Genomic DNA, 144,179 nt, shown 5'->3' on the forward strand with positions numbered 1-144,179 from the left:
TTTTATCCAAAATTGAAGGATAGTGTATTATAATAGTTTCGATATATTGTCATCCAAGTTATTACAACTTTATTTATGTACTTCATTTTCTGTCTGTGTGTTGAACGTTTTACGTTTTCGTGTAATTAAAAGAAATCGACGACACGAAGAGGCGAGCTTTTCTTATTCTCGATCGTGAGTTATCGAACAGTCGCCTTTCTCAGACCTATGAGAACTTTTTGCTTGTACGTTCTATATTAAACCACTTGATGAATGTCGGTTTTCGAGTAACTCTTACATGACTCAAAGGCCGAAGCATTCTTTCAAGCTAAACATTAATTGCAAGTTTCCTTTTAAAGTACAAGATGCAATCCATTCACCATAACACAGATCGCAAATGATACTTTAAAAGGTTAGCGGTCATCTTAGAAGAGCTCTTGCATTAAGCGTACGTACTAACGTCATATGATCATCCCGATTTCAGCAATTCAAAATGGAAACGAAGGCAGGTAATCGCATCTGCTTTCGTTCCGAAATAGAGCGATCAGAAATGAAGTTTACTCGTTAAAAAAGCCAATGAAAACCTTTGGCTACGCAAGAAGAATATTTTGAGCTGTTGGTTACCCAACAAAACTCAAGAAGTGATCTGAGATTTCGATCGGGCACTGCTACAGGTAAGCCAGGAATCAAGTACAAAATTGCTCTTAATTATAAACTTTATAATATGCGTACATGTTCAAATTGGTGTCATAGATTTTTAAGAAGTATCTTTGGTTATTTCTCGTTTAGTTTTTAACGTTAAATTCCTAATTATGTAAACGTTTTCCCCCTTCAAGTTCCCATTTTTGCCACAAACTGCTTGCCTGTTTCCTGAAGAATCCCTCTGCCAAATCTGATGGAATTCTAATCAGTGGTTCTTGAGAAAATGGCGCATTTTCTTGACAGTCACAAAAACACGCTGTTTCAGATTTTTGGTCAACGGCGCATGCGCTGATTTCAACGGTGTTCTAGAAAAGGTGAAAAACATGAAAGAAGGCCGGCGGGGCTAGATTACTTATGACGTGACTTCCTTTAAGATATTGATCTTACAGAAACTTTTTTGAACTAGAGACTTAGGAATTTTGAGGCGAAAAATATCACCTTTTTATCCATATAAAACGAAAAATAGATTTTTTTTTATCGGCGCCATGTTTCGTTTACTCAGTGCTTTAACGTGACGGTGCTGAATTGCGCCATCATCTTTCAACTCAGAGCGCGCACAAAAAGTCTGTACCCAGCCACTTTACGTTTCAACGTCTTGCCAACAAGAGTTGAGCTTTTTCTGGCGAGAAGAAAGTGTTACTGCTGCCGTTTCGAGAAAACTAAATACAAATTACCGTCCTTTCAAACTCAATCAAGTTAAGACCGGCAGTTGGTTCAAACGGTTAACTTAATTACTATTGTGCTAGATTACAATTACTACGGCAAAGGGCAGATTTATTAGTGGCCAATATTTCGACTAATAGAATTAATCTTCCCCAGGGCCAGAGCTATACTGAAGGAAAATATAATAACGGCTCCTTAAATTAAAGTTTGAAAAATACATGGAAAAACATGATTGGCTAACACATGATATGATGACAGCCTACTTGTAAATATGAGATAACAAAAATATACTAACGGCTCCTAAAATTAAAATTTGAAAAAATGCATGCAAAAAAATGATTGGCTAATACATGACATGAAGACAGCGTACTTGTAAATATGAGATATCAAAACTCGAAAATGGAAAAATCGAAACCGATCTCTATTGCAAGCCTACAGACAAACACCAGTATTTACCCCACTCCTCAAGTCATCCTTATCATACAAAAAAAGTCATCCCTTACAGCCTAGCTCTCCGTTTACGTCGGATTTGCTCCAAAGACGAATTCTTCGAACATCGATCAGCAGAATTGCTCTCATATTTAACAAAACGAGGCTATAAAGACCGTTTTGTGAAAGAACAAATCTTAAGAGCCAAACAGATACCCAGAAGTGAGACATTACAGGAACATAATCATGATAAAGATAAATCCAACACCCCAGTCCCCTTCACCATCACTTATAACCCAGCACTACCTAATATCCAAGAAATACTTCACAGGAAAAAACCTATTCTCAACTCCACAGATCGCCTTCAAAAAATATTCAAAGATAAACCATTCATCGCTTACCGTCGTTCACCAAACCTTCGCGACCTTTTGGTTCGAGCAAAACTAAAGAACACTAACACGACACCCAAGCTCACCTCTGGCACTTTCCGCTGCAGTTCCACTCATGGATGTCTCACTTGCCCTTACATTGACGATGCAAGAACTTCGTACACTTTTAGCAACACCGGCGAAACAAGACAAATAAAACAACATATAACCTGTAATTCTACTAACCTTACATATATGATTGAATGTAAAAAATGTAAAAAACAGTATATAGGGGAAACCAAACGCACGATCCGTGAAAGGTTCACAGAACACAGACAAGCGACAAACAACCCACATCACGCCAACTCCACAGCAGCAGTCCCTACACACTTCAACTTACCAGGTCACTCTTCTGCGGACATGCGACTTATCCCTCTCGAACTACAACCCACCATCAATGCCTCCCGCCGTAAGGCACGCGAGGCTTTTCTAATTCATAGAGGGAAAACGTTATCTCCAGACGGCATTAACAGGAAAAACGAACGCTGAACCTTGATTATACACTTCCATATTTTTGTTATCTCATATTTACAAGTACGCTGTCTTCATGTCATGTATTAGCCAATCATTTTTTTGCATGCATTTTTTCAAATTTTAATTTTAGGAGCCGTTAGTATATTTTTGTTATCTCATATTTACAAGTAGGCTGTCATCATATCATGTGTTAGCCAATCATGTTTTTCCATGTATTTTTCAAACTTTAATTTAAGGAGCCGTTATTATATTTTCCTTCAGTATAGCTCTGGCCCTGGGGAAGATTAATTCTATTAGTCGAAATATTGGCCACTAATAAATCTGCCCTTTGCCGTAGTGCCAGCCTTGCATTCAGTTTTGTATTTTCACGTTCAAGTGACGCCTGACACGAGGTCTTTCACAAGAGAGATCCGGCAAAATTACCAGCAAGTTTAATTCCTGCGTTGTGTGGACCTCTGCATTCAAAAGTTTACAATTACTACGGTACTACGTGGTTTTCGCGAGGTTTACATATTGGACAGTGGCCGGAGCTACGCTATTTGTGGAAGCATGGTAACGTAACAAACAATAATTAATGAGCTGACTTTTACGTTGCTATGCTTCCATCAATAGCGTAGCTCTGCTGCCCAATGTATAACCTACATACAACTCACAATTCCTTAATGCCCATAACGTTAGCTTTTGTATCTCTTTTCAGCAGCTAATTCAACTTATCAACTTAGTTGATAAAACCAAACACTCGTTGTCATTCCTCCATCAACGGAGCACCATATTTTCTTTAGAACTGCCTTCCTCCTTCCACGCTTTTTTGATTGAAACACTTCCCTGACGAGCCCAGTTCCTGAATAGTACGCCCAATTGAATAAAACAAAAACAAAAAAGGAAGTAGAAAAATGAGACACCAGAATCGCCCAGTGGTTAAAAGAAAGTTTATTTACAGCCTTTTGAAGAGAAACACGAACCACGAGACAAGAAAAAAACAAAAAAATGAAAGAAACTTTTAAAACATAATTATGTAGAAGGTTTTCAGTCGTTTTAGTTTAACAGTCAATAGAGACATTTAGCACCAGGCTTTTCGGCAAAAACCTCAGACGGCGAACGGCTAGAGATCACGTGACAAGGCTCTGACGTTACGTTTGCAGTTTTCAACGTGCGTTTTCAACGTGGTGAGGTTGGTTTTCACGTAAGTCATTTACCTCAGCGATTTGAGTCGTACTTTTCAATTTTTTTGAAACGTAAAAAATGTCAGATTTGTATGTAGCAAGTCTTTTTGTTGATGTTTAGGTGTAAACTAACGCGAAAGAGCGAACATGGATCTTTATGTTGCTGTATGAAAAACAGCACTACTGCTGTTCGCAAATTCAATATGGCGGCCACTTCAAGTGATCGGTGTAGCTAAAGCGGTAGAAGCCATAAACGTCAAACGCCAAACGCCTAACCTGAAACTGCCGTTTCCGGTTTGCCGTTAACGCAAAAACGCTGGTGATAAATGTCTCTATTGATGGTACTATTCGGTTCATTCATTAATATTTACCATTTGTCCTGGACTTCGAACATTTTGATCTAAAAATTTAACTTTGTAAAATTCACTGGTTTTTGTCCATATCCATTTAACCCAACTTTATTTTCCAGGAATTTATCGGCAAAATCTGTGATAACAAAAAAGACAATGCACTAATTGAGAACATTTTCTAACAAATTAAGCGTATCTGGACTTTTCTGGCTAAGTTATTGCTCACCTCATTAAAAATGTTCTGCCATACCAAAATTTCAAATCAACCAGCCCAGGAGAACCAGTCTTCCACAAGTGGGGGTTACCCATTTGGGGTGTACATTCCTATTACAAAGAGGGGTTAAATATTATAGTTACTCGACTCATTGTAAATGTTTACATAAAACAACTAGATATATCATATTTTATGAAATCCAAATATACTTCACACTGCCTTAACAAATTTTCATACAAGCCAGGTCAACAGAATCAACCCACTAAAACACGGGGTTCTCCATGCATTCCGTCTCCGGAAGGCAGGATTATGTATGGATCTGCAGATCGGCGGACCATCTTCGCATGGTCATACCGGGGGCCCGCTTCTACATATTCGCTTCCATCGAACTTTGCCTCAAACTCATTTTCATCCTCTTCTCCATTAACATCAGCGTAATTATATTTCTCAGCGTCTCTATTAAGCTTCCTAGAAGCAAAAAGCCAACACCTTACTTGTACAGTAGTGAATGGTGTATTGTTATAATAAACAATAAACGAAAAGGAATACAATAACTCCCAGGTATCTATTGGTATTCGCGGTGGGCTAGTTATGTTTCACACAAATTAAAAAGAGGAAAACCAGAAAACAAATCAGTATAAGCCTAAAAGGCCTTCCAGCCTTTAAGATGTACTTCAGCACTGAACTAAGTACTCTTGAACGTGGAAATAACATCAGTTAGGGCCATAGGACGCTAGATAATATTTATATATTTTAATAACTTAAAAATAATTTAAAAAAATACATGGACAGCACAAAAGTTCCTGACTGACAAATCGCGACATCCTCATCGGTATATTTGCTAGTTCAGAGCTACGCAGGAATTTGGTAAACCCATGGATGGGTTAATATGAGTTAATATGGGTTAATAGGAGTTATGGGTTAAGACTTGTGCACGGACTAATATTTATGTCTGACCCGCAACTTCAAAGTTTACCGCTGGGGGTCAAATATTTGCATTTTTTACGGAATTTTGAAAAGCTCTCGCGTCGCTCTTAATCATTTGCCCAAAGAGATTTTTACAGGAAGCTATAGACCATCCTGCAAACATAACCACCATAAGCTTAATCGGTTTGAAGTTTTCGCACATGCATGGTGAAAATTAATTTTATTCACGAAGTACTTTTGCTGCAGTGAATTGTATGTCTTAGAAATTAAATTATTTCGCATAAACAGAACGACTCAATATTTCCCAAAATCATTCCAACAGATATTTAGTTATTGTAGAAGACGATTTGAGTGTTCTAAATGCGGTAGAATGGCTTTTTTTTTGCACGCGAGGCCCCTAAACCCATGTAATAATTTAGCGCCTCAAATGACGATTTTAACGGATTTTCGTTATTTGCATTTTTCTTTGAAATAAATAGATATTTCACCGAAAAAACTATATAGTGATTTCAGTTATATCTTAGTCTAACATTATGAAAGGAATCGAATTTTCCAACCTTGCTGCGAAATTTAGAACTTTTCTGATTTTTACAGACAGGCGCTCTTAATAAATTTAACACATCGATTCACTTGAAAATTCAACAAATAACGTGCTTCAGGATTAAACAGACATATCCACTAACATTGCTTAGTCCATTTTTTGTTTTCAATTTAACCTGCCACCAGCACCAACTTTAACAAACAGGTGAGTAACATCACGGCCCAAGGTTAACAAAGGAAGATGAACGGCTGACTCACTCAACGCGTTATAAAATGTCTCATGCCCCGCAGAGGTCATGTTCTTTCCAAAAAAAGTACATCTAACAGATTTCATAGCCTTTTTGGATCTTGTGAACTCAAGAGGTCTACTTTTGGAAATGTTCTATCTTAATCACGCACGGCAGAGCCACCGCAATTGATAAAGTAAATTTATGCAGGACTACTAGAAATACGTGACTCGCAAAACCTCGCGAAGCTGGGGCTGGGTGGAAAACCCTTTTTACTCGTACTGTAGCATCAAATGAGGAGATTAAAAGGGGCATAGGATTTTTTTTATGAGCATGGTCTTTTCGTAGTTCCACAAGGCTAGTTTGCTGATGAAAATCTATTTCTGACGCGACGTAATGTACAACGGGCCTGCAGCGCTGTCGTGTTCGATGAATTTATTTCCCACGGAAAATTATTTTACCGCGGCCACAAACGTGTAATTTCTTCAATGCAATCTTTCACAAAAAAGATTTCTAAAAGAAAGGGAAAATATTCTGGAGAGATAGTTCTGTATCCAGTGAATATTGATGAACGTTGCAGTTGAAATTTGATCATGCACGCATATTTTTTCCGATGTATGCAAATTTTTTTCAGACGACGCCAGACAGTCTGACGTCATTCATACTTTGTTTGCGCACTGTTGCCAGGCAACAGCACGGACACCTTCACGGAAATACATAAACATATATATAAATAATATATGTTCGGCTCGAATTCGCACGGCTTAGCTCCCGAGCGCGGCCTTCGGCCCGACAAATTTATTAACCTCGCTACGTTCGGGACTTCGGCCCTCGGTTCGCGAGGAAAAATTCAATTAGCAAAGCATGTACACGTGCGTTTTCGAATATCTGCAATACGGAAAGCCTAGGTTTTGCATGAGCGACACAAGGGTTACGAATGACAAAAATGGAAAGAAAGTTATATATATTTTACCGTGTAGTTATAGAAAATGCTCCGTGTTTTTATAAAATTCCATTCAAAGAAAAGCCGCAATATTGCAAAGACACCTTGTTGGAAATCGATGGAAGAGAAAACAACGGAGGACGAATTAATGTATTTTTATACCATGGCAGGCCACGCAGGGACAAATCTCATAGCCAGATCAGGTATTTAAAACAAAAACAATAACAAACTTCGCTCAACTCCTTTAATTTACTTTTAGCGGTTCATCCTCTATTAAGAACTAGAGGAGCAAAACGTGGCTCTAGTCTGTTGCTTTTAAAATACAATCAAAACTTCATATTTGTTTAAAATTAGTTTTCATTAAGGTAAAAAGGATGCTTATTTAATACAGTGTGACACCTATTTATTTTAGAATTTATGGTTTTGTGCCGTACGCAATGCGGTTTCGTTTGTTTTAAGAACAGTCCTTGCTTCTTAAGAGCGGCTGCCTGTAAGGATCGAGAATTCGCCGTCAACGACCAATTTGGCGAATCGCTCATATTCGGTCCAAAAATACCCTCTGGTGAACTATTTTCAAAAATCATATTTAAAAGTTCCAGCGACTTTTTAATTTTGAGAGATTCGAAAAAATTTGAAAATGCGGTCAAAGTGCGGTTTTTCGGCCGACTGAAGGTTCAAAATAAGGTGCGCGAACGAAGCACTGCCAAATGCTTAAAATAACTTCAGTTAAAGTTAAACTTTACACAAACTATGATCAACTATTCTTGTTTATTGTCCACTACTAAACATTTTCAAATCTATTCATTTTGTTATTCTAGCAGGCGGCGAAATATAGGTAATATTTAACGGCACAAAAAAGTTCCTGGTACCTCAGTTTTCGACGATTTTACTTTACGGCCTTAACATATAGTTATTAAACATTCACCGTGCCAAGTTTTAAGCTCGGACTCGCAACGCTTCCCTCTGAGAAAATCGGAGAACTTTTGCAGTGTGTTCAGCTCAAATAACACAAGATTTATCGACAAAATGGAAGCTAATTAACTCCAATTAGGCGTATTTCCAAACAAATAAACTTCAGTTTTGTTAATTTGACACTCGACGTTAAAATACTTTCCTCATCGTGTAAAATAAACATACCCTGAGGTTTTTGTTAGCCTGGAAAAGCAAATTGGAGCTGGATATCCCGCCATGTTTACACCTAGTCGACTCCCCTAATTGCAAACTGTTGTCGACAAGCCGATTTGCTTACATTCGGACTTACATTTCAAAGGAAACAAATGCTGTGAATTGTTAGGGGTTTTAAAAAAAGTCTTAAAGTCTTAATTCGTTAGGACACGATATAAACTAAGCTAGCAATTTCAAAAGTGACAACTCCCGTTTACGAGTAGAAAGCAAAACAAATACACACCATTTAGCATTGATTATTGGTTATTAGTGTTTGAAAGAGTTAAATAAAATTCCCGTTCTTTCTGTTCTTCCCCCTTTAATGCTGCACCACTAAGATTCTACAAATGCCATACGTTTGCTTAATCAGCGAAGGTTATTAATTGGAATCCATTTTCTCACAGCACACGCATCCAAGAGCATAATTTGGGCATCCATTCAAAGATCTTTCAGAACTTTGGTGACGTGTCACGCGACCCCAAGTTCAACCTTACTATACCAGAATGTGTTTCAGAAAAAAACCGAGTAGCTGCAGATATGATCTATACTACGTTTCACACTGATTCTCCCACAGTTGACAAAAACTGAACATCGGAAATTACCGATGGATCTCCTAATCAATTTATCTAGAACATTCCAGAACACTTACGTCATTGTCCAAACACTCCAGATTATTTTTAGAATCTTAATGTCTGTCATTTTGATTCTATACCAGAAACTATTGAAGGTAGTGAAAAAGGCACTTGCAGCGTCAGAATAGTCCTGTTTCGAATTCACCAAGACCGCTGGATAAAAAGACAAAAGACACATTTATGCAGGGTTAGCCTCAACCTGAAGTAGCATATTCACAAATTTTAGAAAGCAAGTACTGAATCCTAAAATAAAACAATACACAGAGTTGTGAAAAAGTTCATCTTCTCATTGGTACTTGTGAATATTTTACTACAGATTGGGGCTTACCCTGCGTAAATGCGTCTTTTGTCTTTTTATCCAGGGGTCTCGATGAATTCGAAACTGGATTATTCAAGATTGATTGGTGCACATTATCTGTTTGTTTAATCAGTTGTTTTTTGACACATTGTTTGTTTGTTTTTTTTTTTTACACTTTAAAAGTTCTGAGGGGGGATGCTCAACCACCCCCCTTCCCTGCCCCTCCCACTGCTATATGGAATTAGGAATGACAATATATTTTTTTCAGAGTTTCGGGAGGATGGCCGATTTCTAAAAGAAAAGCGAAACCTCTGTAGCCGCAATTTCTGACAAGAAAAAACATCCTACATAGATTAAAAAAGATTTCCACGTGGGTGTCACTTTGGGAGAAAAATTCTTACGGCAAAAAATTATCTACCTTCCTTCCCCACTCAGAAATATAAATTCCAGTCTCGCCCACACTAGTCGTCTCGTACAGTATTTTGTTTGATTAAGTTTAGATGTTACTAAGGTTGAAATTAATAATTAAATAATTATATAAATAAGTATGGTTTAGATAATGTCAGTACCAAACCCGATGGTTTGGTGTTGCGTGACATAGAAAGATTGCAATCTCGATTGCGGTTTACGGCAAGAGACAGAAATGACCGCGTGACTATATTTATCCTACGCTTCCCGCTCAATGTCTTCAATTTCTCAGGAAAATAAATGAGTTGTTTGCATTAGCATCAAAGGCCACAATTATTTTGCACTATTATCATCTATGTACTCTTTTTTTTTTTTTTTTTTTTGAGAAAACATAAACGCGGAATCTCACGCTTTGTCGTTTGCCGCAACCGCGATTCTAAGCTCGAGCAACTATTTTCAACCCGAAGATTAGGAAAGCGGCTATGACGAAAAATGATGTGGATTCAATTAACATCTGACGTTTATAATAGTTGTACGGATTCAGTGGATTCGTGGTTTTGGGTATGTGCGTATTTTTTTGTGAGGACTTCAAACGTTAAGCTTAATTTAAGCGATAAATCTGCTACCATTATTGCGGATCGGACACGCTCACCTCTCGTTTCTTACTTATTTAATGGATTGCTATTACAGTGTAACTCTGTCATTTTGATTATTTGAAAAAGCGTTAGCAAATCTTTTTACATCTTTTTACATCGCTCAACTCAGAAGCAACGAATCGCATGTTTGCATTGCCACTCAAAGTAAGAAATTGGTTCATGGTTGCAACCGATTTCATGTCGATCTTACAGTTTTGAAAATGTTTATTCTAATAGAGTATTCCATTTTTCCGCTTACCTAAAGAATTCAGCAAGTTTTTTTTTTTCTTTGGAAAACCAAGCAGCTGAGGATTCATGACATCTCTTAGATTTGATCTCTTAAAAGTGCTTGTGCATGGGACAGCTGTTACACGTACAAGTAAACAAAAGGCAAATGCCGCCGCACTGACAGAGCACAGATTTTCATTTCAAGTTTAGATTTTCGAGAGGCCAAAACACCTCTGTGACCGTTATTTGCATGATAGTGGACATATCTTCAGGGTCAAAGTACAAATTAACGAGACTTGAGTTTATTTTTTTGGATTTTGGCCTTATTGGACTTAATTAGCTCCCATTTTGTCCATAAATCTTGTGTTATTTGAGGGTTTCGACAAAACGTTGACCCCCGGGACAGCTGACCCCCTACTGACCCCCAACTGACCCCCCTAACTGACCCCCTCAAAAATCACAGCGAAAAACAAAAAAAATGTGAAATTAAAGTTATAAAGTTAACCTGCAAGATGAAACAGCGCAAATGACGAGTTAGTTACCACGTTTGACTGTTGACTGTTGTCACGAAACAACATCTGGAGACCGAATATACAGCAGAAATAGATTCCAGGTCCCGCTCTGGTTAGCTATTCCCGCGCTGACGGATTCCCTCGCTGGCGATGTTGGGTGAGTAGTTTATTTTGATTTATTTACTGTATTTATTTTTCAAAATTTCTCCGTAAATTTTTTACAGCCCTCATTTTCCTACTTTTTTAGGGAACTAAGTCGTCTCACTGCTGCGAATGGAAATCAAGAGAGAGCCCTGCGCATGCAAGGCTGCTGTTAACCGTTTCTTACTTTGCATTTTCCTGTTATTTAGCGTTTACATCTACACATTTGTGGTCAAATGACACATAAACTAAAAGTATTAGAAATGGCTTATAAAAAAAAACCACACAAAATTATCCGACGCATTTTCCTGAAATCATGTGTTACAGCTAGTCTATAACCCCTTTCCCAAAACGACGGATTGTTTGACCTTGTTGTACTTTTGTCCGACTGCCACAGTTCACCTGGCCTCCTTGTAATGCAATTAAGAAACGAAAACAATTCGTTCCTGTCGGAGAATTGACTTTCGAACATGTTTCAATCATCGGCTTTTGAAGCTTACTGAAGTTTTTTTAAAAGTTACCTAGTGGAACTGGGATTTTTTTTTTCGAACAGATGCTCGATTCTTTGTTTGATAAATTCAAAAATCTTCTGTCTAGCGGCGCTTTTGGCAGCTTGAATGGTTGTCAACTTCATGATGATAAAGCCCTTTCAAACTATTTTGGTCACAACGAGAACTAAGTGCATCGGAACGTTGGTTTATGGTGGTTTATGGTAAGAAACAGGTGTATCCGTTCCTCATGATTTGTGTTGCATTCCGTCATCTTGGAAATTTCAGGTTGGTTTATAACTTTAATTTAACATTTTTTGTCTTTCCCTGAGAGTTTTTGAGGGGGTCAGTTTGGGGGTCAGCTGAGGGTCAGTAGGGGGTCAGCTGACCCGGGGGTCAGCGTTTTGTCGAAACCCGTTATTTGAGCCGAACACACTGCAAAAGTTCTCGATTTTCTCAGAGGGAAGCGTTGCGAATGTTTAATAACTATGTGTTAAGGCTGTAAAGTAAAATCATCGAAAACTGAGGTACCAGGAACACTTTTGTGCCGTTAAATATTACCTATATTTCGACGCCATTTTTAGCGCTCTACAAAGGTGGTTTTAAAGTGCCCGCTAGAATAACAAAATGAATAGATTTGAAAATGTTTAGTAGTGGACAATAAACAAGAATAGTTGTTCATAGTTTGTGTAAAGTTTAACTTCAAGTGAAATTATTTTAAGCATTTGGCAGTGCTTCGTTCGCGCACCTTATTTTGAACCTTCAGTCGGCCGAAAAACAGCACTTTGACCGCATTTTCAAATTTTTTCGAATCTCTCAAAATTAAAAAGTCGCTGGAACTTTTAAATATGATTTTTGAAAATAGTTCACCAGAGGGTATTTTTGGACCGAATATGAGCGATTCGCCAAATTGGTCGTTGACGGCGAATTCTCGATCCTTACAGGCAGCCGCTCTTAAAGTTTGAATGCAAATGTTAGTTGGTGGCCTTGAAAACTAATTTTCTAGCTTTGTACGCGAAGTAATGAAGAGTGATAAAAATTAAGTTAAAAATCAGCCTCGGGGGACCCCCACAAGGCTGTTATCTAGAACTCAGCCCAAATAAGGTCAATGAAGCTGAAACTTTGGTATATTGCACAAGTCCTCACAATAACTACGTGTGCCAATTTTGAGCAAAATTGGCGGACCTTCATTTCAAAGCCTGCCCCACTCTCTCAGGCAGAGGAATCGAAAACAAAAATTACGGATTGCCACGCATTTTTCAGAGATAATTAAGCTTCAATTTGGCAAAAAAAGCCTCAAACTGTTGTGCATTTTAAATATTTTTTGAGTTACAGGAGCTTTCGCTAAGATCTACTTTTCCAGTGTAGCCATAAACTATGCCAAGCTTCTTCTATATTAGGAGGCATTAAAGGGTTAATAAAGGGCTACTGACAAATGCGAGTTAAATTGCATCACATGTAATTTATTTACCTTTTTGTCTTACATCATACACATAACCTATTTATACTAACTGTGAGTGATTATTTGTAGTCTTCTGTTAACTTTAGGTTAGTTCTGCCTAATGGTCAATAATGGCAAAACCTTGTAGTCCTGTGAATAGAATTACACGTCTGAGGAAAAAATGAAGAGAAATAATTAATTAAATAGAAAAAATAATATAAAGTTAATTAGAGGCAAGAAGGAGATTAAGTGGAAGATCTTATATTAACTGTCAGGTTCTCTCGCTTTAACTGGCTATATAGCCAATAAGTGCAGGAAGAGACAAAAAAACATGGATAGCTCATGAGTTGCTCTCTTTCAAGAATTGAGCTGATTTTTTTCCTCTCGCTGTTCTAAAATTTCTTTGTAGCTATGAGAAGGTCTCATTTCACCATTTTTAACCAAACATTTCAAAACCCCATGAGACTTCCCCTTTAATTACTTCACATTGTTTCTCTCGTTTCTCGGCAGTTGAATCTTTCGTTGAAAAACATGGAAGAATGCTGGGGAAGCTGCGATAGACTGGCTTCCCATGTAAGAAAGGTTGTTATACCCCTAAGTTGCTTTACGCTAGTTGCCTTTATATCCGCGCCAAAAATGAAACCAATACCAAAACCAAGACGGACAGAAAAATAAAAGTGTAAACGAAGACGAAACAAACAACCAGATAGCACTTGAAGAACGGTAAATTTCCATGCTGAGACAAAATGAATGCGACACGTTTACTATAACAAAATTAGCTGGGGAGAAATGGAATGGTTCTTCTAGCTTGTTGCTTATAAGAAGTCTAAGCTAATGTCTTCTGAATCTTTGCTTGGGTTTTGAGGGTTATTTTGCTCACAAACATTCTTTAGTGTACACGCTTTTCCCCGGGGCTTTGTCGTCTATTTTTGTAGCACTTAATAAAGACAAGTGACACATTCCAATACAGGAAGCCAAAACAACTGAATAGTTTGTTTTCCCTTTAAGAAAATCTTATAATATTTTCCTTTTGCCGGGGTTCTAGAAACATTCCGCCGTGCACAAAACAGGTGTATCCCTTGCTTTCCCTGTACGCTCGAGTTTGCATGGAAAACGATGAGACTTTTTAAATTATCTTAACGTACTAATGATAAGTTACCAAGTTTAGCCACGTCGACGACGGCGATTACGGCGACGACGGCGACGACGGCCAAATACTCGTCGTGCAATACGTTTCACGCGACGAATAACGCGTTTGCCGCCCCTGACGATACGACGAACTCGTCGAACGATACGTTTTCCACGTCGAATAATACGTTTGCCACGTCGAATGATTCGTTTTCCACGTCGAATGATACGTTTTCCACCACGTACGATACGACGAACGCGTCGACCTATGCGTCGGAAGCGAATTCTAATCGGGTCTGCTGATTTTTGCAGTGACTGATGATCATGAACACCAAAGTTTTCTTCATCTTCGTTGATATCGCCATCTTCAAAGTCATCTTTAGCTGTGGTTTTTATGTCAGACACACTGCAATTGAAAACACAACATTTGAAGGGCTGAGTGAAGAACGGGCATTTAGCATTTTTTTTCTAGTAAAACAAACTCAGTTTAAGGTAGCTTGCATCAGTTTCCATCCCTTTCGAGCACTAAAACTTTCAAACTAGTTGCATATTAGCATTTTTCTTCTATTATCTTTCCTTAGATTTAAGAAAATTAAGTTGAGAGTTTTGAACATGACGCCTTGGCTCAGAAGACGTGGCAAATGCTCCCTTCGTTTTAAATAAATTATTGTAGATTAATGAGGTTCAGAGTGAAAAATTTAAGTTGGCTCTAAAACTCTTCTCTATAATTTTTTGAAACTTTGCAAAAGGTTGTATCTAACACGTTGATTATAGTTCCATAATTTAAAATATGGGTCAGCGAGCTCGTTTTTGAGTTATAACTACATAAAGGTAAAATTAGGGGAATTTTATGACAGGATATACTGTTGCTATAGTCACTTATTATGTCAGGACAAGGATCATAACGACCATAACTTATTCGCCAATATTTAGGCATTTGTTTCATATCTTTGTTGTATATCGATCAACTTATAAAGAATGGTAGTTTGTTAATTCTTGTTCAGTTTTTATAGAAATTTATTTGGTCAGTGAAAGCTGATTTGAAACACTCCGTTTTCTTGAAAGGTGTAAAGAATCATTCTTGGGAACTTTTGAAGCAAAGCTGAAACCATAAAGGTGCGAGGAGCGTGTAAATGAATGCATTAGGTAATAAACAAAAAGGCTGACATACTTCTAGAGAGTTCGAGGTAGTTTTTAGAAGCAATTCTCATATCTAAAAATACGTTTTTCACGTTGCATTAATTACCTTTCCTCTTCATTAACATCATCATCAACATCGTCGTCGTCGTTTTCCTCCTCGTCTTCATCATTTTCAGCATAATCAAACTTATCTTCCGATTCACTAGAAGAAAACGAAGGGAGGACGTTAAGGATACTTTTGCCCTTCCTTCAATCCTTCAATCTAACTTCCCACTTGCGTTTTCGTTCATTTAAGGTTTCAATGCATACATCGTAGAAACCTCACCATCTAAGTATGCGCAAAATATACAGACCGACACTGACAGAGGGGCATCCATTACGAAACATGTATTCTGTGCTGCTTTCAGTACCTTTCTACAGTGGCTCCATTATCTTTAGAGCCGTTTTCAGTTTCGTTTTCATCATCTTCGTCTTCAAGTTCGTCTTCTTCTGCATTTTCAACCTCTGTTTCCAGGTCAGGATCCCCGCAAACGAAAGTCAAATAACATCAAAACAACAAAGATGTTCTTTCGATTGTTCTTTGGATCATATTTCGTATATTTTTGCTTGGACTTTGTAGTTTCTTAGGAAACAGAATCTCATAACCACACAACCAGGTGCGACTTTGATTGGTAATTTGGTAATTTGAATAGTAAATTCATACGATACGTATTCCATAATATGACACACATGTGTACATTGTTTTAAGCACCTTTCTAAAGTGGTATCTTTAGGAACGATTTCAGTTTCGTCTTCATCGTTCTCCGTGTCGCCAAAGTCTTCCTCTTCTGACTCCTCATCCTCTGCTCCCTCGTCAGTATCACTAAAATACGAAGGAAAAATAAAATCATAAAAATGTCTTTCTTTCGTTTGACACTTCTTATAATAAACGACTCTTTACCTTGGAATCTTGAGTCAGTCAATTAATAGACCACTCAATTAGCATGTCGGTCAGCCTGCACCTGCGGTACATGCTGCATTTATGACTTAATTATTTGTCTAGTCTTTTTTTATGTTTCAATGTTTTGTTTTGTGCTGTGTTAGGGCTCCATTTAAACTAGCTCTGCTAAATTGGATGCCCCTGGATAAATATTGAATTAAATAAATAAAATAAATAAATTAACTACAGTCGAAGCTCTCCTTGCGACCACTCTCGTAAGTGACCGGCTCTAGTTACGACCACCATTGTGAAACCATGTTTGAAATGTCACTTCAACTCTGTAATCTAAAGCTCGCGTAAGCGACCACGACCACTTTAGGGAATTACCAACTAGTATTTTCCTTTGTTCTTAGGCTCTTGTAAGCGACCACTCAAAGATTTTGATACGTATTACGGCAACTCTTTCATAAATGTATACACTTCGTGATCACATTTACAGTAATGTAGCACTGCCTAATAATGCTTGTAGATTAAGATTTTGAAGCTAAAGTTCAAGAAAATTTACGGCTGAATCAAGAGTGGTACCCTGGGACAGAGGTAGAAAGTTTTACGCTAAAAGCTCTGGTGAGTGATCAGCTTCTATTGTTTCAGCTTTTGGTCGCTTACGAGATTGCATTCTCGTAAACGACCAGCTCTAGTTACGACAACTTTTTCCAATTCCCGAGGTGGTCGCTTACGAGAGCTTCTACCGTATCTGAAATCCGGGTGCGGCTTTCATTGTTAATTCTATGGCCTGAACGTCGGTGCTAAAAGCAGACAAGTAAAATGAGAAGATCCTGATTATTTTATATAATGCCACATTTTCTCTCAGATAACACCCACGCAACCCTATGTATATAGCTGCAGACAAGAAAATTAACACATCAAAGATATCGCAGGTATATAACAATTACAAAAACAACTCTACACTTGAACGCTTGAACCTGCTTTGCCAGAGGGAGTCTGACAGCCTGAAGCGTTCAACGTTTTTAGATTTTGCTTTCTGAAGTATCTGAAGTATCGTTGTTCAGTTTTGATTTCTTTCAGGAGGCCAATTTTTCGTTATTTAAGCTATTCATGTTTCGGTATTGATTAAATTACTTATCGCCAAAAAAATTTCCCGACCAGATTTTTATCCCTAAATTAGTAGGTCTGACAAATGAACCTTTATTACGTAAAAAGGTTGAACTTGCCAATTATGGTTCAGTGTATATATACTACCTCCAAAATTTCTTTCTTGTGTGTTACAGTTAAAGTATTGGGTAATTAACGTTTTTGACTCAGAGTGCAAACAAATAATTCTAAGTAGCTTTGAAACCTAGGTGTAAATCAAGCAAGCAAGGAAGGAATTGAAATCAAGTAACCAATTAATAAATCGATCGATCAATTAATAAATCAAGAAAAAATAATTGGATAAATAGACGGACGGATGGATGAACATGCGTCTTGTTGATATCTCAACGACTTCAGTTTTAAGATACGAATCAACAAGTTTTTCGAAATTGATTTAACTATAAAAGTTAACGCTAAAAGAGAACGACGTTTCGACCGCCCGACGGTCATTTTCAAGTTCAAAATGAGAAGTAAAATAAGTGTTTATATACAATTGTGAAAAAACTAATGAGATACTGACTTAAAAAGCTCTAAGATATTCACATCTAAACAATATAAGAAATAATAGCGTGGATGATAAATACGAAGGAACGCTAAAAACGATAAAAGGTATTTAAAAGGTATTTAACAGTGAAATAATTAAACAAATAACTTCGCGCGGATCGAGTCGCATTGTTTGTTCAGTTTCGGCTTTAGGTCGCGAATAAGCAACATCTCGAAGATCAAGCAGTCCAGTTTGTTCTGACACTTTTTCAGGATTTTGAAGTTGCTTTTAATGGTCTCTGGATCCTGTCCATGCTCGTCCTTTACGTGATTGCCAATTGCTGATCGCTTGTGTTCCTCCACATACCTTTTATCGCTTTTAGCGTTCCTTTGTATTTATCATTCACGGTATTATTTTTTATATTGTTTAGATGTGAATATCTAAGAGCTTTTTAAGTCAGTATCTCATTAGTTTTTTCACAATTGTATATAAGCACACATTTTACTTCTCATTTTGAACTTGAAAATGACCGTCGGACGGTCGAAACGTCGTTCTCTTTTAGCGTTAACTTTTATAGTTAAATCGACTTCAGTTTTTCATCGAATTATCTCTGCGATATGGTCCCACTCGAATGTTCATTTTCGCCTGTTGTCGATCCTCCTTTTAGCTCAGTCAACGCCATACGCTCTCTGAACACAAGTGAAACCTTAGTTAAGCAGGCCCTTCAGTCTCCCTTGAATGGGAGATCCCAATTTTCATATTTCTTTGATTAGTTCTTCCTCTTTTCTTGTGTTATCGTTAGAATTTGAAATACTGAACAGTTCGTACAGTCAAGTGTTCTTACTTTAAACTGATTTCTTTTTTAAACCTTAACGTACCTATCTGCGTTGTCAGACTCGAAGTCATTTACAACGTCCTTCAGCTTCTCGCCTGCTTCCTCGTCTTGCTCTCTGAGGGGAATTGCTAACCCAATAGCCAGTACTATGCCAAGTACGGTTAATGGAAGAAGGGTCTTCATCTTCTGTAATCCCAAGGTTGTATGCGCTTGTCCTAACTAAAGAGATCTGCTAGATTTTGCTCCTTTTAAACCTTTTCTTGTGGTATGCTGTATTGGAAGTTAAAACTTGTGGGAAGCAGAAATAGTGCTTTATCCCATAATGACGTACATTAATTGAAAACCCTTGTTATTGGGTTGTTTTAGCTTTAGGGAATGTTCCAATATGTTATGCACTTGTTCGTTTCAGCGATCAGATTTCGCTCTATTGGTTTTGCAGTTATTCAGTTTGTTTGTAGTTTAAATGAGTTTAAGAGATTTAATAGGCATAAATGATGTTTTAATTAAAGTTTCCTCAGCCTCTTATTCGCTCTGAATCCCGTCTCCACTTAGAAACTCACAGTTTGCAACAGTATGTTGTCTTTCAGCTCGTGTAAATACACAATATCTTCGATCAATGGGGTCCACCCAGAAGATGAAAAATTTAACATTTAGTTGTATTTTCTGCTCGACAAATACCATTTTCCCAAGTAACGCCCACATCTACTTATATTGAGTACTTTGGAGGTCGTAAACATATTTATAAAAACAAAATCTTGTTCATTCCTCACATAACTTGGTCGAGTTAAAAGAATTATTGCCGTTAAACTGGATTTGGAAAGTTCTACTGGTCGAAAGCATAACATTTTACACGCGATGTAATTCCCCCTAGAATTAATACAGTGGTCCCTGAAAAGACCATCTGCTTCAAACTACTCGCTCTCTTGAAAAGAAAATCGATTCCCCTGGATACTATTTATAGCAATTACTACTGGATATCTTCAACAGAAAACCATTTACCACAATAATTTACTACTTGCTTTCTCGAACAGAAACTAGTTTCACCTGGATACATTTTACCGCAATTTACTACTGGCGGTCTCAAACTTCCGCTTTAGCAAACGAATCTTTGTCTTCGTTGATTATTGATTATTGGGGGAGTTGCTGTATTATAACAACCACACGTGTACACACTTTGGTATATTGCCTCTCTGTGATAATAATAATTTCCACTTTCCTCAAACGTTAATTCCAGAGATTCCCAACAGAAAGAGAAAATATCGAACCACAACCGACCCACCAGAAAACAACAACAACAGCAGCAGCAACAGCAACAACGACAAAAAACAGCCAAAAAATATTGATAAAGAAAGACGAGTCTCAAAATTCAGTTTTGTGCGTATGCCCAAACCAAACTTTTAAGAAGTGGCGTTTTTCACATTGAAAATATGAAAAATCGTATTCCTTTTTTTTTTTATTGTGGTTAACGTGAACTTTAAAAAAGAGAAAGAGAAAGAAGAGAAGACTGCGGTCGAATCAAAATATTCCGGAGTAAGAATAATAGCGGATGTTAAGAAGTTACTTTTACTACATATATCAAGTGTAAAATCAGTTCTGATCGCATGATCAGACCCTTGCCAACATAGTAAACGCAGGATCTTTTTACGACGCGATCGTGTTACTATTTTTTTTTTAGTTTTTGGAAAATCAGATATTCTTACTCCAATAGTCGTCTGAGCAATGACTTCTCGCTCGGAAAGGACCAGTTTGGAAAGTTATGCCGCCATTGCTTATGGTGTGTGGACAAGCTTACGCGGAAGAGAAGATTCGCTCTTATGCAAAAGTCGTGCAACACGTATGTTTTTACGGTTCAAGTCTTTATTGAACCTCGTAAAATCAAGTAGCCACTCTGGTCAATCACAACAGCTGCAAACGGCGCAATGACCAATCAGAATTCGAAACAAATAGATAGAGCCTACGCCAAGCGCGGGAAAACGCATGCGGGTAAGTCATGGTTGGTTTTGGTTCTCCTCTTATTGGTTAAGAAAGTCGCCCGAATTTTGCTAACTGCAGTTTACCACTGGCGGTCTCAAACTTCCGTTTTAGTGAACGAATATTTGTCTTCATTGATTGTTGATCATTAGGGGAGTTGCTGTATTATTAAAAACCACACATGTACACACTTTGGTATATTGCCTCTCTGTGATAATAATTTCCACTTTCCTCAAACGTTAATTCCAGAGATTCCCAGCAGAAAGAGAAAATATCAAACGACAACCAATCCACCAGAAAACAACAACAACAGCAGCAGCAACAGCAACAACAACAGCAACAACAACAAAAAAAGGCCAAAGAAATATTGACAAAGAAAGAAGAGTATCAACATTTAGTTTTTGCGTATGCCCAAACCAAACTTTTAAGAGGTGGCGTTTTTCACTTGTATTTCAAAAGCTAGCTAAAATTAACTTGAAAATATCAAAAGTTGTTTGCTAATTTATTAATTTATATTGTCTTTCAGCCGCGTTGTAGGCAGTTATACAATATCTTGGATAATATTTCGGGGTTAATAAATGTATCACATCGATTCACTTAAAAATTTAAGAAATAACGTGTTTCAGGATATCCTCTAATGGCAAAAGTGGAGTGAAGAGAATTATTTTGAATTTGTGACATATTTGCGTTGTCCACGACGATGAATTACAGTATGGATTTAACATATAGCGAGCAAGCCAACCAGCCAATGCTATGAAATAGATGAAGAGTACGTGATTTAACATCTGATGCAGAAAAACAAGGATTGCCAAAAATATCACAAGCATTACACCACTTGCCTTCTACGTTCTTGAGTGACCACAAGCCCCTTCATTAGTAAAAAGCTTGTGATATGAGCGATATTTGTTTGACGAGCAGAAAATGTATTTTTAGTACGTTTTACAGTACGTTTGTGATATAGTGACTATAAAGAAATGCAAACCGCACGATTCTTTTGGCTTGACAGTCAATTTACATGTAATAGAACGGGGAATAAACGATTTTTCGTCTAGTTTCAGTGCCTTTAGTAGCCCGTCTGAGTTAACACTGAGATTTAGGAAGGACTGAATGAATGAACAGCTTTGTTAACTTGTCAGTGATAAGAGCGTAAACAATACTTAGTTTATAAATTATTCTAATTGTGGCATTTATTACTTAGATAAACCTATATTAAAAAAATTATCCATCTCTATTACATTGAACAAATCGACGGCAGTTTTATGTGGTCTATACTCTTGTAGACCACAAAATGACGTCATAAAATGTTCAAAACTCAAGTGGAACCACGAGCTGCAGGCGAGTGGTTTCACTGCCAAGTTATGAACATTTTATGGGCAATAAGAGTATTAGACCATAGAAAACTGCCGTCGATTTGTTTTTTTTTAAATAACACGGAAAAAGTATGAGAGGATTTGCCTTAATTTTCCGTTGAGAAAACGCGCGCGTTACATCTGACGCCATTTTTATTGTGAGTACTCTTATAGACAATAGCTATGAGCCAATCAGGGCCCGGGAATTTGGACAGTTATTGTAAAATCGATTATTACAAATAAGCGTCATGCACAACATAGATCACATTCATCACACCGCTGCTCTCTTACAAAGATGTTCATAGTTTTTTCCATATGATCGAATGCAATTTTTTGTAATCTTTCATCATTTCACTAACACTGCAACAACGAAAAACATTAACGTGTCACCTTAATAAGATCACTCGCTCAAATTGTCAAATTTTCTAACTATGTTTTTCGAACCCAGTAAAAGACTGTGTTTTCTTTTTAATGAAAGCAGGAAACGTATAAGGAAGCACAGAAAGTGACATACATACGGAAAAAACTTGAGATGAATAATGGTTTCAGTGTTTTTTTTTTTTCAACAAAGGTTAACAAATAAGTCCTGTAACTCGTTCACGATTTTTTGGTTTTGAAGAAGATCTGAGATCACAAAACCGTTTTCTTATTCTTGCAATAAATATCCTCCTCTCGGCTCAGTTATCAAGGCGTATCACAAACATGCCTGTTTTCTGGCGTCACGTCACAAGTCAATCGCTTGCGGCAGAAAAATCGTCGTATGAGTGAAGAGAAACTGTGGCAGCATGTGATACATCGATCACGTGCTTCCCGTATTTGATCCACTGAGTCTACAATGCATGATAAAATACAGGAAACGAGACTGAGGCTTATAACATATGGCAAAGAGAGCAGAATGCCATAGAAGACTACACGATATTTTGGTATTTCACCATTAGACGCTTTCCTGGAAATTGATTCCAAGTGAACATAGTCTCCAAAACCGACCGTCGCGAAAGTTATAAACCACGCGTACAGCCCCTCTAAGAAACTCCAGTTTTCCAAATAAATGGATGATACACTAGCCAAGACAAGAATAGTAATGACAAGTGCATTTGCCACGAAGAAGGTCTTCCTCTTTACGTGCTTCGGTTCAGCTTTTCTAAGCAGGAAGGAGTCTGCCTTGACAACAATAAATTTTATGCAACTGGCCAAGAGCTCTCCTGCAGATTTCATTGCCAACATAGTTAATGGAATTCCAAGGAGGCAGAAGATGATGGTCACACCCTGTCCAAGTTCTGTTTTTGGTGCAATATTTCCAAATCCTAATAACAGTCACAGTTAAGGGTTAAAAAGGATCATTGATTATTGAATACAATTAATGTGATGGTGTTTACAAAACATCTTGTAAAATCTACGACAGGTTCCAGTGATCTTAAACGAAAGTTGTTGTTCGATATTAACCAGGTAGTAAAATAAAGCAAATAATATCTGATAATATCTAAGGGAGACCAGTTAATGTTCGCGATAACTATGCGTTCAGCGTTCAATTCGAGATAACCAGTATAAGGGATTTGAGCGGGGAGTCTTTCTCACCTACTGTGGTAAGAGCAGCGAAAACAGATTCACAGGTATTTAAAAAAGTCCAGTCCAGTTCTTTACTTGCCAGCATTGCCTACGCCGCTTTGTTTAAAAATCGTTCAAAGTCGCTATCTGTCATGTTACATTTCATATCTATTTCGTTTTTCAACTCTCTCCGTAGTCTCTCCATTCTGTTACGCGATGATTTATCTCTTTTCTCGATCAAGGTGAAAACCCAAGCGAAAAACAAGCCGTAGGAGTAAAATAGCAACGTACGGAATATTGCATTTCCAAGAAGAGGATGCATGAAGCTGCAAAAATACACAAAACAAATGTGTGAAACTCACAATAATTAAAGTCCTAGTTCAGGAAGTAAAATGTTATCGACTGTCTTGAAGAAATCTTCTGCGAATCAGTTATCCACACAATCTTGCCCCACAGCACTAGTGTCACTCCCTAGTGCGTAAAGCGCCGATCATTATATTCCTAACTGATCGTAGAAGACCGTATATATATGCATGAGATGAGAACAATTTCGCTAGCACAGGTTTGAATTATGCATAAAAAATATAGTCTTAAAACTTTTCTGTCATTTGGATTCGGTCGGTTTTCGCTGGGACGTCACCTAGAGAAGACAATAAGCTCTCCGGCAAAAGCAATTGATTGTCGGATCTTTAGGTGTCAGCAACGGGTTTCTCATTAACTTAGAGAAGATAGGAGTGTAAGACATTTTCAGTTTAAAGCTCAATATATATATATATGAGAAACGAAGAAATACTACGAGAAATTGTTACCCAATGCCTTTGACAAGGCTTAAAGCTTAATGTCAAACCAGTGGTTGAATTGAGGTTTTAACTGTGAGTTATTCAGCATGGGTTTTTTTTTTTTGCGTTCTTGACGGACACCCTAAAGCACAACCGGCCAGGTGCTGAGGTCTCATTAAAACTATAACATAGAAGAATCAATGAAAACAAAGAAAACCTGCGCCTCTTAGGAACTCTTGCTGCAATCATCTCCGCGCTGTGAGCACCTAGGCTGTCAGTATAACTAACGGGGAATGCATAGCACTGACGAAAAAAGAAAAGTGGCCTTCGAAGTTGTGCGTATAGTAAATTGGTTGTAGCAGCCGTTGCGCCTTGGCGGCGAGATAAAGATAAGACAATAGTTCCCAATGAGGTGCAAACCCAACTCTGGAGCATAATTGGTCGGCATCTAAACGGTTCATTCAAATTTCTTTTAAGACACTTTTGACTATTTAGAGATGCTTTTATACCTCAGATGCATCTAAGAGCACTACGGGTACGAATAGTCGCCTAATATTCATTCATCCTCTTTGAAGGTGATAACAAATCATGCCAGTTTATTACCAAATTTGGCCATGTTTTTTTACAGCTTGGCCAAGCTAAATGCAGTTGACGGTGTTTCTCATGTGACATGACATATTTTTAAAACTTCCCATGATTGAATATTTTCCTAATCGAGAAACAAACGTAACAGATCGAATTTACCCCATTTGTTTCCTATTTTTCAACTACGTAAATTCGTGTTTCAACACATGCGAGAGTTTAGTATGTTTCGTACAGAATTCAATACTGATGTGTTTAAGTTGCCCTACACCAAATTTTCTTGAGCCAAGGCTTTAGAAACCTACCTGTGATTACCTTTTAGTTCAACACACGATCAAGATTAAGATTTTATAATCAACAGCTGAGTATACTTTGCCACAACGTGGCATTAGCTTTTAACGACAGGAGTTTCTTCATCAATCATTAATGAAAATATGAGGAATTTACATTTGAATTAAACACTTTCTTAGTGAAAATATTTTCTTGTTTTACAATAAATATTTACATTGTCAAGGCTGCTTGACAGTTTAATTATTTATACAATGCACCCAAGGAGTAAATTTAACCGACATAATTTACAAAAATGTCGTTTCCTATTTTCGTATATGGTTCTAGGGCCCTTTTATGTTAAACAAGATAATGCGGTTTGATCGGTTTGGATGTCAAGTTTTATTAACCTTTTAAACAAATATGGTTAAATGTATTTGTTAAATGTTCAATCACTATGAGATGATTAGCAAACGGACCTTTGGATTGTCTCTAGCTGCTGTTAGCTTTACAAAACCATTATGAACCTTACGCAAACACTACGGTGATGACAAACAAAACTAAATAACAACAAAACACAATGGACTTAACGAGCAAAACAATAGCTGTGCACTTGCGTTATAAAACTCAGTACATTTATTTGATGTCTGCAAAAGAAACAAACAAACAAACTGTGTAAAACAATCAGATCTAGTAGTGTCAGCAATCCTGTTTACTACGATTACACGAATGCATTGTTTGGTCTGATATCAAAAACAGAAATAAGAAATTATAGCCGCGTGCGAATCTTTTTAGTTTTTTTAAATCATTAATAGCGTTATTAATGCAGACAACTATTAAAAAGCTAATTTAGCTGTCAAATACTGGTCATGCATTGGAGGCAGATAAGAATCAATGGTTATATGTTTATAAAAAGGTTATATGTTTACAAAGCTATGTTTAAAATGCGTAATTGCCACCAACGTCTTTCGAGAGTACTGTACGTACATTTTGAAGTCGACAGAATAAATTATTTAATTAACTGAAAAGGAAACCAATTGATTTCTGCCATTATCCTACAAGGCAGCACTCGCTTCCCGCTTCCCGAGAATAATTATGAAAAACAACCTTGGTGATCAAATGATAAAAAATTATTGAATTCGATTAACGAAAAATATCGTGATATGTCAGTGTCTCGCAGATCAATTATTTGCCTCAGCCTTTGGCTTCGTCGCGAATAACTGATCTGCCCGCCACTGACAAATCATGGTATTTTGCTCAACCTCGTCCAATAATTGTTATCTGTGGATTTCTTCTGGTTGAAGGTAGGCAGGCTAAGCTAAGGTTATTGGCATGTCTTGAAATGTTAGAGACGATAATAGTGACTATCTTGTCCCAATTGCGTTTTGGGTGTGATATTTGCAAGCCTAACTGATTGTAGAATAACCGAAAAAAAAAAAAAATAAAAATAAAAATGCTGGGAAAATACCATCCCGAAAATTAGAGAAGAAACAATTAATATCAATGTTTAAACTGCTGCTGTCGAATCCTCAATTGCTTGGAAAAATCCAGCCAATTCTCATGATTACCTTTGATGACTCTCTCTTTTGCTATTCTCACAAAACGTCACTGAGTTAGAGATCACATCTAACGTTGAAAATTTCATCGTTTTGTTTCTAATTAAGTTCCCTCACCCTTTTTTTCATTCTATGCGGTAATTTATCTGTTTTATCAACAAAGGTGAAGGTCCAAGCAAAAAAATAAAACAATAAATAAAGATCACACGACAACAATAAAACAGCATCTAAATAGAAACAAACCCATAGTTGCGTGAATCTACAGAGTGAATTAAAAGAACATAGATGCTTGGACAGCTGTTTTTAGTTTTTTCTGTGGAGTCGAAATTACCCAAACGACAGTTTATAGGACCGAATTTACCTCTAATAATCAAATGCCACAAATTAAAAAAAAAAACTCTTAACAAATGATATGACTAGTAAATTAATTCCCAGTCGTTGAAGATGCATAAAACTAATTTAAAGATTAAAAGTTCATTGACTATTGGGACTGAAAAGCCAGTATTGTTAATACACCCACCTCTTTTTCATTTTTCTTGTTAGTCAAGGTGACTCGACCCAATTATTTTTTGGCGGTACCATCCTACTTTGAAGCTCTCTGGTATCCCCACCTTTACTTTTATCGTAAGTCTAACACATAGAATGGATAACTGATATAGATCAATCTACAATATAGCAAAAAAAAAATTGGCGATCGAAGTAAATGTCACGTGGTTATAGTGCCAAGCCCCTTTGAGGTCTGAGTCGAAATTCTGCTGTAGCCGGCTTTTTTTCGTGAAACTCTCTCGGCTACACATAGTGTGCATTAGTGTCTTGCGCTGAACAGAGTTTCACTTAAATCGCAAAGACCCAATTCGAGAAATTCAGCTCTTTCCAAATTTAGGTCATAATTTATAAAAAAATGGTAAGCAAACTTTACACGATTATATCTAATAAACTATGAGATTTATTCATTTATTTTGGGGATCTTTATAACAGATGGGTTCTTGCGAGTCAGCAAAAAGCTTTAGAGCTTTGTAAATGCGCGCAATTTCGAGCAATGCAAACATATAGAAATTATAGTTTAAGCTATTTGTTGACGTTTGTCAGCGTTTAAGAGTCCTTCTCACAAAAAAGGCATTTTCTTAAAAATTCGTAGTTTTTTTTCCTTCCAATTTTTTTTTTTTTTTTCAGGGCTACAATTAATTAACTAACTACCCGGAGTCTGAATTTCATGATCATTGAAAAACTGTGACATTATCTTCTATAAGCCCAAACTTGAGTAAACATTGAAGATTTTTAGCGTTTTGGGGGAGTTGATGCTTTGGGAGTTTTCTATTGTTTCAAGTCTGTCATGATACAGCATTCTTGTTCAGCACGCGTGCAATGGTCACACTTGGCTGACTTCCGAATGCTCACCGAGATATGATAATTGGTACGAAAAAATAGAAAGGATTGCCATCACGTAACGTCTCCAGCCAGCTGAGTGTACATTTAGTGTGTAGCATTTCTTGATTTTTTTGCAAAGGCACAAGAAGCACGAGAATTGATTAAAAGTCTTGAGTATCACGCGATCGCCTGTCTAAGGCCGTACCAAAATTTCCATATCTCGGAAGGAGGATGGTACATTGATGCTTCAAAGTAGGATGGTACCGCCAAAAAATAACTCAGTGGGTCGAGTCACCTTCAGTCGCCACATTCATGTACTATAGTGCACATCTGGGACGGCCGCAGAAATACAAAATACCATTTCATCGGTAGTTTTTTCATCAGTGTGGAAACCAGGTTATAATTTGGCTTTAATTGACGTCAGTTCTAGTGCCAGTTTCCATGGTTTGTTTTTGTCAACTATGGATTCCATTATGTAAATTACAAAGCCAAATTTACACTGCCTACTCGGATTCGTATTGATACAAATTCACTGATCGAAGCTATATCACAATAAAGGGTGCTTTATTCACTTTGGAGATTGTAAATTAGAATTTGCTTTTATTTCACAATGATGCTTTTTTTAAATTGTTATCAGACGGCGTATTCTCAGCAGAAGTCGTTATATCTTTTACATGAAGAAGAAATCAGGGTTAATTAGCGATAAGTAAATTTGATAGATAACGTCTCCTGAACCTAGTCCTACTAGATTCCCTGCATGTATGATTTTACTGCCCGGCCACAAGGCGAGAGTTGGTCAACGGGTCACCAGGACACTGTTTACTGTAATAGTAAACAGTTGATGGCTGCAGCGAGGCAACGGGTTGTTGCGGTCAAGGACATCAATTAAGCAAGGAAAATAACAGTTTTAAACCTGATACGGCATTCAGTATCTTACGACCTTAATTAGCCTATGTGGTTGTATTTTAAGTTGCAAACGTATTAGGTTAGACTGCTATACACAGATGTAAATACTAAAATTATTCATTTAATAATAGAACCACTAATGCCATCGGTAAATGGTAATCTTTCCTTGTACTATATCGGGATTGATCCAGGAAGTTACAACTATGTATAGATATTAATACTAGAATAGACCTGGTAAAATACGTATAAACTGTCACCGGTTGTTATCGGGAATTAGCAGTCACTCGTTCAACTATTTCAGGGTTGACTATAGAATACATAGAAGGAAAGTTAATAGTAGTTTCAAGGACCTGCTTTTTGAAAGTCCCGCATCTGTCTTTTGAGTTCGATAAGCATCCTTCTTTAAAAATGATTCCCTATGACAGCTGTGGTAATTTAAATGAAAACAAGTGCACTGCGTTTCTTAAATTTAGAAGAACTTTGTGTTGTTAAAATCATATTCGCGCCTGGTATAGGATCAGTACTTTCAAGTCAACGGTCCTATACATCGTAGATTGTAATCACAGCATATTGACCAAGGAAGGAAATCTGGATTTTGAGAGCCCTCGTCCTCTTGGCACCAAGCACTTGACTATTCTGAAACTAAAAATATAGGATATAAAGGAAGCGATAAACGTCAGAGAAAAGATATTTGATGTCTAGTCTTCACTTGGCGACCGTAACCAGGACTTGTTTACTGAACAACAATGTAAAAGCTAAAGATTTTAAAAATTTCGTTTAAGCAGAAAATACTTCATACACCTATATATACTCAAATATTGCATGAAATATAGTAGTTTCAGATTTTGCTACTAATTTCAGGTATCAAGTTATTGAAAGTATAAGACAAACACGTCTTTGCCTTCCAAAACAGTTGAAAAGAACACAGAGAGATGAAGACATTGTTCATCTTAGCTTTCTTTGGCCTTGTGCGACCCCCTGGCCTGCGACTTCCAACGACGAAAGGCTGAGGTGAGACAACTTGTAGAGACCGCAGGACTAACAAAATAAGAAAAACGAGAAAGCAGGAGAGAAAGGTATGACAAAATAATAAAAAAAGATAAAACAAAAATGCTACTGAGAAGTTAATTTAGAAGTCACGAAATCGACCGATAAGATAAGGGAAAGGCGGTAACAAGAGTCTACTCCATATAGATTTTTTATGGCAATGATTATTCGTGAATTTTATCATCCATAGGGAACATCAAGTTGTCTGCAGAAGTGTTGTAATTATGACACCTGGTATTGTAAAAACAGTATCGTAAAAAATGGATAATTACGCGCATTAAAAAGATCCCCTGAAAACGCTGAGCGGAAGGTTTCTCACGATATCAAAGTCTTCAGCATTGTGCCTTAAAGAAAATCTCCCCTTTTATCTGAAAGGAAGAAAGAAAGGTTACTAAGCATGATTGATCAATGGTTAGTCGAATCACTTTTGTCATCACGGTTATAAAGTGGGAAATTTTCAGCACGGTTTATGTAAATCGATATTTTCTAGTTTCTACTGAAATGGTTACCTTCATCTACGAGCCGAGTGAAAATGTATCCCTAAATGTTTTGCCTTGAAGCAAGGATGGAATTTCCATTGGCAGTTTTGATGATTTGACAGAAAGAAACAATGCGTATCAAGAAAACCTGAAAAAAAATTTATCAGCAAAAGTCTTTGCTAAATTGTGTTTAAATGGCCAAATGAGGTAATTTGGAATGAATGGCGTTAACGGCTTTTACAAAGACTTGTTAATTTAATTTAATAATTGAATCTTCGGTGAGCGCGTAGTTATGACAAATTTTCCCGGGGTCAGAGGGTAAGAGTTAAATTTGGCGCCACGCGAATAGTCACACAGGCCCTCGTGCATGCATCGTCAGGACACTGAATGTCGCTCATGACTAGAGAATAAACTGTAGCTTAGTTTATTGGGTTACAAACTCGCCAAAACACTTATTTTAGTGGCATTAGTGTCTGTGATTCAGACAGCATTGACGATTTTGGACTCACCTCGCACAGCTGTTAATCAAGCCCGTAAATACAGGTGGGTTTTAATTCAGTCCACATAGCGGCTCAAGTCCAAAGCATTCAAATCTTGCCAAACGTAAGACATTTTACACTTCTTTCAGCCGAACTGACTGTAACTTCTCAGAAGGAGACTGTTCGCGGAGTATACTTAGCGTAACACAGTGTTTCTTCCAAACACAGTTATTAAAAAATCAAGCTACGCCGGTACGCTACACAAATGTGAAACGGCGAATCAGTGATTTTATCTGCGTTGAATTTAGGAAGGCAACTGAATAGAAATTATGAATATATGATAAAAGTATGCTATAAAAGATGCTTTAAGAGGAAGCTTTAAAAGAAGCTTTAATTTTCAACGCTAACGCTTTGTAGTTGTTTCTAAATTTGGTGTTCTTGTCTCGTATTAGTTTGTGCTTTTCTTCGAAAGGCTGTAGATAAATTTTCTCTTAATCCACTTGAAAATTAAATTACAAGTTGTTTCTTTGCCTACAGTGGCCAAAACAGATTGCATTTGAGTTATTAGATTGGTGTTCCACTTCAGACAGCTGGAAGAGAAAATCTTCCTTTTGGTTCCTCCTAAGAGCAATTTACTCACTCGACGGCTAATGTAATTGTGTCGAGAATGGCTAAGCAATGTAATTAGTTGCTTTCCTTTGTTGTTTTTTTTATACGGGTGATAGTTTTCAATAACCATTCAAGACCATAATGAACGATAAATGGCTCTTCTGATTTGCTAACTGAATCGAAAACAACAACAACAACAACTTAAAATTACGGTATCAAAGTATTGTTTTTGCACTAATAAATGGGTTATTTTTACAGAAATGATAATAAACGTTTCTTAACAACCATCTACAGCTGATAAGATCGTTTGAAAGTGTTGTGATTATAGTACAAGATATAAATAGTTTCAGTTGTTCAAGAGATTCCTCCGTTTTTAAAGCTCGGTAAAAGAGCAGGCTGAGGAATCCACATTACTCATTTTCTTTAAAAAGAATGTTGTTCATCTGTTCAATAATCTATATTAAAACACGTTTGTTCATGCTGAGTTTTGTCTTTAAAGCAAATGGATTTGATTTTTCCCCTGTGGATGGTTTTGAAGTTATTTAAATAAAAGATGCTGTCCCTGAGAACTGGCGTCAGTCTTTGAACACAATTACACCAACTCTCAACCACACCAACACACCAGTAAAAAGGTTGTTTAGCGAACATGGTCTGGAGAGGAATGAAATAGTTATGAACCATCTGATATTAAATCACAAATTCAAATTATACCTTTACTAATCCGACTTTTTGTTATAGACAGTCTTGCCATTTGTACAGTTAAGCCTATTGTTCGATATAACTGTATTTTATACATCCTCATGTGCAAGATTGTCATTTAAGTCTGTCAAGCCGCCAACATTCTGCAGTTGCAGGCATTCGAAACTTTCTTCGAAATACTTAGGAAGACTAGTTGGAATTTTTTCAAATCAAAATCAAAGAATTAATCTCCGAAACGAGTTTTTGTTCGACATTATTGAAATAATTTTCCAACAAATTGTTCAAATCGTTTGTCAAAGAACGTTGATCTTGAACTTTGTAGTTATCAGCAAACAAAAAGTCCGAGCTTTCCACAGCAGCATCATTCAGGATAAAATGCCTATCGCTCTATATCAATTTTCGGGATTTGAGGTGAAATCCACCACAACTGCGATGATTTGTGCCATGCGAATAGGGCCGCCACTTCTTTGGTACTGTACGTTTCTTGCAGATAAACGACTGCAACCGTTTGTTAGTTAAGCCAAATGAGACGGGCTTTGCTTTTCAAAAGGGAGCAGAATGAATTCATCAAACCTTGAGAGATAGTAATTTAAAGTCAGCAAATATGGGTTGAAAAACTTGAAATGTTATTCGATTCTCTCTCTCGAGAACAAAGAAAAAGTTATCTTGGCGGCCCTACATAAGTCTGAGATCAAAATGGAACAAATTCGCCTTCAATATATAATTTATCTGGTTGTGAATTGGTAAAGTAAGCTGTAATCCCTCTGTCTCTGCCTTTCTTGATCCTCGGCCACTGCATCCTTTTTCTTTCACGAATCTCATCCGGATTAAAACCTCAGTAATTCATGGCGGTATACTTCCCCAACTCTTGTGCGCTTTTAAACTAGAGTTCTGGATCTGGAAACCTCAGGAAACGAGCGATGATTTTTCTCGGCTACCCTGGTTTTTTTACTCCTAAATCCATGGACTCTAAAATTCAATAGCATCTGAGTAATCAACGTTCTATTCGTCTCTAAAAAAAATTGTGCATCGCTTCACATGTATTCTGACGCATTCTCCGTGACATTAGCTTCTTCAGGGATTTCTAAGAAGAGAAGGTTCTCCATTGTGTTGTACACCTCTTGATAGAAAAATTGTTTGTTCAGCCCTTTCATTTTTACAACAGTTGTTATGTCTTTCCTTTTCAGATCTCCTATTTGGTCATTCGCAAAATCCATTCTTTTCTCAACCTTCCCCACCTTCTCTGTAGTCACATCGGTCTTCTCATGGAGCGAGCTGCCCCGATTGAGTTTTGCTTCCAGCCGCGTTTAAGTCGCTTAATATCGACTCGAAGAGATCTTCCATCTTTTGTAATCTTGTTTCGGTTTCGGTACTCGCTAGCCTGTTTAGGATTTACTGTAAATGAGACGATGTCTTCTCGCACATGTTTTTAGAAAGTTGATCGTTTTCCTTGGGAGCAAGTTAGGCTTATTTCCGACTCTGAAAATTAATTTTACATGTCACAAATCCTTTTCTTTCCTTCTGGAGAGCATACGTTGCTTCCATAATCTGTTTTTCTGCTTTCTCTGGTCCTTTGTTTGGTGACTACATCACTTTGGGTCATAAAACGAGTTGTTAAGAGAATTGAGATACAGGGCAAGAAAACAAGAATAACATGTCCCCACTCGAGCACGGTAGACGCAGAACCCAATAATATAATAACATACAATAATTTATAGCTCGCGTACCTTTTTATTGAAATACAGCGTGCCTTATGAGAGTATAAAGGATGCAAATGACGCCGTTTCTGTATCCGAGCAGATTCTAGTTATCAATCTCACTTTTATGGCAAATTAAAAGTTTCACGTTTAAAATAGAATGGCTATACCGCAAGATTATTCAGAAGACTTCAAGAGGTGTTGTTTTTACTGAAGGAATTTAGCCGCCATTAAAAACAAACAAAGTGTGGATGTAATCGTGGTTTGATGCGTGATGCCATTCCGAACGCGCCCGCCAGCAAACAATTTCTCTACAAATGTAAGTAACGCTATTTTATAAAATAATAATAACAGAGTACTCAAGAAATAGGGAGGAACACTTCCTTCTGGCTCGTGTTTCACCCTGCACCGGCTTTCTTCGCGCTCTCATTGCAGTTTATGACAGAACAAGTCACGGTCAAGGCTTTCTTATTTGTTGAACAAACTTTTCTGGCTCAAAAACATCGGTCTTCTCGAAAACTTGTTGTGTAAATTATTTAGTAATAAAATAGTTTGTTCTTTCTTTCCCGAGCGACATCAATATTAAAATCAAAGCCACAAAGCCTACAAGAACAGTTGTAATCAGAAATTAAATTCCGAGTAGCTAAAGATGTATAAAAATAATAAAGTAAGCAATGTAGTTATGAAAGCTTTCTGACTGTCTAGAGATAGCCAAATATTCTCGAACATGTTAAGGCGACCAGGATCGCAATAATTGTAATCAAGATATGAAATACAAATTAACACTGTAGTATATATTAAAGTGTAATTCCTACTGAACGCTAGCACGAGAAAAATTGGAGACTACACGACGCAAAGAAAAAAAAATCTTCGACCAGGTCGGCAATCGAACCTACAACTTACGAATTTGATCGTCTGTTGCTCTACCGACCGAGCTACGAGGCCAGAGGGGAGGACGTTGTGGGTGACAACGATAGTAATTACGGTAGTAGGAATTTGCTGGCTACAAATGAATGTTGTGCGCTAGCACTAAGGACACAAAAGTTGAATCAGAGAATAAACTCTGTAGTGCTTGTTAAAGTGCTAAGTTTGCGCTCGTTTTCCACGTCTACTTTGGGGGCTGAGGCTGAACGTTCTTATTTTTTCTACTTTTTATTTTTTTATTTTTTTGGCAATTTAAGCATGAAAAAGTTCTTAAGGTGTTTTTAAGTTACCTGTTATATAGTATTTCAATAAATCGATGCGGACGTGACCAAGACACCTATCAAAGAGGAATATGTGCCCTACTTTTAATTCTTGGTTTTCACATGACGTCATAAAAAACTGAAATTCATAACTAAACACAATTTTGGGTTTTTATCTTCATGACATATAAGAAAATCTAAATTTCCATTGGCTAGATGTTTTCAGCAGGATAGCATTCTTTGTTTTGAAAATAGAGCGGTTTGAATTTTAGATTTTTGCGCAGTGCGTTACAGAAGGATTGCTGCTCTAAACATGTCACGTACATGAAAACATCGATTCGCCTAGTGTTTTTTTTAGGTCTGATCAGCTAACATGTAATAGAAGCGTTAATGTCAATGTGTGAAAGTTCAGCAGAGAGAAGAAAGGCTTTGAAATAGCCAAGGTAAACTCCAGATGTTTTTGCTGGTTTCCGGCCGCCATGTTGGTGCAAATCAGACGGGGCACCAACATGGCGTTCCATACTAAAATCTGTAATTTTCTGTGGTACATTTTCTCGAATAACTCGATTAGAAGATATCGCACAACCCCGTGGCTTTCACACGTTGTTTATGTATCACTCTTCTACAACATATCAATTTCTTGACTTTATCTACTGAATGGTTGAGGATTTTATTTTTTCACTTGCGTGACGATGTGTGAGGTGAAAACCACCTATAGTGCTGAATGTAAACAAAAAAATTTATAGCCTAGGTCCGACACAAAATGAGATGTTCAACTAGTACCAGGCATGCAAAAACAATCCATTGTTAACTTTAAAATGTGTCCCTTTTTTACTTGGGTTAATTGAATTGTATAGACTGAAGTTTTACATGTATTATTTTATACCTGTTTATACTGTTCATTTTAAAAACATTTGGTCAAAATAGAAATGTTATTAACAGACTCCCATCCTGGGTAATGTTCTTGGTATGTTCTAAAATTTTAGTCAATTTTAGCCTCAAAGTTCTTATAAAAGTTAAAGGTTTTTTATATATACAAAAGAGTTTATTATATTTTTCCTATGTAAAGTAAAAAACTAAATTTAAAACACTGATTCGTATTGATCCAGATCCCAAAACAGGCAATACCAAGTCTGATGAGGTGCTTGATATCCTTTGGTGTCTCCATCTATTTATCTCGTCGCTAGGCATTGTTTCCTTAGCTGCGTCTGATGTCAACTTCTGATATTTGTTTCAGTTCAGTGTTTTACCGCCGTGAGGGCATTTTCAGACGGCATTGTAGCATTTAATTCCAGAATATATAAAAGTATGAGATTTTCTGAGAGGCCAATAGTTTACGTCTCTTTCTGAGGGTCCTTGAAGATAAAGATCATATTATACCCATTTCACTTGATATCTGATAGCCCTGTCAATTCTCTCAGGGAACAGAACATGTCATGTAGTTAACCGCAACTACGTAAACGAATGATACCGGTTATGGAATCAAAGTTAATGGGATCATCTCAACAGATAGGGAACAACAATTAAGAAAGTAATATAGCCAAAATATTTACACACAACATTGAGTATCCTGCACAGGCTGGAATTATATACAGATGTGAATACTCGGACGATTATTTATACCAATAATAGAATTAAGACACCACATGAACTGCTTCGGTAATTGGGGTGGGGGAGGGTTGGAAGTGGTTAGTGTTTCGTGGATCATTTTCAGAGCGTCGCGGTTCCTAACGGGCTCGATAAAATTGTTTTTTCGGAAATACGGTCTAGTATCATTTGTTAGAGAAATACAATTTTTGCCTATATAAAAAGAACGAAAAGTCGAGTTTCCGTCCAGGATCATTGTAGACGTAACATAGTATTGGGGCCAGGTAAGGTTTTGGGACTTTTCAGGAAACAGGCTCCTATTCTGTGATTTAACCAGTAAAGGATATATTACATTTGAGAACCCCCATCTTAATGGCACCAGGCTCTTGCATGAGCTGAGTAGCCAAGGGACTCACAATGTAGAATATAAGAGGATTAGCAACAGTGGATATGATCAAATTTTTAAAGTTCATTTCACATTTAAGACAAGCAAGGAAAAAAAACGGAAAGCATTATTCTCACTGAACAAAACTGCAATCTTGGAGACAAATATACTCTAATGTTGCGATTTTCGTTCACTCCAAACTGAAAACACTACATAAAAATATTTAGATATTGCAGTTTTCAGTTGTGCTACTAATTTCAGGAATTAAGTCATTAACAATATCGCATTTCTGTCGTCTTAAAGAAAGATGAATATAAGGTCACTACAAAACAGACACGACTTTAACGCAGTAAACAGTTTAGACTGAAGAACCCAGAGGAATGAAGGCATTGATAGTTTTCGCTGCTTTTGGCCTTGTGCTGGCCAATGGCCAAAAAGAAGCAGAAAGGTAAAATTACGAAAAAAATAAAAAAAGAGCTGAAAAACGTACTTTAAAAGGTTCATGACATAAATTACACCAGCAAGAGAAGAGAAAGGCCATATATTACACTCCTCATAGACATACCGTTGCAATGTTTATTCTTAGTTTCATCAGCTAAAGGGAGTAGTTATAGTTATGAACTGAAGAGATATAAAAAACAACGGCATTGCTGAAGACAGTAAGATAAACAAACGATTGGAAATGTTTCTTCAAATTATAGCATGCCCATATGTAATGCGCATCGGACCAAGGGACGTGGAAAAAGGCTTTTGAAATCTTTAGTAAAGGATCGACCAGCCTTTAAGGAATAATCACTGACTACCACTTCATTTTGTTACGGATACAAGGTCAACCGAATCTAATAGATCCTTGTTTGATTTGTAGGTCCTCAAGTTTGACACACAATGTTAAGGTTAATGGCGGTGATAAATAAAACCTGTTTTATGTGGTTTAACTGAAAATGACTTCAGACGAATCACCATTGATATCGGGCCAAGATGTATACTGAGGAAAATTCACTGACCTTAATTAACTCTATTCCATATGGCACGGTTAGTTTCTAACTTATTTTTTTCTAGAATGAACTCAAGCAGGTTTATTCTGTACCGAATGTACTCCTTACTGACTTAGATCGTCTTGTCAGACATACTATGCACAGTCTGTTTACAATATTCCATACACATCCACGTGAAAAGATCAGGTAAACAACTTAGGTATACTGCTTATACTTCTAACGCGGTTACTACCCACTACTGTTATGGTCAGACATTTGTGCTCTAGAAACGTCTAAGAAATCAGTTATTAGCAACATTGCATTTTTTTCTTTTCTTTCTCGCTTTAACCTGGTGCGTTTTAAGTATTAGAAGATCGAGCAGTTTTGATGAGAAGCTTGGGCAATATTTTACAATTGGAATTTTTTCAACATGTTTCGCTGGGCACTAGTTTTTTCTATTAGCTACAAACGCTCTACAAACATCATTCGGTGTTAGCCTTATCGCCTCCTAAAAAAAATATCTGGAAATAAGTAATACATCTCAGAGAACCCAGGATTAAAACAACTGTTATTCCCCCGTCTTATGAAGGGAATAACAGTGTGAAATAACCCCCAAACGTACAAGAATACACCAGAAGTGACTGTTTTATTCAATTTATTGGATGAGAGTTAAAATTTAGCATTATTTAAGGTTCGGAAGCGATAGTATTTTAAGTTTTATAACGGGTTTAAATTCTCAACGGCTGCCTGTATACTGCTTGCACTCAAAGGTCATTTCACAAATGAGGCTTTGCCATAATCGGTTGGTAAAACCGCAAGCACATCCGTTTCATCTTCTAGAACAGCTCTCACTGCCACTTCTAGCGCCGGCTTAAACCTAAAATCGCTACTCGCAACTAAGATTAGATGGACTATAAACGTTCGATAATATGTCCTCGTAGCACGCTTTTTTGGTGCGCGAAATTGGTTCAATTCTCAAGAGACTTTTCGTCGAAATTAACAATCAGAATTTTGCGTTCGCCAGCGAACTCAGGAATAAATCAAAGGGAATCTTTACGGCAGGTGTCTTCTCTCACCTCTCCCCAGTCCCTCTGTATTTCTCTCAATTTTTTTTTCCGCTCCCAGTCCCTTATCCGATTACACCTCAAGAAGCAAAGAAGAAAAAAACGTTGAACTGGTGGAAACGGGAAAACGTTGAACTGGTGGAAACGGGGGGAGAGTGGGGGGGGGGGGGGGGGGGGCTGGAGGGCAACATTTAACTTCCGAATATGACGGTCTGTTGTTCTAATGATTGAGCTCCGAGGCCAGACGTGAGCGTAGGGGATAATGATGCCAATTGCAGCATTACGAATGTGAAGAGTGCAAATGAATGTTATGCGCTAACTAGCACTAAGGACTCAAATGATGAATCAGAGAATAAACTTTGTAGTCAATGTTAACGCTTTTAGTCTGCACTCGGTTTCCACGGTCTGTTTTGCCGCCTGTTATACCTTAGTCCTATGCATATAAAAAGCTAAATACTGAGCACTGATTCGTATTGATACAAACCCAAATACAGGCAATACCACATGTTAAGTGGTGCTTGATATCCTTTGGTGTCACCGTCTATTTATCTCGTTTTGTAAGCTTAAGGATGCCTTTTTTTGCGTGTAATTGTCACGTTGACGTTTGTTCTGAGTTCAATGTTTTACTATAGTAAATTTTCAGACGGCGTTGCAGTATTTAATTCCATAAGACATAAATGTATGACAAGGTGCGGGAAGCCAACGGTACCAGGGCTAGTAATACGTATCTTCAACTGCCGGTTTTTACTGCCACGCCATAAAATAGAAAAAAAATAAAATCGAATCCCTACGTTCAATAAATGAAGTCAAGAAGTTGATATGTTTTAGAACATAAATAGTGTATATAAACAATCAGTCCAAGTCTCAGGTCCGTAAGGTATCGTATACTAGAGTTATTTGTCAAATATCCCACACAAATTTAGAGGGGACACCAACATGGTGGCCGGAAATTGATGAAAACATCTGAAATTCACTTTCAACTACGAACTCGGTTAGTACTCTCTTGTGGCAAGCTGTGTATGTAACTGTGGACTTTTTACCTGTAGGAATTTTTACAAAGATGACGACACGGTTGATGAAGATGAACGTGACTATGCTGGTATTTATGGAGAAGATGATGAGAATGAGTACGAGGCAGCTTTTGATGACCAAGAATACGATGAAGAGGACATCCCGCATGGCCATGGAAAAAGAGCTCGCAGACAAGCTCCTGGACCCGGCGGCGTTAAGCCTACCGGAGACGGAATGTACGGCCCCTGAGTTCGAGCAGTCTGCTGATTCCGCCTACTTGTGTGACTGGATTTTTGGTTACGCACTATGAACATAAGTTTTGGGCTCATTAGATATCTAGTTTTACTAAATGAGACACATTGCAACTGCATTTTCTAATATAATGACCCTGACTTTCTTTAAATTTTCATGCCGTCTATCAACTAGCAGCGATTGCTTTGGCAATACCAAAGTGGTTCTACTGCGATTTGAGTTCGATTTTTAAGTTTTATTTAAAAGATACCTTGGAGGTCCCTCAACAGATTATTGACGCGCATTATCCTCAAACTGTCCTCAAACTAACTTGGACGAGTTTTAACACGGCATCCTTGTAAAGCAGCTTTTAGTATGTGGTTAATAGTAGTTTAGGTTAGTTAGTTTAGTTAGTTATGAATCCCGGGGGGGGGGGGGGACGTGCCGCTGGATAGGGTATGTTTTTTGTCCCCGGGTAGCTGGCATGAGCCCAAAAATGACCAACGTTGTAAGAAAGGACGAAATCAGAGTAAGAGAGGAAGTTATTTTGAAATTTCGGCTTAAATGAAAAAGTATTTTAGACTAAAGATAGCTAAAGGACAACAGTCATTTATCCAATAGTGTCAAAGTCGGGTGGGAGTGTCTGTAACGTGACTTACCCTCGTCCAAACCATAGCCCTCACACGTACATCACCCTAGGGGCCAGAACTTAACCTTAACCCTAGATCTTAACCCTAATCCTGGATATCCTAGCTCCAACCATAGTTTTGAGTAATGCTTGTGTATGGCTTTTATCTGGTGATGTCACAAGTCCCGGTCACGTGACCTTGATTTTTTCCCTTAAGGTTCACCGCTGTTAATGCGAAATTTTGGGATTTTTCGCCATCACTTCTAGGAAGTGTATTATTTTATCTTTTGTGATTGGTATTCGCGTTTCAATGCGTGGAACATCACGCCCGGTAAGTGACAGCGGGCCTTTAAATGTTATTTTGCCAATAAACACTTGTGTAACACAAGAGATAGGAGTTGTCTTTTGTTCTAAATAGGGTCTTAAAATAGAGAGCGCTGTCCTACACAGGGTAGGTATTTAAGGTTATTTTCGTCCTAAACAGGGTCAGGGTTTCAAACCCCCAGCGGCACCCCTATAGAAACATGGGTCAAGTGCCCCCCCCCCCCCCCCCCCCGTACGATTTTGGTTATCTTTTATCTTTTATCTCTTTATAATAATTATTTTCTGAAGGATTTACCGTGTCTAAATAAAGTTACCATACCCTACCATACTGCATTCATTATGCTCCAGGTTTCATAAAATGTTTCTGACAAAGTGGCTTTGAGAGGAGCACGTTGTGGGTGATAACAATGGTAATTGCGGTAATAGGAATTTGCAGGCTACAAATGAATGTTGTGCACTAGCACTAAGGACACAAAAGTTGAATCAGAGAATGAACTCTGTAGTGCTTGTTAAAGTGCTAAGTTTGTGCTCGTTTTTCACGGTCTGTTTTGCCGACTACCATCTTTGTTTTTTTTAAAGAACGTCTAATTTTGGACTGAGCTGAGGATTATTCTTTTTATTTTTTGGCAATCTGAGCATGAAAAAGTTCTTAAGGTGTTTTTAAGTTACCTGTTATATTGTATTTCAATAAATCGATGCGGACGTGACCAAGACACCTATCAAAGAGGGATATGTGCCCTACTTTTAATAGTGCTAAATGAAAACAAAAAATTATAGCCTAAGTCCGACACCAAATGACATGCCGTTCAACTATGTACCAGGCATGCAAAAGCCATCCGTGGTTAGATTTAAAATGTGTCCCTTTTTCATTTGGGTTAATTGAACTGTATAGACTGAAGTTTTACATGTATTATTTTATACCTGTTTATACTGTTCATTTTAAAAACATTTGGTCAAAATAGAAATGTTATGAACTGACTCCCATCCTGGGTAATGTTCTTGGTATGTTCTAAAATTTTAGTCAATTTTAGCTTCAACGTTCTTATAAAAGTTAAAGGTTTTTCATATACACAAAAGTGTTTATTATAATTTTCCTTTGTAAATTTAAAAGCCAAATTTACAGCACTGATTCGTATTGATCCAGATCCCGAAACAGGCAATACCAAGTCTGATGAGGTGCTTGATATCCTTTGGTGTCTCCGTCTATTTATCTCGTCGCTAGGCATTGTTTCCTTAGCTGCGTCTGATGTCACCTCCTGATGTTTGTTTCAGTTCAGTGTTTTACCGCCGTGAGGGCATTTTCAGACGGCATTATAGCATTTAATTCCAGAATACATAAAAGTATGAGATTTTCTGAGAAGCAAACCAGGATTAGTATTACGTAACCTTAATAGAGTGTGTGCACGGCGGCCATGTTGTAGGAATGAAACAATACAACGATTTTCCTTTGGGAAATATATTCTATTTTTATGCAATCATCGTTCTATTGTTTTAGTCCTCCAACATGGCCGCCGTGCACACACTCTATAGTTTCTTCCCTCTTTCTGAGGGTTCTTGAAGATAAAGATCACAACTCTCGTCCTAGGATGTAGTGTTATGATATTATACCCACTTCAATTCATATTTGATAGCCATGTGAATGCTCTCAGGGAACAGAACTTGTCATGTAGTTAACCGCAACTACGTAAACGAATGATACCGGTTATGGAATCAAAGTTAATGGGATCAGCTCAACAGATAGGGAACAACAATTAAGCAAGTAATATAGCCAAAATATTTACGCACAACATTGAGTATCCTGCGCAGGCTGGAATTATATACAGATGTGAATACTCAGATGATTATTTATACCAATAATAGAATTAAGACACCACATGAACTGCTTCGGTAATCGGGGTGGGGGAGGGTTGGAAGTGGTTAGTGTTTCGTGGATCATTTCCAGAGCGTCGCGGTACCAATCGGGCTCGATAATTTTTTTTTTCCAGAAATACGGTCTGCTATCAATCGGTAGATAAATACAATTTTGCCTATATAAAAAGAAAGAAAAGTCGAGATTCCGTCCAAGATCTTTGTAAATGTAACATAGCCTTGGGGCCAGGTAAGTTATTGGGACTTTTCAGGAAACAGGCTCCTATTCTGTGATTTAACCAGTAAAGGATATATTACATTTGAGAACCCCGTCTTAATGGCACCAGCCTCTTACATGAGCTGAGTAGCCAAGCCATGTAGTATATAAAGTTAAGATTAGCAACAGTGGATATGATCAAATTTTTTTTAATTCGTTTTACATTTAAGACAAACAAGGAGAACAAAAAAACAGAAAGCATCATTCTCACTAAAAAAACTGCAATGTTAGAGACAAATATGCAGCCAATGTCGCGATTTTCGATAACTTCAAACTGAAAATACTACGAACAAATATTTAGATATTGCAGGTTTATTGTGCTACTAATTTCAGGAATAAAGTCATTAACAATATCGTATTTCAGGTTACTACAAAACAGACACGACTTTACCGCAGTAAACAGTTTAGAAGGAGCCAGAGGAATGAAGGCATTGATAGTTTTCGCTGCGTTTGGCCTTGTGCTGGCCAATGGCTTTCGACTCCCGTTCCGGGCCTTCGGGGGAGAGCACCTACGAAAGACTGAGATGAGAAAATTTGAAGATGACGCAGAGCAAAAAGAAGCAGAAAGGTAAAATTACGAGGAAAAAAAAAAAGCTGAAAAAGTACTTTAAAAGGTTCATGTCATAAACTACACCAGCAAGAGAAGAGAAAGGCTATATATTAGACTTCTCATAGACATACCGTTGCAATGTTTATTCTTTGTTTCATCAGCTAAAGGGAGTAGTTATAGTTATGAACTGAAGAGATATAAAGAAACAACGGCATTGCTGAAGACAGTAAGATAAACAAACGATTGGAAAAGTTTCTTCAAATTATAGCATGCCCATATGTAATGCGCATCGGACCAAGAGACGTGGAAAAAGGCTTTTGAAATCTTTAGTAAAGGATCGACCTGCCTTTCAGGAATAATCACCGACTGCCACTTCATTTTGTTAAGGATAAAAGGTCAAAAGAATGTAATGGATCCTTGATTGATTTGTAGGTCCTCAAGTTTGACACACAATGTTAAGGTTAATGGCGGTGATAAATAAAACCTGTTTTGTGTGGTTTAACTGAAAATGACTTCAGACGAATCGCCATTGATATAGGGCCAAGATGTATACTGGGAATGAATTCACTGACCTTAATTAACTCCGTTCCATATGGCACGATTAGTATCTAACTTAATTTTTTCTAGAATGAACTCAAGCAGGTTTATTCGTACCAAATGTATTCTTTACTGACTTAGATCGTCTTGTCAGACATTAACTATGCACAGTCTGTTTTTACAATATTCCGTACACATCCACTTGAAAAGTTCAGGTAAACAACTTGGGTATGCTGCTTACACTTCTAACGCGGCTACTGCCCACTACTGTTATAGTCAGACATTTGTGTTCTAGAAACGTCTAAGAAATCTGTTATTAGCAACATTGCATTTTTTTTTCTTTTCTTTGTCGCTTTAACCTAGTGCATTTTAAGTATTAGAAGATCAAGAAGTTTTGATGAGAAGCTTGGGCAATATTTTCCAGCTGGAATTATTTCAAAGTTTAGTGCTTTTAATTCATTCGTGTTTGTTTTGTTTTGCTGTGCACTAGTTTTTCTTGTAGCTACAAAAGCTTTACAAAAATCATTCGGTGTTAGCCTTATCGCCTCCTAAGAAAAGATCTGAAAATAAGAGATACATCTCAGAGAACCCAAAATGGAAATCACTGTTATTCCTTCCGTCTTATGAAGGGAATAACAGTGATTTTAAAGCAAAGAATGCCCGAGGTTCGGAAGCGATAGTATTTTAAGTCTTACTGCGCGTTTAAATTCTCAACGGCTGCCTGACTGCTTGCATTCAAAGGTCATTTTATAAATGAGGCTTTGCCGTAACCAGTTGGTATAAAACCGCAAGCACAACAGCTCTCACTGCCACTTCTAGCACCGGTTTCAACCTAAAAATCGTCACTCGCAACTAAGATTAGATGGACTATAAACGTTCGATAACGCGTCATCGTAGCACGCTATTTTGGTGCGTGAGAAATTGGTTCAATTCTCAAGAGACTTCGTCGAAATGAATTAACCAATCAGAATTTTTGGATAATGATGGTAATTGCGGCAATGTCCAGGGTACAAATGAATGTTGTCCGCTAGCACAAAGGGCACAAATCATGAATCAGAGAATTAATTGTGTTGTCTATGTTAAGGCTTTTAGTTTGCACCCGGTTTCCACGGTCTGTTTTGCCGACTATTATACCTCAGTCCTATGCAAGTTAAAAAGCTAAATACTGAATATTGATTCCAATTGATACAAATCCAAATACAGGCAATACCACATGTTAAATGGTGCTTGATATCCTTTGGTGTCTCTGTCTATTTATCTCGTCTCCAAGCATGGTTGCCTTTTTTGCGTGTAGTTGTCACGTTGACGTTTGTTCTGAGTTCAATGTTTTAATATAGTAAATTTTCAGACGGCGTTGTAGCATTTAATTCCATAAGACATAAATGTATGTCAAGGTCCGGGAAACCAACGGTACTAGAGCTAGTAATACGGATATTCAATTCAGTGCCGGCTTTTACTGCCACGCCATAAAAATAGAACAAAAAAATAAAATCGAATCCCTACGTTCAATAAATGAAGTCAAGAAGTTGATATGTTTTAGAACATAAATACAGTGTATGAACAATCAGTCCAAGTCTCAGGTCCGTAAGTTATCGTATACTAGAGTTATTTATCAAATATCCCACACAAATTTAGAGGGGACACCAGCATGGTGGCCGGAAATTGATGAAAACATCTGAAATTCACTTTCAACTACGAAAGCGGCTAGTATTCTCTCGTGACAAGCTGTGTATGTAACTGTGGACCTTTTACCTGTAGGAATTTTTACAAAGATGACGACACGGTTGATGAAGATGAGCGTGACTATGCTGGTATTTATGGAGAAGATGATGAGAATGAGTACGAGGCAGCCTTTGATGACCAAGAATACGATGAAGAGGACATCCCGCATGGCCATGGAAAAAGAGCTCGCAGACAAGCTCCTGGACCCGGCTATCCAACTCCCGGCCGCGAAGTGCCAGCTCCAGGACCCGGCGGCATTAAGCCTTCAGGAGACGGAATGTACGGCCCGGAAGGACCACCCTGAGTTCGAGCAGTCTGCTGATTCCGCCTACTTGGGTGACTTGATTTTTGGTTACGCACTATGAACATAATTTTTGGGCTCATTACATATCTAGTTTTACTAAATGAGACACATTGAAACTGCACTTTCTATTATAATGACCCTGACTTTCTTTATATTTTCATGCCGTCTATCAACTAGCAGCGATTGCTCTGGCAATGCCAAAGTGGTTCTACTGCGAATCGAGTTCGATTTTTAAGTTTTAGTTTAAAAGATACCTTGGAGGTCACTCAAGAGATTTTTGACACGCATTATCCTCAAACTGCATTCATTATGCTCCACGTTTCATAAAATGTTTCTGACAAAGCGGCTTTCAATCTTGTTGAGCGGATCCAAGCAATAAGGTTAGATTAGAGCACGTGGGATGAAGAACAAAGTTGACACCTGAAAGATAAAAGTAGTAAGAATGATACCTACTATGACAATTGCAACTCTTAGATAAATTTTCCAGAAAAGGAATTGTATAAAATTTGTTTATGGAAAAGCATGTAAATTACATTTCGTAAAATACATATATTGTTCCTGACATTTACTTCTAGAAAAATGATGCATGTCAGTTTTGCTCAGAGCCTATCGCTGAAATTATCGATGGCTGGAAAACATTCTAATTGGGATTGTTTTTTTTTTTTTTTGTCGACACTAGTTTTCCCGATAAGCTTTATTGCTGAACTTAACAGCAAAACTACATGGATAAAATGCAGTGAACATTCCTTTAGAACCACCAAGCAACAAATAATGGCTAAAAAATGCTTAACATAATATATGTACCATCATTAAAATAAAAAGTTGAGCGTAAAACCTATACTGTTTCAAATTTGTTTCAATTTTCATTATATTTCTTCTCTTCTCGCCTGACCATTGTGCTCGTCCTCGAGATGCCGTGAGCTCACGTCCTCATAAAACTCGATGACGATATTCCAACTGGTTCATTTTCCAAGACGCATCGATCTACAAGCACTTGAAAAGGTTGAGACACTCTCGCCGATATAAGCATTTTACCCGTATAAATTCACTTGAAGCCACAGACATTTCACGACCATTCTCACCCCCTATCAGTCTTTAAACTGTTAGTTCTGGTAGATTTTACCCTAGATCAGGCTTTTTTTGTTGTTGTTGTTGTTGTTGTCTTCTGGTGCCGGGCCGGGGAGGAGGGGCGGATTGTGCCCCGCCTACATAACCTTGAAAGTATAAAAGCTATGAAAATGACACTTGGAGGATCGATAACGCGTTTAAAGATGTCTCCTCGGAGGTCCTCAAAGCGAAGCGTTGACGTCATATCACGCGGTAATAAGGCCATGATTGCCAAATGGCGGCCTTCTTGGATTTCTGGATTTTCCCAAAACTTCAGGAAAGCGCCGAAATTGAACGAAAAGTAATCAATATCAATACAGGAACATTAATGTTGGCTGAAAACATAAACATCACGGGAAGAAAAGAGATTTCCTATTTTACATACAGATTACAAGTGTATCTGATAAAGCTCTACCTGAAGAGCATGTAGAGTGTGAATGAATCCTGTTTCAAAATTTCCTTAAACTATCCATGCTAACAAGGCGATAACCATTTGCTGACTCGAAAGCGTCACAGGAATTCTCAACTGAGAGGCTTTCGGTTTCACTTGAAACTTTCGGGAAGATGCAGGCACATGCATGCAGCGCCAGCAGCGGGTTGTGGAATTAGCTCGCTGACCATGCCACATCGTCTTGATCGACGATAACTCCTACTGTTGGCCGTTTCTCTCTATTCTGGCGCTTTAATAAATCATGGACTGAAGTGCCTCTGAAACCACTTTTTTGCTTTTACGAAACATTTTCCCTTAAAACAGCTTGTTTGCGTCCTTCTCTTGGCATTGTAATTCGAAAATATTATGGAGCAATGCGGAGTTTTGGCCGAGAAACAAATAGGCTTAGTAACCTAGCTTAGAAGCGAAAAGAAAGACTTGTGGAACGGACTCTGGTCACACCAGACTGTAGGAATGTGTTTTAACAAGTTATGACGCATTGATCGCAAAAATAAGGCAAAAATTTGAAACCGTTGCCATGGAAACGGGAAAAAAACAACAAAAAACATGGCTAAGAAAACCTCATTTTTTACTGACTCTCAAACTGGAAGTGAAAAAACTGACATCGAAACTTTAAACTAGACAGATTTGCCCAGCTAAAGAGGCCATCAAAACATTTTCGAAAAAAATAAAGAGTTTATTATTTTTTTTGACCAGAATTTAATTTAAGATTGCCGCAGTATTGGCAGAGTAAACTGAGAAAACAAGGTACAAATTGTGATTAAACATCGGCTATTATCGTAGGAAAACCTGAAGTCGACTATCTATTGTTGTGCGGATCCAAGCAAACTAGTGCTTTTAGTGCATAGCGCGCCTAATTGTGTTGCCTTCCAGGTCCATGAATTTGTAATAAATGCGAATTAAACCACCCTCGTGTAACACATGTGTAAGTATTTGAACCTTTTCAGGTAACGTCTCGTCACGGATATGATAAAATCGTCGTCGGAAACCGCCGGTTTTCGCAGTCAATCCTTCAGAAAACATTTGATGAAATCCAGGAAACATTAGAAACAGATTTTGGAGGGTCTATGCTCTATGGGTCTACCTAACATTACACTTATCCAAGGTCGGCTGAAACCATTTTGGAAGTAGACGTAGCTCAGAATTTGGGTTCGTTGAGCGGTGTTCAATCCAGGCAGCCGTAAGTACACTTTACCTTTCTGTGATAACGTTATCTATAAAAGCAATTTACCTTTTTCAAATTACGGTCGAAGTAATCATGTAGAGAGTGACAAAGGTATGCAATTGGCTACTAACTTTTACAATTAATTTGGTGGACCAGTTTTATAATTCTTATGCGAGACAATTAAGGACGGTGCCTTCAAATACAATGGTATTTTTTCGCAGTTTATTACTATTCAGGAAAAGCAGATCTTAGCAAGGGCTATGTAAATCCAAAAACAAAATTGGGGATAACCACACATTTTTCTCGAGATAATTAAGAAACAATTATTCTTAAAATGCAAAGCAATGTATGACATTTTTTTATTTATCAACTTGAAGTTTTATCGTCTCTGAAAAATACATAGTTTCCACTAATTTTTTTTTTTAATAGCAAGAGAACTTGCTAAGTTCTGCTTTCTCCGCATATTAGATTTAAACCGTGCAACCCATAGGAAACGCCAGTAGCTCGAGATGCGCAGAACATATGTGCAGTAACAAAAGTAGGCACCGTCCTTAAGATGTTCCGAACTACTGAGCTATGCCATGAAATCGTCATCATCATCATCATCATCATCATCATCATCATCAGATCTAGAGCAGCAGCAGCACAATCATTCTCATTATGACACTATCAATGCTAAAGTAGCACAAGGTGTTCCGCGGTTCTTCTCCTCTTTCTCCGGTTGACAGCCACTTCATAGGCCTCCTTTCACCTTCCCCACCCCAGCTTGTAATCACTGGGATATTAACTCAGTTAAATCCTCAAAATATGTTCAATTCACTCAGTGTGACGTTCTGAATTGTTCCTAACTAACTGGGTGTCATGAAGTTACCCCTATAATTTGATTTGTGGATTATGAAGCTGAGTCAGGTTACCGTATACCTCCTGGAGTGTCTCGCGTCCAAGCGATGTAGCGCGTCAAGTTTAAACTGTAGATACCTAAACCCCAATATCGAATTAAAGCTTATAGAGCTGGCTGTCAAACAATACCAAGAATTTGGAAATAAAATAAATTATCAAATATTTCACGACCTCTAAATTTGAGCGCCCGAATCACCTTTTGAAAGCTACAAGTCAAAGCGAATTTTGTTTTTCGCTAATTTAATTTTCTCCTCAGTTTCCAGACCCAAAGCCCTTAAAAAAACGTGTCTGCGTTCTGGCATATTCAATCGCAGCGAAAAGATACAGAACATTTTTCGAAATAGGATAAAAAAAGTGGAGTGATGCTACAAAAATCGCTCTCGGTGAAAAAAAAATTCGTAGACACATTTTTGCTATTTATATGTTAAACTAGCTACTGTCCAAATTTGAAGGCAAACGAACAAATTGCCTTTGAGTTTTAGCTCTTTAAAGTGTCTCCTCCAAGTGAAAAGATTGATTCGAGAAAACACTGCTAAAAATTCGGTAATTCATTTTATTTCAAAATTCTTGGTACAGTTTGATAGCCAGCTCTATAAGGTTTAATTTGATATTAGGGTTTTGATATCTACAGTTTAAACCGGACGTGCTACATCGCTTGGACGCGAGCCACCTCTAAAAGGAATACCGTAACCTCAATTGTAGGCAACTCCAGTTTGGCCATATTACACTCAGGGGAAAAAAGAAAGAAGCTTGCTGTTGCATCAAACTAGGCTGTTTTTCCCCTTCCTCTTTTAAAATAGCATTTTCAGTTGGATGCTGGTGAAAGGTGTTTGGTGTCGGTCTCAACACATAACTCTTATCTTTATGTCTATGAACATTTTTCTGTGAATTTTATTTGGGCGATCGGTGTTGAACATGTTTCAATTGAAACTATTTTGAAGCTGGTCTAAAAGCAGTAAAAATTCCCACAGGTTTATTTTTAGATAAGATTCAAAATAGTTCCGTGTGTATGTATCATTTTAGAAATTTAAATATTCCCTTCGTCTGTGTTAATTCATGTAAATTTGAGCGGACTCGGGGGCAAAAGGCGAAACTGACTGACACATTTTTACAAACAAGTTATTAAATATACGCGATTGCGACTAACAGAGTGATGTTCAATTGAGTGTGGTTTTCCTTAATACGCCCTATGATTGGCTAGGAGACCTCGCGCCGAAATCTCTCAACCAACGAGAAGCAAAACCAAAACCAAAGACTTGCCCGCACGTGTTTTCCCACGTTTTACACCGGTTACTATATTTGCTTCGAATTCTGAGTGATTTATTGAGCTGTTTGGTATTGCTGTGATTGGCCAGAGTATTTTAAATTTGATTTTGCTTTTGCGACAATCAATTGAAAACCGCTCAGTGTAAACATGGATTGCGACCTGATGTCAATGACACAGTTACCTAACTCACCTAACCTGTGACTGTGACAAGTTTACAATTGAAAATTATAGCTGACTTCTTCCTGCGTGTGTTATTGTTTTTTATGCCAATAGTCCCCTCACTCCAATCCAATATTTGGGCTATCAGCAAAGGTGGGAGAAATTTGAATTTTTTCCGGTATGTAAAAAACTAGGTCATAGGTCATAGTTTAATGTGCTCAGTTTCCATGGTTTGTTTTTTTAACTGTTAATATTTTATTTTGCTCCATATGAATTAAGAAGCATAATTGACACCACTGATTCGTATTGGTCCGAATACAAATACAGGCAATACTACATCTGAAGTGATGTCTTATCAGTTGATGGCTTCCTTCTATTTTGTCCACAGTTATCACGTTTCTAAGTATAGTTGTTATATCTTAATATAATTTGATTTATGTTGTTCTCATGCAGCCGGAGAAATCACGTTGTGGTAGGCTCCTGAAGCAGGTCTTTTAAAATATTACGGGTACAGGTTTGACTTGTATTAATCTTTTATTGTCCTGCACGAGTCAGATAGTTGTTAGCCATATTACTATTAACTAGTAATAATCAAATATTAGGGACTGCGATCGATGATCTCGATCCCAGGCTCTTTGCCAAGTCGGATGATGATGTAATCCGCCCCTGCGAAATCCGAGGGCGATGCCAGAGCACGCGTTCCAAGAGCCTTCGTCATATTACTATAAAAAAGGTAACAGCTAAGAGGAGAAATAATCTATTAATTAACGGTTTTTTACGAGATCCCAACTGAGCAAGAAATATGGCACATTTATTTTAACCCTTTATCTGTTCTGATATAAAATGTTAATTTCAACATCAACGAGAAAAGTCTTTCTGTTGGGAAAATTGTACACATGATCATAATTTATGATGATAATTTTCGTACTTAAGACTTGACTCCCGAGTTCAAACCATTTACAGTTTTACATAAAATTACATCCGGCACGATATTTCATCGAGCTTTCGGGGAAAGGGGTATCACATCTACGGTCTTCAATTCCGTGAAAAGTTCTTTACAGGATGAACTTTTTAAGAAGATTTTATTTTTTTTGGAGAGCCCACGTCTTCCTGACACCAGGCTCTTGAATCTCCTGAAACTGAAATATAAGGAATAACATGTGATATTAGCACAATCAAATATTTTAAGTTTGTTATAGAATATAGATGTGATACCCAATGTTTACACGCAACTTAGCAACCTGTTTACCGAAAGGTTATATAGAGCTCATTTCGATTAAACAGACAACATCTGACAAAATTATACTCGCAATTATGAACGTGATGCGGCTAAACATTTGCGAAAAGGAAGTACGAGCAAAATGATAAATAAAAAAATAACAATAATAAAAATGAAACTTCGAATCCATGACCCATGGGATATACGGGTTTCCTGTTATATCAACTGAGCCTCCAATCAAACTGGGAACGGCAAAAGAAAAGAAAGAAATGAAAGCCTAGCAAAATTCAGGCTAGAACGGGATCGAACCCATGGCCCCTTCAAGCCAGCTGGGAGGTGGCAAATAGATTAACATGAAATAGATTGAATGTCATGTATGTTAGCTGCGGATGAGAGATTCAACCAGTTCAAGATCATCTTAGTTAAGCAGTGCCGATAAGTATCAGGCTGGAACAGGATTCGAGCTCATGACCCTCGATGCAATTCTCTACCAAATGAGCTATCACACCAACAGAAGAGTTATCCAAGCTTCGAATGGAGTAAAGTTGCAGTGGGAAGAAGGGGGACCCGTCAAGCAACCCTTGGCGACACAAAGTTTGACTCATTTCCTTAAAACAGCCACTTCATTAGCTACGAGCCGTTCACACGAGAAACTCAAAGTTGCTTAGATAGATGAGTTACACATTTCCCAGGGAAACATGTTTCCATACAAACAATTTTGTTCGCCTTCCTGGGAAAATTCTTGGCGTTCCACGAATAAACTAAAGCCCTTGTTAGCTTTTAAACCAGTATTACGGCAAAAACTAATATCAATGAAGATAAATTTGGCTTTGAATAAAACTTTTGGCTGTGAATAATTAACCTGAGGTGGGGTCAGCTCTTACTAGGTCAACAGAGGGAGCTGCTACTATATAAAACATCGCTAAAAGTTGCTCCGGCAAGGAAAGAGACCCGGATAACTAGCCATGTAGAAATTAAGTTGCCTTCATAACAACAGTAAGTTCACATATAATGTATGTGGATATATTTAATATAGTTCACTCTTCGTTCATTAATCTCGACGGGTATATGCATAAGATATATTTTTTGCCTTAGTTACCTATCTATCTACCCACTATATAAGTTAGTCACTGACCTATTTATCTACCTACTCACTTACTTATTTTTATCCTTTTAACTTTTATATATTTTTTTATTATTTTCAGTACACAGTATTGCTAGCGCGTTGAATCACGAACTCGGAAAAAGCTCAATTCCCAGTTGGTTTCATACCACACTTGGTACAGCATTGCAGCAGAATCGTTGTAGACGTGGGTTCAAATACCGTTCAAACCTGACTTTTTCTCAGGCTTTCTTTTCGCAACTGCTTAAGTTACGATCATTAAACTACGATGGCCTTTCATTTTAGTATACACGAAATCTCGCATATCTCACTCGAATATGCATTGTAGCCTGATTGGCTATTATTTTTAGAAATCAAGTCATCAACAGTTTAACATTTCCGGAGCCTCGAAGATTGAATATCCTTTATAAACAAACATGACCACCTATCGCTTAACATTTTGACAAGAAGTCAGAGGAATGAAGACATTGTTCATCTTAGCTGCCTTTGGCCTTGTGCTAGCCAGTGGCCTGCGACTGCCATTCAGGGTTTTTGAACACCAAGAACCGGGAAGGTACGACTATTATAAAATTATAAACTTAGAGAATGTTTTTTGCGTTTAAAATGTTCCAACTTACGCTGTGTGTTGTCGTCGAGTTCGATTGCCAAAGAAGAGAAAGGCGATAGACTCCACTCCTATAAATTGTTTATTAATGAGTTTGATCAACCACAGGGATAAGTTCAGTTTGTTATTTAAGCACTGGATTAAGCTTTGTGAATCTAGCGTAGTATACTATGTATAAAAAGGGCGTCGTTAATGCTTTAAATAGCGTTTGCTTGCTTCAATGTAGCTTTGTTAAGTGGTGTTGGAAGATGCGATTTTTCGAGGAGGGGCTTGCAAGCCTTGTTTTATCCTTCAGACAATTACGGAAACCCGCCCTGAAGACCAAAAGAAAAGAACAACATTGAGTCTGCTTTGTTCAAAGAACATGCGACGAATCAGATGAAGAATAGAATACCTAAAGGAATGCGATAACTGACAATGTGATTTTGACTTTAAGAAAGATCACCGACTACCACCATATCTTATTGATAGTAATTTTGTTTGAGAGGTATACACGGTTGGCTTACAGTGATAACGTTAATGGGCATAAAGATGATAACTGTCGTTTGTTTGCGTCTCGAAATAACTTCAGAGAAATTGCCATCGATGTCTCACATCAAACAATGGGCCCCTTCCTTTACGAAAAAACAACAGCAACAAAAACAAAATAACAACAATAACTGGCAAATTGATCGTTTATTTCCAGTGCTTTAGTCAAGGTCAGGATGTTAAGACAGGGAGACTCTATCAGTATTTATTCCTTCTCTCAAACCGTTCCCTAGTGCCGCATTTACTTTAAGAACTGCTTTTCCCGCGGAAAGGTATGACATCTGGCAAATTAGATGTCGTCACTCTTCTTTGAATGGGTGTTTGAATTGTGGGCGTACCTCAGGTACCTTAAGACCCTTGTTAATCAGATCAACTCAGTAAAGGGTTGACCCCAAGGCTTAGTACGGAGATAAAGGTTCCTGGTCATGTTTTCTGTCAAGGGCTAAAATACGAAACTTGGAAAAGCTGCTTCTCCTCGCGTGCGCTCTTGAGATATACATATAATGTCTTTATTGATATTGCTAATTATTATATTGAAGCAATATGAAAAATGCACATTGAGAAGCAGTTTTGCACGAAATTGAAGTCGTATTGCGATTTAAAGAAAATCCGCTTGCTGTTCTTTTTCTGAAAGAAAGAAATAGGGTAATCATGCACAATTTATCAATAATCGAGTACATCAGTTTTATCACCACACTTAAAAAGAGCGTGGAATAATTATTTTTATTATGTTTTTGTAAGACCGGTATTGGCTAGTTTGTCCCGAAGTATTCACTGTTCTAGCCTGGAGCTAAAAGGGAATGTTCTATGTGCCAACAAGCATAGATGGCATTATTCTAAACATTTTCCTATGAAGACTGAATGGCTAGCCGGCTGTAATTCCAATAATATGACTGGATGACTGAAGAATAAAGATACTAACTCAAGCGTCCATTTGAGCACCATGCTTTGAATGTTAATGAGTGGTTAACCGATAACAAATATCATAAATATACTAGATATTTCTTCTGGAATTTAGGGTCACTGTATTTAATCAATCGTTGGCCCATCGCATTTACTGTTTTGTTTTGTTTTGTTTTTTTTTAACATTTTATTATTAGAGTACACATAGTAATAAAACTGTTTGCGATTAGGAGAGAGAAACGACGACTTTGTTGTCAAAAAGTTTAAATCTAACGTCATTTTCTTCATTTTTATCACTTACATGTTAACGGTACGCAATTCAGCCCTTGGCTGCCATGTATTGTTTTTAATAAAATCTTTACCTTTATCTTCTTTATTTTCTGTGCAGCTCGCTTTTGCCAGCCTCCTTGGTGAGTGCAGAATGGGTGCGAAGAAAAAGTACCACCTCCATCTCACAATGCGAGGCTTCAAAACCCTACTCTGGCTACTGGAAAACTTTGTTTAGGGTCTAAACAAGGCGGTTTCATGAAAAAAAAAAAACAGAGAAAAGCACACAGAAATTATAAATGAGAAAAAACTTGCACTGACCCAGCTGAGAAGAACTGATATGATATGATATGATATATGATATGATATGATATGATATGATATGATATGATATGATATGATATGATATGATATGATATGATATGATATGATATGATATGATATGATATATGATATGATATGATATGATATGATATGATATGATATGATATGATATGATATATGATATGATATGATATGATATGATATGATATGATATGATATGATTTGATATGATATGATAATCATAATTAATACGGCAGTTGCAGTGGTGTTGAAGATTTACACTTCTCCTACACCTCCCCTCCCCCCCCCCCCCCCTTACCCTGTACTTCCCTCCCACCCCTTCTTTTAGAAAGAAGGAGAATATCTAAACAAAAACTCAATACGGCAGTGCTAGCCCATGCTCTTTGATTCCTATCTGCTTTAACCAACTCGCGCGACAGACTTTTCCTTCACTCTGTCGTCCTTTCAGTGGAGGGCAGTGCTGACAGTCAAGAGCCAAAAGCATATATTTATATCACCTCAGCATCTCTCAAAAAAAGCTTATCGTAATTATATCTAATTGTTACTTTAATTTCCTTCGTAGCTCCGAAGTAGCAAATATCAGCGATGAGGATGTCGCGATTTGTCAGTCAGGAACTTTTGTGCTGTCCTTTTACTTTTTATTTATATCATTTTGCGTCTCATGGTCCTATCTGATGTCGTTTGCACGCTCGGACAAAGCACTTCGTTGCACGAAAACTATTTCAGTCCATGAATATAGATGAGTAACTGTAGAAAAAATAGAAAAAAAATACTTTTCAAAATGTTTGCGGTAAACTTGAAACTACCTTGCACCTCACTCAGTGATGTAGGAACACTATATATGCTCCGAGACTCTTTATGCTATGCCAATTCAAGAGTAGTCAGTTCAGTGTTGAAATTGCATCTAAGGCTGGAAGGCTTTTTGGGCTTATTATTTGTTTTTTGGTTTTCCTCTTTTTAATTTGTGTGAAACATAACTAATCCGCCACGAATAGCGATAGCTACCTGGGAGTTAGTGTATTCCTTTTGGTTTATTGTTTACAATACCCCATTCACTACTGTAGAAGTAAAGCGTTGGCTTTTTGCTTGTAGGAAGTTTCATAGAGACGCTGAGAAAGATGATTACGCTGATGTTTATGGGGAAGAGGATGAAAATGAGTTTGAGGCAACGTTCGATGGAAACGAATATGTAGAAGCGGACCCCCGGTATCACCATGCCAATATTGTCCGCAGATCTGCAGATCCATACATAATCCGGCCTTCCGGAGACGGAATGTACGGCCCAGATGGAGAACCCCGAGTTTTAGTGGGTTGATTCTGTTGACCTGGCTAATATGAAAATTTGGTAAGGCAGTATGAAGTATAATTATTTGGATTTCATAAAATATGATATATCTAGTTGTTTTGTCTAAAATCTTTAAATGAAATGAGTAACATTTTAGCCCTCTTTGTAATAAGAATGTACACCCAAAATGGATAACCCCCAGCTGTGGGAGGCTGGTTGTCCTGAGCTGGTTGGTTTTAAATTTTGGTGTGGCAGTACAAAGAATTTTGATTTAATGAAATATGACGTATTTTCTTGTTTTTGTTGTAATTTGCTGAATAAGGTGAGCAAAACTTCAGCCAGATACGCCAGATACGCTTGATTTGTTGGAAAATTTTCTCAATTAGTACTTTGTCTTATTTCTTTTCACAGATTTTGCCAATAAATTCCTGGAAAATAAAGTTGGGTTAAATGGATATGGACAAAAACCAGTGAATTTACAAGATTAAATTTTTAGATTAAAATGTTCGAAGTCCAGGACACGTAAATGGTAAATGTTGAAGTAAGAACCGAATAGCACCATCATTGACTGTTAAACTAAAACGACTGAAAATCTGCTGCATAATTATATGTTTTAAAAGTTTGTTTCAATTTTTTTCTTATTTCTTGTCTCTCCTTCATATCTCGGGGTTCGTGTTTCTCTTCACAAGGCTCTCAATAAACTGTTTTTTTAACCAGCACTGGTTGTGGTGTCTCATTTTTCTACTTCCTTTTTTTTTTTTTTTTAATTGGGCGACCTATTCAGGAACTGGACTCGTTGGATAATACAGTACATCTTCCATACCTCTACTTTCATTGATCCCCCAGTACTGTAGCTCCCATTGTTTTCTGCGGGGGTCCATTGTTCCCAACCAATGATCTATTGCGTTGGGAAAGTGTTTCAATCACAAAGGCGTGGAGGAGGGCAGTTCTGAAGAAAATGTGGTGCTCCGTTGGTGGAGGAATGACAACGAGTGTTTGGTTTTATCAACTAGGTTGATAAGTTGAATTGGCTGCTGAAAAGAGATACAAAAGCTGACGTTATGGGCCTCAAGGAATTGTGGGTTGTATGTAGGTTATATATTGGGCAGTAGAGCTACGCTATTTGTGGACGCATAGTAACGTAAAAGTTAACTCATTAATTATTATTTGTTACGTTATCATGCTTCCACAAAAAGCGTAGCTCCGGCCACTGCCTAATAAATAAACCCCGCGAAAACCACGTTGTAACGTAGTAATTGTAATCTAGCACCACAGTAATTAAGTTGGCCGTTTGAATCAACTACCGGGCTTAATTTGATTGAGCTCGAATGGACGGTAATTTGTATTTTGATTTTCTCGAAACGGCAGCAGTAACACTTTCTTCTCGCCAGAAAAGTCTCTTGAGCACAGATTTGCGCGCGCTCTGGGTTGGACGGTGATGACTTAATATAGAATATTGAACAGATGAACAACATTAAAGAAAATGTTTAAAGAAAATGAGTAATGTGGATTCCTCAGCCTGCTCTTTTTATCGAGCTTTAAAAACGAAGGAATCTTTTGAACAACTGAAACTATTTATATCTTGTACTATAATCACAACACTTTCAAACGATCTTATCAGCTGTATATAGATGGTAGTCAAATCAATTTACTATTATTTCTGTAAAAAGAACTCATTTCAGAAACAATACTTTGATACCGTACTTTTAAGTTTATTTTACTCAAAATCGATTCAGTATTGTTAATCATGCAGCATGATTAACGAATGATTACTGAAAACTATCACTCGTCTAAAAAATAACAAACTAAAGGAAGTAAGTACATTGCTTAGCTGTTCTCACCAAAAGGTGGATTTTTTCCTCAGCTGTCTGAAGTGGAACACCACTCTAAAAAACCCAAATGCAATCTGTTTTGGCCACAGTAGACAAAGAAACAACTTGTTATTTTGGTCAAGTGGATTTAAGAGAAAGTGTATCTACAGCCTCAATTTCCATAAAAACCACAAACTAAGACGAGACAAGAGCACTAAATTTAGAAACAGCCAGAAAGCTTTAGCGTTGAAAATTTTTCTTTAAGTTTTACAGTAATCTTAAACAAGATATCAGCGCAGAGGTAACGCATTTCACCGAGAATTTAATCGATCTGCATGAATTGACTTAATTTATGATGAAGACAATGCTGCATTTCTGAAGGAAGGTGTGACATTTCCCACCCATTGTAAGGTACTTCTTTTACAGCATATTTTAACGCTTTATTCATAATTGCCATTCGGTTGCCTTCCTAAATTCAACGCAGATAAAATCACTGATTCGCGGTTGTATATTTGTGTAACGTAAGCGTGGTTTGATTGTTTTGTAACCGCGTTTGGAAGAAACACTGTGCTAAGTGAAATAAACTTCGAGAATATAGTCTTCTCCTGAAGAAGGTATCTCAGTTTGGCTGAAAAAAGTGTAAAATGTCTTACGTTTGGCAAAATTTGATTGTCTGTGACTTGAGCCGCCATGTGGAGTGGATTAAAACCCACATGTATACACTTATTTACTGGCTTAATAAACAGCTGTGCAAGGCGAGTCCAAACTCGCCGATGCTACCTGAATAACAAACGTAAATGCCACCGAAATAAGTATAGAGTGTTTTCACATGACGTCACGGCGGCCATGTTGGTGTCCCAAAAAAAAGAAATGGCGGCCATGTTGGTGTCCCAAACTAAACCTCTGGGAATTGAACTCTATTTTTATGCAAATACTTTCCGCTCTTGTTTCAATATGGATTTTGGCGAGTTTGTAACCCGAGAAACTAAGTGACAGTTTATTCTCTAGTCACGAGCGACATTCAGTGTCCTGACCACGCAGTCAGTCCTGTGTGACTATTCGCGTGGCGCCAAATTTAACTTACCCCACCCCCATCCCCTGGAAAATTTGTCATAACTACGCAATCACCAAAGATTCTAATTTCCCGCTTGTACAGTAATCGGAAATTTTGATTCTCCCTCGTATATTAGCAACTCTTGGTAAAAGCCGTTAACGCCATTCATTCAAATTACCTCATTTGGCCATTTAAACACACCTTAGCAAAGATTTTTGTTGATGAATTTTTTCAGGTTTTCTTGATACAAATTAATAAACATTGTTTCCTATATTCATTCTGTCAAATCATCAAAACTGCAAATGGAAATTCCATGAATAACCTTGCTTCAAGGCAAAACATTTAGGGATACATTTCCACTCTGTCAGCTCGTATGTGAAAGGCTGTCCTTTTACAAGCCCCTGCAGGTTGGGAACTAGAAAATATCGGTTTGCTTAAAGAGTGCTGAAGTTTCCCCACTTTATAACCGTGATAACAAAAGTGACTGGACTACCCCCTAATAAATCATGCTTAGTAACCTTTTTTTTTTCTTTTCAGATAAAGGGGAAGATTTTGTTTAAAGCACAATACGACTTTGATATCGTGAGAAACCTTCCGCGCTCAGCGTTTCAGGCGATCTTTTCAATGCGCGCCAAATTATCCACTTTTAACGATATTGTTTCCCCCATACCTCGTGCCATTTACAGCACTTCCGCAGACAACTGCATGTTCCCTGCAGATGATCAAATTCACGAGTAATCATTATGGTGAGAAATCTATACGGAGTTGACTGTTATTAAGTACCACCTTTCCTTTATCTTATCAGTCGAATCTATCGCATATTTTGTGTCTTCTAACCTTCCAAATTAACTTGTTAGCATTTTTTCAATATTTTTATTACTTGTGATACCTTTCTTTTTTTTTATTTTTTTTGGTTCTTCGTTCTTTTAAAGTTGCTTCACTTCAATCAGCCTTTCGTCGTTGTTCTATGTCGAAAATCCCAAATAATGGAAGTCGCAGGCCAGTGGCAAGCACGAAGCTAAAGAAAGCAAAGATGACCAATGTCTTCATTTCTCTGACTTCTTTTCAATTGTTTTGGAAGGCAAAGTCGTGTTTGTCTTATACTTTTAATAACTTGATACCTCAAATTAGTAGCAAAACCTAGAACTACTATTTTTCATGCAATATTTGAGTAAAGGTGTATGAAGTGTTTTCTGCTTAAAGGAAATTTTTAAAATCTTTAACTTTTACATTATTTTTCAGTAAACAAGTCCTGGTTACGGTTGCCAAGTGAAGACCAAACATCAAATATTTTTCTCTGACGTTTATCGCTCCCTTTATATCCTATCAGTTTCAGAATAGCCGAGATCCTGACGCCATGAGGACGAGGGCTCTCAAAATTTAGATTTCCCTCCTTGGTCAATCTGCTGTGATTACAATTTACGATGTATAGGGCCCGTTGACTTGAAAGTACGGATCGTACACTGGACGCGAATATGATTTCTTAAAATCATAAATTTACCCTGGTTAAAACTAGGGTAAATTTGGCTTTGTAATTTTCATATTGCTATTCATGGTTTACAAAGCAAACTCCGGACTGAACTGGCACAATGAAAGCCAAATTATGGAATTTCCCAAGCAATTGTGGGTTTAACAGCAGCAGTTTAGACATGGATGTTGATTATTTCTTCTCTAATCTTCGGGATGGTATTTTCCCTGCATTTTTAATGTTATTTTTTCGGTCATAATGCAGTTATGAGGCTTAGAAATATTACACCCAGAATGCAATTGAGACAAGATAGACACAATTATTGTACGTCTCAACATTTCAAGGCATTTCAATAACCTTAGCTTAGCCTGCCTATCTTCAACAACAAGATATCCGCAATTAACAATTATTGGATGAGGTTAAGCAAAATACCATGATTTGTCAGTGGTGAGCAGATCAATTATTCGCGTCGAAGGCAAATAATTGATCTGCGGTACACTGACAAATCACGATATCTTGCGTTAACGAGTTCAATAACTGTTTTATCATTTGATCACCGAGTTAATGTTTTCATAATTATTTTCGGGAAACGGTAAGCGCGCGTTGCCTTGCAGGAATAATGGCAGAAATGAATAGGTTTCCTTCTGAGGTTAATAATTCATTTTGTCACTTCAAAATGTACGTACTGTCAAATTTTGTTGCTTTTTTAGTATTAACTGTTCTTTTGATCAACTAAAGATGTCAAATCACTCTCTAAGCGAGGAGATGGAAGCGAGCTGCCATTTTCACACAATAGCGTGGTTTCAATTTCGCATAAGCAGAATATTATTTGCAGCGAAACACACTTGGACAGTATTGCAAGTGAGCAGACCATTATTTGTAGGCCGTTATTTGCAGGTCATGTGGTTTGCTATCGGCCAATGAAAATGATAGACGTATCTACATAATATACAATTTATTCGATCCCCTGCGATTTTTCCCCATGGTCAAGACGGAGTTTCCGCGGACATCAGCGCTTCATTGGCCTGTCGAGTTTCGAACATTCTGCATGTTTCGCACGCCTAAAAACAGACATTTGCACTTTGTAAACTGCTAGGTCCTTTATATGGTTTTGTAAAAAGCAATGTAAAATTCCTATAATAGAATTCTTCTCAAGCTTTATTAACAAATAACCATTGATTCTTATCTGCCTCCAAGGCATGACCAGTATTTGACAGCTAAATTAGCTTTTTAAATAGTTTTCTGCGTTAATAAAGCTATTAATTATTTAAAAAATAAAAAGATTCGCACCCGGCTATAATTTTTTATTTCTGTTTTCATATCAGACCAAACAAGGCATTCGTGTAATCGTCGTACACAAGATTGTTGACACTATTGGATGTGATTGTTTTACGCAGTATGTTTGTTTGTTTGTTTGTTTTGTAGACATCAAAGACATGTACTAAAATTAATAACGCAAGTGCTTAAGTCCTTTAAGTCTTAGTTAGGGTCGTCATCGCCGTAGCGTTGCGTAAGGAGCCAATATTTTCGGAAAGCTAACAGCAGCTCGAGACGATTCAAGGTTCCGTTTGCTAATTATCTCATAGTGATTGCACCTTTAACAAATACATTTAACCATATTTGTTTAAAAGGTTAATAAAACTTGACATCCGAACCGATCAAACTGCGTTATCTTGTTTAACATAAAAGGGCCCTAGAATCATCTACGAAAAGAGGAAACGACATTTTTATTAATTACGTCGGTTAAATTTTCTCCTTGGGTGTCTTGTATAAATAATTAAACTGTCAAGCGGTCTTGACAGTGTAAATATTATTTTAAGAAAAGTTCTTGAATAAATACAATCAGTCAGCAGTTGGGAAAATTCATAATTTTTAACAATTTATTGTAAAAGAAGATAATATATTCACTATGAAGGTGTTTAATTCAAATGTAAATTCCTCATATTTTCATTAATGATTTATGAAGAAACTCCTGCCGTTGAAAGTTAATGCCACGTTGAGGTCAGCGTTGAGGTATAGTATACTCAGCGGTTGATTATAAAATCTTGATCTTGATCGTGTGTTGAACTAAAAGGTAATCACAGGTAGGTTTTTAAAGCCTTGGCTCGAGAAAATATTCTGAACTCTCGCATGTTTTCAAATACGAATTTACGTAGTTGAAAAATAGGGAGCAAATGGGGTAACCTCGATATTACGAAAACAAACTTTATGTATTAGATAAAACGTTGTTGTCATGGATTGTTTTTCGATTGGGAAAGTGTTCAATCATGGTAAGTTTTAAAAATATAACATGGCACATGAGAAACACCGTTAACTACATTTAGCTTGGCCAAGCTGTAAAAAACAACATGGCCAAATTTGGTAATAAACTGCATAATGCGTTATCACCTTGAAAGAGGATGAATGGATATTAGGGAAATATTCGTACCCGTAGCGCTCTTATTTGTATCTGAGGTATAAAAGCATCTCTAAATAGCCAAAAGTGTCATAAGAAATTTGAATGAACCGTTTAGATGCCGACCAATTATACTCTAGAGTTGAGTTTGCGCCTGCAATGGAAACTATTGTCTTATCTTTATGCTCGCCGACAAGACGCAACGGCTGCTGCAACCATCTTGCTATACGCACAACTTCGAAGGCCTTTTTTTCTTTATTCGTCAGTGCTATGCATTCGTCGCTACTTATACTGACAACCTAGGTGAAGTTGATTACAGCAAGAGTTCCTAAAAGGCGCAGGTTTTCTTTGTATTCATTGATTCTTCTATGTTATAGTTTGAAGGATACGTCAGCACCTGGCCGGTTGTGCTTTAGGCTGTCTGTGGTAAAGAACGCAAAAAAAACCGTGATGAAATAACTTACAGTTAAAACGTCAATTCAATCCACGGGGTGACATAAGGCTTCAAGTCTTTGCATAAATTTCAAAGGCATTGGGTAACAATTTCTCGTAGTATTTATTCGTTTCTCATATAAATATATTTTTTTGAAATTGAGCCTTAAACTGAAGATGTATTAAACTCCAACCTTCTCCAAGATAATGAGAATCTTGTTGCTGATACCTAAAGACCTGGCAATCAATTGCTTTTAAGGAGAGCTTATCGTCTTCTCTAGGTGACCTCCCAGCGAAATCCGACCGAATAAAAATGACAGAAAAGTTTTCAGACTATATTTTTTGTGCATAATTTAAACCTGTCCTAGAGAAATTGTTTTCATCGCATGCATATAAATACGGTCTTCTTGTGTCTCGTTATAAACTTATTTATATAGGTCAGTCAGCCATGTAAACCTCATAATTTATTCATTTGCCGATCGTTCTGGAAAGGGCGGGGGGGGTTGTCTTTGGAACATATGAAGGACATGCGTGGAACACTGGTGGAGAGCCAGACCACAGCAATCTCAGAGCAAAATACTGATAGCTATAAGTATGCAAACGTATCTTAGGTAGCAGTGACAAACTTTTCCATGGCAGCTTCGTCGATGATATCCACTGTCCATCGGCACACTCCATTTTCCCCTATCTCCCCTCCCGTTCAACGTTTAATTCAGTGGGATCTCTCGGCAAATGTCAGGAATATTATGATCGGTCGGTTTACGCACTAGGGAGTGATAGGTGCTGTTGGGCAGTATTGTGCAGATAACTAATTCGCAGAAGACTTCTTGAAGACAGTCGATAACATTTCATTTCCTGAACTACGATTTTGATTATTGTGTTTTTCACACATTTTTCTTGCGTATTTTTGCAGCTTCATGCATCCTCTTCTTGGAAAAGCAATATTCCGTACGTTGCTATTTTACGCTTACGGACTGTTTTTCGCTTGGATTTTCACCTTGATCGAGAAAAGAGATGAATCCTCGCTTAACAGAATGAAGAGACTACGGGGAGAGTTGAAAAACGAAATAGAAATGAAATGTAACATGACAGATAGCGACTTTGAACGACTTGTAAACAAAGCAGCGGAGGCAATGGTTGCAAGGGAAGAATTGGACTGGACTTTCTTGAATTCCTGTGGATTTGTTTTTGCTGCTCTTACCACAGTAGGTAAGGAGGACCCCCACGTATGTGTGAAATACTGGCTGCGATCTCGAATTGGACGCTAAATGCATATTTATCGCTAACATTAGTTGGATATTGTTTACTTTAATCAGTTTTCTACCGGCTATGTAGAACTACGACTTTCTCAAAGAACTTTCGTTTCCCCGCTTCTGTTTTCAAGATAACTTAAATTTGTCGTAGATTTTGCAAGATATTTTTCAATCACCAAAACATAAGCTCGGCCTGGTTAATAAACCAGCTACGTCATAGCCAAACAATGATTTCGCGTTATTCAATGAAGACAAACTGAAAAATTATTAGTATTAAATAAATTACGTTGAACAGAGATATTAATCGAAATAAGATCTCGTAAAGAGAACATTAGCTCTAGAATCGTTCAGGCAACCTCAGTATAAACACATTATATACAAATTAGCCTATTGTACAAAGTCTACACAAAATGCAAATCCTTAGTAAAGCAACAGCTGTATACTTGTTCACTTGTCAATTTTCTACGATTGTGATTGGCTTAGACTGATCACATACTGCGAGAATCTTCGCTAACACGGACGGAAAACTTGATCCTTTTCGTGAGTCTTTGTGATCTTTGTCAAAAACTTTTCCTTAAACAAGTTTTTCCGATCATGGTACAAAAACTCTTAAAAGCAACTCTATCAGAAAGTAGTCGGTATAATTTACGAACGGTTAAAAGAGTAAAATGTAATGAATATAGCAAACATCGGATGTTTGAACTGCATATGAATGAAAGATTAAATTGAAGATCATCACATTTACCGTGTCCGCTGCTTGAGCAATTGCAAAACGAAAGCCTGAAAAGATTCAGGCTGGAAGGGGAGTGACTCCTGTAACACTGGTAAAGTGCTGTACCAAATAAGCTTTCACACCAAATGGATTTCTTATTTTATCCGTTTGCAATAAAACCGTGCCCTTAGGATAAATAAGTTAGATCTAGTGAGGATATGTAACAATTTTCCAGCGAAATTTCGCGGAACATCGGCTGATACGCTGGCAATTTTCCGTAAGACTAACACGGTAATTGTTTGTCAGACAACATATTCATACATGCAGAAAAGTTGGAGAGGGTCTTTCTTTTTAGTTAATATTCTTCTCGTCGATACTGCTACTAAATTACCTATATCGCAGTTTATTGTTCAAGTCATTGCCCAAATATGGTCATGGTGCACTCTACATTCGTCGTCCATACACAACAGATTTCCTGGGATATAAGTAATTTAATCTATATATTTTGGGGGGAAATATAGATCGTCTCCGCCTCTTCTGCAATAAAACTGCGCTTTGTTGTCAATGTTTTGAATAATAATACAATTAATTATTCTGCTCAATCGTGCGGATATCCCGATTTTAGCCACGGTCTCTTCAGCTATGTATCAGGCGATATTCGGTGCGATTTCGCAGGATAATTGTGAAATATCTGCTGTGTACAGAAGACAAATATTGGATGCACTATGGCAATTATTGAGCAATGTTACGGTGTGTTGAAAAATAAACTTTCCCCGAAGTACATTCACGCACTCATCAAAATGACCAGGTCCCAGTGTTTGGATAGCTCAGTTGGTAGAACACTGCATAATTATCACAGAGGCCATGGATTTGATTCCCCTTAAAGTTCCTTCAAGCCTGATTTTCTTCATGCTTTCTTTTCCAAACGTATCAAGTTGTAAACGCAAATATGATGGTCTTCCCTGAAGTAAAGTTAAGAGAGTAGTCATAACCCCAGACTGAAGTTATATCTTATCTACTTACGGCTTAGTAAGGAAAATTGTTTTTAATAATCAATTATCATTTTTTACCCTATTCTGTGACTGTTATCAGGATTTGGAAATATTGCACCCAAAACAGAACTTGGACAAGGTGTCACCATCATCTTCTGCCTCCTTGGAATTCCATTAACAATGCTGGCCATGAAATCTACAGGAGAGCTCTTGGCCAGTTGCATAAAATTTATTGTTGTCAAGGCAGACACCTTCCTGCTTAGAAAAGCTGAACCGAAACACGTAAAGAGAAAGACCTTCTTCGTGGCAAATGCACTTGTCATTATTATTCTTGTCTTGGCTAGTGTATCATCCATTTATTTGGAAAACTGGAGTTTCTTAGAGGGGCTGTACGCGTGGTTTATAACTTTCACGACGATCGGTTTTGGAGACTATGTTCACTTGGAATCAATTTCCAGGAAAGCTTCTTCTAATGAAACACCACAATATCGTGTAATATTATATGGCATTCTGCTGTGTTTGCCATATCTTATAGGCCTCAGTCTCGTTTCCTGTATTTTATCATGCATTGTAGACTCAGTGGATCAAATACGGGAAGCACGTGATCGATGCATCAAATGCTGCCCCAGTATTTCTTCACTCATACGACGATTTTTCCGCCGCAAGCGATTAAGTTATGAGGTGAAGCCAGAAGACAGGCATGTCTGTGATATACCTCGAGAAGTGAGCCGAGAGGAGGATATTTCTTGCGAAAATAAGAAATCAAATTTGTGAGCCGAGATCTTCTCCAAAGACAAAAAATCGTGAACGAGTTACAGGACTTTAGTAACCTTCGGCGAGCAAATAAAGCTACTGTCATTAATAATTAACTTAGGTAAAGTTACGAATACTTACCGCAACACGGAATTGTCCATTCTACACTGAAATTTGATGACAAAGATATGACGTTTTCAAAAACAATTTTTCATGGTGTGTTCGCCTTCGTTAGTTACAAAAACTCAAACCATTGTTAATCTCAACATTTCTTCCGTGTGTATGTCACTTTCTATGCATCCTTATTTCGTTTCTAGTTTTCATTTAAAAGAAAACGCACTCTTTAATTGGATTCGAAAAACAGAAAATATGACAATTTGAGAGAGCAATCTAATCAAGGAGGCTCATAAGGGTTTTTCGTCGTTGTAGTGTTGGTAAAATGATGAAAGGTTACAAAAAATGTATTTGATCATATGGACAAACTATGAACATCTTTGTAGCTCAGTTGTTGGGCAATACTCTTAGGCTAGTTCTGACATCATAGGGGTCACCATGGCAACAGGTCAACTCTACAAAAAGACCTCTAAATTTCAGTTTTTGCAAATTATCTCAAAAGCTAAGTCGGTGACCTCCCTTTTTTATTGCTTTGTTGGAAAGCACCCTACATTCTTAAACGCATCTGGCAGTAAATTATTTGTTATATCAAAAAAGCTATTCTTCACTTAAATAAAAAAATTGTACAGGATAACCTTTTCCCAAACGTTTCTATTTGAAGGGGCATACTTACTGTTGCAAGAATGCAAAAAAAAAAAATCAAACTTTCGAGAAAAAGTGGACAAGATTAGAAAAGTACTAAGCTGCTGGAAACGTCGACGATTAACTCTACTTGGAAAAATTCTAGTTATCTAAAGCTTAGCTGCATCACAGTACGTATATTCTAGCGTTATGACGTCATTTTATGGTCGAAAGGAGTAGGGACCATAGAAACTGCCGTCTTTTTGTCTAATGTAATATTGATCAATACTTTTTTAATATAAGTTTATCTAAATAAAAATCTACAATTAGTATATGAAATAAGTATTCTTTCGGCTTTTATCACTGGCATGTTAATAAAATTGCTCATACATTCAATCCTTCCTTTATCTAAGTGGTAATCCACACCGACCACTAAAGGCACTTAAACTAGACGCAAAATCGTTTGTCACACGTTTTATTACATGTGCATTGACTGTCAAGCCTAACGAATTGTGCTGTTTCCATTTGTCTTTGTGACTGCCACTATATCCTAAACGTGCTGTGGAAAGACTAGCTCTAGGTAGTTACAGCTAAAATTACATTTTCTGCTTCCCTTAGGGTCTTTAAAAACAAGCCTCCTTCGGAATAAATATGGTAATGAACAGCCATTGTCAACTCATTTTTATCTGTGTAGTTTAAAAAATGGGGAGCAAGTTTTGTACTTTTAAATATGTCGAATTTTTTAGGATTTAGGTTTTAGTACTTACAGATTAAATGTGGTTACATGCAGGGCCACAAGTTTATTAGTATTGTACAATATTTAGTGCTACGCTTCTTAAATAAAGAACTGTTTTACTTTACCACTGACTAAGAATACAATTTTAAGACACGAGTGGTCCCATTCGTCAAGCAAGTATCGCTCATATCACAAGCTTTGTACTAATCAAGATACATCCTTGTGGCCACTAAAGAACGTACAAGTCAAGTGGTGTGTTGCTTGTAATATTTTTGGCAATCCTTGTTTTTCTGCATCAGGGCCGGGTTGTTCGAAAGCCGATTAACGCTAATCTCCGACTAAAAGTTAACTGAGGTTTTCATCTGGCTCCTTAAAAATGTCTTTTAAGGCTAATTTTAAGGTAATGGTATAGGAAAGTCCAAGTCAAAACTGAGGGACAATCATCCTTACTGATTAGCAATTAGACTCCAATCAAAGTTCACGTTAACCCAGGATTAGCTTAATCGGGCTTTGAACAATTCGGCCCAGATGTTAAATCATGTACTTATCATCTAATTTAAAAGCATTGGCTGGTTGGCTGGTTCGCTATATGTTAAATCTATACTGTAATTCATTGTGGTGGACACCACAAATATAAAATATTCCTCTCCACTCCAGTTTTGTCATTAGCTCTTTATACCCGATATTCACGTGTAAGCGCCCTCACTGCTGCCCAAAAGTTTCTTGGTACCAGTCCGAAAGATTTGTATTAGTCGGTACAGTCTGTAAAAACACCAACAAAACTATAAACTATAAGAATTGGCAGCTTATAACCGCATATATTACGTGAATTATAGTCGTGAGGGTCGTTCACTAACAACAACTATAATACTAAGTGTCTATAATACTAGTAATAATCAAAGACTAGGGATTACGTTCAATGATCTCGATCCTAGGCTCCCCCTCCTTTGCCACGTTGGTGATGATGTCATCCCCCCTGCAAAATCTGCGTGGAATGCCAGATACGCGTCCTAAGATCCATTCATTCGTTGATTATCCCATACAATCTCGACTCCAATCTGTATTAGGATTGCGTTCTTTCTACGTCGAACGCAATAAGTGTTGATCAGATCTAGCAGTGCAGTAGTAATTGGGAGCAATGAAAATGAATCAAATTTGAGTAAAGAAATGTTATCAAATAAACATAAACACATTTTAAAATCCCAGCTGATGACAGGGATGCTTTTACCAGTTGGCTATTTAAAATGCGTGGTCAAGGATTTGGACAAAGGGCTTTCCTGATACAAATCCAGCTAGTGGTGGAGAGGGAGATCACAAGTATGCGCCTCTGAACAATTCGCCCTCGCTTCCTTGTCTGTTTTACTTCAGTATCCTTACCAATAACTATTTTTGCCACAGGTCATTGTGAGAATAGTGCATGTTCAGTAAAGCAATTTAAATGGGTAGAAAACTATATCATTAATTCGAGAAAGAGCAATTCTATGCGCGCCTTAAGCGAATTTATATTAATTGATCGGCAAAATATTGACCTAGTTCTAGTAGAAATCAGGCGATGTGCGTCACAAAATTAGACCAATCATTTATTTGATCAGTAGTTTTCGCTCCCACGAGCAACAGTCCGGAAAGGTTAGCCTGTTGAAAACGTCATCATTAACGAAGGCTATGAATTTTTTTTCCTGATTGAATTCGTTTTGAAGTTAGAGGAACAAATTGGCTTAGCTGCTGGTTAGGTTACTTCTCAAGCTTCGCGTTTGTTCGCGTTTGTAGTCATTTCAAAGGTGACCTCGCGCCTGCCGCCATGTTGTTTTGATTGTTGATGTTACTGCTTTTCTTGAGGCTAAAGCTACTTACCGTAGCCGGGTTTTGCCGTTTGTTTTTTTGCTCGTTAAGCTAGCTTATCCTTTTTACTTAAGAATTTCGGGGTCTACCCGGGTCTACACCTTATTGTTTTCCTGTTGGATGCCGTTGAATTAATAAAGAACCTATGAAGAGATCGTGGAAACCAATTGCAAGTGGCTCAACTCCCGGCGGGAACCGGTTGGAAAAGCCAACGGACGAATGTAATTTTTTTCCACAAAATCCGGCTAGGAAGGAAATGTAGATCTCTTTCACTCTAAGATTACAAAGCAAGCTAAAAATGGGCAAAAACAATAAAAAATAGACTGCGGGCAGTCGTTCTTTTTTACTCAGATTACGCGCGCAAAGTGACGGTAAAATTATGCAAATTGCAAAAGTGAACTCGGAGCGAGCTCGTGGCCTAACGCCTAACCGCTCGCTAGATCCATCGCCCGATACAGAACTTAGGAAAAGAAAGAGACTGCTCACTGTCTAAATAAAAGAAAAGCGTCTGTAAGCAGACGTGACGGCACATGATACTAGTACAAGAACAAACACAACAAATATGTCGCCTTCGATTGTCTCCGAACCGGGAATAACTTAATGAAATCACCTTGTGTATCCAACAAGAAGTATCTACTGCTGCTACTAGAGCGTTAAAATTTGTCAAATTGCTGCCTTTAGTGATAGATTTTAGAAAAGGAAGCAAAGTTCGAATGCCCATTTCAGTTCGACTGTAAAGCGTATGTTTGGGAGATGTTTACTCGATCGTAACCAGGGGCCGGATGAGCGATTGCACATTTTTACCCAGCACCCTTTGTGGGTGATGACACACACCGCCAAAGTAGGAATTATGTAGTCTTCGTTTTCATAATTTCAGGCTAATACAAAACAAATACCTGGAGTAAGCAATGTTACTGGATGTATCTTTTTTTAATACTGAAACACGTTATTTATTGAATAGAAAGTGAATCGATATGATAAATTTATCAACTCCGGAATAGCATCCAAGATATTGTATATGTGGCCAGCAAAAGCTGAAAGACAATATAATAGCAAACATCTCCATTTGCTGAATTAATTGTCGAAAATAAAGGGGAGGGATCCAAAAGTAATAACAGTGGATAGAAACTAGAGCGCTTTTCATTTTTCGCACGCTGTGTAATTGGTTAGCAAAATTCGCGCCACTTTCTTAACCAATGAGAAGCAAAACCAAAACCATCCATGACTTACTCGCATGCGTTTTCCCGCGCTTGGCGTAGGCTGTAGGCTCTATCTATTTGTTTCGAATTCTGATTGGTCATTGCGCCGTTTGCAGCTGCTGTGATTGACCAGAGTAGTCACTTGATTTTACGAGGTTCAATAAAGACTTGAACCGTAAAAGCAAACCTTCGTGTTACACGACTTCCGCATAAGAGCGAATCTTGTTTTCCGCGTAAGCTAGTTCAAACACCATAAGCAATGGAGGCATAATTTCCCAAACTAGTCCTTTCCGAGCGAGAAGTCGTTGCTCAGACGACTATTGGAGTAAGGTTATCTGATTTTCCAAAAACTAAAATAACTTAATAACACGATCGCGTCGTAAACAGATCCTGCGTAAAGCCCACTGTGAGCGTACAGGCACAATAACAATCAAAACCCATCAACTGACATTTCCACACTTAACGATCCGAATGACATGTGGCTATTGTGGAAGGGTATGCTTATGGCAGCTATTGATAAACATGCACCACTAAAATCTAAACGGATTGGCAACAAAAAGTCACCATGGATTACTAGCCAACTGCGCCATGAAATGCACAAAAGAGACTTCTTAAAAAAGAAAGCAGCTATGAACGGCAACCCTTTGACATGGGATGAATATAAATGGCCCGGAACCACACAAATAACGAAATTAAGAAGGTCAAGCGAAAATATTTCCCGGAAAACTTGAAGTCCAGCTAATCAAAACCCAAAAAGACGTGGAAATTAATAAATGAACTGAACTCACGACATCCAAATAAAGTGAAGAGTATACCGGAAATTAAAGTCTGGGAACAAACTATAACTGAACCTTCTGAGATAGCCCAGTAATTAAATTTGCACTTTTCAACCATCGGTGAGAGACTGGCCTTCGAAATGCCGTCATCTAATGTAGAGCCTGAGTCCTATCTCGAACCAACAAAAACTAAATTTTCTCTAAAAGTTCCGACGGTGGACGTAGTTCGCAAACTGTTGTCTAAATTAAACGAAAGTAAAGCTGCGGGCCTAGATAATATTCCAAATAAACTTCTAAAAATAGGCCGGCGATATAGTCGCACCATCGCTTACGCAAATATATACAAAGTCGACTAGCACTGGTGTCTTTCCAACTGAGTGGGAATTGGCAAGAGTGTCTCTTATATTCAAGAAGGGGAAAAGGGATGACCCAAACAACAGGAGGAGGAGTCTCAAATGGTTTGAATTATATCTTAAGAAGTTCTAACGACAGAACCTTGCTTAGTTATCCCAACACTAAGCCTTAGGCTAATCTCGGTGAAAGGGCCTTTGTGTTGGCCGCACCTAAGTTATGGAATGCTCTGCATTCTCAGGGAATCCACTTCTATTGATACTTTTAAGAGAAAGCTGAAGACTCACCTTTTTGAAAAGGCATTTTTAGCTTAGACTATTTCTTAATTTTAGCCATAAGTTTCTTTTTTATTATTATTATTGTTATTATTATTAGGATGGTGCATTTGATACATTTATATCAGATTTATATAGATATTTGCGTCTTATAAGTTTTTAAATTATAAATTATTATTATCTCTGCGGCCGAAGCCAAAAATGCAGTATAAATGGCCATTTGTCAGATATTGCCCCAGTTTCTTGTGGCGTTCCACAGGGAAGCAATCTTCGACCACTTTTATTTTTAGTCTACCTAAATGATCTGCCCAATTGCCTTAGTTTAGCCTCCCCGAGTATGTTTGCCGACGACACAAATATAACCTTCGTTGCCAATACTATGGCTGGCCTCGAAAATGTCATAAACTCGGAGCTAAGAAACCTTAACTGCTGTTTTTTAACCAACAGGCTAAGCCTTTATATTGCTAAGATTGAATTCATGATAATTGGATCTAATCAGCGTGTACATGCTCTTTCGAATAATCAGATTAATATCGAGATCGACGGCAAATCGAACAAAAGAGTTAACGAGGCCAAATCACTGGGCTTATTAATTGACGAACACCTTTCATGGACAAAGCATATAGGTGAAAACAGTAAGACAATATCTTCAGCTATAGGCGCCCTTAAACGCATACACAAGACCATTCATTTCCGAAAGCTCCACTCTCCAAATCTACCAAGCATTAATTTTACCCCACTTTGACAATTGTAGCTCCGTTTGGGATGAACTAAACGTTACCTTGAGTGATAAACTTAAAAACTCCAAAATAGGGCTGCTAGGGTCATTACCAGATCCAGTTACGACACAACTACCAGTTTCTTCCTAAAGAGGCTCCACTGGCACAATCTCTCCTAGCGCCGAAAGAAGTTGAAGGCGACGCCATGTTTAAAACAATTAAAGGGCTTTCCCCGATGTACTTACAAATTTTGTTTAGCATCCGCAGTACATCGTACTGCGGATGCTAAATAATCGTAATAAGGGATTCCGAGATCGAACTAGACTTGCCAAAGCCACGCACGAACTATCGCAAGCGTAGCTTTGGTTATAGCGGGGCACTATTATGGAACAGTGTACCCTTCAATTCACGGAAAATAGACTCTCTTGGTCTCTTTAAAAGGGAAATTGATCGACTTTACAACAATTGCCAGTCAGGATCCCATACGGCAATCTCGTAAAACAGTATTTTTATTTTAACTTGTTTTAAACTTAATTTTTTCACATCTATTTATTCTTCTGATGAAACTTTGTATAACATTTTGGAACAGATTACTGTAACAATTTCCCTTACCTACAGATCTAATTGTAGCCATCTTCTCTGTCTTCTCTGTCAACAGTCAGGGGTAGCGTCATTAAAAATTGAACTTTTGTCACTTCTGAGTAATGATTTACTAACGATCATATATACGTGATTATGTTGGGTGGTAATATAAGAACATAATTTCTGGTCTAAAAAGTGGTCGCGGTCCCTTAAGAAATTTGAGTGGTGGATGGTCGCTTACGAGAGAGCTCTTGAAACGGTATTGAACTGAGAAACAAAACGGTTGTTTACGAAGTGGTCGCTTACGGGAGGTGGTCGCTTGGTCTTTTTATTTATAAATTTTTGTTTTTTGGCTGTCTTTGTTGTTGCTTTTGTTGTTGTTTGTTTTCTCTTTTCTCTTTCATTTTCTGGTGGATTGGTTGTCGTTTTGATATTTTCTCTTTCTGCTGGAAATCTCTGGAATTAACGTTTGAGGAAGTGGAAATTATTATCACAGAGATGCAATATACCAAAGTGCGTACATGTGTGGTTGTTAATAATACAGCAACTCCCGCAATGATCAACAATCAATGAAGTCAAAGATTCGTTCGATGAAGCGGAAGTTTCAGACCGCTAGTAGTAAATTGAGGTAATATGTATCCAGGTGAAACTAGTTTCTGTTCGAGGTAGCAAGTAGAAAATTGCTGTAAAAGGTATCAAAGGGAAATTAGTTTCTGTTCGAGAGAGCAAGCAGTAAATTATTGTGGTAAATGGTTTTTTGTTGAAGATATCCAGTAGTAATTGCTATAAATAGTATCCAAGGGAATCGATTTTCTTTTCAAGAGAGCGAGTAGTTTGAAGCAGAGGGTCGTTCGAGGGCCCACTGTATTAATTCTAAGGGGGATTACACATAGAATATCGGGTAAAATTTTATACTTTCGACTAGTAGAACTTTCCAAAACCAGTTTAACGGCGAACATTCTTTTAACTCGACCAAGTTATGGTAGAATGAACAAGCTTTTGTTTTATAAACACGCTTACGACCTCCAAAGAACTCAAAATAGGTAGACGTGGGCGTTAAATGAGAAAATGGTTTTTGTGGTGAACCCCACTGATCGAAGATATTGTGCATTTACATGAGCTGAAAGATAGCATAATGTTGCGAACTGTGAGTTTCTGAGTGGAGAAGGGATTCAGAGGCTGAGGAAACTTAAACTAAAACATCATTAATGCCTATTAAATCTCTTAATCTCATTTAAACTGCAAACAAACTATATAATTGCAAAAGCTATAGAGCGAAATCTGATCGCTGAAACGAACAAGTACATAACATTTTGAACATTCCCTAAAGCTAAAACAACCCAATTTGATCGCTGAAACAAACAAGTGCATAGCATATTGGAACATTCCCTAAAGCTAAAATAACCCGATAACAAGGACTTTAAATTAATGTACGTCATTATGGGATAAATCACTATTTTCGCTTCCCACAAGTTTTAATTTCCAATACAGCATACCACAAAAAAAAAGGTTTAAAAGGAGCAAAATTTAGCAATTCTCTTTAGTTAGACAAGTGCATGCAACCTAGAGATTACAAAGGATGAAGACCCTACTTCCATTAATCGTACTTGGCATAGTACTGGCTATTGGGTTAGCAATTCCCTTCAGAGAGCAGGACGAAGAAGCAGGCGAGAACCTGAAGGACGTTATAAATGACTTCGAGTCCGACAACGCAGATAGGTACGTTAAGGTTTAAAAAAAACTGAGATCAGTTTAAAGTAAGAACAGTTGCCTCTAGGAACTATCCAACAAGATACGTAGATTTGTACACTATTTCAACTGAAATTCTAACGATAACAGTAGAAAAGGAGAAGAACTAATCAAATAAATATGAAAATTGGGATTTTGGTATCTCTCATTCAAGAGAGACTGAAGGGCCTGTTAAAGTGAGTTTTCACTTCCGTTTCGGAGAGCGTATGGCGTTGACTGAAAGGGGGATCGGTAATAGACAAAAATGGACATTCGTGCGGGACCAGATCGCAGAGATAATTCGATGATAACTAAAGTCGTTGAGGTATCAAAGATACACATGTTATCCATCCGTTTTTTCTTCATTTATTAATTGATCGATCGATTTATTAATTGATTACTTGCTTTCCATTCCTTCCTTGCTTGCTTGATTTACCCCTAGGTTTCAAAGCTACACTTCGAATTATTTGTTTGCACTCTGAGTCAAAAACCTTAATTATCCAATACTTTAACTGTAACACACAAGAAAGACATTTTAGAGGTAGTATACATACTCTGAACCATAATTGGCAAGTTCAACCTTATTACATAAAAAGGATCATTTGTCAGACCTTAACTAATTTAGGAAGAAAGAACTGATCAGGAAATTTTTAAGCGATTAGTAATTTTATCAATACCAAAGCATGAATAGCTTAAATAACGAGAAATTGGCCTCCTAGAGTATTGGAGTTGAGGATGGTTGGGTGTCAAAAGAAATCAATACTGAACAACGACAATTGGATAGCTGGATACTTCAGAAAGCAAAACATAAAAATGTTGAACGCTTTAGGCTGATAGACTCCCTCTGGCAAAGCAAGTTCAAGCGTTCAAGTCTAGAGTTGTTTTGTGATTCTTATATAACTGCAATATCTTTGATGTGCTAATTTTCTTGACCGCAGCAATATACATAGGGTTGCGTGGCCCGGCGTCATCTGAAAGAACGAGTCTCCGTTAGCGCGCTTTCGTCTTTTGTCCAGACGTCCGAGTACAACACGAAAAAATTTAAAAAATTAAATCAGGCTTTTTGCATCTTGCTTGTCTGCTTTTGGCTCCGTTCAGGTCATAGAATTTCGGTTTTTCAGATACGGTGGAAGCTCTCGTAAGCGACCACCTCGGGAAATGGACGGAAAAAGTTGTCGTAACTTGAGCTGATCGCTTACAAGAATGCAATCTCGTACCTGTAATCTCGTTTCCTAAGAAACTACAAAGTCCAAGCAAAATAGGAAAACTGATATGAAAAAACAACCGAATGAACATCTTAGTTGTTTTGATGTTATTTGACTTTCGTTTGCAGTGATCCTGACCTAGACACAGAGGATGAAGATTCAGAAGAAGACGAACTTGAAGACGAAGATGATGAAGACGAAACTGAAAACGGCACTAAAGATAATGGAGCCTCTGTAGAAAGGTACTCAAATGCAACACATAATCCATGTTCCATGATGGAATGCCCCTCGGTCAGTGTCGGTCTGTATATTCTGCGCATACCTCGCTATTAAACTTAGATGTTTAGGTTTCTATAATGTATCCGTCGAAATCTTAAATGAACGAAAACGCAGGTGAGAAGTCAGATTGATCTTAATGAGTTTAAGCAAGGTGTTTTGCCAGTCTTATTGACGTTGCTTCATCTGTAAATAATGCCAGAATGCCATTCTAGACAAGCGTAGGGTTAAGGAACATTTTGCTATAAGCACAGTACTCCAGCCTCCAAAGAATCTGAAAAATAGATGCTATTAGCGCAAAGTACGTATATTTTAGAGGTATTGAGTTTTAGGAACATGGAAGAATAGAATAGAATAGAATAGAATAGAATAGAAAGAGAATATAATGGACAGAATACAACAGAATAAAATGGAATAGGACTGGATGCCGAACGGAATTAAATAAATCAATAGAATAGAATAGAATAGAATAGAATAGAATTGAATGAAGAAGAGAGAATACGCTCATTAAAGCTCCCTTATATAGGAACGTTTCGCTATGGTAATACAAACATATACACGTCAGGTGGTCTCACAATAGCCGCTTAATCTGAGTCAATATAGCGTGACTGTCATGCCAGACTCTTGAGACTGGGACACTTATAGGAGGGGCGCTTATATGTACACGAGGCTACCTTGAGAATGCTTATTTTATAAACAGTTGTACTTTCAAAATCGGACTGCCTTTTATAAAAGGAAGGGCAAAAGTATCCTTAACTCCCTTTGTTTTCTTCTAGTGAATCGAGCGATGAGTTTGATAATGATGAAAATGACGACGACGATGTTGTTGATGATGATGATAATGTTATTGAAGAGGAAAGGTAATGTGTGCAACATAAAAAACGTATTTTTAGATATTAGAATTGTTACTAAAAAATACCTCAAACTCGCTAGTAGCATGCCAGCGATTTGGCTTATTACCTAATGCATTCATTTACACGTTCCTCGCACTTTCATGGTTTCAGCTTTGTTTCAAAAGCTCCCAACAATGAGTGTCTCAGATCAACTTTCACTGACCAAATAAATTTCTATAAAAACGGAACAAGAACACTGTTCCCAAAGACATATTATCTTATAAGTTACATGCCATTGGTATATCAGGATCACTCCACGAATGGCTTATGAGCTATCTATCTAATAGACGCCAGTCTACTGAGGTAAACAACGGCAGATCTGCCACTGACTTTGTGCACTATGGGGTCCCTCAAGGCTCACTTCCCGGCCCTAGGTTGTACACCACATATGTAAATGATCTTCCTGACCACACTGATTCAGGAGATCTTTAGATGAATGCAGACCACACCACAGTCTACTGTATTGGCCCAAATGTCGACCAAGTTATATCGTCTCTAAATGAAACAATGAAGCAAGTCCTCTTGCGAAGTGTCCAGAATCGGTTAACCATCCATCCAATCAAAACTGAGGCAATGATTCTAAAGAAATCCACCTTTGTTGGTCCTCTCCCTCCTCATTACTTTGGGACAGTCTTAACTAACTTGGTTGACTCTATCACTTGCTTAGGAGTTAAAATCGAAAATAGACTCTCATGGTCTGTGTACATTGACTCCGTGAAGAAGCATTTCATACAAAAAGTTGGAGCATTAAAGAGAATGAGAATTCTTCCTAAACAGTCACTTTAATATCTATAAGCAGATATTAAAGAGACACGTCAGGGACATAGCTGAGTTTTCTTTCAGCAAGGAAGCGACTTTGATCACCTCGAAAAAAGATGATTTTATCTATTTTTAACCTTTTTAATTTTTGGGTCTATTGTCTTAATTAATTAAGTTTTAGTAAAACTAGTATATGGGTATACATGGATTTCTCCTTGTACATAGTTCTTATTCTTATTTTATATCTTTCGTGTTTGTAAAATTTTAAATTGCTGCCAATCCCCTATAAACGTACTTATCAAATAAAGTTTATTTACTTTCATACTAGGAAACTAGTTGCATACTAGCATTTTTCTTCTATTATCTTTCCTTAGATTTAAGAAAATTAAGTTGAGAGTTTTGAACATGACCCCTTGGTTCAGAAGACGCGGCAAACGCTCCCTTCGTTTCCAACATTAAATAAATTATTGTATATTAATGAGGTTCAGAGCGGAATTTAAGTTGGCTCTAAACCCTTCCCTAGAATTGTTTGAAACTTTGCAAAAAGTTGTATCTAACACGTTGATTATAGTTCCATAATATAAATTGTGGGTCACCGAGCTCGTTTTTGAGTCATAACCCCTGAAAGGTAAAATTATTTGGCGTTTTTAAACAGGGTATACTGTTGCTATGGTAACGTATTATGCCGAGAAAACGATCATAACGACCGTAACTTGTTCGCCAATGTCTAGGCATTTTTTTTATATCTTTGTTGTTATATCAACTTATAAAGAATGACAGCGTAAATTTGTCAAAGTTTTAGTACTGGAAAGAGATGGAAACCGATGACAGCCACCTTAAATTGCGTTTGTTTTACTAGGGGAAAAAACGTAAATGCCCGTTCTTCACTCAGCCCTTCAAATGTTGTGTTTTCAATTGCAGTGTGTCTGACATGAAAACCGCAGCTAAAGATGACTTTGAAGATGGCGACATCAGCGAAGATGAAGAAAACTTTGGTGTTCATGATCATCAGTCACTGCAAAAATCAGCAGACCCGATTAGAATTCGCTTCCGACGCATAGGTCGACGCGTTCGTCGTATCATACGTCGTGGAAAAAATATTATTCGACGTGGAAAACGTATCGTTAAAAAAGTTTGTCATTGGGTCAATCGTGGCTAAACTCGGTAACTTAGCACGTTAGTACTTAGCACGATTATTTAGAGTTGTTCCATCGTTTTTCATCCAAACTCGAGCCTACAGGAAAAGCAAGGGATACACCTGTTTAGATGACAAAGTCTCGATAAAAAAAAACGTGTACACTACAGAATGTTTGTGAGCAAAATAACCCTCAAAACCCAAGCAAAGATTCAGAAGACACAAGCCTAGACCTTTTATAGACAACATGCTAGAAGAACCGTTCTATTTTCCCCAGATAATTTTGTTGTAATAAACGTGTCGCATTCATTTTGTCTCAGCATGGTAATATACTGTCCTTCAGGTGCTATGTGGTTGTTTGTTTCGTGTTCGTTTACGCTTTTATTGTTCTGTCCGTCTTGGTTTTGATATTGGTTTCATTTTTGGAGCGGATGTAAAGGCAACTAGCGTGAAGCAACTTATGGGTATTGCAACCTTTAATTTCTTACATGGGAAGCTAGTCCATCGCAGCTTCCCCAGCATTCCGCTATGTTTCTCAACGAAAGATTCAACTGGGACATGAGAGAAACAATGTCTTGGCGTCTTAACAGAAAGCGGAAAGGTCTTTAACTCTAGTTTAGGCGCTGATCCGGGCTCAACCCCGATTTCCAGGTCAAAACTCAACAAAACTTCTCATCTTCCCCATTCTCTGGAGTCACATTTTAGCTTTTTTAGTTTTATTCGAATATTTTATTGACCATTTTCAAACTAATAAATTCTAGTTTTCTGGTTCAATTGTCGCCAAAATCTTTCCCAAGAGCATCAGCTATCCATGCTTTTATGCCTCTTCCTGCATTTATTGGCTATAAATATTAGCCTTTTTAAACGCGAGAGAACCTGACAGTTAATATAAGATCTTCCACTTTATCTCCGTTCGTGCCCCTAATTAACTTTATCTTATTTTTTTATTGAATTAATTCTTTCTTTTCATTTTTTCCTCAGAGGTGTAATTCTATTCGCAGGACTACAAGATTTTGCCATTACTGACCGTGAGACAGGACCAACCTAAAGTTAACAGAAGACTACAAATAATCACTCACAATTAGTATAAATAGGCTATGTGTATGATGTGAAAGAAATCTAAGGTAAATAAATTACATGTGACGCAATTTAACTCACATTTGTCAGTAGTCCTTGTTAACAATTTAATCCCTCTTAATGTAGAAGAACCTTTGCATAGTTTATGGCTACACGGGAAAAGTAGATCTTAGCGAGAGCTCCTAAAATCCAAAAAGAGTAAAGGTAACTTTAAAAAGGTTTCAAAAACTCATTAATAATTCATAAACCCATTGACCTAACAAATGGTCGATAAACCTCCTCCTTATTAGTACGCGGTCTTTAATGTTTTTCTCGTATGCTAATTTCCAACGTTCACAAAAGCATAATTGTCATGAACTCTCTTGACACACGCTTTTCCAGGAATGTTTTTGAGGCCGTTCGTGTATTAAACATTGCTTAAACTGCATAACAATTTAGGCATCTTTTGTCAAATCGAAGCTTAATTATCTCTGAAAAATGTGTGGCAATCCAGCCCTTGCTAAGATCTTCTTTTCTTGCACAGCCATAAACCGCGAAAAAAAAACCTTTGAATTGCTAGTAGGCACCGTTTTTAGGACGTTGAGTCTCTCGGACCATCCTGGGATATGCAAAACGTACATCTGGTTGGACTGATATTAAAATAAATATTGAAAAGTGTCCGTAATGGTTAAAAAACGCAGACGTTTCGTGTGCTACCGTTTTCTTCCACATTGAAGAAAGGTTAAATACCCTAAACATCTGTGGGTTTTTTTTATCACTGATGACACTTCTTGATATTTATTTTGATATTAATCCAACCAGATATACAATTTTGAGTGTCACGCACGCATTACCTACGAACTTTCCTTTCCTTTCGCTCTCCTTAAACTGCTAAGACCGCACTTTATACACGCTATGTGGAAGGAGCAAACGCAATAAACTAAATACAAATAATTTTATCAGCTGCGCATGCCTGAACAAAAGATCCCCAAGTTAGATTAAAAGTGAAAACGACAATTTAGGTAGTTTGGCAACAATTCGACGTCACAATTCTCCAAAAATGCAATTCTAGGTATCCACATTTGAGAAAGTCTTGTAGAATTTGTCGTAATAAGGGTTAAAGGATTACATTTTGCATATCCCATGCCTGTTGGCTCAAGCAAATTACGTCATAGACAGGGTGATCCAGAAGCTCTGAGGTGACAACACAACTCTCCTTGCAGTTTTTAGCTCAAGTTACGCTAGCTCTAAGGGTCATCCTAGTACCCGTGCGCTTATGTCCCTGTAAGCGGCTTCGGCGGGGACAATTCGATTGCTTTGAATAACCGATACTACAGGTTGTCTCGTTTAACTGTCGAAAGATATACTGCAAGGCACTGCTAATTGGGTACTCCTGGACTGACAGTGAAGCACATACGAGTATTTAGAAAGGAGGACTTGGACTTGACCATAAGCTTTAAGTCTCCCATATATACAACAAAGGAAAGGCTATATAAAACCCAATTTTACGTACGGCGATAGGCGAGGTAATTAATAAAAAATAAATGGTCCAAGCAAAGTCTTTTATTGTTATCTTATTCTACTTCAACAACAAATGGTGTTAAGACTGCATTAAATTATAACAGTGAAGTTAGGATTTTAACTTTATTTCGTCGTCATGCTCCCGTCCTTCGTGTCTTTCTTACAAAGTCTTCTTTTCCTCTGAGACAGGCTTTCTGTTCACAAACACAAAAGGTAAATTGTTAGTTCACCAGTAGACTCTCCTACTTTTTCCCTTGTTCCGGAAATAAAGGAGGGGATGTCTAGGTGTTGAACAGTTTTCCAAAAAAGGAAACGGAGAGGTTATTTTAATGTTTTGAACAATTGATGACTCACGGTTTGCCCAAATCTTGGCCATCCATCAACACTACGTGACTATCGGTATAATTCTAAAGCGATACATTTTGTATTAATTTTGTGTGTATCCTCTAATTAGTTCGTCAAACGTCATCGGTTTACAAGACGTCTCGACGTATCGATTTCGATATCCGATGCTTGTCGTTACTTATTATTTCTACAAAAAACAATATGAAATGCGCGAGTTTTAATTTGCATGGAATGAGGTTATTTGCTATTCTTTTCCTACCTTGTCTCACCACTCACCACAAAGATTAAGCAGAGGGAAAACGATGGGGAAAAAGGGGTAGGGGGTATTCATATTAAGGTTGAGAGGAGAGGCGCTCATACTAGGGTTCGAGGGGGTGACAATTTTGAGGAGGATGTAATTGTTTTACAACTACTTGTGAGGATTGAAAGGTATCATTTGAATACTTGGTATCCTCTAAATCAGACATCCAAGAAGCATTATATAGTAAGTTCATTTCTCAGACGACTTGGATCGGCCAGAATCGGAATCAGAAATTCGTTGATTAAGTCTGACAGGTTTGTTCCAGGCGTTCTGAGATTGTGTTATGCGAAGGAAAAACTGTGCCCAAAGGACATTCTAGTAGGATTTATATATATTTATACATTATGGTATAGATAGTTTATCTTGTATTTTTATATTGTATGGACATGACGATTTTTGTTTGGACCGCGTGTAAAAAAAATTACGATTGAATTGAATTGAATAGCCAAGAGAAAAAAAGGAGAGAACATTCACCTCCCTTCTTACTCCTACGCCATTTTTTTCTCATGCAGCACTTTTTTCCTCTCGAGCCGCAAACAACTAAATGGTTGCAAAAGAGATAATTTCTAACAAATAACAACTGGAAATTTGAAGTTATTCAATCTTCTTAGACCAATTAGACAGTTCCGCAAACCAAAAAGAAAAAAAATCACAACGATGACAACAACAATTTCCCCCAACAAAATATTTCTTTAAAGAGCATTGGTTCAAAGACTTACCGTCGATGCGTTTCGTCTCAGCTTCTTTCCCGTCTGGGGATGAATTACCAACCATGCATACGTTCATCTGCCTGAACTTCTAGTCCTCTGAAACGTGGGTGTAACCTTCCACGAGTTAAAACCCCGCGTTTTGGATTACGGACACCGACGTGTTTACGCTCGAGTTCAGTTTGAGATACACGGCTTAGGAAGCGGTAACGATTATGCCTTATGTGGCGCAGTGAGTCATCAGAGGAGCCATCTTCGACTTTATCATAATCTTTTTTGACGCTTCTAAGTTCGTCGTCGTCTCCATCTTCTTCTTCTCCACTTTCCTCTTGTCCTTCCGCTTCATCTTCGGTCTGGTAATGCGGCTGTGGGCCAACTCTGCGTTTTGGATTACGGACACCGACGCGTTCTTTTTCCGTGTCAGTCTGAGACACACGGCCGAGGAAACGGTAACGGTTTTGCCTTAGGTGACGCGGGGAGTCATCAGAAGAGCCATCTTCGACTTCACCATATTGTTCCATGGAGTTTCCAAGTTCGTCGTCGTCGTCGTCGTCGTCGTCGTCTCCACTTTCCTCTTCTCCACTTTCCTCTTCTCCCTCCTCTTCATCTTCGGCCTGGTAATGAGGCTGTGGACCTTCATCTTCTTGCTCTGACTCCCTTTAGCGATAAAAATAATAGTTTTTAATGAATAAATTTCTTACAAGCCAAGGCTTTGGAGGTTTTGTTAGCATTTTCAGCAGCTGCAAACAAAGCGGCCAAAAAGTAGGATTGATTGAGCTTTACACCACGATCTTGTGCCGTACCGGTTCCAACTTTGTGAACTAATGCCCCATTCACACCAACGGAAACATGTTTAAGTAAACGTAGTTTTATTTAACACGGTTTTACAAAACATGTTTAATTATAGAACTGTTCATACCAGACACGCGTTAACCTTATGCGTCGCCTCGTTTTGATGCTAAATGTTGTCAACAAAAAAATGTTAACAAAATGGCGGTCAATGCGTTTAAAACCAAGATCGCAGTTGTTCTAGGAAGAGACGTACCAAGGTTGGGATGAATAAGATTGGATTAAGAACTTCTGAATGTCTAAACAAGCATTCAATCGTCTATGCGTGGAACTTTCTCCTCACGTCTTGAAAAGGGATACAAATTACACAAAAGCCATCGTTGTGCGTCACCGAGTTGCGATGACATTATCGATTGGCTTGTGGAAACTGCTCCCTATAAAACAATCGGAAACCTATTTGTTGTTGGAAAACCCACTGTTTGTGGTATTGTAAAACACGTATGCGAGGTAATTGTGAGAATTCTTCTACCCAGATACATTTACGTTCCCCAAAATCGACAGGAAGTCCAAGATAAGATTGACAGTTTTAAAAGTCCCGGATGGAAATTTTCGGCATAAATACGAAATGATTTAGCTTGTCTTAACAGAAGATGGATAACATACAAAATGCATGAACATCAGCTGTAAATCCCAAAAGAAGTAATAAAAATGCTTCACTTTGACTAAACAATTTCAGAATTTCTCCAAATGGAATTATGCGTACCATTTTATTCTCCAACTGGAATTTCCTGGTTTTCCATGTAAATAGTAAGCACCCCAGATGATTATATAAACAGGAAAGGATTTCATTTGCTAATCCTTCAAGGACTAATGGATTGTAATTATCGTTTTCTCGATATATGTGTTGAATGGCCAGGTGAAAACTCGCTACTGTTTGCTCTGTGCTAGAACTTTCCTACCGCTCGACATGTCGGTGATGATAGCTGTTGTACGAGTTCCTCCTGACATATAAGGTGACTTGGCTTATGTCCTTAGTAATTGGCTGATCAAATCATGCACACGTAAAACACAGCACGTCTAGAGTCATGTTGTTGAAAATGCCTTTGGTCGATTTAAGGGAAGGTTTAAGAGCATTGATAAGAGACTGGACCTAAGTGTTGAAAACTTCTGCAATGTTATTGCCGCTTGCTTTGTTTTGCACAATTACTGTGAGAATCTAAACAATTTCTTCGATGACCAATGCCGGGCTCAATGGTGTACATGTTGATGTTGGAGTTTGCCCAGGTGATCCAGACCAAAGGCAGAACATTAACGCAATTGCAATAAAAGATACCATTAAGATATTTTTAATATAACTATATATCCAATACAACCGTACATTACGTGTACCCAAGTGCTGGACATATGCATCCCTATCAAAAAAATAATTAGGCCTCTCCACAAATATCACGTTATACTGATCGCCTCAATATCTTTAAGGAACTTCCTCAAATTTTGAAAGCCGTCTATATATATGAGAATGATGTATTCATCAGTAAATAACACAGGCATACTCGGAAAAAAAATCGTAGTGTTCCTATTAGAAGTCGAACCCAAGACCTTCCGATTACTAGTTCGGATGCTCTACCACTGTTGAACCCGCTTGTATTATTCATTCCTTGAGAATGGCGTCATGACGTCGCCGAAACGTCGGAACATTATCTCGTTAGTTTTTACTTGCCAGTGTAAGGCTTGATATCTATTTTTTAAAAATACGTTTAATCAACATGACAGAAACAATCCAGTTGATTGGTTTTCTGTAGAACATTTTGTCAAATAACTCGAGGACGGAATATCGCACAGACCTGACACTAGGACATTTATTTATCATCTATAACATGTCAATATCTTGACTTCATTCATGGAATGGTTTCGATTTTTCAAAATCGTTTATTTTAAAAGCAAAATATATTCAGATGCAATGGCAATAATGTGATGGAATATATTAAGCCTGATGAATAAATGAGAATGATGAATCAGTGAATGACACAGGCATGCCCGAAAAAAAAAATCCAAGTGCTCCTATCAGGAGTCGAACCTGATAATTAATGATTAATACATCCTTTTCATTCTCAATGGTGATTAATACATCATACTTAGTTATTCACCAGGCTTAACATAATCCATCACATTTCCGTTGTGCATATGCCACACATTGACATTCCAATCTTAGCAGTATACAGGATGTTTGTCCCATGAAGCTATTTTTGTCATTATCTCCTTCCTGATCATTATGCCTTGTGAGTTAATTTTATTGATGTTGCTTCCTGTAGTCAAAATGCTTCTCATATTTTAATCTATCCAAATAATTTGGTACAAGGTTCTGCTCGAAATAAGCGTATCAAAGAAACCTTTATTTATTTAGAGCATGTTTTATGGGGTTTTTTTCTACCGGGGGGGATAAGCATTTTAAATAAACCTGTTGAATGGAAGGGATACAAATACTTTAAAAGTGGCACTGGTAGAGATATAGGGTTAGCCGTATATTAGTCCTACAGCTTGAGTGCTACTAATAGTAACCCGAAAAACAAAGTTGAGAAAAGCATTCTCTCTGAGCAGCTTGATATGTGTTCCAATGGCAAATACTTGTATAAGTATGAGAAACATGTATATTTTGCCGTTTAATAAAACACAACATGTTACAGTTAACCAAACTTGTTTTTACGAATGTCATGATCGTGCCAATTGTAAATTATTTAAAAGGCTTTGAGTTACATGCTTTTAAACTTATTTCGTTGTTTTCGATACAAAAAGGACGAGTCAACAAGGGAATACCTTTTTTTATAATTATTTCGAAAGGGCTTATCATGTCCACATCGTTTTCCGGCTTAAATTGCTATTTTTTTTTTTCCGGCAAAAAATGACACACTAGTAAAATAACCACATAATGCAACTGGATGCTTTTCTAGGAGCCACTAGCGCACAACGATTTCCTCAAAATTGTTCAAAATTAATATCAAACACCCACGAAGCGGTAGGACTAACAACCAACGAACTTTAAAACACTCTGAATAAGATGGAGCAAGAGTTGCCATAAAAATTTTCACCAAACTTAATTAATAGATAGATTAAAATTATGATATATATTACTATTAATAGTTATGAAACTTTACTTACCAATAACCTGGGGCAAGGTCACTCTCCATTTTCTTAAGGTTGTCTAACGATATCTCCATAAAATCTCTGTTGTGTGGAAGTGCGTAACTCTCACGGTCCATCGTCTGCTTGTAAGATGACTCAATGTAATCTTCGGCAAGTGGGAGTGCATAGCCTGTCGCTAGCACAAACCCAAGCACAGCAAAAAGAATCATTGTCTTCATTCTTCGCTTCTTCTCGATTCGACCTTGCTGCATGTATCTGACAGGAAGACCGCAACCCAGCAGCCCTTTTATACATCTTGAGTGGGTGATATCATGAACCGTATTTATAAACAGATATCCTCCACCTTATGTCTAAAAAACACCGATATTGAAAAATTATCACTTTCATCCTTTCAGACATGCGTGCAGGGAAAAGGCTATTTTGGGTTTCTCTGATATCTTGCATTCGCATGCGTATATTTTAACACATTATGGTAGGTTATAGTAAAAGATGTTTTCCACTTGAAAAGATACAGACTGCTAAGAAGAACTTTTCGTGGAAAACGTATCGTCTATTTAATTAAATCCAGAGCCTACTCTAGAAGACTCAGAAGTTATCAATGTCATGCCACAAAATCACAAAGTCATTATAACAATACAAATATATTGATCCACAGTCAATATTTTTTGCGAGTTTCCTGAAATAGTTAGATATTGGCAAACAGTCTGTTTCCTGCATCAATAAATCAGCATATCATAGTTTATCGGGTGAAATTATGTAACACAATGGCACAAAAGCACTCGCTGGAAATTGAAAATGGAATGTTTTACTTCCAGCACATTATCGAAACCTGCCGGTTGTCGTAAGATTTATTGAAAAACTAATTCCATCGCTGCCTGATTACTAAACCTGAAAGTGTCCCGGAGTATTGGAGTTATCAGTTTAAAAAAAATGTTTTTCTATTAACAGGAACCTGAAATTATTGGTCTAGTTTCCTTATAAATTACCACCCCAGTGTACAAAAACTGGCGATGTCAGTGTCTCTTGTCATACACAGACTATGTCGAAATAAATTGCAATTGCAATTTCTCCCATTTTTCCTTTCCAAATTGCACTAGAACAGGTCATAAGTTGGTCTTTTCAAAAATTCGGTTGATTTGTTTCTTAACTGTGTTCTACAACTATTTTGAATAGTTTATTTTCTTTATTAATAGTTTAATATCTATTTTCGAAGTATCATTGCACCACCAAAAAAGGGTCAAAATCCAAGTGACACTTCCGGCCTTCAAAATGGTGAGCAAGCCCGCTGATGAGTGATTTACACTCCCTATTTATCATATCGGAATTGCCGGCACACATTGATATTTTCATCATGATCACTGTTCTGCGGCAGCCGAGTAGATTACCCCGCGCCGGGAATCATCGTTGCTCATTTCAAATCGTGGGTCCTCAACTTTCTGTTGAGTGTCCCTTGCCATAGTATCAATGTAGTTAAATTTACCATAGATATTGATGTGAGTTTCTATATTCTTGATATTTGATTGGAAAGTGCCTTGAACTTTTGATATGTGCGCTATATAAATGATAATTATTATTATTATCATCATGTTTATTATTGTTGTTATTAGTTAGTGATCTTCTTCCTCTTTTGGACATGGCAGTCTCCATGTGGTCCTTGGTTCGGAAACAATGACTGGCAAAGTGTGCTGTTTGAACTGCAATAGAGATGGATATTAGAGGAATGTCATGCACCAAAGATGTATTCCTTAGTTTGATGTTCCCGCCAGGAGGATCTTTATTCTGACAGGGATTTTCCATACTCAAACCTGGAAATTTTCTTTTATTCTTAACATATCTATTTATTGTAAAAAAAACTGACCTTTTTCTGTAAAATAGTGGAAACTGGTCTGGATGATCTGTTGAATATCAGTTCACCCAACACCCATCCAACAAATCATCTTACAAGGGGTGCTAAGCGTTTTAATAAGCGTTCAAAACTGGGCTTTACTCTTGAGGCTAATTTAGACAACACGACTTGATTGTTTTGTGGGAATAGGCGGGGCCTTGTGGCCAGGATGCTAGACTTGTAATCCAGAGGTCCCGGGTTCAAGTCCCGCCTTAACTCACTTTAACGGTAGCCCCATTTTCAAATCCAAGGCCACGCTTTGTAAATAGCCAAATGGTTTGCCTCCCATCAGTTGGAATTTTTATCAAATGTTATGTTCAGTTTGTATATTTATTTCAATTATTTATAGTGTCCCCAATAAGCGCAACAGAGCTAAATACTTCGACACTAGAATAAAGTTATTTATTTATTTTTCATTTAGCAGAAAAACTAACGCGGAGAGATTTCGACGTTTCGATGACATCCTGTCATCATTATCAAGAAAATGAAGAAAATTTACATAAGTAAGTAGACAAAACTAAACTGAAAACAATAGTCTTCATTTTCTTGATAATGATGACAGGATGTCATCGAAACGTCGAAATCTCTCCGCGTTAGTTTTTCTGCTAAATTTAATAACAAAAGTCAATCTTATACGTATTTATTTTTCATTTTATTTATTTTATTATGACTGCTGTTTGTGGCTTCTGTACGATGCGCCGCTCATGATGCAAAATTCGTAATATTATACAACTTTCGTTATTCAATATTCAGCTGAATATTGTCTACACCTACGATCCTCCTAAAAATACATGTTTCAAAATTCCATGGTATTGAACGAGCCGTGAGCAACATGCAATCATAAGCAAGTTCAGTAAGTCTCATTTACTTGGAAGGATTGATCTCCTTTACAGTCAGGATCGTCAGCATGTCGTAAGCCTGAACGAAGTTTTACGGCCGCCTAAATCGAGACTTTGTTTACCACTTGTTTTCCAGCAAATTCTACTTCAACAAGTACTTTTGATGGGAAGTATATTTTTAGGTGAAGTTATTGGCCTTCTCTTGAAAAAAATTTGAGTATCACCACGAACCTCTTACAACGGCTCACAGAATTGGCTGAAAAAACAATAGCAGCGCAATGAACAAACCTAAACAGAAACAATGGACCATAACGATAGGTGCAACGAAATTAGAGGTTCCAAAGATCTGCGCGCTATCTGTTGCAGATTCCAACCGGATCGCGTGAATTGAATTGAATTGATCAAGTAAGTTTGATCTCTTACATTTATTTCCAGTTTAAAACATCATGTTAGTAATGTGCAAAGGTGGCTCAACTGTAGTGCGACTAATTTGGGGACACATTAGACCTGCCAGGGTCATCACCAAACCGATATATTCGTACGAAGTACGGTCTCAATCCCTTAGCCAGGCACTTCAGGGACGACCTTCAAACTAGACAGGAAAAGGACGTTGGCACCATGATTGTCCACCATAGATTGTCCTAAATATCTACCTGAAATGCTCGGAGTGTTCAAATCTGAAACTGCCCCTTTATGGCCTAAGGAGAGCAGACTCATGCAAATAATTAGGTCCTTGACGCCTCCACTTAACCGAGAATATCCCCCAAAAAAGTTTCAGTCACAGGGGATGAATTATTCTTCTTTCCTTAAAGTCCTTAAAGACTGCCTTGAGCAGCCATTTTAACCTTGCTCTTTTTTTAATTTAGTTGATATTAATTATATATATTAGGTTATTTTTTTAAGGTAATAGAATTTTTAGCAGCCTTTGCTAAATTGTATTACTCTAGTTAAGAAAAGATTACATTACATTGGTTGCGACCATTATGTAATTCACAACTGAATAACAATGGCATGGTTACACTATCTCGTCCGCCTGCCGGCCCAATTGCAAGGCCGTTCAAATATGCTTGGTTTTAGGCGCCGAGTTTAATAATTTAGACGGAATTGTAAAATCGACTTCACAACGAAACACTCAACAGCGGTTGAAAGAGCATATCCAAAACAAAATGTGCATTTGTTTATAGAATATATAAATTAAGGGTGAAATGCGATCCATTCAGCTCGATCTCAGGGAAGTAACATGCATCCAATTGCAAACCCAGCCTGATTACGTTTCCATTCTTTACGCCTTCCAAAAATGTGTTCACCTTAGCAAATTTCAAATTCAAATTAAAAATTTGGGAGGCTTTAGGATATCTCTACTCGAACAGTGGTCTCTCGAACAAAGATCTAACTGTTATCAACAAATCGCTGTTTACTCCGATGCTTTCTTCCGACAGCCCTCCGATTCAACAGCTGTTTACCACCGCCATTTCAATATCGTACCCAGAGTCCTCAGGGTCTTTGGCCAGCGGTTGATCACCTGGAGCCGGACTCTGGAGAATTTGAAAAACAAAATAAATTTATTGATCGGCTGCTTCGTAACGACTTCCATTGTTTTACCTGCGGTAATAAAATTCCAGTTCCCCAGAGTCTATCCTGGCGACCAAGCGTTGGCCAAAGGGCCTGAGGATTGCCGCCATTTTGAAAATTTACTCACTGCCAATTGTGCACTTACGTACTGAAAACCCCCAGGAAACATATTTGAAGGCTTGAACTGAAGTAGCCAGAAGGCCCAAGATAGAAGAAAAAGAAGAGCTTCAAAATCCAAAAAAGAACAAAGGAGAATGGGAGAATTTTTAACACTGAGCTGAACGGAGACATGAATACCGACAGTGATATTACTTAGGCAAAGTACCTTTATCTCGAGCTATTCGCTTTTTCTACGGAGGCTACAGTCACGGCTGGGTCACTGTGGAAACGTCTGACTGTTGCTAGGAGAGGTGGGCTAATGTCACCGGAGGGCCGAAAGACAGTAGGATCGTTTTCAGCACTTCAAGAATAATAAACACTTCTTCAAATTAAACATGGAAGGAGTCGAATAAAGCTCAGGAAATGAAAATATCGCTGACTCCTTTGTACTCGGATTCCTGTGTTAACTAAGTTAAATGATAGACTGAGCTAGGTGAAACAAAAGAAACGGTTGCCTGCTCTACGACCGTCTATCGCTACCTTTGTAGCTCTGAACCGAATTATCGAAATCGTAAGGCATTTTCCACCTGGAAGTCCGCCCATGGTACGGAATTAAAACCATGGCGACGATATTTCTCATAACTTATCTTACTGACTGAGAAAAATTTCTGAAAATCTAACGGCTAACTTCCAAACATAAAAGTCAGTTTGTGCACGTATCTTCAGTAGACTTCCAAAGGCACTAAATACTAGCGACGTCCTTTTTTCGCGATTCCACCACTGGGTCTCTCTGCGAAAGCGACGGCACCCGTAACAATCACATAAACTAGTTCCCTACTTAATTCCGTACGGATGACGTATGTTCAGACTAATGCCCGTGCCCGAGAACCGGGCACAGGCACCTTGTTTGAACGGGGCCTAAGACTTTTTCTACTTTGCGTTAATTTTCCCATATTTTTTTAAAATAAGCTTTAGTTTAAATAGCCTCCCACGCAGTCGTATTTAAGGGGACTCGTTTGCGGGGAGGAGGTAATACGATTCCCCTAAAAACGATTGCGTGCGAGGCTATAGTTTAAACTGGTGTTTACTAGTGTCTTCCTTGATGATTAAAGCGATAAAAGCGTCAAGTTTACAAGAAAAATTAATCCGTTCAAATGTTGCACCCCCAACAGACCGCCGACCAAGAGGCGAAAAAAATGGCGCACTATCGGGGAGAAAAATCCGTTTTCCACCCGAATGAACTCCGTAAAACTGTCAGAGTTCCACGAAAATTGATTGTTAAGAAAGTCTACCAACACCACTTGTCACAAGATAGCCTGGCTATGCACGTATGATTGAAAATGGCTGTAAAAACAACTCAGTTTTGTCGAGGACTCGAGTTTCATGTTTCTCATAGCTCATGTCGATAAACATTCCCTATACGCGGATCTGTTATCGTGCTAGAGTCCTTGAGGGCCTCTTGAGTATCGTAGACTCAGACCGTACGTCAGCAAGAAAGTAGAAAAAATTGATTTAAGACACCATCGATAGGGTTATCACTGGTGATATTATGCGCGCTATTATTTTTCATAGAATGTTAATTTTCTTAACGCCACAAAAAGGTAAAAATCAAGCACAAAAAATTTTGTTCAGCGATCGCTGTTGAAATATTGGCTTTCTTTGTGTACTTGGCTATCATTTTAATTTTCTTCCACTTCCTTTGATTAAATCTCTTGAAAATTTCACATCGGATAGAATCTCATTATGGCTTTCAAAGGAAGATTCTTCTCTTTTTCTACACTGGCGTTCTTTTCCACTGCGCAAAAAATGGTTTCCTAAACTCTTTTCTTTGTAATCGCAATAGCAATATTCTTTTAGCACCGAAAGAAACTCGAGAAAATCCAGACGAGGTTTTACATTTTGGCATTAGTTTCAAGACACCCTCGAAATAGGCATATAGAGCTTAATCGGCAGGTGGGAAAATTCTACAACATTCCGAAACAAGGAAAAAATGTAACGTCACATTTCTTTCACAAAGGCAACATCTGCTCGTTAACTTTCGTGGGTGATTCCCTGGCTAATAGTAATTGTTCATGTTACGTCAATTTTGTTGCTGTGCTTTAATAAATGTCTAGTAAATGAAAAATACTTTCTTCAGGTTAAATAAGGAATCTATTTTTTTTTTACTGATTATTGTACTCAACACACCCACTGTGGGGGTTCTCTGACCTAGTATTCACTGTCATGCCAGTGCTCTGACCGTGATCACAACTATTATCACACCTACACAGAAAAACTTAAACCATGTCCGCATTCACTTATTCATCCATAGTAGTGACATTTCATTTGCCAATTGGAAATTGGTATCGTTTGCGACCCGGACGAGGAGGAGGAGGATGGGTAGGAGGGTTCTGACTATTTTGATGAACTGATTGGCCCACGTTAGTATTATTTTCGCTTCCTTTGGTACCTTCCTCAAATACGGCTTTGCTTTCTACTTCCATCTCGTAATTTTCCTTCTTATTATAAATCTCGTCCTCTTCGTCACTCTGTTCGTCTTCTTCCTCGTCTTCAAGTTCATCCACACCTTCTTCAGGTTGTTCCGATTCTTCTTGCTTAAAACCTTCTTCATCGAAAGCCCCGTCATCAAGATCTTGTGCACCCTCGTCTTCAAGTTTTTCATCACTTTCGTCCTTAGATTCCTCCGAAGTGTCGTCTTCAAGATCTTCTGCACCAACATATACAAGTTCTTCTGCTTTATCATCTTTAAATTCATTCTCAGTCTCATCCTCATCGAGCTCGTCTTTAGGTTCGTCTTCAAGCTCATCTTCCAAAGTCTCATCTTCAAGATCTTCCGTATCCTTGCCTTCTAGTTCTTCAGCACTTTCGTCTTTAGATTTTTCCAAAGTCTCGTCTTCCAGTTCATCTTCGAAAGCTTCATCTTCAAGATCTTCTGGACTTTCGTCTTCAAGTTCTTCAAAACCTTCGTTTTTAAATCCTCCCAGAACCTTGTCTGTATTTTCATCTCCCGCCTCGTCGTCAAGATTTTCGAAACCCTCGTCTTCAACGTCTCGCTCACCTTCATCTCTCATTGTTTCCACAGCCTCGCCTTCAAGTTCGTCTTCAGCCAAATGTACAAGCGTTTCTTGATTTGTATCTTCAGTTTCGTCTACAAGTTCCTTTACAGCCTCGTCTTCGAGTTTTCCTTCAGGCTTGTCATCACGTTGTTCATTAGCCTCGTATTCCTTGTATTCCTTGAGTTCGGATGCAGGTTTATCTTCGCTCTTCTCTTCAGTTCTAGGTAAACCATTGTAGTAATCTCTGATATCAAAAAGGAAGGAAAACGAATATGAGTTCAAGTAAAACCTTTTAGCCAAAAACTTTAACTTTTGGCTTCTACATATGGCTTTCGATTGTTACCTAGTTTTTCTTAATTTTGTTACACAATTTAACCTTTATTTTGGAGGGCACAGGCTCATCATTTTACTTACTTACTTACTTGTTTACCTACCTACGGACTTAGTTAGCAAAGTACGACGCGCAAGATCCGAGCGCGGAGTGCGAGGCGAGAGGGAAAGAAAAATAAACGCCTGTCGCCATTCGACTGTTCGAGCTCTTCTGTCCGATCATCTGGTGATCGAAAAACGCTGACTGGTCAATCCGGATCAGGTGATGTGAACATAAGAAAAAGAAAACAGTGACAAACAGGCACGGCAACCATACGTTTGGAGGAAGCGATCAAACACTCTTTCGATTTTTTTCCGTCATGCACATCGAAGATCTAAAGGACGAACGGAGAGAATGTATTGTGGCATTGTTAGAACGAGCAGATGTATTGGATTTGTTGCCTGGTGGATTGGTAAAAGTTTAATTTATAAGCTTCATCTGGAAATCTTCCACTGAGTTAGTGAACGGCAGGACGGAAGCCACGTTCTCGCTGTCAGTACGTTGAAATAAATAACCGAGGAACAGGTTCAAGAACTAATTAATTTGTATTTCAATTTCGATAGTCGCGAAACCAAGGAGAATATCAAATGATATCTAGAAGAATGTAGCAAGTGGTTCGTTTTTCGTCGACATCTTGTTAGTAAATTATATTGTGATCATACCTTGACCACAATAAAATAAAATAAAGCTGTTGTTGTAGATCGACAAGAAGCTTCAAACAATTTGAGATCGATGGAGAGATTGAGGACCAAGCTGAAAATAAGAAAGTAAGTCCGATTATGACATGAAGAGTAAGTCATTCAATTTTGCGAAAATGAATGCAACGGATCTCCCTTTAAAAAAGGGTAAAGGAGAAGGTGTAAGCGCAAGAGAATGTGGTGCTTCAAACCGATAAATTAAGTAATTTTTCCGTAGACACACAAGAGAAATACAAAATTACTCTCAACTTCGCATTGATGACTGCATCATGATTTTAAAAAAGAGGAGCATGTTACAACAGCTGATCATTCAATGCACATGCTGTATCGTGGGTTCGTATTTTGAGTGTGGAGAGGGGGCAACGGCAAGGTCAAAGATAAAGAACAGTATGTGGCGGGTTACAACTACAAGGCAACACATATAATGAGCCTCATATCGATGCATATTCCCAAAGTATGGAAATCTAGAGAACCCAGCGCCAAAGTACGAGACCGTAGGGCATGATATGATGAACAACAAGGCCAATGAGAACGACAGTTCAATTGTCGAATCTGGTGACGTGGTGGCGTTATATTCAAGTCTGGAATAAAATTCAATATTGATCGGGGTGCGTAAAGTGTTGTTTGAAAGCAACTTCAGTATTGTAGCCATCAGTGCAAAAAAGAAGACTGAATGTCCAGGAATGATATTTAGAACAGAAAGGGAGAGAACCGTGTGAAAGACAAAGGGTGACCTTTGAAATGAAAATGTACCGAATGTGGCAATGTAGACAATGTAGACACAAAGAGCGCGTACACCATTGGGGAAGAACTGATGAAGTCACTCGACAATAAGGAGGAGAGTTCGGCCTTCTGGAAGCACTGAGAGGAGAAACATGAGAATGGAATACATGCGCCGGGAGTATCAGGAAGAATGTTGCCATTTTTTACTCCAATGACGCTATGCTGAGTCACATCTTTTAGAGAACGCTAACGTTGGGATGAACAACGTGTCAGAAGACTCGCTAATCAATTCTAAGAAGGAGTGGAACTATGTCCACATTTCGCTCATATATATGTAGCCGCGCGGTCCAAGCAAGATGGCCACGATATTTCATGACGGCTTATCTGAAGTCAGCGATCTCTTGTGCCATTCAACGATTCTTACATGAACAATTTGATGAAATTTTTACATGGCAGCCGAATGAAGAGGCTTGAAGAGTGAGGTATATTTTAAATTGCAGTGTTTTTGTAGTTTTACATCGTTTAGACGACGCTGATTTTAAAGTACGTCGTATGTAGCTCAGACGACCTATCTTATTCTTCCTGTTTATGTCTGAAATATTTAATCATGTTGAAATTATCTCGCACTGAGAGGATATTCTGAGAGGATATTCTTGTGAAAGAATTTATTGACTTGTATTTGCTTTGAAACCAAAGGATAATTATTCTTTGGTTGCAAAGCAAATATTAGCTGCCACAAAGAAGCAATTATTTCTGCACAAATTGTTTCAGACGAAAAGAAATGATAATAAAATAATAATCTGGAATAAAGTCAAGCCACACTTTTACGATAAATTCGATAACAATTTTAAATACGAGATTCACTCTAAAAGACAAAAGGGGACGATGGCAACGACATCCCATTAGTGCTAAACAAAAAACACTTTTGAGGGCCATTTCCCACGTTTCTAAGAAATATTGACCCGAAATTGATTTAGGTGGTCTCAATATTGTAAAAACGTGACCCTCTCACTATCAAGGTCAAGTATTTCATAGTTAAACTGAAACTGAAAATTTATATTAAAAAAAAAAAAACCTTGTTACCAACTACTAAAACTGAACAAACAGCACCACGGAAAGTATTGTTGGATGATTGAAGAAAAAGGTCACAATTACCCATTTTACCCATGGCCATAGAACCTTTTCCCCGTAATTTTATGTCATGAAGTTTTGTATGCTGTGCAAGGCGCTTCATGGTCAGACGTTTGAATATTATGATAGAATCCTTAAATATAACCATTCAACTGGGATATCTTCTGTTAGGTCTACTTTATTTTGGTGTTATTTATTATGCAGTAAAAAGGTGGTTTTATAGAACGTTTCAGAGTGTTCATAAATTCTAAAGTAAAGCCCATCGAGTAGGATCTATTCTGCTGTTCTTTTCCATAGTGCTGTCTCTTATGTTGTACACGGTGGCCTTTTTAATCTTTGAATGAAATCTGAAACGATGAGCATCCAAACGAGAACTGTTTAAGTAGTAGTTTCCTCTGATGGTACTTATTGTGCTATGCAAATTACCCGAACATTCGATTCAATGCAAGACGACTAATCGCTTAAACGAGAACCTTTCAACATTATTTTTCTGTGGTACGTCTCATTATGTTGTAAAGAGTAGATTTGACTTTTGAGTGAGTGTATGTATAGGAAATCATAAATCCTTACCAATAAAGAGAAATGTACTCTTGCTGTCTTTTATTACATTTCGTTGCCGACTAGTTCTTTTTAAGCGTGGGGAATGGATAAAATGATAGTTTAAAGCGTGAAAACCAATCTTAGACTGTCCAACACTGCCTACTGTTTTGTGGTGCTGAGTTGGCGAAAGGATAAATGTTAATGCGTCTTACTTACGACTCTATTTTCTTGAGAAGAAAGTCCTCTTGAATATCCCTGAGTTCGTCACTTTTTCTTGCATCCTCTTGATATGTCAATGGCAAGGCAATCGAAGTACCAAGCAAGAAACCGACCAGAGTGAAGATGAAAAATCCTTTCATCCTTCACTGGGTCTACTTCCAAATGTTCTCAACTTATTGACAATGAGTATGTATGCCGTGCGCTTTTAGGTCCGATGGGTGGTATATTTCTATATTACATAAAATAAGTTACCAAACACACTCAGAGGAAAGTATCTGATATTGAACAATCATCGCTGATTGGATCATTAAATTTTTAGTAGACTGCCACGTAGCATGGCTAGCACCAAAGAGTTTGAAAGGCCAGTGGAATATCTTAAAAATTCGTTCTCGGAATGTTCTGGAACGCTCCACGCTTCGACGACTTCTCTTTCCTTCTTTAATCAGGTTGTTTTCTTAACATTTTAAATGAAATCGTGATGTCATGCAACTAGATCATTAAACTCGTAAGAATTTTCATTACCTTTAAGTAATACGAAAATTAAAAACCTCCGTCATTCTTAACAGTTGACAGTTTCAATACAGAGCAAATTAATATTGGAATATTACATTTCCTTTTTATTCCTTTTTTTTCTCTTCTTCTTCTTTTTATTCCTTTTACCTTTCAATTTCGTGACGATAATTAACGAATAACACGACTTTATTAATCAAGTAAATAGATTGCCTCTTCTATTTCCCAGCGGGGGAAGAGAAAATGAATCTAAGCCATACGACTTTATTGGATAAATCTCCGCCGAACACACGTGACTGATCAAGTAGGTCACATGACCTGTGCCTGAAACACGTTACAGAACCTTGTCTGAGTTTAGCTTTTTGGGTTAGAAAATAAATTCTATGCTATATAAGCAATTTCCTTCTTACCCACGTTCAGTTTACGAAACGGCTGTTAATGACGTGAGGAATATTGTAAGTTGATTGTGTTGAGCGTCGGCAGTATTACGTTTATTGTATTATCCACCCGATGAAAAATAAACATTGGCAATATTTCTTCCATTCTTAAAAAATATCAGGTAAACGGGGCTCTTTGAAAATTTCTAGTTTTATTGAGCGAAGCTGTTATGACTAAATACTCTCTAGCAAGTTCCCTAGTCTTTTAATTAGAAAATTAAATAGACTACACGGACCGCGGTGCTCATGATCACGGACTATCCAATATCCATTGAACACGTAAATTTCTTTTTATATTACCTTTTGCACTTCTAAGAATAACAATTGGAAGCAATATAAGTAAACACTAAACACAGCCATTGTCTCGCACCGACTTTCTCATCGATCGCATTCGCATAACAAAAAGTACATTGTGCTAATGGTAGTATTACTGAGAAATGATCGAGAATTGTTCCTTGGTCCTCGTTAACCTAATTAGATTCAAGCTCTAAACAAGCATAATTTTTCAATGGCTCCACCTTTCACTTTAACTTCTCTGTTCTTGGGTTATCTAAAGAACAAGTGATGGATCAGAGAATTAACCCTGTAGTGTACATGAAGAGCTAAAGTGAACCCATGAATTTCCTTCTGAGCCAAGTTAGCAACACGATCTCAATAGGTCGGCACAAACTTCATTGTACCCTTCACACTTACATTGTCGCAAATACTACCATAATCTCCCATGACTTGCTCCCGTCATTGGCTCGTGGCTCCGTCGGCATAACAACGGTTTATCAAATAAGGAGGACGTGGGTACGATTCCCGCCGAGGTCGAAGATATTTTTTTCCTTTCTTAGCCTCGCGTGGTCTCCATTTTCCTTATCACTAGGGCTAACGAGGAAAATTCATAGGTTCACTTTAGCACTTTAACATACACTGTATTAACTATTTCTCTGAAACGTCATTTGTGTCTTTAGTGCTAGCGGCACAACATCCTTTGTACTCAAAGAACACAATATAATTATAAAAGGTTAAAAGCTCTTTCAGTTTACCACTGATCTAAATCAATACAACGCTTAAGCCTTCAGCCGAACAAAACAAAAGAGGACAATGCAAGCGCAGAAAAAATCAAATATTATGCCCATATCAAGCCGTGTTCCATAAAAATACAATTCAGTTCTTTCCTTACTCAAACATCGCAAGTAAAAGGTTTAAGGTTAAGGGTTAAGGTTTTTATTATTATGCACTATTTCAATGGTTTACAACAAAAGGAAATTACAATATATAAGAAAAGTAACATAAAGACAGCATTAAATTACATAAATGTGAAAAGATACACATATTTTTCTCTCTGTAATTTAAGGACCTCTCAGTAAAGAATGGATCTATAAAAATTTGAGAAGATTTAGTTCATCACTTTTGCCCAAAGTACTTAATCTTCTTTAATGGACACAACGGGTTCTTTTCTGGTTTATCATAACTGATCTCGAACTAATGCTTGCTTCAGTCATTTTCCTTTTATTTAAATGGCCCGTGTTATCGGGTTCTCCCTGTTGGTGGACTTTGTGATCAGCCCCTTTTGTCAGATCACCAACACCGGATTTTCTCGATTAAACGCAGCAGCGGTTTATAAAACTCGGCCTCGTACAACTGGTGTTTATTTATTAAATGAAGTTTTCCTTTTATTTTTTTTAGTCAGGCATTTTTTCTTCAATAGCATCTGATAAAAAATAGTGAATTAAGAACCAAATTTCAACAAAAACATTAGCAAAAGACGAGCGAAAAAATGTCGCCAACGTTGTTCCAGTGTCTATCAGCTTTTGCCTCAACTTTGTCTCAATAAAACTGGCAAGTTACGTAGCAAAAAATATCACTGACAGGAACAGAAACAGCATAACAATAAATAACTAACTTCGCCGATCTCTGCTCAGTTCACTAAACTCCGGCAATTATTACATCAGGTCTCGAGGTTCCTGTTACTATCTTTTCTTCCATTTCAGATCTTAGAAAGGCAAAATTATGGAAGGAGTCAAGGAATATCTGAAGAAACGCTGGAGAGACCCTCGTGATAAAAAGACTTAAATATACTCATCTCAAATAAACGCTGGGGGGGGGGGGGGTATTAAAGACTCGGTCTCGTAGAGCGGGCGTTTATTTGAACTCGGCGTTTTATCGAGAAAATACGGTACAATATACTTAACAAATAGATTCCATTTGCCCGTTCATGTGTAATCCAATGACAAATCGTTTATTGAACAATACACTTTGCAGTCTAGGCAACTGAATCACGTGTCTCAAAATATAGTAATAGATAAAAGTATAAATAAAAGTATAAATTAAAGTATAAAACACTAATATGAATAATTAAAATATCGTTAAAACGTTCTATTGTAATACAGCTGATCATATGCTATGGCTTATAATGAAGGAATTCCTGAATCGATATGTTTCATAAACAACAGGAATATCAAAAAGTCTTTTATTTCTGATGAACTGACTTTGGTGGTAAAGGAGTAGCAAGCTTTATGATCTATAGTGTTTCTTGTCTGGAATATAGATATGGAATATAATATGTATTTCAAATGCATCTGCATACTTTGGGTCAGGAAAAAATGTTCGCATGGCGAGTCCTTGGATGCGCTCCGTTTCGTCCTACAGGTACACACCGATGATGTCAAAGGGTGTTACTAACAGCAAAGAAGTAGGTTACCTGCCCTAAGTGAAAGCCGTCACTGATGTTCTTATCACGTTTTGGCGTCACCTGCGCGTTATTAGAGTACACGTGCACGGCCAGATAGAATCTATTTGTTCTATACAATGTTTCGATATCGCTTATCCAGCAAAAGATTAAGACGTTCAGAAACATCATCCTAATAATAATTTGCGCGGACATTAAGAGGGCAAATTTAGATGTTGTCATTTATGATCAAACGTCTGCACTTTTATCACAGACTCCTCTAGACCAATCAAAGCGCGAGTTTCGCACTGCACATCACATTAGACCAAATAGTGATAAAAGAGTAGTTTGGAATTTAAAGTTCAGGCGAATTGTCTGTTATCGCATGATAACCTTTTTGTTGACCACGCAATTGTTAAAGATGAACTGAATTCACCTCTGGAAAGCTAGTACAAACGCCCCTTTCTTGACTGAGAATATTTTTCGTCAGAAACTGAATTCATCCTGCGAGCAAGTCTTAAGACACATTTGTGAGGAAAAGCGGCCGGGGTCTGAAGACACGATTTTTTTGTTTGTAATTAAAGTGTCCATGTCAGCAACGTTTAGTAACACTTTGAAAAGCCAAAAGTCACAATTACACCAATGGAAACCTAAAGTTTCTACGCTAGAACTGAAACTATTATCAATAAGTGCCTTAATGGCCACGAATGGCAAGGAAACTTTTGATGTAAAGACTTTGCATATCTGTTATTATATTTTTTTTTGTCATGTTTTGTTCTGGGAACGCTCAACAAATCTGTTAGTTTCACTGCTACCCATAAAATTGAACACAGGTGATTTTTTGTGTGTGCGAAAAGCATACCCTCTCAGTTTAAGGGGCAGTGTCACCGATTTTTTTTTTTTTTTTTTTTTTTGGGGGGGGGGGGGGGGGATCACTGTGAATTGCCAAAAGAACGTATTAATTTTAGTGGAGTAGTTGAAATATTGGTTTCGTTTTGTTAACAATAACCTTACTAGTGCACAGAAACTACTGTTAATTATGTTTGGCTGCGGATGGGTAGGATGGAAGTGGATTGCAACTTGAAAAAATTGGCAGGGAGTCTAAAGATCAAGTCTAAAGTCCAAAGCACTGAGAACAATGAACTTAATATGGAACACTCTACCTTTAGATTTAAGACTTTGCAGTTCCATAAAAGCAACTTTCAAGTTTCTTTACATTTTCTTGTCCAAAATTTGCTTTTCCTTACATTCACATTTATTTCATAATCCTCAATAAACAATAAACAATTCCGCCCGCAAATAGCAGGTCCTAGTCGAGGCGGGCGGAGAGAAAGGGGGACAGCAGTCAGTGATAAATTACGTAAATAAATAACTTAAAATAACATTCCTTAAGGAACTTACAAGAAATTACAGGGGAAACTTTTAAAAGCGCACGCTTTACATGCAGGGGGGGGGGGGGGGGTAGGGGGAATGAAGATCAGCTTAACTTGAAATGCACGTACTTTAAATAGTTTCAATAGACGCGCACTCTGCCACTGAGCTGTAGACAAAGCGTGGTGAGCTTTATTGTACAGAGACCTTTTTCAGAGCAACTTGACTTTTGACTGACGTACCATTCTTTGTCTTCTTTCTTTCTTTCTTTCTTTTCTTCTCTCTTTCGTGATTTTTCCCTTATTTTTATCTTTTCTCTTTGAAAAGGCGCTTTAGCACTGAATAATACGAGAAAAAATTTTGCAACTTGTTCCCTAACAATGTTGCGTACAACTTCAAGTTGGTTCTACACAGTTCATATTTAACGGCGATTTTTTTCTCTTACAGCGTTTCATTAAAGATCGTTACCGTGTCACAAAGCGCGCGAACGTTTCCCAACAAGACATTACGTTATAAAAATTGTCGCACGCTATGTTACGTAAAAACGATTTGCCCAACGTTTCCCAAGAAATCATAATGATATTATAGTCGTTTTCAAAAAATTCACAAATCCAATCTCTGTTGCAGCACATTACGTGCAAAAACAATGTTCGGGATCGGTAAGGTATTTATCCTCTCTTGGTATAAGTAGTGTAATTCGGCAAACGGGCTCCATGCAGGGAGTGTAAGGATCAAGTCTAAAGTCCAAAGCACTGACCAAAATGAACTTGATAATTACGTCACCTATGCAATTCAGCTGATATTAAAAAATGGGCAAGTTTGGCATTCTTGTCAAGAGAAGCTTGCTCTCAATGACGAGCTGCCTTTTGACCCATGATACTGAGAGCGTCATATCAAGACAGGAGGATTGCAAATAATATTCAGCGATCTTTATTTACAAATTCCTGACACATCTGCCGATGCAAACTATGAATTAATAACATTTTGCAAGCAAACCAAGTGTGCTTTGTATTTGTCAGTATTGGCCGGTCAAACTAGTCGTTTCAAAAACGAAACACATCAACTTAAGAGTTAAATCCAGCCTCGAGATTACTCATTACACATGCCGTTTTCAAACAAAATTGGAAATTAAACTTCACAAGGACGTAGTTACAAACCGAATAAACTCACCGGGCAGCACAGACAAGATGGAAAGCAAAAATGGCTCTTTTAAGACAGTGGATTTAATTTTCATCAGTAACTGAATATTACGGCAAATATGTGGTGTGCAATCAGTGAACTCATTTATAAACACTTATCAATATATCTGACAATCAACCATTTTAATAGCGACAGCTAAAACGATTTAAGGTACTACATATCTACTTCTGATATCAGTTTTCTTTTTCTTGACAGATTTATATATTTTATAGTAAGTATTTGATATTCAATATTTTGATTTGGTTAAAGAACACTCTAATCCGAAAAACAAAATACTTCTTTTTGACAGCGTCAGTTTAACAATGAGCATGGCCTGCACTCGCCTTTAAGCTTGGCATATAGTGCAGATTCGTCCAACACCCACTTAAACGGATAACAACTGTCAGTTATAACCGCGAAGAAGACACGCATTTGCTGCTCAGCAATTTTCAAGCAATCTAACCAAGCTATACGCCATTGCGTAGTCGAAACAAGGCTATAAAAATCAGCCACAGCTCTAAAGGGAGAATATAATTACAAGGAAAAACTGGACTCAGCCCATGGCACTCTTACTGAACACCTCTGCAGTGACTAAAGAAGTGCCAACTATTACGAGAAACAGACCTTTCTGTAGGTCCGTTAATTAAGCTATCACTGCTTTGCCTTGTGTTTGCTAAGCGCTTTGGATACATGTAAACGGCTTACAAATACAACAAATGTTCATTAATGTGATTATAGCCCTAAGTTAAGATTTCTTGACACAAGTTGAATCCTATCAGTGCAACTTATAAACTCCTTAAGCCGGATTGGATTATATAAAGATCAAATCTTAAAAAAAAGATCACGCAAGCCTCTTACACAAGTACTTGGGTTTTTTGTCTCTGCTTATTTATTTAATTATTTATTTTAAAAGCCGAGTCATAAACAAGAGGTTCCAGCATAAAAAAGGCTCAAGAGCGATCCAAGTGTGAAACGAAACTTTAGTAGACGTCAGTCGCCTATGTTTGGGTCTGTTTGAGGGTTTGAGGTGGAATTAACTGAGTTTGAAATTCACAAAGTTATTCCCTCGCTTTCGTTGGTAATGATCGTAGAAAGACTTTGTTGTTTGTCAATGGTTTAATCTTCCATAAGTGACTGAAAAACTCTAAAGTTGAGAGTGTCCTGACCGGGTCTCTTTTATACCAGAACAAATTGTCTTCACTCAGAAGTTCTTGTAAGTGTGATCATGTGAGTCTTTTCGGTAATCCGCTGGGCTTCTTTCTGGATAATATACTAACTGTAAACTAAGAAATCCCTAAGTATCTCAACGAAGCATAGTTAAGAACCGCCTTTAAGAGCAATCACCCACTCTCGAGCTCTCACTTGGAAGAGAAGGTCGTTATCTTAATTCCTTGTATGTAGAGTTCTTTAGTGGGCGTAGCTCCAATTTCAACCTCGTCCCCAGGCTCTTTGCGATATTCAAAATGGCAGACGGTGGCGAAGACTCTGAGACAAGGAATACTATATTAGATCACAGAAAAGGCGTAGAGAGTACAAAAATGAAGTATGTATCCTGTGATAAAATACTCCACCATTCGCGGAGTTTTTTTCAGTGTGTCCAAGGACCTTTGCCACCGTCCGCCATTTTGAATATCGGGAAGACCCTGGGGACCGATGTTGTCCTACTTTCTGCGGGATTTCATAAAGATGCGGGTCGCTGAAGAAAGAGTAACTTGCAAGAAATGTTCAAGAAATGTTCAAGAAATGTCCAAGAAATGTTCGCATCTGCTCTTTCATTTATGGCGAAGGCATTTCAATCTGCTTTAAAATCTTGGCTGCAGTAGAAATGGCCACCGATACAAATGACAGTTGCTCTTGGATCACCGACGTGTCATTAGTCTTAGTGAAATCAACCCCAGGAAATTTGTCCGATGGGGCAACGTGTTGAAACACAATAGGATTTTCCGTTTTCACTTTAGGGTTGATAAATGCCTTTCCGACCTGATTCAGCTGGTTATTGAAAATGCGCAATTTCAATGAATCCACCTTCTCCGTGGCACTTGCGTTGCTGACCGCAGACGCAAACGAATCGCACCATCTCGAGAATTCAACGAGAGATCTGTTTACCGCCGATATTCCCTGTTGAACAGGTGTGGCGTTGATAAGTGTTGTATTGGATGCAATAAGTTTATTGTATGCCTTGTATAGAGAGTTTTTCAAGCGTGTTACGTTCAAAGGGATGATCTGGGAATCAGCTATATCTATTAACATGCCACCCATGAGCAAGGTCATGGCACGGTGAATCTCAAACGTGGGGTCAGCAAATTGTTCCACCCAGTAGAATGTATCCTCCTGGGTGTGATAAGAGGGGTACAGTTGCCAGCCGCTCTTTTTACTATAATTAAAGAAAAAGCTAAAATCCGCTGATGGTATGCCAGCCGTGAAATAAAAAGGGATATAATCACTCGCGTAGTGAAAAGCCTGGACACTGGGTTCGCCCGGGGTGGAAGGTGTTGGTCCTCGCCTCAACATGATATTGAACACGGATTCATTCTTTCCTTTACCAACTGGTACGTTTACTTGTTTCGCCCACTTATAGATAAGATCGATAACAAGCGGATCTGATTGTGCTAGAAGGGTGAAATTTCCTTGGACGGGAACATCAGTGTTCAGGTAGGCGACTCCGCGGTCCTTGAAAATCAAAGAGTTTTCTTCCATCCATTCAATTGAGCCAAATAGACCAAACTCCTCCCCTCCGAAGCTGCACAGCTTTATGGTCCTGCGTGGCCTCCACCCCTGCTTCACCAGACGGCTCAAGACTCGGCTTGTCTCTTTCAAAACGGATATTCCCGTGGACGCATCCGCGGCTCCATAAATCCAAGCATCTCGGTGATTTCCTAAGAAGACGTAACGGTCAGGCTCCTCTCGTCCAGTTATGGTACCAATCACATTGTATATTGATTTTTGTTCAAGCTGGTTGTTGATAGTTATCTTGACTGTCTGGTTCTTGTTCTGATAGTTTTGACCAAACTTGAAAGTGGCATTAAGATCTCTGAACCACTCCGGTGGTATGTCGTCTCCTGAAAAAGCGTTGTGAGGTGAAACAATTGACGTTTTGCCTTAACGGCAAGGGAAAGCTTCACGAAATCTAATCTAATCTAATCTAATCTAAAACACTTTTTTAAATAAAAACTAGCCAATTATAATGTTTTGATCATTGTGAAAGAAATGTGATGCTACGATTTAAGCATGGTGAAAAGATGATAGACTTTTTTTTTCAGTCAGTGATACAAGCATAAACATAACATCTTAACTCATAGGTTCGACTCCTGTTAGGAGAACCCGGATTTTCTTTTTCCGAGTATGCTTGTCTCACTGACTGAAAAAAGAAATGCAGCTATTGTTTTGATTATTCAGTTACGCGCAGCTTTTAAGTGTACTTTACGTACTTATATCCTTTATTGTTTTCTAATGTGGAAGAGGATATGGGAATTGTAATTTAAGGTGGTGATGTCTCAGGATGCAAGTAAGTCACAAGTCCTGATATCATTGCCAATAAAACGTTTACTATAAGTTTACGTTCTGGCACGAACGATGTTATAAACTTAAAAATTAAAATTTAGGTATTGAAAAGATCATACATTCTAAAATTGAACACTTACCCCCTGCTTGCTCCAAGAGATAGCGTGCAGTGCCATATGATATGGGTTGAATGAGTATGGGTGGTAGATTTTTGATATCTTTTACTGATTTGCGGTAGATTCCATCGAGAGAAGGTAAATTCGGCGTTAACGGATCACCGAAACCACTGTGTACACCAGCCAGCAGCACTGCGTCGGAGGAAAGCCACGGCGTGTTAGGGTAAGTTGAATTCTTTCCCAGGCCTTCTCTGGCGAACTTTTTTGGATCAGGGTACATTAGAAATGCTTTTGCTCCTTTCTTGGCGGCTACGAAAGACTAAAAGAGATTACAAAAGAAGAATCCAAAATGGCTTGCAATGATGACACAGGCTTACGAAGTATATCGACCCCGGGTACCCTTGAAGCAGACTGCACTACTCGTTTCTGAAACGCGCGCGCTTCATTGGGAGAAAGACATTGTTGGTCATTATATGGTTGCCGGTAAATAAATATTAAAGGGGAAGTATCATGGTTTTTTTTATATCTTTTGTTAAAAATGATGAAAAAAGACCTTCAATCAGCTGCCAAATAATTCTATTCTGAAGAGAGGAAAGAAATAAACTCAATTCTTGAAAGGAATCGGTTCGTGATCTGTTCTAGTTCTGGAAACAAAAATGTGAGAACTTGAAATACAGTAGCCTAACATTTTTCAAGTTTCAATCCATACCGGCCTACTCTGCCTCTGACCAGAGGCAGTAATCAACAGTTTTATTGCACTGGGATGATAATTTATAATATCAAATTCTCAGCCTCGGATATTGCATTTCTAGCGTTCTGATTGGTTCACTAAATCCCGGTTATCAGCTCATATACCGTAGTTTGACCTTGTATGGAAAACGATTGCCCGAGGTGTCGCTAAGCTAAAACCTTTTTTCGGCGGGACGCGAAAGTTTCTTCGGAAAAATGGAGAAAAATAAAAGAAAAGAAAAGAAATAACAGACAATGACGACAATAAAAGCCACAAAGTTCGAAATGACACTATTTAATGGTACGTATCTCCGAAGTTTCTTTTAAAATCAGAAAAATTACACGATTTTACGATCACATAACAACAACAACAATAACAACAGGTTACCTTCAAAAATTTCAGGATGGCTTGCAAATCCTGGCGGTAAGAGGTTAAAACCGATCGAAGAAATTTCTCAAGAAGAACTTAAGGCCTGCCTTTCCGTTTCTACGCATTTACAAGGACTCCGGTTACAAGAGTTCATCCATGAAATCCGTACGAGCGGCGGCCATAATGTTCGTTTCCGTCGCTCGGCACCACTCAGCAAAACATTTGCACAAATGTGCACAGCTCTAACGCTTCTCGATAAGCTTGAAGTTTAAAAACTTGCAGTGAATGCTTGTCTCAGGTTGTACCTCGTACACTTGGACTCGGCTTGCCTTAAGTGTTTTAAAACGTCTGCGAGGAATTCAGTTCAGCATAAAAAAAGCCGTCCTTGATCCCTTCCTTCGCTCGGCATCACACAGCAAAAAATTTGCTCAAATGTGCTCAACTATTACGCTTCTCGATTAGCTGGCACTTCAGAGGCACTTAAATGCTTGTCTCAGAAAGGTTGTTACTTGTACACTTGAACGTATCTTGAATTTGAGATGTCCGGCTTCGTCCGATCTACTTCGCTTTCGATTTTTCATTCAACTCCGTTCGCAATGAGCAGCGCGTGTCATGTGATCATTAAGTTTCGCGCGCTTTGATCGGAAGTTGTCTCAACAAGTCAACGTCCGGTCGTTTTAATTTAAAAGAAATTTTTACTTAAAATTAAATTCTTAAAACTTCAACATCAATATCCAAACGGGGAGAATTTAATAAAACAATTATTCCATTTGCGCTTGTTGGATATGAGATTGGTTATAGCCAACCCGGCGCTTCGCGCCTTGTTGGCTATTTACCATATCACTATGATCCAACGCGCGCTCATGGAATAATTGTTAAATAAACTTGAAAGTTATTTCTTTGTTTCTGCTGGCAGACAAGCATTTTTGGGTTTGAAATGACAGCAAATTTGCGTGATACTTCCCCTTTAAGAAAACTAGAAGCGTAATTCTAAACAAAACTGTAGCAATTTTTGTTAGGATTTCTTCAATTGAAACGTATCCTTCAATGAAAAAGTCCTTTTTTATATAAAAAAAAATTGTCTACACCCCACACGCGCACAGTTAGGAGCCATAAAATAAATGTAGTGACTACATGATCTTTAAGTTCCTTCTCCAAAAATTCATTAATAATTCATAAGCCCATTGACTAATCAAATGGTTGATAAAACATCACGTGTAGTGGTTTTCAAAAACCCGATAAAACCTCCTCCTTATTTGTATGCAGCGTTTAATGCTTTTCTCGTATGCTAATTTCCAACGTTCACAAAAGCATCATTATGAACTTTCTTGACACACGCTTTTCTAGGAATGTTTTTGAAGCCGTTCAAAACACTCACAGCACGTGATTTATCGGGTCCGAAAACCACTCAGCTGCGCCTCGTGGTTTTAAATCCCGATAAAACACTGCTGTTCGTATTTTAAACATTACATAAAGCATTACCTAGCTTAAGTTGAAAGCACCTACCGCATTAAAGAAACCGAAATAATGCCTTGAAATAACGATGCTTCCATTTACAGAAATGTTACGTTTCTCCAACTCCTCAAAGTCGCTGGCCTGTCCTCTGTTGATGTAAACAAGTTTCCCTTCAGCTGTGCCGTTCATTGAGTAAGCAGTATAGGGGGTGAATAGGGACGTATTCTTGCTTCCAGGGCCAGGCGACACCTGTGTGGTTTAAGTTCAAAATGTCAGTTAATTTTTTCCATCCACGACTATTTTATAGTCTCAAACGTCATCGGAATACTGTGATCTCGCACGATCGACAAGAACAGCTCCAGAAAGTGGGTGAGGAATTTGTAAGGTTATTACGTTCATACAATAAGCAAACTTAGATAAAAATAAATGCTCCTAAAAAGGAATTGTGGAGCTCCGCTTTTAGGCTTGGCTAAATATATATATATACTAGAACTGATATGGCTTATCCCTTGGGAGAAGGGATGGCGCAGTGGTGGGAGCACTCGCCTTCCCGCCAATGTGGTTCGGGTTTCATTCCCGGACTCGCATCATATGTGGGTTGAGTTTGTTGTTGGTTCTCGTCCTTGCTCCGAGAGGTTTTTCTCCGGGTACTCCGGTTTTTTCCTCTCCTCAAAAACCAAAATTTCTAAATTCCAATTCGATCTGGAAAGTGTCTTCAATAAGTACTCTGCGCTAAATGCATTGACACTTAAATTTATTTATTTATTTATTTATTTATTTATTTATTTTTAGTATCACCCGTTTCTTTTGATTGAGCATCTTATAGAGAAAGGGTAAGTTAAACGTAACCTTTCTCGATCAAGCACCTTCCATCAGTCAAGTTTAAGTGGCCTAAGCCGGTATGGTAAGTGGACATAAAAGCGAGAGTTTTCTGTTACAATTCTCTGCGTTCAGAAGGATTTTCCTGAGTACTATATATTGGATCACTCGGCTCGAGGCGGTGTACTTAGGACGGGGAACACAAAGGAACTTGTGGAACGACTCCATGCAACTCGGCCCTGGCGTGCAGTGAACGAAAACTGAAACTACATAACAAGAAGCATATGTTTCCAAACCTGAGCGGCCCAAGTAATTCACGAGTTGGTTTATTTTAGAACGGAGATTTCATATCAAAAAAAAAAAAAATTAAAACAGGCAATCAATGGTAGAGCGAGTATCGATAGAATCGATTACATTTTATCGATTGAACCCATCTTCATCCTCAATAGCTCTGTGGCGCATGGAGAAAAACAATAAAATTATTTAATCGCCTCAAAAAACTTTCACTTTTAAGAACCCGCCCAAGTGATTATTCTCATTTAGGGAGGATTACCCTTCTCGGTTTTCAACTTCAAACAACATAGAGAGGAGTGAAAACACTGTAATCGGCACGCTTGTCATAGGAACGTCCGGCCTATCCTCTTACACGGATTATCAGTTAATTTCCTCGATTAACCCTGTTATTAAGCACGAGCTGTTTTTGTGAATATTTGTGCATCTCTGAACCCTTTTTAACGTGAAGATTGTTTTTGGGAACTCCAAACCGGGAAGGTAATTATAATGCGTATGTCAGTCGGACGCAAACATTTAGTACTCCTTCTCCTATAAAATTCAATGGCTAGTTTCTCTAAATTTCATATGATTTTGGAAAAGAACTTAACTAGTAGGCGGATTTGTCTGCTTCTGTTAAAAGCGTAGCAGAATATTAAATTTCGTGGTGAATTCCAATGTTGCCGACAATTTGGGATTAAGGTAAATCTTTTACCATTTTAAACCCGCTTAAGAAATAGCTCGAAAGTAGTAATTTTTCAACTTAACCATGCGAACACTCTATGCGTGAGTGCTAAGATTTAAGTATAAAATGTACAGAAAATAGCTGGCAATTCAGCACAAGGAAAATTGCTATCCATTCTTTTTCTTCTGTTGCTAGAGCTTGTCTTGAACTGGCGCGCAGGAAACCGTAACTGGGGACTGCCACGCGGTGTGGCTTCCGCTGTCCTGATTTTTCTCTGCTGGAGCTGTTCCCTGACGCAAGTAACCCATCTCTTTCTGGGTTTGCCAACTGGGACTATTGAACTACTTGCGAACTGTCCAAAAGTGTCCATCGCACTCGAAAACTCAATCACTGTTAGGCTCCATAAAAACTTTAGCGTCTCCTTATAGCTGACCTAATGCCCAACCCGCTTCCCCCTTCTCCCGGCTGATTCCCAGGTATTAGGATAATTCGGAAAACAAACCGGCAAATGCCCCACGGCGGGGACAAAGGAACTGTTCAAAAGCTCCACGGTAATTCTTCGTCTCTGAGCTTACCTTCATTCTAGTACAAGTTAATTCAGGAAAAGATAAAGATGCCCCTACAAGTGTTATTTGCCGATTAGAGAGCAAGGACGACGGAGACGACAACGACAACGCCGCAAAACAATAGGTTTAATGAGGGAAAACAGTCGGCGTTTTACATTTTGGTACATTTCTTTGCCGTCCTCTGCAAAACAACAACGTGAAATGACCAAATTCAAGGTTTTGTGGAGAACGTGAACACACGACGGTGAACTTTCCATCCTCTTTCTTAACTTGAACGCCACTCCTACCAATTTGGTCCTCCTTAGACGTGGTCATCACAAATTGATGTTTTTTTACCAATGAACTTTATCATTGAAAAAAGTGCTTTGAGGTGAAATCACGAGGATGTGAAATGCCCCAGGTTAGACAAGGACGGACAATGTGAAAAAATGCCCCGCAAATGCCCAGGGGAGGGAGGGGGCACCGCTGGAATTGATTCAAGAGGCATAGGCAGCACTGACTGAATCAAAACACACCAAACAGTAACAATCTCGTATTGAACTGACAGTCAGTCTAGTCGTTGAAAGTTAGAAAACTTTTAGGCTTAATCCACATATGAACCTTTTAGACTCCATTTTTGCTTTTAGTTCTAAAATAACGCGTCTTGCGGACAAAGAATAGATATGATATTCAAGCTTGACTTGGATATGAAAACTATTCATAGCAAAGAACGAGAATATTAATTTTTTTGGTTTGGCAGTCTGGGGTTAAGCATAAGTCAAACCGTAAAAAAGAGGCATTCTTTCAACACACGTTTGTCGAGCAACTTGCAAGCGAAGCAAATAATCCTTGTTTAGCCGCTTTCCGTTCAGTGACCCTAAATGTTGTTTAATATCCTAAATGTTGTTTAATCTTGTTTAATATATTATAATCTGAAGACTCCTACGAAGACTTAGAATCGATAATCTCAAAAGTTAGAAAATACTCTTAGTAGCTATCACCCTTATCTCGCCTGATTCACTTTGCCTGATTTATTCACCTTTCACAACATAATGCGTTGCCAACTTGAATTAATTACATAGTTGTTTATGTAGACTTAATCTGTTCATGTTTTCGTATCTACCTACCTATTTACTTATCTGTAGTTTTTACTGTGTGTACTTTCCTCTTCTTTTACTGATTATTCTGGCCCGCCTCGATTAGCACTGCTATCTGCGGAGCCAGGGGTTTAAGGCTTTATTGGCAAATAACAAAATATTGTTGTTGTTGTTGTTGTAAATGTCAGAAAGGTTTGTTTCACAAATAAAGGTAAATTTTCGTCATAATTTTTTTTTAACAAAAGCCAGTACTGGTTACAGAAGAGAATATATAAACGCACCGTTAATGAAAGGTTATCGCCATTCACTCCAATAAAAAAAACGATTGCCTTTTTATTAAATAATACATACACTCGGTTTCCAACTATTAACTAGCTCGTTCTGGAGTTTCTCGCAGCTTACGGCAACAGAAGTGCTGTTTTCAAGTTGAGGGGTTACTTAATAATGCCGTGTTGGCCAAGGAAAACTATTATCCCAATGGGCAGAAGTTTTTGTGATATGTGATCGATCCGATTGCAGTATTTTCCTTCCGATCTTTGGAATTTTAGCTAAAAATAACCCGTGTTAGCTGAAGAAGATGATAATCCATGTGAGCAATTCTTATGATTAGCGAACCAAATACCACACTATCTTGATTCCTATCTTTGATTTTTACGATTCAAATCTACGAGGAATAATCCGCCCAGGTTAACAGCACGTAACTGACAACTTCTTAACGAGGAAAAACTTGCTTACCGAGGTGGCCAAATAATTTGATCGTATTAATTTTCCATACGTCACGCCGAGCGAGTTGATGCTCAAGGTGGACTCCATGTCGATAACAGTAGTCGATGGCATCGGCGGCAACCACTTCGATAGCAAGTTGTTCGGGTTGTTTCAATTTTCTCGCTTGAAATCTCCGTTGGTAAATTACCCGAATCGTTTTCTGTGGCTTCCCTAGATATAACTGCGACTGTGATTGGCTGGTTAGTGATAACGTGGCCTTCATTAGATTTATATGTACCCCGCGCGGCATATGATCGAGCAATTGTTGCCCCGCGGGATACAATAGCATGTGAATTTTCATGGAGGAGCTTTTTTGAGGGAACTTTTTTTGGGGGGGGGGGGGGGGGTGGGGAGAGAGATTTTTGAAAGTGCACGTTCAACTGTTAGGCTAGTTCCGTTTGGCATTCCATTGTAGAACACGCGGTTTAGAGCTTAATGAAATAAACATTGAGTTGAGGTTTGTGGTTTGCCCGTATAACATGTCTTGACCCTCGCGAAGTAGTTAGTTAGTCCCCTCGAGTCTTGAGGTTTGGCCCGACTTTGGCTCGGGTAACATCGAAACCATCGGAGAAAATAAAACAAACTCAGTTCCCTCAGAAACAGATTTAAGTATCTATTGTAAATTATTATTCAACACATTTTAACACTGCCCAATTATAGTCATGGTGCACTGAATATTCGTCGTCCGTAGTCAACAGATATCCTGCGATATACTAAATTTCGTGTGTCGGGGAGAAAAATGACAAAATAAAGATCCTCTCCAGCTTTTCTGCAATAAAACTGTGCTTTGTTGTTAATGTGTTGAATAATTAAACAATATATATATATCCCCTGATTTTAGTTAACTCGACCTACGCTCTCGTCGGCTTAGTCTCAGGCGATATTCCACGCGATTTTGCAGGGTAATTGTTAAATAGCTGGAGTTCCGTTGGACCTAACGTGCGCTCTGAATGGTTGTTTTTTGGTCATGAGGTGGAGGCTAAAATCAAACGGTGCCCGCGCGGGCAACAACCGAAGATAGTAGATTATCAACGAATTCAATCCGGTTTAATGATTTCTAGAAGACTAAGGACCGAAATATGAAAACTGCAACCTGGACATTTTTACGAGCAAATGCGGTTTTTTAGGCTTTGAAATTTAAGTTTATGCAAGGGTAGTGTTGGTGGTGGGGGCGGGGAGGGGGGGCAGGAGTAATTGACAACTTGCCCTATTACTGAGTGTTGGGCCGTATTATTCAAGATTGAGGATAACATTTATTTTGGTTTAAGTCTTTAGTTATTCCTCTTTAACTTACCAAGATATCGATGTTGCAGGCTCCATTTCTTACAATAAGTCATCGAAGTATGAGCCTGATGAGTTGATATATCTACGTTTGAAAATAGTATTGTCTTGTAGAATTACGGACATTCCCGCTCAATTGCTCAAACTTGATTATAGCGCCCTCGTATCCATTTGAGCTTAATTTCCTTAGGATTTTGACTTGATTGCAGGGAACTGGATCAAGCCCTGGAAGCTGAACTCTCTCTTATTCAGACAACCTTATACCTTATAACTCCTGTGCTTCATGTTGCATGTAATCGAATTGATATCGGTATGTTACTGACACAGTGTCTTAGTAATAAAGTTGAATTGCTCAATAGAAATTATCGACAACCGATTCGTTTAAAACTTCGTAGGAATCGAACGCGAGAATGTGTCCTTAGGAAGGAACCAGACAGAACCGTGGTAGACAAAACGAAGTTGTATTTTGAATATTCAACACAAATAGCAAGAACTGCAACGTACCGACGAACAGAGTTCCACAAGAATCATACTTTGGAAGACTGAAGCAAACTAATGGTTCAGTTTCTTGTCCGTTGTCCTAGTAATCCTTGATTGAACATTTGTCTTCAAATTGTTTACTACATTATAATAATCATACATGTATGTACACCTTTTTTAACATCCCGGTAATGAATAAACTTTGAGGCAATATTTTATGTACACATGTAAGCTCATTTTTGACAGTAATAAAATTTGTTGTTGTTATTACATTATTGTTCACTTTGTTTAACTTCCTGTTTTTTGTGCTTTTGGAGCTGTGCTTAGTTTTATTTCCAAATGTCATTAATTATACAACTAAATTGGATGAAATTATTCTACAAAGCAAATGGAACATATGTAATAATCAAATGTGTCGGGTTTATTTTTTTTAATTTTCCAAAAATTATAGCAAGTTTGCTACGATTTCTATCCGGATCTTTTGGAAACATCCGGCCGGTTTATCTGTTAGGTCTTCGCTTTTGTAAATATATTCTTTTTTTATTTGGATAAATAATATCTTTTGTTAGCATTATTATCACAAAAACGTTGCTATTTATTTCTGTAGGCTTGTTTAGGTTAGGCACATTAGATTCTACTTTCTATAGACTTAGCATTAACACGGCTCTCTGAAAGATTTTTTGTAATGTTTTCAAATAAAAATTATGATGACGATGTACGAATTACAAACGATGGAAGTAAAGAAAGAAATTGCCATTCTGATGGAACAAAATTGTTTTGGACCATTATTTAACTGTCTGTGTACTTTATATCCTTTGTTTCCATCCGCTTTTCTGATTCACTTTTCGTCCTGTTTCAAGATAATCAAAAAACTTGCTCCTCAGTGGCCCCTACTATGACTTATAACACTATAAATAAACCAAAATGCTGTCCCTTTGAAGATCCGAATCCCTTGGTGCCTACTTTTGCTACTGCGCATACGTTCTGCGCATCTCGCGATGGTCCAAGAAAGTCGGGTTTCTTAACTGCGGTAACTGCTAAAACAGATATTTTTTCGCGATTTATAACTACGCGGAAAAACCAGATCTTGGCAAGGGATACTGGAATCCGAAATGGAACTTAGGGGTAGCCACGCATTTTTCAGAGATAACTAAGCTTCAGTTTGGGGGAAAAAAATCTATACACTCTTGTATTTTTGGAGCTTTAGAATAGGCGTTTATCACGGTTTTCGACGCCATTTTGACGAGTAGGCAAACAGGCTTGAAATAGCAGTGTTTGTATGGAAATCCGATGTCAAGTAATTTTCATAAAACATCGCTTGTGAAAAATTCATGAATTGGAAACTTTTGGCACTAGGAAAAGGATTTTAAGAAAAAAATTGGAAGGATGTAGCTGTGCCAGAAAGCGTACAGTCGTGTTTTGAACTTTCCATACATTTCCCTGTATTTTTTACCCGCGAACTATTGTTAGTAGCAGTTCACGGCTGGTTCGCTTTACAGACAAATGTACCAAAATTAAAATGTTTACCCAAAAATGTTTGTCTAGGAACAAAAACGAAAAATAATTGTCCAGTTTTGTTATAAATTATCACCCTAGCGCAATAAAACTGTCGATTAATGACCCTGGACAGAGACAGAGTATGTCGGAATGGATGGAAACTTGAAAAATGTTAGGCTGTTTTTCAAGTTCTCTCATTTTTTTCTCCAAAATGCACTAGAACAGAGTACGAGTTGTTCCTGTCAAGAATTGAGTTGATTTCTCCCCTCTCGTTGTTCTAGAATTATTTTGTAGCAAAGTGAAGGTCTTATTTCACCATTTTTTTTTTTTAACAAAAGAGATCAAAAACCCCATGAGACTTCCCCTTTTAGACGAAAATAGAAGCAAAGCTGATTAGGTCTCACCTCCAACTGTTCTGTGATGTTTTTCACTATCGTTCCATTGCTGGCCACCAATGATATAACGTTTGGTTTGTCTTCCCTCGGATACGACATCAACACTTTGTAGGTGGGCATCTCAACTTCGTCGAAGCCGTAGTCCCGCCATTTCTGTGCCAAGAAATCCGCCAATTCCTTTGACCTCTGCAAGCCAGCGAGGTGAATCCTCTTGGAAAACAGTCTGTGTGCCAAAAGATATATTTAGCCATAAATCTCCTGTCTGAACTGAATTTGTTGGTTTTGTTTATTTTTAAAAGGGGTTCCGTCCCGTACAAAAAAATAATTCGCCTCAGGATGTGTTTCGCGGAGGGTGGGCGTGTAGAATCGATATGCGAGAGATTAGAGACAAACAGATGGGGGAGACTCGCCCATTGTGCTGTTTATAATTATCTTCTCATTTTTCTCGCCCACATATTTACTATCCGAATGGCTGAAAAAAAACGGGGATTAGCTTATTAAAAGGGTACAAATGTCCTGAAACTGTTGTTGATATTGTCAGTAAGCACGAAAAAGCAAACATTACCAAACTGAATAGACAGACAGATAGACTGGTTTTATTGAAGTTACTTTGCAGTAAAAACACACAATATGGCTTGGAGACTGCATTTCATGATGATGTAATGTGTTCAGTGTCTCAGCCGGGAACTTATTCTTGACCACCCAACGAGAAAATTCAAGCAAAACAATCATGTTTTTTTGCTCCTAGTTTGCTTGAGGGCATTGTGAAGAGCTATTTCTGCCAGCCAACACAGTCTGATCAGAAAATCTTTTATTAGGAAACGAAATCTAATCCCCCAGGCCGCTGTGGCTTTTTCGAAAATCCTAGTTGACCTTCTTTTTTGGTATGATATGTTTATCTCGCTAAAACAACTGAAAAGCATTAAATTTTCAGTCCTTAATGTATAAAAGACTGGATTAACATAATATATGTTTACTCTAGTTGTTCTTCACAATCAAATCCGGAATACTTGAGGCGACTAATGTCTTCCGTACGCGGATTAATATTCACCAAAATTGCGTTGAGTGTCCGTACGTTATTCCATGGTTTTTTAGACCTTGTAGGCGAGAGCCTTTTACTTCTTTTACCTGTTGTTTTTCAACTCGGTGCTTAACTCTAAAACATCCGTACGTACTAAGTATGTATCTGTAAAATAATCGGATGAGGCCTTTACATTTTTGCCACTGAGGCATTCGCGTGGGTAGTCATGAACTTCAGACAAAGGATCACTTTGCTTCAGATTTCTGTCTACTCGATACCAGTATGACTTCCATTCTCAATACAAAATTAAGCATCTACACCGCATGCATTTACAGTGAACCCGTCTGTTGTGGTGGTGCGGGTTTTATTCTTAATGAAGTAGTTCTGAACTAAAGGAGACACTGTGAAATAAACAGTCACACCTGATTCTAAGGTATCGCAGAGCTCTGAAAATTTCGATCCGGTAGAGAAACGAGCTCCAACCGCTATGTACATATGTCTCCTAAACTACCGATATTATATTTTGGATCAGCATCATGTAAGCAAATACAGAGCAACAAAAGAAAACCGCCATGAACTGTTACCCGCTTTAAAATCAAACGGGAATAATCTTAAGAGCCCAATTTTTTCTTGGGTTTCGAGTTGTCGAGAATCTTAATAACAACGCATGAAAACATGCATCGAAAAAGACGTAGAACGTACTTAGAATATGTCAGAAGTTATAGTGCATGTTTCTTCCTTCTTTTCACCGAATATGTATATATATATATATATATATGTATATATGTATTTCTACTGCACTGCACTGTACTGCACCGGAAAAAATGGATCAAAATAAACAGTGTCTGTCATGTGCAGATATGGAAATCTTTTTGTTCCAACATTTGACTGAATTAATTTCACCGCTCTTAAAAGCAAATGACAGTTTCTTGGTAACTTAACGAGCGTTTTCGAGGACTTGTGACGTCAACCAGACGATAATTCTCGAAGGCATCAGGCTGGGAAGCTATTTTCGTAGATTAATAATGTGTCTCTCATTATTTGTCTGCAAAATTTGGCCCTTTTTTGAAGATGAACTGAGAATTTTTTTTCCATTACAAATTGAGCCATAAATGATTGTTTTCTACACCAATCTCTGAAACTCGGATGTTGATTGGAAAGAGGAAAAATAAAGAAAATAATATTTGCATTTCGGCAGCATAAAAGTAAGCAGAATGGAGACTATTTAACGAGTTGACAATGAAAAAGGCAAAATCTCTCGAAATGTTTAAATGTCCGTTTATTTAAAATTTACAATACTGCATATATTAAACTTTTGCTTTTGATATAGAATTCTACCACCTGCTTTTGTTCATGAATACATACAAGACAAGGTTTAGTTCGTTTGGTTTTCCCTTCAGAAAGTAAACTGTTTTGGTGTCTTTGGTGTCAGTAAATTCAGTTAGTGTTTCATCAATATTCAAACGTGATGTCGACACAACAAAAAATTGATAATCTCTTCAATTTCTAACTAAGAAAAGCTTTCACGCGGATTTTTGAGGCAATCTTTGCTTCGTTTACACTTTATCCTGGGTAATCTGTGCTCTGAATTACAGTCAAGTCATATTCTACCAGGACAAATGAACGATTTAAACGTTCACCAAAATCAAGCATTTGCTGCTGTTAGCCGACAAAACTGAGCTACTTAGCATACTATGTCGATCGCCTTAGCTACAGATGTTAAGCCAAATATATTCAAATGTAACTACTTACCTTAAATTTTTCCTTAGCTCCTCCTTGCTCACTTCTTTCTCAAATTGCCTAAAAACTTCGCTGACTTCGGATTTGTTAGGTTGCGTAACATTTACTTGATTTTCTTTGGAGTCCACGCAGTTGCTCGCACTGTTCGCACTGTTCCCCTTTACAAAGAACCCGAGCAGAAAGCCAGCGGCTGCAACCACAATCACAAATAAAACAACGAATACGATTTGTCGCTTGCCAAGACGAGATCTTTTGAATAGATTGTCGTCGGAAGACACCGACGAGGCAAGTCGCAATTTTGAGCTTGTCAACTCCATCTTGCGGAAATAGCGTGCAATACGGCCTGGTATTGCACGGGAAGGCTTAGAATGGCAGTCGCGCAATGCAGAATTCGATCTCAAGTACCAATTCGCTAAAACCGAACACAAGAGATGTCAATTTCCCTAAGGAGTGGACGTCAGATGAAGGCAAACATAAATAAAATGGTAATCTTCAAGAACTTAGCAAGTTTGACAAGACAGCTCTTACTTCAAATGAAAATATCCATCCCTCAGGCATTAATTAAATCCCCATTCGGTATTTGTCGCATTATTAAAAGGGTCACATATAAACCCCTTACGAAAAAAACCGATTATTCTAGACCTTGTGAAAAATAAATAACTAAAAAGACGCGTTTTAAGTGAATTAAGAGCTCATGAATTTGCTACAACGAAGATCTGTTTAACGCCCAAGTAGTAATTTTGCAGGTTAAAAGTCAACAAGTATTCAACGAACTAATGGAGGCAAGGAAAACGTAACGTGTGTTGATAAATGTAACTATATAGCCGAGGTATTTTCATTGCCAACCACTTTAGTTTAAACCACTTCTGGTTGGCACACGAATAATGGGCTTTAAATCTCAAGACTATTGTTTGCAACTGCACCAAAACAAAAGCAAAATCGCAAACAGATAAAATGGAGTGATAAGCTGACGAAGGACAAGAAAGCCAAAATTGAAGTTGATTGAAATCCTTTCTTCTTTCTCAGTATGTGGAAATGAAAAATGCATTTTATTAAATTGTGATGAAAGTATATGAATACGAAAAAGAGACACGTGGGCTGGCCAGACAAGTAGCTGTTATGTTCATTTTAATTCGCTAAAAGATGTGTTGACAAGGTGTGACGTAAACTCATTTTTGTGGTCTACGGCATGCAAGACATTTTACTGAAATCATAAGGAGATTAGGTTGTAACTTTGTAATAAAATGGGCGTTCACTTAAACAGGGGTTCGAGTATCATATAAGATAAGATGAAACTTTGCGTCTTCTGAAGCCAATTTTTTCGTTCAAAAGAACGAACAAAACAACTAAGAAACTATGCAATTTTCTAATTTTCGTCTCTTTTTTGGAGTGATTTCTAGGTGTCACTCTCTAGTAATTACAAATATTGACTTACCAGACTGTATGCTGTACGTGACGAGAACGAAAGGACATTAAATCATGAGCACTGAGACGAAGAGAATGGAGCCCATGACCTTGCATGCAACAGTTGTATGCTTTAAATAATAAGTCATTCTCCTAAAAAAGACTCGACATAAATATAAGCCCCAGGGGGGTTACGAAACGCCGAGTCGACTGGGGACATAAATGGAGCGAAAATGCCAACTTCAAAATTTCGCCAATTTTTTGCTCTTACCCAAGAGGGCAAAATTCGGTTTTTGGTGACCTGACAAAAATCCATACCCTATCCTCAATGACTAGTACAAATGGGTTTAATAAATTTTGAGGTTTGTTGATATGTACAACGTTCTCATCACTCATATCGATTTCAAAACAAGAGCTAAGCTGATAAAACTTTTGAAAGCAGGGACCACGCAATGCGTTTACAAATATACAAAATACAAAATAAAACGACTCGTTTGGTGGCACGAATTGCAACTGCAGCAAAAGAGCATATTTATTCATTCACTAGCAGGCTCTTGGTCCTCTCGACGATCTCCTGGCAATCATTCAATCGTTGGGTCATGCCCAAGACAAGGTCATGTTGTGAGGCACCTGCACGAACCTTAAAGGGAAAAGGAGAAATGTTGGGCTAAAGTAAAGGTAGAACGGCTTCAAGGTAACTGATCTAACAATAGTCAGGTTTGGAGTTTGTCGACTCTCAGAGGTTGGCTGCTCAAGGAGAAGGTACTAATCAGTGGTGCCCCAAAGACCTTACTTAGTTTCCTAGCAGAACTTTTCCTCGTTGCGTAGAAGACTAGTTAATCTGCTTATAAAAATGTACCCACCCATAAAATATCCCTTTTTGTGGAAGTGTTATCCTTGCAATCACGTTTGGTTCTTCTCTGACTGTTAAGTGAAATTTGAAGGGCTGTTAACCGCGTGTGTGTTCTCTTTATTATCATTCCATGCTGAGTACTTGAACTTGTTTATATAGTTGTTTATGTTGATAATCTGTTTGTTTATTTTACCCCCGAGGCTAACCAGACTCATTTCTGTTGCAAAATGGGTTTGTTTTGCACCAGCACCAAAACAAACAAGAAGAAGGTAAGCTCCATCTCGGATTTTCGTTACAAAGTCGCATTACGTTCCAGCATCTCGCAGGCAAGGAAATATTACATTCAATGTCGTAATGTCCACCATTACAAATTTCGTGATGTTGTGGCAGCTAAAGGCTGAGCTTATCAACATCCGTGATCCAGTTAGGTAATTTATAATCACCTTTAAAAATCCATTACTCGCTGCGTAATTAGGCGTGTGCGGGATTAGGATCAACGTTTGAAGAGGTTCATTCTTGTTATGAATTCAATATGCCGGGTCTCTGAACTTTGGATCCCCCCTGTCCCCTTAATTTCTAACTTCCCCGCTCCCCTTCGAGCTCTCCCTTGCCTAACTCCTTCAGTTAGAATTGATTGAAAACCTATTTGCTAAGATGAAAGGATTCAGAAAGGGATTTCTGACAATTCCACGTCTATATACACCTAATAATTCTAAAGAAACTGCGATGCTGGTTCGGTTGAGCAGCGGAAACGAATATTTAGTTTTATCAACTGAGTTGGTAAGGTAGAGCGGTTTCAGTTGAGTGTCGAAAGTAATTTCGCATTTGCTTTGGTTTTGCATTACTATGCTCTTTGATTGGTTAACAAGACTCGTGCCACTTTCTCAGCCAATGAGAAGCAAAACCAAAACCAATCCTGTTTTCGCCGAATGCGTTTATACAACAACACTGACAACAACAACAATACTTTATTTACCCACGCTTCATCTAGGAGTGATAAAAACTCGTTAAAACATGTGCGTGAAATGAAAAGCATCAACAACAAAAAAAAGATATAATTAAAAAATTACTTTAATTACTTAAATTACTTAAATCTCAAATCTATTTAAAAACCTGCTTTTTCAAAAGACATTTAAAAGTAGAAATATCCTTTGCATTTCTAACATACGTAGGTAACGAATTCCAAAGTTTTGCTGCTAGAAATGAGAATGACTTATGGCGCCATTCTAGATTAAAAGTGGGTAGCCTTAAAAGTGTCCCCGACCCTCTTAAATTGTAATTACAGATTTTAATCTCAAAAAAATCTTCTGGGTACCTTGGGGCTTCTTTATTTTCCCGCGCTTGGCGCCAGTTACATGTATATATTTGCTTCGAATTCTGATTGGCTCGTTGTGTTGTTTACATCTATTGCGATTGGCCAGAGTAATTATTTTGGTTTTACGATTGAAAACCGGTCTATACGTAATTGGGCCACCTAAGTAAACATGGCTTCACTAAGTTCAGAAAAAGTACTGAACAGTCATCAATGGAAGAATTCAAATTCCAAAGCACAAGCGACAAAACTCAAAAACTGTACAACTATACTACCGTGAACCATTTGAATTAGATCCTCGTCACTGAATGAAATTGTCTCGCGGAAAGGTCGAAGAGCACGGGACTATTTTGTGTGGAGGAAATCCTTTAAGAGTATTGCATTGTTTAGTGAAATGGGAACTGTTGAACTTTCAGTACATGATGTCTTGCAGAATCGATACTAATGTTTCTAGCTCTTGAGCCTATTCTGGTAAAATCGTAAAGTACGACCAATTGCATGAAAAGAGTTGGGGATTGTTTTCATTTGCTATCGTTTGTCTAGAAATATTTGTGATATAAATTTCGTACTTTCTATGGAAATTAAAGAGTAAATGAGATCTTTAGCGACGTGATCTGAGTGCTTGCTTGAGTTATATTTAATTAAAATTAATTATCTTTCGGCTTGTGTAGAGTAACCCCTTTACGGCAGTTCATAAAGATTATTACAATCCTGACACTGATTAAGATTAATGGTGCAATGCTATAAATGAAATATAAAATCACCATGTTATGTTTGAGATAAGCCGATTTTCGAGACCAACAAAAATGAAATAGTTACATCACCGTTTTCAAATTAATATGCTTACGCATAAATAGACTGTGTCAACCCTTTTATTTTCGCTTCTGGAGCTACTGTTATTTTAAAAATTGAAGAGCATCTTCCTTGTGTTTGTGAAAATAGAGTTTGGAATGTTCAACTAACTCCGCAATGAATAAAATCGATGATTCACATTTGCCAGACCGGCTTGTACGTCCAAACCACCTATAAACGTTTCCTCACAGAAATTGGACTTTGAATTTTACTCAAAGTCGAATGGAGGGTTTCGTTTTCTTCTAATTTTATTGCTATCGTTTCTCTGGGACAACACTTTGGAAAAGGATGGTGCATTGATCAACTTAATAAGACATTGACTGTATAAGAAAAAACAACAAAGTAATACCCAGCCGTGAAGACGTGCAAATAGTCATGTCGTGATATATCGACGATAAGAACATCTGAAGAAAATGCATATCGCATTTTATATAAAAGCCGATGGGAAGGGCTGCCCCTCCGGCTAAAGCCAGTAAACATGGCTTCACTGACTTGATAAAACTGTCAAGTTATCCAAAGTGCTGAACAGCCATCAATGGAAGAATTCAAATTCCAAAGGGGCAAGGGATGGCGAAACTCAAAAACTCAGCAATTATACTACCGTGCACTAAAACCATCTGAACTAAACCCTCGTGGACCGAATGGAATTGCCTCGCAGAAAGGTCGAAGAGCACGAGACTATTTTGCGTGGAGGAAATTCGTTAAGTGTAGCCTGTTAACTGAAATGAAAGTTGTTGAACTTCACCTCCATGTTACCCTGTTAACCGATAAAAATATTTCTAGCTTTTGAGCCTATTTGGGCAAAATCGTAAAGTACGACCCATTGAATGAAAGTATTGGGAATTGTTTTCATTTGCTTTCGTTTGTCCAGTACTAATTTGTGATACAAATTACGTATTTTCCATGGAAATTAAACAGTAACTGAGACCTTTAGCGATGTGATCTCAGTGTTTGGTTGAGTTACATTTAATTAAAATTAATTATCTTTCGGCTTCCTTTTGAGCAATTTAGAAAAAAACATTATAATCGTGACACTAATTAAGATTAATGGTGCGATGCGATATGCAATCATCTTGTTATGTTAGAAATTAGCCGATTTCTGAAGCGAAGAAGTGGGTACCTAAAACTTTGCCTGCGACAGCAATCTGTTTATTCGGCTTTTATTTCACGCGCCAAAAAAAAAGTAACACCGTCACGGTATTCTCTCACTGAAAACCTGCAGTAGAATCATTTAAAATATATATTGCAAAAAAATTTTGGAACGTTCTCTATGGAATTTATATAATTAAAGACGGACGCCATTACGTTGCGCAACAAACTTGTGGATCATTCTGCTCTATGATCTGGAAAGACTTAGTGATCATAAATGAATGCAGGGGTCTGGATCATTTGAGGGCTACGATTGGGGTATCATTTTGGGGATAAAGATCATGTGGCGGCCTTAACTTTTAAATGGTAATGTTTGACAACTCAATGAAGCTGAACTGGCTCAATCACAATGGAAGCAACAATATTCACATTTGCTAAACAAGTTCTGTAATTGAGAATGATGTATTAATCAGTAAATGACACAGGCATACTCGGAAAAAATATCCGAGCGCTCCTATCAGGAGTCGAACCTAAGACCGACCGATTACTAGTTCGGATGCTCTACCACTGAGCTACAGGAGACTCGTGGGAGCTAAGGCCATTAAACTAGGTTCATGGGACAAACATCCTGCGTACTACTAGGATCAGTTGGAATTTATTCACCAGGCTTAACATATTCCATCACATTATTTCCAAGTTCTGTAAACACTGTAAAAAGACATTCCAAACGATACCTAATTTTGAATTAAAGGGAGTAATTAAGACCGAAAGACCAAGGTTGAACTTTAGATAAGCTGGCAAAGACCGTAGTTTATAGTTCATACCAAACGGATTCCAGAAAGCACTGTATCACCTAAACTCTGTCTCAATTACTCCTGTTTACTCAGTTGAGTATGCAGAACTTTAGCAAAGGCTAGCTTACAGCTTGTACAAAGACTGGCAAATATTAGTACAGTTCATACCAAAGGCATTCTGCAAAGAAAATCGCATGGTAAATTTCAGAACCAACGATTTGTCAGTCTTGTTAAAGTTAGTCGTTGTTGTCCAACTAAAAAATCGAAAAAAAAATTGAATTACTTTTAGATGAATCCGAACTGTTTTCCAGTGCTTTTTGACAACGCAATATTTTTCGTGACTTGTACGAAGGAGAACACGGAATGTTCCTTGAGCACCAAGCGGTCTGAACAACGTTCTTTTCAGTACCCTGGCACAGGTCCATGGCACAGGCACCTAGTCTGGTCAGGGTCTAAGAAACAAACCTCATTCCAACTTTCGATGAATTGCCACAACCAACAACAACAACCTTTATTTCCTTACGGCTAATTAGAAAAATTATTAACTACATTCTTGTGAAGTGAAATCTGGTAAAGTGCTTTTCGCACAACGATTTCAACTTCTACAGTTCTAAGTGTGATAAGTGTGAAATTAACGTGGCGAAAAGTTGAATAGTTTTTATTCACACTCTTTTCTTTGGTTATTTCAGCGGGAAGTTTATATCGACTACCCTTTAGCCTTCTAATAACTTACCCGTCTACACGAGCAATTTTTATATGGCAATTTTAATGTGGCAATTTTTATTTGCCCGTGTAGATGATGAGAAATGACCATTTTTTATGTGACAACTGCATTTGCTGAAAAGCTGGCGTGTTAGTTTTTATGTGGCAAATAAAAAATTGCCACATAAAAAAATTGTCCATGTAGACGAGATGCCACATAAAATGTGACAATTTTTTCAACGTCGACTGTAGAGCCCAGTCCCTACAGTCCCTAACATTTGCGCATCCAGCATGGCGCCATCTTGCTTTTTGCCTTTCCATGGACTTCTCCGCTGTGCGAAATTATTACTGACGCAAATTAACAACAAATATTTGTCGAGCCTTCTACACGGGCAAATATGAATTGCCACATACAGTTGCCACATAAAATTGCTCGTGTTTATTCGCCTGATGGGCCCTTTCTAAATGGCTAGGGCATTCAGGTTAGACAGGTACCGGTTTACATAACACTTTTCAAAACTTAAGCTTTGACGGATCAATACTTCCACTCTTTTTAAGTTGATATAACACCATTTTTTTCCTATCTTATTGTAATCAGCATGTCAAGACGCAACGTTTTACAGAGTTTAAGTCGATAAAATGACTATAACTTGTTTTCCAAAGTTAAGTCATTTGTTTGATACCATTATTGTATTATCAACTGATAAAGAGTGGTTGTAATGAACAATCAAATTACAACTGAAGGGAATGGCCAAACTTTGACGGGTAAACCAGAACTCAACTGTTGTAATAGCTTTGTAATAGTTAAGGCCCATAGATTGAGGTAATTTTGTAAAATGAAATAATAGTAAAGCAAATAAAGAAATAAAAAAATTAATTAAAAAAATTAAGAATTAAAAATTTATCTTTAATTTTTTTATTATTTCATTTGCTTTATTTTTTGAAATACTGTTAATCACTTTAGTTTTACGTAGTTCCGTAATCACGCAAATACTTGTAATATAAGCCCATGTCCCAATGTAAATTCTCATTGTACCTGAAGAAGGCTGGTTTGGCCAGCCGAAACATAGTACACTTCTGAAAACGTAATTCTAAGTTTAATCGGCCTCTGCTTCTCTTATCAAAAGGAATGCTTTCCTTTACAATTCCGTTCTCAATAACCAGAATTCCGCTACGTGCTGGGACACTTTGCACTCAATATTTTGATACGATTCTTTTACAGATTTTTGCGGTATCCAGTGTTTAAGCGTTTGTTTCTCGCCGCGTGAAATTAAAGGCGAAAAAAAGCTTAACTGTTTCACAGGGTATTTTTCGGGGTGGGGCTAGGGTAACGTAACAATAACAAGTTCATTTTACAATGCACAGAATACAAGGCATTCGTCTCAAGCTATACAAAAGCAACTGGGATCTGAATCGGGAATCCTTGAAGCTTACGGGGGGCACCTTTCTTTTGGGTTGGATTCCTTTTTTTGCTACCATCAGTTTTTTCCCTTTAGTATTATAATTAATTATAAATTAATTATTATAACAATTTTTTATATTCGAGGAGCTTTCTCCTTCGTGCCTATCCTGCTATTTGCAAACCACATATAAAAAAAGCTACAGTCTTTCCCACTATTTGCAAACTACAGGCTTTATGATGTCAGCTGCGGACAAGAGTGCTTCCTCGACCAACGAGAGCTGCACATTAACTTCACGAAAATCATTTGTTTTCAATGCTAATCTCACACCAGGAAACCCCCTGTAATTCCTCCTCGAAAACACATGTTTGTACATTGGATCAGCCGCTTTCAGGTATGGAGAGATGAATGCTTTTTCGACCTGGACAAGTTGATCGTTGATGGCCCTTAAAACAACCGCGCTTTCTTTTCCAGTTAGTTTGTCTTTGGCCTCTTGAAAACGGCTGCTTGCGGTGGTAAATTCGTGGATAGCGTTACGGACATACTTTGTCGAAATGTTCATCTCGAGGATCGACGTCTCCAGCTGTTCAAACGACGTGTTTATCGCTTTGCCATAACGTACCACGTCTAGAGGCAAAATGAGCGCTTCGCTAAAATCCAAAAGCATCCCGCCGACAAGCTTGGTCATGGTAGCATGATACTCGAACTTTGGATCAACGAATGTTTTCATCCAATAAAAGCTGTCTTCTTGAGTGTGATAAACAGGGTATAACCTATAACCGCTTCCGTAAAAATAAGAAAAATCAGCAGCGGGTATTCCAATAGACATGTAAAACGGCAGGAAATCACTTAAGTACAAGTACGGTATCGTCTGCGGCTCACCAGGGTGGTCTATGGACGGCTCCCTGCGAAGCATAGTATCATAGACGCTCGACCTACTTGGATCTTTAACCTTCTTAGCTCTGCAGAAAACAGCTTTGTCTAACATGGGACACGTCTGTACAGCCACAACATAATTTCCGCCAACTGCCACGTCAGCATTCAAGTAAACAACAGCACGGTTGGAAAGAAGCCTTGCGTTCTCTTGAACCCACTCAATTGAACCCACCAAACCGAACTCTTCAGCTCCCCAGCTGCACAGTTTAACCGTTCGTTGAGGCCGCCAACCACCCGCTTTAAGTTTTCCAAGGATTCGCGATATTTCCATCAAAGTCGCGGAGCCGCTGGACGCGTCAACCGCCCCAAAAAATTCCGCGTCTCGGTGGTTTCCCACCAAAACATAGCGGTCCGGCTCTCCCTGCCCGTTGATGGTACCGATAACATTGAATATTGATTTTACAGTTAGTCTGTTGTTTACACGCAGTCGCACAGCAGAATTGGCGTTGATGAACCCTGGGCCGAATCTGTAGGTGACCTTGAGATCTCCACGCCAAGAGGAGGGAACTTCATCTCCTAAAGAAACATCGAGGAAACCTTGGTTTAGTGACACGGAGTTTAACATCTACCTCAAAACGTTATTACCACTAACCTATAGATCACTTCGGACCCTGTTCCAACAGAAATTTGTCAGCCACTTATTTCTACTTAAATTGATCGTGCTTTCTGTTTTTAGGAAGGCTGTATCCATACTATGCTCATAAAGGGGAATTTTCCTTTTGGAGGCAGCATAGTCGACGAGGGGTTAGGGTACGGTGTTTAAGTCCCGCTCAGGGCTGAGTTGCTCGAAGCATGGTTAGCGCTAACCATTGGTTAAGAGGTATTAAAACCTATAGGTTGTCATGGCATTTAACCCGGGTTAGCGCTAACCGTGCTTCGAGCAACTGAGCCCTGACCGCAAGCTGGAGTTGTTTAAAGGCAGATCGTTGAAAACGCTTGTAAAAAAGCCAGCTACCAGTTGGAATTCTCCATTTTTTATTTCAATTTTCCAATATTTGTCCCTGGTACTGGTTGTTTGAGGGGTAGAAAATAATTACGCTACAAATTAAGGCAAAAATAACTTTATTTATTCCTCATTTCAAATTTGTTCTCTAAAAGAATCTTGAAAATTGCGACATTAAAAGCTTCAAGAGTCATTTTTCGCCTGATAGGCAATGATACTGGACTCAAATTCCCGTCTTGGATACTGTTTACTATGACATAACACAGCTAAACACAAACGTACCTTTCAGAAGACTAAAAAGATGTAAGGCGTCCCCGTACGAGATTGGCTGTGTTGGGATGCGGGGCAAGGCTGACTCATTTCTGGGCATGCGATACATCCCAGGAATCGATGGAAAATTTGGTGTTAGCAGATCACCGAAATGTACAGACAGGTCCTTGGAAAACACGGCATCTTTTGACATCCACGGTTTGTCAGGATAAGTGTCCTTACTAGAATACCCCTTTGGGGCCACATCCTTGGGATCTATATATAAAAGGGCCCCAATTGCTCCTCGGCTTTCCGCGGCTTTTACCTGTGACACGAAAGATAAGGACAGTTCTTTTGAAGAAGGCAATGAACGCTAACGAAGTATATTCACACTAGGGTATGCAGATATGAAATTTATCATTAAAACTGTAAGAAGAGAAGTGAGAGTGGAGGGAGCCACTAAAAAGAAATCGAGTTCAAATTGAACGGCCAATTATCCATGAAGGATAATATTTCTACTAACTGATCGACCTAATTTAACTAGTTTAAAACCATTTCCCAAACATTTTCATAAATGGTGCACCTGGGTACAGCAGCCTACCAACCCGATATATTTCAGCCGTGCATGCATTTATCACAGTATGTGGCTCAACTATGACTGGAAAAGGAATACGGTTTCATATTTTGCTTAAGTATATTTCTAACGAATAACAAGGCTTTATCTAAACGAACGATACAACAGAGAATTCACTCTGTGGTGTATGTTAAAGTGAACTCATAAAATTGCTACTCGGAGCGTTAGCCCCAGTAAGAAAATGGGAGACGGCCAGACGTGTGCGAATCGTGGGTGATGATGGTGGTAATTGGGGCAAACATGAATGCGAAAGGTACAAATGAATGTAGTGTCGTTAGCTCTAAGGACACAAATGAAACACAAATGTTACAAAAACTTGTACCAAAGACACTTTTAATTCCGGAGTTAGCAAACAAAAACACGTTTTGCTGTTTTGCAAAACAGCAATTCGTGCCGGTGCAAGACCAAGTCCGGAGAAACAAGGAATGGGGGAAATACAAACAAAAAATATTAAACACAGGTCACTTAAGTTGCATCAGCTTAACTATCAGGCCATGGGAAAAATTAGAGAAATAAAGGAACTTTAGGACATAGATGACTTCTGAAACTAAATTTACAAAAGCCGCTAACACAAATTTCATAAACTTGTCACTATATGTCCGGATTAGACTTCAGAACTGATTTAACAAAATTGTGTGTTTCTCCAAAAATTGTTCAGGGCCCACTTGTTCAAAGCCCGATTAAGCTAATCCTGGGTTAACGTGAACTTTGATTCGAGTATATTTACTAATCCACAAGGATTCGTCCAAAAAGTTTTGTCCCTAAGTCTTGCCTTTGACTTTTGTTTACCTCTAGCTTAAAATGAGCCTTTAAAATCATTTTTAATGAGCGAGATGAAAACCTCGGTTAACTTTTAATCATGGATTAGCTTTAATCGGCTTTCGAACAACCGGGCCCAGAGGAATACGGTCCGAAGCCGCAATTGCAAATATTTTTGGTACAAGTTTTTTTTAATATAAACTTGTATCATTATTTGTGTCCTTAGTGCTAGCGACACAAAATTCATTTGTACATTTCACATTTACAATGCGCAATTACCACGATTATCATCTACGACTTGCTCCCGTCTGGCCTCGTAACTCAATCTCTAGAGATGTGGGTTCAAATCCCGCCAAATGAAAAGTCAAAGATTTCTTTCTTATTCTCGCGCTGTTTCCCATTTTCTTACTAGGGGTGGAGTGGGCCAGATTAGAGAGGAGGTGGTAAGGGGTGGGTCGTTCAATTTTCAGCTACCCGTGGAGGGGTGGGTCATCCTATTTTATAACAGGAATAGGCACACATTTATCTGTCAACCTGCAGGTGAAACGTCACTAGAAAAAGCAAGCAGCATTCAAGCTGGTATCAGGGACGTAAGCGGTATATGCCTACTTTAACATGAAGAAACAAAAGAGAGAAAGAGAAAGAAGTGAGAAAGCAGAAAGAAAGAGTAAACATGACCTATGAGGATGCAAACGTGGAGTGGGAGAAACTCCTCTGTGAGGATTTGCTGAGAAAGCAAAGGTTTTTGTCCTTGATCTGCAAATCGAACGTCACCAAATTAACGAAAAAAAAAACAAGTTTGACTTAGCGTCAGTTCTGTTCAGCTGTCAGCAGCCATAGGCAGTGTATCCATTGCCAAAAGACACAAGTGGTTCTGAATGGAATACCAGCAGCTCAGAAGGAAGCGAAGAGTCAGAAGCAAGTGAAGAATGTGTTCTGCAGGAAGTTGGGAGTGATACATTTGATGACGACAATATCCACCTCACAAAACTGGCTGCCGACATTTGGAGTGACAGTGATAGAGATGTACCCTTAAGCGTCCTTCGCAAAAACAATTTTCCTTACGAACCGAGGTTTATGAGTTTTTCATACACAAAATGTGCTTTTTTTGGATTATGCAACCAAAACATCCGCGTTTAATAGGGGTGGGTTATATAATTTTCAACCTTCATTTAGGGGTGGTTCTACCCTTCGAGCAGAGGCCCCTCGATCTTCCTAGATAGATCGAAGGGCCTCTGATTGCAGGGTAGGGTGGTTAAGTCAGTTTTGAGTCACAAGGAGGATGTGAGTAATGTGTTTTTTGTCTACCACATTTCCAAATGCTCCAGCGCACCCCTCCCCCTCCCCATACTTTTTGAACTGTCCCTTAGTATCCGAGATAGTAGAAACTAGCCACTATAGGTACGCTACGAATACTGTGACGTCTTAAGAATAGCTTACCAATGCTACGAGAACATGACGAAAGTGGGCTGAAAAAATTAAGCTCTTTTTCATCCATTAGAAGGTTCCAAGACTTATTCGTAATTTACTAATACAACAATCATGCAGACACCCGGTTAAAATCTTGCTACTCACAGAACCGGCGTAACCTCTAATTAAAATAATCCTGCCCTTCACAGAGATGTTGTTGTCCTCTAACACTTGGAAATCATCTTCATATCCTCGATTGCAGTAGACCAATTCTCCCTCGACTTCGCCTGACGGAGCGTAATGAAGGAAAGGGAAGTACTGGAACGAGCTTTTTGATTCACTCTGTGCGTTGCCTACCTAACAAAAAAAAGGAAAAGAAAACATATAGCCTCCAGGATTTCTTAATCAGGATATTCAATTTTCCAGGCCGAATTTTGAGCAATCGTGTAAGTATTAGATACCGCACGCACTAGGTTGACAAATTTTGTTTGGTTGTGCCAAAAATCTCGACAAATTTTGTCTCCACAAAATTTTAAATTTGGTAATCGCGTACGCACTTGAAAACACCAAAATATTGGATAACCACAAAGTGTCAATCACGATGCCGCGATTTCGTTTTGATCAGCAGCGGTACTTGTACTCGGGCAGTTTGAATATGGTGTCACACCACAATTACTTGTACTTGAAGGTGCAACTGGAACAAAGATCTGCGAGCCATAGAAGTTGTATGGAGTCGCATTCAACATCTCTACGTTAGAATAATGGTCGTTAGAATCTTCGCCGTTCTCCATCTTCACAGCTCGAATGCCGCGCAAAAATTAAATATTTTGGCGGGCTTCTGCTTGAATAGACTCTTTGAAAGCAAGATCGATCAAATTTACTTGATTGGCATTTTCATTCACATTAACGCCTGCAGATTGTAAAATCTGACAGTTTTTACGCTTGACGAAAATTCGTCCAGCTCCGAGGCAGGAGGACGGCGCCTTTGAAGTTTGGTACGACTTGACAAAATTTTGGTGGGAAAAAAAATACCGTGCGCACTCATAGAATGGAACTGATGACAAATATTTTTGCAAAATAAACGAAAATTCGCGTACTGCGTCCGGGCCCTTAGCTGGAAGAGTTGAAATAACCTGTTTTAGTCCAATCTTTTCACACTTACACCAACAGAGGTCTGCTGATAGACTCATTCTTTTGTCCAATGATTTCATTCAGATCACATTTAACTGTCATTGCGCACTTACTTTGATCTGTCCAAGTATAGTGTACTCTACAGCTCCATTGTTCACCACTTCAACTGTGTTGGGTTGGTCTTCCTGTGGCTGGGAGAGAAGCACTTTGTATTCCGGTATTTCTACGTCATCGAAGTCATATTCCCGCCATTTTGCCGCGATGTGATCGATCAGAGCTTGTTGCCTTTCTGAACCAGCAACGTGCGGCTTCGACGAAAAGAACCTGTGAGAAAGAAGAGTCGTTTGGTGGCAACATGAGTCTGCTATTACTAGATAGACTTGTCGGAGGTCGACTTATTTTAGCGGCTACCAATGACACGCGTTCTATCTTCGGATAAAGTTGCGTCAATCAAAGAAAACCCGTTGAAATTATTTTGAACTCTGACAAGATTTCAAGGCAACCTGACAAGAAACTCGCTAAGAGAGAGTGGATGTAAGGAGATTTAAATCATTCATTCTACTAGTTTTATAGGAGTGAACACTACTGTTACGCCTGATATCGAATTTAAAATCAATTCCCCCAATCAGATATTTCTGCATCATAACACAGCGATGGAAGTGTTGGTAACTTAATGTACAGTTTAGGCACAAAAGCGCTCAAAGAATATCTTACTCGGTTAAGAATGACTGCAACGATAAAATGGTATGATAACTCGAGAACATAGTACAAAAGTGGACTAATAGTAATAATAATAATAATAATAATAATAATAATAATAATAATAATAATAACAATAATTTCATTACTTATAACGCGCAAATCTGCATATGCATATGATCGAATGCGCGTAACAGTAATATATAGAACATAATAAGATAAATAAAACATTAACACCAAGATCTTACATTCAGCATCGCAGCTCGTTAGAAATTCAATTTCCCTATTGTTGTGGTTTTCTTTTACAAAGTGACCGTTTAAAACAGGTCAAGACAATAGAAACAGCTTGTCGGGACTGAGTGAAGGGTGACTGCGACCGCTTAATTGAGATAATAGTTACTGTAATTATGGGTAGTAATTTTTGGGACTTTGACAACTGTCTGCTTAATAGAGGATGACGGTGCCGCTTAATACAGGTTCGACTGTATTTTCAATCCAAGAGGGGTTATAATTTTAAAGTGTTATAGCTTTTAAGTGCCCATGCGTGATAACTTTTTTTTCGTTTGAATCACTGAACACGTCTCACAAAGAAGTTCTGCGGCAAAAAAAATTACGATTTGGATAACACGCAATTTTTTGAGGGATTTTCGAAAGCCTTTAAATTTGCCGCCATTTGGCTCACCACTTGACTTCAGTCTTCTCTCGGTTCTTCTCGGAGCTGTGACATAATCAAGGAATACGTGACTTCAATTTCGTCTTAGCTGTTCAATTGCTCGCTTTCTGTGTCAGACAAGCTCTCTTCAACCTGCGAAGCTGGCGTGTTTGTGGTGTTTTCTGCGCTAAAACGCCGATTTCCGTATTTCTAGACGCGCGCGAAATCTCGTCCTAATTTCCGCGCGTTCAGGCAGCGAAAAACAACTCCCGAACAAACGGAGGCGCTTGCTACGCAGTCTAAGGCCTGTTCCAAACGTCGCGCTTCTGTCGTGCCGAACTAAATTCTGACTTTAACACGCCAGTAGCACGACGTTTGAAACCATTTAGTTCAGCAGGCTGAATTAAGTTCGGCACCGACTATTTCGCACGGTAGTAGCACGGCAGGCCCTGTCGTGCCGCACAGCAGTAGCGCAACTTGGTTTCAAACGGCGTCAGTGCTATTGCCGTGCCGAACTAAATTCATAAATTATTTTAATGTATTTTGGGTTAATTTGCTCGATCTATGCATTTCTATATTTTAGAATTTTGAAATTCGACAATTGAAACCAACACTTATATATGAGCGCTTTCCATTCACCAAAAATTTTTGGTTTGAATTTTCGGAAATTTCGGTCTCGAATGGAACGGGCTTATTCTCGATCGGTGTCCACTTTTCGGGAACACTGAAAAGGTTGTCCTAAATTTTCGAAAATCTTTTCCGGAAAAGATCCTGTTCCATTCGATTTGTACCCAAAGTTTTCGAAAATTTCGTCGAATGGAAAGCACCCACTATTTTCCTTTCACTTCGTTTGCAACACTCTAGCGTTGCTTCCTGAACCTGTGAATGTGTAGATTCAGGTGAGAAATAAAAATAAATTAACGCAGGAGCACTTAATTTAGCAATCATAGTGCCTTCTTTGACAGCTGAATTCTCTTTTATTTACTTTAGACTAAAATGTTTAGGTTTCGATTTTCAGTTGTCCCTGATTTGCGCAGGTCGCGAACGCATTTGTCTTTGATATATTCCATCGTTTTAGTTCTTCCAAGCCACATGCGATGCACTCTTTAGATAAAATATTATTTTCAGTTCGATTGTTTTTTTGATCATGTTTTAGCATTTGTTATGATGGATTTTCATTGTTTGCAAAGCTTAATTTTAGAAACAATTTTAAAAAAACCGTAATGTACAGCAACCTTTTTATTTCAGAATCCGTCCTTGACAATAAAGATTAAAGAAATATCTGACAGGCGGTTTGATGCTTTTCGTCGCCTTTTTGTACCACTACTAGCTTGTTATTTCGGTGAGTTCGAAATAATATCAGTGAAGCGGGTGAATAAAGAAATATGAATATATGAAACGTATATTTGTCTTCCTTCTAATTAATCTTTCATCCGTAGATCAAATATATATTTCAATATTCATATTCATTTCCTTCAAATATTCATGTTACTTAACCTGCTACAAATATACAAGAAGCCAAATTCGTTGAAAGACCGAGATATTAAGTGCCAAACATGTGGGTAGGAGTTGTGTAGTCCTTCCAACTCCATTTCACTCGTATTTAAAATTTGATTCTTCGCCGACAGAGGCCTTTGTCACCCAATGCCAGTTTCTCCCGTCTATTTTGTGGAAAAGCTTCCTTATTCTTCCTTCGGCTAGTTTTCTTTTCGGGTTTCACCGAAGGACTTTTTTTCTCTCCTCGATTTTTCTATCGAACCGTAAAGTTCGAACCCAATGTAAACAAAGCGTAATCATATGTGAGCTCCCAGATCAGTGAGACGATTTTCCGCATCAGCGTGTCAACATATGTAAAGATTTTAACACCTCTCCGATTTATTAACTTTTATTTAAAAAAATATATATTTCCTTTAAAATTCGCGTAAGCATATAAATTTTGAAACTTTCTTCCGTGGAAATCTTAGATTAAAAATACCTAACTTGAAAAGGGCCGAAGAAAAAAATTAGCTCACTCTCGATCGCGGTCGCATCCTACCAAACATGATCCACCGATAATCTGATGTCTAGACTGTTTAGAAACCTTGGTTAGAAACCTTGAGACAATGGAAGTCCGAGTTCCTGTTTTGAAAAGTAAATAGCAAGACGGCAGAGCGACTAACCACCGGCAATCAAAGACCCATAAAATTCAAAACAGTGCCTTATTTTAATTTTTATTTCATTACCTGAGATTGTCCTCCAATTCCTTGGTGCTGACCTCATCTGCAAACTTGCTATCGACATCTTCCCTAGCCGAAGAGATGACACACGAATCCTTCAGTAATCGTGGTACGAAGTAGCCGAGTAATGCTCCAACCACAGCCGCTAGGATGGCTATCACAACGCAGAGAAGAAGAATACGTTTTCGAGGCGACTTTATGCACGAGCTGCATCTTTTCCGCTTTTCATGGTCGTCCGTGGAAGGAGAGATTACCACCTCGGTGTCGGCGCTCGTAGTTGATTCCGAAAGCGGGGCCATATTTAGTAGAGTCGTCATTCCGAATACGACCAGAAATCGTTAAACATCAAGGAAATGTTTTCAAAATGTTTTGTCCCTGCTTTGTCCCTGTTATTCTTGTCGTTGCATTGACTGAACCTGGGGCCTAGCAGACGTAATGTGATTTAGTAACACTTTTAATACCAGCCTAGTAGCTAAGGTCAACAAAATTTACCTGGATCAAACATATATCTTTTTAAAAATTGTTTTCATTGATTATCGGCGTCTCAATCAATGCTGGCGGCACGGTAAAGCGAATATTTGTCTCCTCCAATGATAATCTACGTGACAATTAACTGAATTAAATGGACTTCTGCTTACAAATGGGCAAAGGCCATTGAATATTGCACTTTATATGCATACAGACAGTAATGAATTTGAAAAGGAAAACTTTACCTTCTTTCTTATGGAAATTATGAGCTGAACCGCTCCGTTGACGTCACGCAAACGTGACAGTCGGCCTTGGTCACTGGCCCGGTGAGTCTGCGCATTAGGTGCAACGAAATCTGTCAAAATTCTGTTATTCCTCACTGTAATTGATGTGAAACAGGGCGCTAAAGCACGGCGCTTTTTGATAAACGAGTTGAAATTCGATTAAGAAAATTTCCTCTCGAAAACCTACAATAATTCAAGAAGTACAGTTGAACCTCTCCACAAGGGCCACCTTGGGGACAGATGAAAGTGGCCGTTGTCGAGAGGTGGCCGTTATGGGGAGGTAGGGGTGTAATATGACACTTTTTTTTTCGGGAAGTACAACATGTTTATTGTGCCAAGTTCATGCTTACTGTAGCCTATAACGGCAATCCAATCTTAAATAATATATATATAGATAAAATACACAACAAAACGTAAATAATGTTTTGAATCAAAATGTTGACAAGACGAAACGAGCAAGGTTCGCAACATTCGCTACATTATTGTAGACAATTTATGCTTTCTGTAGTATTTAAATGGAACACAATCACAATACGTATATCGTTAAAATGGATACAGAAACGTAATGCTCCGAAGATAAATGTCGATTACTGCATCAGTTTATAAAATTTTAATTAAAAGGGATTTGCTGAAGCAAAGAAATGCAAAAATTACAGACAGATTTAAGGTTCGACGTTTCGGAGTCATCTTGACTCCATTATCAAGAGAAAAAATCAGTTTGTGAACGCGGATATTTAAATAGGCTAGAGCTGAAAATTAACATATTAATAGATGGTCAAACAAATACTTTAGCGCGAATTGAATCAGTTTGCACGTTCAGTTCTGGCTTCAGTTTGCGTATGAATAGCATCTCATGAATGAGGCAATCAAATTTGCTGGTGCATTTCGCAAGAACGTGAAGCAGTTCTAAAAAACGCTGTGGTATCTGGTCATTATGTTGAAGATGGTAATGTTTGTAAATTGAAGACGACTTTCTTTTGTGTCCGTCTACGCGCTCATGCAGGTGCCCACGCGTATACCCCACATATCCTGCATCGCACAGGTTACATTTAAATTCGTATGCTACGCATTGTTGGTTGACAATGGAGGGCTTGGCTTCTTGCACCTTAAGATCTTCATTGAGTTTTCGACTCACAAACACAGGTTGGATGGCAGTTCCTACTTTTAAACTTAATTTACTTTGTTGCTGTTTCGCAATGTTCGCTGAACCCTGATCTTTAAACGGTAGGATGACTCTAACGGTGTTCGCTTTCTCTTGTGACGATGGATAGGGCTGTGGATCAGATACCTTAGTGTCGATAACCTTTTTGATGGCCGTGTCAATTAAGTGTTGCGGGTATTTAAGCTTACTGAACACTTCTCTGAGCCGGTCGCATTCTTCGTGGAAATGTGACCAATCAGAAGATAATCGGTAGGCCCGGTCTAGCACGGTGTTAATTAGGCTCCGTTTATAACGATCATCTACGTGGCTCTGGTA

General features: G+C 38.0%; 8 protein-coding genes and 1 long non-coding RNA gene across 11 annotated transcripts; 5 read left to right on the forward strand and 4 right to left on the reverse strand.

Annotated features, from left to right (window-relative positions):
* The first annotated feature begins 37,572 nt into the window (after positions 1–37,572).
* Positions 37,573–40,827, forward strand: LOC146460179 (uncharacterized). Its single transcript, XR_014857703.1, has 2 exons — positions 37,573–37,581; positions 40,218–40,827. It is a non-coding gene; the product is annotated as an uncharacterized LOC146460179 (long non-coding RNA).
* Positions 40,828–43,173: 2,346 nt separating this feature from the next.
* LOC146460180 (uncharacterized) lies at positions 43,174–47,441 on the forward strand. The gene is made up of 3 exons (XM_085088457.1): positions 43,174–43,190; positions 43,855–44,058; positions 46,336–47,441. Coding segments are annotated over exons 1-3 (474 nt in total). The 5' UTR covers positions 43,174–43,188; the 3' UTR covers positions 46,604–47,441.
* A 6,964-nt stretch (positions 47,442–54,405) lies between these two features.
* Positions 54,406–58,645, forward strand: LOC146460181 (uncharacterized). The gene is made up of 3 exons (XM_085088555.1): positions 54,406–54,547; positions 57,734–57,986; positions 58,338–58,645. Exons 1-2 carry the CDS (start codon positions 54,453–54,455, stop codon positions 57,954–57,956), a joined length of 318 nt encoding a protein of 105 aa, XP_084944681.1. The 5' UTR covers positions 54,406–54,452; the 3' UTR covers positions 57,957–57,986; positions 58,338–58,645.
* A 5,588-nt stretch (positions 58,646–64,233) lies between these two features.
* Positions 64,234–70,391, forward strand: LOC146460182 (potassium channel subfamily K member 15-like). 2 transcript variants are annotated; one of them, XM_085088295.1, is made up of 3 exons: positions 64,234–64,343; positions 66,000–66,295; positions 68,144–70,391. In XM_085088295.1, exons 2-3 carry the CDS (start codon positions 66,004–66,006, stop codon positions 68,815–68,817), a joined length of 966 nt encoding a protein of 321 aa, XP_084944421.1. In that variant the 5' UTR covers positions 64,234–64,343; positions 66,000–66,003; the 3' UTR covers positions 68,818–70,391. The 2 variants fall into 2 exon arrangements, with proteins under 2 accessions (XP_084944421.1, XP_084944420.1); XM_085088294.1 differs by lacking the exon at positions 64,234–64,343 and having other exon boundaries at positions 65,577–66,295.
* A 7,181-nt stretch (positions 70,392–77,572) lies between these two features.
* LOC146460183 (uncharacterized) lies at positions 77,573–83,143 on the forward strand. Of its 2 annotated transcripts, none has more exons than XM_085088214.1 (5): positions 77,573–77,727; positions 79,070–79,183; positions 79,994–80,077; positions 81,791–82,045; positions 82,986–83,143. In XM_085088214.1, the coding sequence occupies exons 1-4, from the start codon at positions 77,588–77,590 to the stop codon at positions 82,026–82,028; spliced, it is 576 nt and encodes a 191-aa protein (XP_084944340.1). In that variant the 5' UTR covers positions 77,573–77,587; the 3' UTR covers positions 82,029–82,045; positions 82,986–83,143. The 2 variants fall into 2 exon arrangements, with proteins under 2 accessions (XP_084944340.1, XP_084944341.1); XM_085088215.1 differs by having other exon boundaries at positions 81,791–82,033.
* A 1,465-nt stretch (positions 83,144–84,608) lies between these two features.
* On the reverse strand, positions 84,609–90,139 carry LOC146460184 (uncharacterized). Its single transcript, XM_085088542.1, has 3 exons — positions 89,880–90,139; positions 85,947–86,591; positions 84,609–84,775 (listed from the first exon to the last, which is right to left on the reverse strand). Exons 1-2 carry the CDS (start codon positions 90,113–90,115, stop codon positions 85,991–85,993), a joined length of 837 nt encoding a protein of 278 aa, XP_084944668.1. The 5' UTR covers positions 90,116–90,139; the 3' UTR covers positions 84,609–84,775; positions 85,947–85,990.
* A 6,200-nt stretch (positions 90,140–96,339) lies between these two features.
* LOC146460185 (uncharacterized) lies at positions 96,340–101,214 on the reverse strand. The gene is made up of 2 exons (XM_085088485.1): positions 100,994–101,214; positions 96,340–97,559 (listed from the first exon to the last, which is right to left on the reverse strand). Exons 1-2 carry the CDS (start codon positions 101,134–101,136, stop codon positions 96,581–96,583), a joined length of 1,122 nt encoding a protein of 373 aa, XP_084944611.1. The 5' UTR covers positions 101,137–101,214; the 3' UTR covers positions 96,340–96,580.
* A 7,681-nt stretch (positions 101,215–108,895) lies between these two features.
* On the reverse strand, positions 108,896–124,726 carry LOC146460186 (putative N-acetylated-alpha-linked acidic dipeptidase). The gene is made up of 5 exons (XM_085088364.1): positions 123,928–124,726; positions 121,164–121,377; positions 113,372–113,569; positions 110,791–111,085; positions 108,896–110,208 (listed from the first exon to the last, which is right to left on the reverse strand). The coding sequence occupies exons 1-5, from the start codon at positions 124,230–124,232 to the stop codon at positions 108,926–108,928; spliced, it is 2,295 nt and encodes a 764-aa protein (XP_084944490.1). The 5' UTR covers positions 124,233–124,726; the 3' UTR covers positions 108,896–108,925.
* A 7,794-nt stretch (positions 124,727–132,520) lies between these two features.
* On the reverse strand, positions 132,521–142,813 carry LOC146460187 (putative N-acetylated-alpha-linked acidic dipeptidase). The gene is made up of 6 exons (XM_085088497.1): positions 142,443–142,813; positions 141,957–142,373; positions 138,497–138,707; positions 137,418–137,609; positions 134,483–134,774; positions 132,521–133,773 (listed from the first exon to the last, which is right to left on the reverse strand). Exons 2-6 carry the CDS (start codon positions 142,265–142,267, stop codon positions 132,536–132,538), a joined length of 2,244 nt encoding a protein of 747 aa, XP_084944623.1. The 5' UTR covers positions 142,268–142,373; positions 142,443–142,813; the 3' UTR covers positions 132,521–132,535.
* Positions 142,814–144,179: the final 1,366 nt, after the last annotated feature.

This window comes from Pavona decussata, unplaced genomic scaffold (genome assembly GCF_977016875.1).
Source record: "Pavona decussata unplaced genomic scaffold, jaPavDecu1.1 SCAFFOLD_214, whole genome shotgun sequence".
NCBI classification, from domain to species: Eukaryota; Metazoa; Cnidaria; class Anthozoa; order Scleractinia; family Agariciidae; genus Pavona; species Pavona decussata.

Excerpts from the sequence above, each read along its gene's own strand:
- LOC146460182 (XM_085088295.1), top strand. The coding sequence starts at position 66,004 with ATGCATCCTCTTCTTGGAAAAGCAATATTCCGTACGTTGCTATTTTAC. Across the intron at positions 66,296-68,143 it reads TGCTGCTCTTACCACAGTAG|GATTTGGAAATATTGCACCC; the intron begins GTAAGGAGGACC and ends GACTGTTATCAG.
- LOC146460180 (XM_085088457.1), top strand. Across the intron at positions 44,059-46,335 it reads GAGCAAAAAGAAGCAGAAAG|GAATTTTTACAAAGATGACG; the intron begins GTAAAATTACGA and ends TTTTACCTGTAG.
- LOC146460181 (XM_085088555.1), top strand. The coding sequence starts at position 54,453 with ATGAAGACATTGTTCATCTTAGCTGCCTTTGGCCTTGTGCTAGCCAGT. Across the intron at positions 54,548-57,733 it reads GAACACCAAGAACCGGGAAG|GAAGTTTCATAGAGACGCTG; the intron begins GTACGACTATTA and ends TTTTGCTTGTAG.
- LOC146460187 (XM_085088497.1), bottom strand. The coding sequence starts at position 142,267 with ATGACGACTCTACTAAATATGGCCCCGCTTTCGGAATCAACTACGAGC. Across the intron at positions 138,708-141,956 it reads GAATTGGAGGACAATCTCAG|GTTCTTTTCGTCGAAGCCGC; the intron begins GTAATGAAATAA and ends TCTTTCTCACAG. Across the intron at positions 137,610-138,496 it reads CTATACTTGGACAGATCAAA|GTAGGCAACGCACAGAGTGA; the intron begins GTAAGTGCGCAA and ends TTTTTTTGTTAG.
- LOC146460185 (XM_085088485.1), bottom strand. The coding sequence starts at position 101,136 with ATGAAAGGATTTTTCATCTTCACTCTGGTCGGTTTCTTGCTTGGTACT. Across the intron at positions 97,560-100,993 it reads CTTCTCAAGAAAATAGAGTC|AGATTACTACAATGGTTTAC; the intron begins GTAAGTAAGACG and ends TTTTGATATCAG.
- LOC146460184 (XM_085088542.1), bottom strand. The coding sequence starts at position 90,115 with ATGCAGCAAGGTCGAATCGAGAAGAAGCGAAGAATGAAGACAATGATT. Across the intron at positions 86,592-89,879 it reads GACCTTGCCCCAGGTTATTG|GGAGTCAGAGCAAGAAGATG; the intron begins GTAAGTAAAGTT and ends TTATCGCTAAAG.
- LOC146460186 (XM_085088364.1), bottom strand. The coding sequence starts at position 124,232 with ATGGAGTTGACAAGCTCAAAATTGCGACTTGCCTCGTCGGTGTCTTCC. Across the intron at positions 113,570-121,163 it reads ACATCACAGAACAGTTGGAG|GTGTCGCCTGGCCCTGGAAG; the intron begins GTGAGACCTAAT and ends TAAACCACACAG. Across the intron at positions 110,209-110,790 it reads TCTCTTGGAGCAAGCAGGGG|GAGACGACATACCACCGGAG; the intron begins GTAAGTGTTCAA and ends ACGCTTTTTCAG.
- LOC146460183 (XM_085088214.1), top strand. The coding sequence starts at position 77,588 with ATGAAGACCCTACTTCCATTAATCGTACTTGGCATAGTACTGGCTATT. Across the intron at positions 77,728-79,069 it reads GAGTCCGACAACGCAGATAG|TGATCCTGACCTAGACACAG; the intron begins GTACGTTAAGGT and ends TTTCGTTTGCAG. Across the intron at positions 80,078-81,790 it reads AATGTTATTGAAGAGGAAAG|TGTGTCTGACATGAAAACCG; the intron begins GTAATGTGTGCA and ends TTTCAATTGCAG.